The sequence below is a fragment of the Mus musculus genome, chromosome 8 (assembly GCF_000001635.26).
Source record: "Mus musculus strain C57BL/6J chromosome 8, GRCm38.p6 C57BL/6J".
In the NCBI taxonomy this organism is placed as follows: Eukaryota; Metazoa; Chordata; class Mammalia; order Rodentia; family Muridae; genus Mus; species Mus musculus.
The window spans coordinates 39275089-39419267 of NC_000074.6; the positions used below are offsets into that span (position 1 = coordinate 39275089).

The following is a 144179-nucleotide window of genomic DNA, read 5'->3' on the forward strand; positions in this document are numbered from 1 at the left end:
GTAGTCTCTGGAATGTGCTTTATAATATGCTACATCTAGAGAGTATTTCTGGTAATTTGGATTTCAGAAAGAACTCTCATATTAGAATAGGACTAGAATTATATGCCTAAGTCCAAGCAACAAAAACAAAAGCAGAAGATTTCTTTCAACTCTAACTCAGGGGGAATGAGCCTCTACCCTGTATAATCTCTCGTCTATACAGTTCTCAGTGTATAGCACAAGTGGTATTCTGGGCACTGGTTTATTTGGAAGTCTGCTACATTCCTGTAGAGTGTTAGCTCCCTGAGGTCATGGATTTATTGACTGTATTTCTAAGAGAGAGTGTGTGTGTTCTTCTGTGTGCTTGTATGTATATGTGTGACTGTATATGTGCCTCTGTGTGTGCTTCCATGTATTTGTGTGCATGTGCATGCCTGTGCCTTTGTGTGTGTGTGCACATGTGTGCTTGTGTTTGTATATGTGTGCCTGTGCGTGTATATGTGTGCATGCACACATGCCTAAGTGTGTGCTTGTATGTATGTGTCTGTTTATGTGTGTATACTGAACCCAGGTATTTATGCATCTTAGGAAAATGCTTTGTCACTGATCTGTATCTCCAGTCCCCATTTTTTTTTAAGACAGAGTTTTGTTAACGATTTGAGCCTGGTTTTGAGTAACCAGAGAGTGGGATATCATTTGAGATGTAAATGAATGGAATTAATAATAATAATAATAATAATAATAATAATAATAATAATAAATAAAAAAAGAGATCCTTTCCCTGTAGCATCCTTAGTATCTGGTGTTGTAGGCTTGTTTCACCATGCTCAGCTTCATAAAATTAGAGAGATGATAAAGATCAGGCTTTGATTTAGCCATTTTGATTCATCTCATTAGAATTGGATGATAGATGAGTGGAGGACATGGATCCAGTTGCAGTAATTCACCTGGCCACAAGCATAGTCCTTTGCAAATAATCAGATTTGAGTCTCAGAAATTCATTTTATCTGTTTGTTTTAACAACTCTCACATGAATCAATGTGTTCCTTTCATTTGTTAGAAATGATGCCTAAGACTTGTGAACATCAATTCTGTTATTAAATGAGGTCCCTGCTGCCTCTCCCTTGCTCATTGGCCTCTGTGTTTTAACCAGTCCCAGTGCTGTTTTATAGAGAAACAGGAAGTACCCCTCAATCATGGAGCTGTATCCCTTGTCACTCTCACTCATTAGTTTAGGAAGAGCATCAGTGATCCTGTCCTTAAAGAGCTATTTTGCATTTATGAAAATGATGCATAAATAATGAAGTTTGGTATATTAGCACTTTAAAGCATGCAATTATCCACTCTGTACTGTTCAGACAACTAGAAAACCTCAGTGGAGAAAAATATAACAAGGCTGATTATAGCTCTTGTGCAGAACATTTTGTCCAAGCAGCATCTAAAGGGTAAGTAAAAGTTATTATGCTCTTAGATTTTCATACATTTTTCCAGGCAAGAAAGCTTAAATGCCTTCTACTTGACATTTGACTAATGGGTGTTTACACAGAACTTTTTTCCTATTAAGTAATGTGATTCATGCTAAATATTTTTTTAATAAATGCACTAACAAATTCAGAATAAGATGTACCATTAATGAAATTGCTTTCATCTTGGGCTTGGCATTCAGGGAAGACAGAGTTCTCTGATAGTGGCGATTTGTCATGAGTCTTCCTTAAGAAGATTATGTAATGTTAAAATGATCTGATATTGCAAACCATACTTGTAGAAATATTTCAGTGATCAAAATACAGTGGTCCTGTACTTTGGGACAAAACAGATTCAAATCTCAACATTTATATAAGTTTAAGAATTAGAATGTGTTTAGAAGTCTTATATTATAGCCTTGGCTTTTGTGTGTGTGTGTGGGGGGGAAGGGGGCCAATGGATTGGGAGCCAGTTAGGTAATAATAAGTGGGGGAAGGATGAGGGCAGAAGAGAAGTCAAATTACAACTGTGCTTCTAGAATACAACACTGTAGCGAATACAGGGATGGAAAGATACTAATTGCTCATTACTGATGTAACAGCTCAAAACACTGCCATTCTAACTGGGAATCAAGTTCCTGTTTTATAACAGTATCTGCTGGCTGGACATGCTCTGTCACTCTTCTCATCACTTTCTTGTCTTCCCTAATATTTCCCCATTGTTTTCCCCTCTTGACTTAAAAAAGTCTAGCTCTGTGACTCAGATTGGCCTCTACTCCCCAATCCTCCTGCCTCAACTTTCTAGGACTGCAGATGGATGCTGTATACTATCATGACTTATTTATGGTTTTACGTTCTTTATCTATTAAACAAATATTTTCTATTAGTCAAATTTCCCATACTGGATTTTAGTGTCATCTATTCTTATTTCTTCTTCCATTTTTGATAGCACTTTCAGAGACTAATTACTTATCCCATCAATTTATTAGTACCTACTGTGAAAATTCCAGAAGCTGTGAATTTCTATATTTTTGTTGTTCATACTATTTAATATTGAATTTGGACATAAGTTTCTACCTGTGTCATAAGTTCACATTTTTTTACTTCTCTAACATTCTTTTAACGAAGCCAAGTAGGTGTGTATTTTCTACTTATTAGTATATTTGAGACTTAGGTGTTCTTTTCTTCCTGATGGCCTGGACTTCCTTCTGGGATCATTTATTTTTAGCCTAAGGGATTTGTTTTATTATGGTCCTGTGAAAAATAAAAGGATTTATTTTGCTCTAGTTATGAAGACTGCTTTGTTGCTGGCTATAGAAATTTAGTTTGATAGGTTTTTTTCTTCAGGCACATTAAAAAATAACCTTTTGGGATTTTTGATTTCTATTGTTATAGGTGAAAAAGACTAGCTTTTGTTGTTAATATCATTCACCTGAAGCCAAGTGTGGTGGCACATGTCTGTAATTTAACTGCTTGGCAACCTGAAGCCATTGAAGTTTGACTTCAGTTCCAGCTTAGGCTACACAGCAAGACACTGTCTCCAAAGACAGACAAACAAACAGCAACAAGACAAAAGGAACAAACCCAAAATAACCAGAAGGACATTGGCCACAGATGGTTCTTTTCCTCACATGAGAGTATCTTTGATTTTGACAAGGTTTGCTGCCCACCATATACACAGGCAGCCACAACCCAGACATGTTAGAAATATGTCCTCACATGGAGAACAAAGTTTCATTCCTGTCTCTAACACAGGTCTTTTTGGACTTCCTCTATAAAACTAAGTTTAAGGAAGGACCAAATGACTTGTTTTACCTTACATTGTCCTGTTTTGCAGCAAAGGCAGCCCTGTATCACAATGTCTCCTATTCTTTCTGAAAATGTGACATAGCAGACTTTAAGGACATCACGTTTCTATGATTTTACTTTGAATTATTCTCAAAATAAAATAGATCAACACCTAGCCCATAAGCTTGTTTCAGAATTTCTAAATAATTTGGCTAACCAAATATCCTTTCCCTAAAACTTAGCCTGCCTTGTTTTATTGTTGTTATTGTTTTTGTTTTGTTTTGTTTTGTTTTTAAATAAATTTGATGCATGATGGACCCATCTGAATTTTCCTCGGGGTTGAAAGAGTCTGTGCATATAAATGAGGTTTATAACTGAAACCGTACGTAACTCAGGTAAAGGAAGAAGCTTTCTTTACTGTAGGTAGGGAGTACACCTTCTATAAATAGGAAAAAGTAGTGGTGAATCTCATCAATTTCCTACGGTTAAAAATGCCTCATAAACATTCGGAGAAATCTGTACCCAGAATGAGCTGTAGGCCAGGGAAATTAGGATACCCAAGGGTCAGAAGCCAACAACAAGATTTAGCCAATGTTAAAGAGCCACTGCTTTGGGTAGACACAGAGGTTGGGCTTCGTCAAAGGACAGTCTACAAAGGTCAAAGAAATATTAGTAAGCAGGATTTGTAAAGGTGGAGATAATTAAAGACCAACTGGGAAATAATAGTTTCAGTCAGTTATATCATTTTCAAACTACATATATATGGGGATAGCATATATATTAGATACTTCTATTATTACTCCTCTCAAGGTATCTGATAGAAACTATTTAAGTGAGGAAGATCTTATTTGGTTCAGAATTTTAGATAGTGTCATCCATAATGGGAGGGGCAGAGGAGAGAAATTCACACCATGAGGAAGCAGGAAGAAGAGGAACAAAACTATCTAGGACACACTATTGCCCCCAAGATGCACCCCAAATATGACTCCTTTGTCCAATTAGACTCCATCTCTCCCTTTTCATTTAATATTGAAAAAGTGCCATCATGTTATTTGTCCTCAAGGTATTAACTCACTGGTTGCATCAAAGGTCTCATGGTATAAAATATCAAGAATCATCTCTACAGACAGAAGAAGCAAAGGTGTGCTGCACTCCTCCCTGATGTCTCAATGTAGTCAAGTTGACAATTAAGATTAGCTACAGTAGAGGATACTTATATAACAGATTATTAGTCTGCAATGCTTGATTTCTTAGCAATCATCTTCAAGTGCTTCTCTTTACATACTTTATCTTATCTTTTAAGTATGCCACAGGGTAGAGATGACTAGAGACACAGAAACAATTTATTTTGATGTATGCTTTATTCTCTATTTTTCTAATACTGATATGTCCCTAAAGTATGTTGTATATTCTATTTTATGAAGTTAATTACCAATGTAAATTAGGACATAAGACATAGCTCTAGAGTTGTACGAACACCTCAAAAGCCAGGCCTTTCTGTTTGTGCTATTTTAATGGCAATCTAACCAATAGGTCCTTGGAACTGAAGGAAACACAGATGAACCCACCAGATTCTTTATCAAGAGTCTGAACTAAGATAGAATTTCAGAACAAGGTCTTTAATAGAACAATAAAGTTAAATTCTGCAAAGTCATTAGAACAGACAAGCTCCTTCTTTTTTAAGTCCTCATATTCTATTTTATTTCATTAAATACCACCATATACTTTCAGAGGTATAAGCTAGAGTGATGGAGTTTTATGTGATCTGCAGCCAAGAGACCCATGACAAAGATTCTCGGCTTTATAAAGAGTCTGAAATCCTCTTGAGTAACTTTTCCATTTTTTAGATTAGTGAACTGAGACTTGTGAAGTCCAGTCAATTGCAGTTGCAAAACTATATAAAAACATATCTGACTTGAAGCTTACAGTAATACATTTTCAAGTTAATATCTTTATGCTATAAGGAAAAATAAATGTATAGAGGTGTTGAACAATTTCCATGTGATTAGTACCTTAAGTTACTTCCTAGTAGTGAATTATGAAGAGCTTTGGGATATAATTTTAACATCATCAACAGTATTCATGCTCAATACTTTCAGTAGAATAAAAATTTTAAAATAAAATTTTAAGAGACTATAAAATTTGTATTTTAATTAACCATATCGAATACTTGTTTATCCATATGCCTTTTCCTAAGTAGTCACAGTTCCTATCTAATCTGCCTGATAATTCTTATTGATATGAATATCATCTTTTCCATGAGAAAGCATTTTTGATGATACTATTTTATTTGCTTAAGAATCAAGGAAATAAAACTCATTAGTCTGTTGTGTCTGCTTGAGTTTATTCTCCTGTATTCCACCCTGCTTTAGGTGGCTGCCTTGGCTTCCTCTATGATGGACTGTAATAAGGAAGTGTAAGTCAAGCCGGGCAGTAGTGGTGCATGCCTTTAATTCCAGCACTTGGGAGGCAGAGACAGGCAGATTTCTGAGTTCGAGGCAAGCCTGGTCTACAGAGTGAGTTCCAGGACAGCCAGGGCTACACAGAGAAACCCTGCCTTGAAAAACAACAACAACAAAATCAAGAGTATAAGAGTATTATAGACAAAAATTTTAAAGTAAAACAGTTACCTTTATACAGCAAAACCAGGCTGGAGACATAGTAAAAAATCTTTCTGAATTATTTTGTAAATGTCATTTGTTTTCCCATTTCACAGTTGTTGACATTAATTTTTTTGTATTTACTAGATTTTCCTCAGTTTCTTCTAATTGTTCATGATATGTCTTTGTGTTGTAGTTTAGAGAACTCAACTATCAAAGGATAATAATGTCTAACTATCACAATGGTACATATGTATGTTGAGAGGAAGGTCATAGACAACCAAGTTCTAATGTAGCTATCATTATTACTTACTATCAACAAAGTTTACCATTGATAATGAATAAAAATACTGGGGTAGGGAAGGGGAAATGGCTGTGCCTATTGCGTATACCATGTACAGAATTAGCTAAACTCAAAATTCCAGATGTGGTATTTTCCCATAGCCACACTATTTTTTTTTCTTAAAGCAAACAAACAAACAAAAATCTTTCTTTGATACCCATATTTTGAAAGACCTAGAATTAAGTAGAAGCAAGTACCAATCATGTACCCGGATTCATGTGATGAGATGCAAAAATAGCAATGTTTTCATTTGTAGTTTCCTTATAATGACATTGTACTTTTATTTATTAACTTTATAATAAGTTTAATATCTGGTATACATTATTGTAACTGGTTGGCTCTGGTGTGTAATTTTAGTTCCCAGGAAAATGTAATAATCATTGTAAACAGGTAGTAAGTGTTACTTGTTCCATGACATGTAGAAAATCTACACAGTGAGAAGCAAGCACCTGTAATGCTGCATACTTTTTCTAGCTCCATGGTATTTGTATCCTAAACACTGTCAATATTTGTAGTACAATGTAGAAGAGTTCATTTTGTTCCAAGTATTTAAATATCCACATATGTAGATTTTAAAACTCACAAGTCATCAGAGGAATGAAATCATTATTTGAAACTAAATTTATATTATAAAATTATAGTTATATGGAATTTATCTTAAAATTAACTCAAGAACAATCATATAAAATTATGACATAGAGGGATCTTTTAGAATCATTACTGGGTGTGCCTCAGCATGAGCCTGCAGATAGAAGAGAAGAATCAGTGCCTTGGAAATTTAGCCAAGTGATTTGGTGGGATAGGCTTGTACCTTACACATTTTATAGAGGCATTGGATGGCAGAAGTGACTGAGAGGATCCCAAGAGTTTCTGGAGCCTGTGAAAGGTAGAAACTCAACTGTGATTTCTTTCTCAACCCGACAGCATTCCCTTCCTTGAAGTCTTCATTTTTACTTCAGCCTCAGGCAGCTATGCTTAAGCATGAACATGGACAACAAACTGGAAGAATCGTTTCTTAAATGGGGTGGCATAGACGAAACACAGTCTTCCAGGGCAATGGTTGTAATGGGTAGAGTGTCTGGCCAGTCCACTGTGTCTGGAGAACTGCAGGAGTCAGCATTTCAAGATTGCCGTTTGCCTCACCAGGAGATCCTCGCTGCAGATGAAGTGTTACAGGAGAGTGAAATGGGACAAAGGGATAAGATATCCCATGATGAACTCATGGTCCTCGAGGAGACAGTGAAAAATGATGAAGAGCAGATGGACACCCACAAGTGGCTTTCTCAAGGACTGCAGTAGTCACTTAATGTCCCCATAAGTATAAAGCAGGAAATTACTTTTACTGGTGTATCTGAGCAACTGATGAGAGACAAAAACAAAAAACAAAAACAAAACAACAAACAAACAAACAAACAAACAAAAAGCCAGAGAGCCAATAGACTTATAGAAAAAGAAGAAGTGGAAACATCTCTCTCCTGCACAAATCCTCACAATAAATGAGGATGGATCACTTGTTTTGAAAACCCCTAAATCTCTCCTTTGTGAGCAGTGCAATGATTCCTTTAGAATGAACTATCACTTCCAGAGACATGTCTTCATTCATATAGGTGAAAAACCGTTTCAACACAGTCAATGGGACATGTGTTTCATACACAAGTACTTGCTTCAGAGACACAAGAAGATCCATACTGGTGAAAAACCATTTTGCTGTGATGAATATGGTATTGGATTCATACAGATATCACATGGAAAGGTACAAAAGAACTCACAGTGGAGAGTAGCCTTACCAGTGTGAATATAGTATTTTTCCAGAACAGATCATGTATTGGAACATAAACATATGTGCCATGAAAATCACGACAAAAACTAAGCAGATGTGCCATCAAAGGTGGCCTTCTGACATCAGAGGAAAATGCTGGCTTTTCTACATCATGAAAAGATAATTCACTGCCAAAAATGAAAAGAAAAAAACAAACAAACAAACAAAAAAAACCAAAACAACAACAACAAAAAAAAACCTGACAAGAAGTCTTCTGGTATGGACAAAGAGAGTGTATTAGACAAATCTGACATGAAGACAGACAAGTACGATTACCTGCCTCTCTACTCCTCAGGCACTAAAGAAAAGGATGAGTGCATGGTGGCAGCGTATGCTTTTGAGATGCCTCATTCTTCAGTGGGAGCGTCCCACTTAGAAGATGCATCTGGAGAAATACACCCACCCCAGTTGGTTCTAAAAAAAAAATCAATTGTAAGAGAATTCTGAAACAGCCCTTGGAGCAAAGTCAAACCATTTCACCACTATCCATCTATAAAGACAGCTAAGTTTCTAAGTATGCATTTGAGCTTGTGAGGAATCGGGTGTTACTGGCCTCAGAAGGCAGTGCTGACGATGATCAAGTGGATAACTTGCAGGAGGGGCCCAGCAAACCTGTGCATAACAGTACTAATTACGATGATGCCATGCAGTTTCTGAAGAAGAAGTGGTATCTTCAAGCTGCAAGTAACAATAGCATACACTAGCAAGATTTTGCTGAAAGGACCCTGATATAGCTATCTCTTGTGAGACTAGGCCGGGGCCTAGCAAACATATAAGTAGATGCTTACAGTCAGCTATTGGATGGAGCAATGTGCCCCCAATGGAGGAGCTAGAGAAAGTATCCAAGAAGCTAAAGAGATCTGCAACCCTGCAGGTGCAACATTATGAACTAACCAGTACCCCGGAGCTCTTGACTCTAGCTGCATATGTATCAAAAGATGGCCTAGTTGGCCATCACTGGAAAAAGAGGCCCATTGGACACGCAAACTTTATATGCCCCAGTACTGGGGAAAGCCAGGGCCAAAAAATGGGAATGGGTGGGTAGGTAAGTGGGGGGGGAGGGAGGGTATGAGGGACTTTTGGGATAGCATTCTAAATGTAATTGAGGAAAATACGTAATAATAAAAAATATTTAAAAAAAAAAACAACAGCAGAGAGTAGGCACTGAATGTGGATACCATTGCTTCTCAGCCTTCTATGACACAGCAGCCGTGGCCAGTGTCATAGATGAAAGCACCACAGCATCCATACTGGATTCCCAGGCACTGAATGTGGAGATTAAGAGCAATCATGACAAAAATGTTATTTCAGATGAGGTGCTGCAGACTCTGCTGGATCATTATTCCCACAAAGCTAATGGACAGCATGAGATTTCCTTCAGAGTTGCAGATACCAAAATGACTTCTACCATATCAATCAATTCTTCCAATGTATCTGAAGTCATCCAGCCAGAGAATGTTGGATCAAGCTTCCAAGCATCCTTATCAGATAGAGCTAACATGTTGCAAAAATACTACAAGTTTTTGGAGCAGGCTTTGGACAGAACTAGCCAAAACAATGCCTATTTGAATAGTCTGAGCCTTAACATTATGACTAACAACCAGACCCTTCCAAATGTACCAGTATTCTCTTCCATAGATAAACAAGTCTATGCAGCCATGCCCATCAATAGCTTTCGATCAGGAATGAATTCTCCACTAAGAACAACTCCAGATAAGTCCCACTTTGGACTAATAGTCAGTACCTCACAGCACCCATTTCCCTGTTCAGGTGATGAGACAAACCACGCCTCTGCCATGTTAATAGCAGACTTTTTGGATTAAGTAACTTCTCAGAAGAAAGCTGAGGCACAGCCTGTCCACCAGGCTTACCAAATGAGCTCCTTTGAACAGCCCTTCTGTGCTCTATACCATGGATCCAGAGCTGGAATAGCAACTCAGTTTAGCATGGCCAATGGACAGGGACCAGGGACAAGTGTGGAAATTTCAGAATTTCCGTTCGTGAATGCAAATGATAATAGAGCTGAGATGACATCTTCACCAGATGCCAAAACTGGCCATATTGTTGGCTAAAAAGTGTGTAAATAATAGTGGCACTTTAGAACAGATTAATCAAGAGTGGAGTTACTCTGTAAATTGTAGTGCTGTACAGATCTAAGAGCAGTGCATTCATAGTAAGCAAGCAATATTCATTCTTAAGTAGCAAGGTAATCCAATAACTGCATTGCATTTGGTTCACAGTTCTTGAACTGCCTTACATGTCAGCACCGTTAGAAAAGCAAGGCATTGCCTGTTTTAGATAAGAACCTTGCTATTCACCAACACCAAGATAAAAGAAAAATGATTTTCAAACAATTGTTTCCTAACTGATAGCATTGTACATTCTTAGGAGCGTAGGAATTGTGCGCAACTTCCTCATACTGTTTCTGAGTTTTTCAGCATAGTATTGCACTTCAGCAGGAAATCTGAGGATACATCACAGGCAGTGAACTTAAAGTTTCAATGTAAAGAGATCATGGCTTAAATACATAGTTTGTCATATAGGGGGGAGTAAAAAGAAACCACCTTTAAAAATGAGAACAAAAACAAAAACAAAAAACAATAATACATTACTGTGGGAAGCAATATAGGTGGGTCAAAACCACTAAATTTTTTTTTCATGAAAATCAAAATCCATAGTCTTATAACTTTGAAAAATCTGCCAAGTCATAGAATGTGTGCTTTACAAAAGCAGTTGAATTTCAGTGAGAATATTGCATTTTGACCTTCTTTAATTCCACTTTGGTATCACAAGGGTCTTGAGAATTTACAGCTATGTGGATACCAGAGCTGTTCAGCAAGCACTCAAATTGACCACAGATCAAGAAGAATAGCATTACATCCCTCTGTCAAAAGCCTGGCTCTAGAAAACTTGTTAGGATTTCCCTGAATGAGAGTTTAGTTCTTTGATCTGTCCTGAGTCAGAGTTCTTACTAATCTTCAGTAGTTATCAAACAGGCCTCCAGAACTGAAACTGAGTTTCTACTCTCCAGAATTATGAGACAGTAAATTTCTATTGCTTACAACACTTAATTTGTGGATTGTCATGATAACAGTCCTAAGAAATAATTTTATTGTGTCTTTTCAATTAGAAACATGTGAAACAATAGTCTCTTGTGATCCCTCTAACGTTTGATGATAGGATCAGAATTAGACTCCTAATTATCTTAGTTCTAGATTTTATCCTTCCATTTGCAGGTTCTTCATTGGATTTACAAAGACTTCTGGGAAGTCCAAGCTGTATATCATAGACTTAAAGGTTTGCAAGAGTCTGAAGAGGACCAGGATGCCTACTTTTCACACAACTATGTCCCTAGGATCTCATACATGTATAAGAAGTGAATACTGTAGCTTAGCATTTCAACTAGGTCATTGAAACAATAACATTTTAAATAACTCTAAATATAAGAGAAAGAAGTGCATCAAAGAAAGCAAAGAACTAGTTTAGTACCATGGTATATAAGAAACCCAATGTGCAAATTTAAGTATTTAATATGAATATAAAGTAACAAACTATTGCAAAGACACACAAAACATAAACATATACCTCCAATGGCACAGCCCTAAAATATAAGCAAGGCTCGCAATATTAACATCTTAAAACGATAATTTACAATACCAATTTGTGCCTTCACTTACCAACAGTAACAACAAAGACTTAAATAACACTAAGGCATCTAGAGGTAATGGATATACCACATGACCTGTACCACCTGACAACACAGCACCAGGCATATTTTAACAGAAAGACTAAGTTATGTCACAAGGAAAGTCTCAGTGGATTTTAAATAGTATAAACCTTCCTGGAGAATTCTACTTTCTCCATGCTTTGTGACCAATGTGTGTTATAGCTGCTTGTATTCTAATGCTAATTATGTTATTCCCTCCCCCACCCCCCCAAAAAAAATAGCTGTTTACACTAGACTGTCTGCATGACTTCTGGGAACCTGCCCCCAATTAGTTCTGATTGGTAAATAAAGATGCCAACAGCCAATATAGTTGGAGAGGACAGACAGAGGCAGAATTTTAGGATTTCCCAGGCCTGAGGCTTGGAACAGGAGGAAAAGGTGATCATGATATGGGAAGAATGTGGAGAGAGGAGGAGAGGGGAGGGGAGTGGAAGGGAGTAGAGGGAAGGTAGGGGAAGGGAGGAGAGGAGAGGAGAGGAGAGAAGAGGAGAGGAGAGGAGAGGAGAGGAGAGGAGAGGAGAGGAGAGGAGAGGAGAGGAGAGGAGAGGAGAGGAGAGGAGAGGAGAGGAGAGGAGAGGAGAGGAGAGGAGAGGAGAGGAGAGGAGAGGAGAGGAGAGGAGAGGAGAGGAGAGGAGAGGAGAGGAGGAGAGGAGAGACACCATGCCTAAGAGTAGTGCAGGACACAGAAACATAGCAGCCATGTGAAGGAGCTGGGAGAGCAAGACCCAGAAGGGTGCCCAACTGGGTCTAGGGCAGCCAAGATAGAACATAAAAGTAGTAAGTAATAACTCAGGATTATCAGTGGGAGGTAGAGGTTAACACATAAAGGTTAGGCAATGGCCCAGCTGTTGGGCTATTAAAGGCATATTAAAATACAAAGGGTGTGTGTGGGGGGGTCGTTAATCAAGAATATAAACCATTGGGGCACATAGCAAACCAACTGTTAAGAATTATTAACTAACTAACTAATTAATTAATTAATTAATTAATTAATTATTTCAACAGTGTGTGATGTCTTAAAAAAAGACTTTTTTTTAAAAAATGAAATATCTTATTTATCTATTGTGAGTTAATGTTTTTCTAGGTATTGTAACCTAGGCTGGTATCTGGTTTTGTTTTGTTTTGTTTTGTTTTGTTTTTTAGAGTCTGCAGACCACATCTGCCTAAAGTGTTTTGGCATTTATAGTCTCCATTAAGAAGTCAGGTGTAGTTCTAATAGATATTGTGCTTTTATATGCATTTTTATTGGATATTTTATGATTTATATTTCAAATGTTATCTCCTTTCCTGGTTTCCCTTCCAGAAACCCCCTATCCATTCCCACTCTCCCTGTTTCTATGAGGATGCTCCCCTTCCTACCTAGCCACTCCCACCTCACTACCCTGGCATTCCTCTACACTGGGGCATTGAGACTTCACAGGACCAAGGGCCTCTCCTCCATTTGTTGACCGACAATGCCACCCTCAGCTACATATGAGGCTGGAGCCATGGGTCCCTCGATGTGTACTCTTCGGTTGGTGGTTTAGTCCCTGGGAGTTCTGGGGGTTCTGGTTGGTTGATATTGTTGTCCTTCTTATGGGGTGTGTGGTATCTTTAGCAACAGGGTCTTATTTATCAATGTCTTGTTGGCAAAGTTCTGGTAATCAGACTATATTGCACGAATCTTTAAGAAAAAAAACACTACTATAAACATTTAAAATAAAAAGTAGTTACAATCATACAAAAACCAGAGTGCCAGGAAGTCAGAAAGTCTGTTATGAAATAGTGTCCATGGCTGTATAAACAAGACTAGAACAATGCCAGTGGACATACAACATGGATAAGGGATAGTGTCTTGGGGTCCCAACCTCAGAAAAAAAGTTACAGGTAAGTAATGCCTGCTGGAAGAAGGAGAATTAGCCATTACTGGTTGTTCACTACAGAGAGGTCAGCCCTGAAACCATGTATACACAAACAATAAAAATGGATTCAGCAGATTGTATTTAGAAACTTGTGTGTACATACACACACACACACACACACACACAAATTATGTAACAATAACAATCAAAGAAAAAGAGGTTATCAACTTGAGAGTGGGGGAACATGGTAGGGGTTGGTGGATGAGTAGATAGGAGGGTCTGGGGGAAGGAAAGTGATGCAATTCTATTTTGATTAAAAGTAAATTAATTTAAATTGATTAAATTTAAGTTAATCAAATCTACATTAAGAAATTAAGAAAAAAAAACAAATCTATTCTAACTGCTTAGTTGGCATGAAAGTAGTTTATGTGTGTTCTCCATTTACCACTCAAATCTTTTCTCTCTTCGAACTCCCAAGTTCAATACATTTAGCCAATCTGACCCATTACGGAACCTCATTTTGCTTCATTCTGCCTTCATGGTTTGGTCCCTCTAGGATTGTCTCAAAGCCTTAATTAAAATCACACCTTGGCCACTAATTCCCTGTGCTTCTCACAGGTTAGTGATAGTAAGGCATATTTCGTTCATCCTTACAACAGATACAGGCTTTCAGCAGTTCTTCCCTTGTGGGACGTGATCCCCTTTTGGGGGTTGCATATCAGATATCCTGCAGATCAGACATTGACATTGTGATTCCCCAAAATAGCAAAAGTACAGTTATAAAGGAGGAACAAAATAACTTTTAGGGGTGGAGTCACCACAACATGAGGAAAGGGTCACAGCATGAAGAAGGTTTCGAGCCACTGGCAGAGACTCTAGCGTGATTATTCCTGTGTGAGCACACTCACCCTGCATGAAATCTCTGTCTGCATGCAAGTATTTAGCACAGTTTTTGTAGAGAATAGGTATAGGCACTTTACAATGCCTTTTCTATACTGAAATCTATTTCTTGATACATTTCTCTACCTTTTTAATCTACTGTGTGTGTCTTGTATGTGTGTATGTGTGTGTGTGTGTGTGTGGTGTGTGGTATATGTGTTGTTTGTGTGTGTGGTGTGTGTGTGTATGTATGTATGTGTGTGGTATGTGTGTCTGTGTGGTATGTGTGTGTTGTATGTATGTGTATGTATGAGTGTGTGTGGTATATGTGTGGTGTGTGTGTGTGTGTGTGTTGTATGTTTGTGTGTTGTGTTTGTGTGTGGTGTGTATGTGTGTGTTGTATGTGTGCATGTGGTATGTGTGTGTGTGGTATGTGTGTGTGTGGTATGTGTGTGTGTGTGTGTGTGGTATGTGTGTTGTGGTGTGTGTGTGTGTGTGTGTGTGTGTGTGTGTGTGTGTGTGTGTTGACAAGTACATCAGGGGGTTGAACCTAGGACTTGGGAATGCTGCTCATTCTGTCTACCACTGAGCTTTATGCTAAGCTTTAACCTTTTTCCTCTTAGAAACATGTTTATTTGTACTTATTTTCCTTTTCCTTTTCCTTTTCCTTTCCCCAGTTTATGAGCTCAAACCAGAGGTGCTAAGGAATGCCTTCAGGCAGGCTCTATTAAAGTTGACATTTCTATTTCCCTCATTTCTGTAGAATGTCTTCAGTAACTATTTCCTTTCTTTCTTCCCATATAACATATGCCTGCATTTCACATCTCCCCATCTGAAATATGTCCGCATTTCCCATCACGGGATCACTTTCACCTGCGACCAGGAACCATCCTTTCTGACTCATCTGGCACTTACTTGCAAGATCTGCCTCCGGTATGAGAGGACTGCATGCAGTCTGCTCTCCAAGTTAAAAATGCTAGCCATTCTGTTCTTTAATGTGTACTATATTCATAATTTACTTCATTTAGCACATACAGTATTTCATTGGGATCAAATCCAACATTTGCTGTACGTATGCATGGGCAAGTTTCCTTTTCATTCTGCTACAGTAAAAGAGATTTGTTCTCGCTGATGTTTTGGCTAATAGACTATACATTTCCCTATAAATGTTTGCATTATTTTCACCTCATATTCTCTCTATTTCCCATTCTAAATCCTCTATCAAAATATGGAGATCCATTCAGCAATGCGGTTCTCCTCTAATGGATGCAGTTATTCATGTGCATTTAATTAAATTCACAAAATAAAAATGCAGAGCTCAACTTTTTACCACAAAGCAAATATTTGTGTTATAGCTACAGGTTAAAGAGGGAATATTGCCATGGGCTCCCTTCCTCTGCTTTCCTAATCATCACTCACCCTATTTCTTAGCACAGTTTTTAAATATAGTTTTACTTCTAAAACTTATATTTTTAAGTAGTACTAGTGAAATCCTATTCTATGTGATCTCTCATAGCAGACTATTTTGCTCCATAGAATGCTTATAAAATCTACTCCCTATGCTGAACACAGCCGTTACACATTCATATGCAATCCCTTTTCACTCGGATTCTAATGAAAAACACCATACAATATATATGCCCTTCTACTTCAAGAGGATATTGTGGCTGTTTTCTGTTTGTAGCCTACAAATAATGTTATTATGAAGACATTTCAATTCCTTTTAGGTACATACAATATATTGAGTGTAGATTTAGGAATATATGCTTACATTATGAATCGCACAAAAACACATAATGAAACGCATGGAGTGTTTATAGATATTGTCAAGCAAGTTTGCATATTATTAGGACCAATATTTAGAATGCTATTGACACTCTTGGTGGTTCTTTTTGTCCTACGTTTTTGCTAGTACTTAGTTTGATAAGTCTTCATGTTCAATAATTCTGGGTCCTGGGCTTTCTTTATGTTGTTATCTCATAGATGCTTAATATGTGCTTCTACAATAACCAAGGAAATTGAGTATTTATTTATGCTTACTGAAGGTTAAATGCTCAGTTTGGGTAAATGTCTAATGTTGGTCTCTTTCTCTTTTATGTTGCTGGACACCTGTCTTTTCATACATGTTCATAAAATTATAGTGGATACAACTGATGTGTCAGTTATATGAAGCTTGTTCTTTAAATCTCACCTTACTGATAAACAGAAAGTCTTCTAATGTATCAAATGTAAGATACATTCCCATTCTATAGAGTGACTTTTAAATGTTCCCTTTAAAGGTTTTCATGAAAATATTCTCTGTGTCATTTTTTTAAAAAAATTATTTCAGGAGATAATGAACCTGGAAATTGTTATCAAATTTTCCTTCTCAAGAACAGTTACCAATCCCAGGCTTATTCACAAACAAGTCTACTCTCAGTCTATCATTCTACAGGTCCACTCTCATTATGTAAACATAAGAGAAAGAAGCTCAGGACACTAGATACTAGAAAGCGTCTCATAGACATGACAGAGAAAACACAATAATAATATCTCAATGATATAGTTGCTTGAATGATTGGCACAATAACACCATGTGGCATGTGGGCAGGGTACCACACCCAGATGAAGAGCTACATGTGGTCAACAGATGCTGAGAGGGGAAATCAGTTTCCTCCAGCGATAAGCTCTTATGTATATTGTCCAGTGCCAAATCATCAACTTTGGACACATGTTTGCACAAACAACATCACACAGGCTACATGGATTGTATATACATATAACAATAATAGTTGAAAAGAAGAATGTGGATTTGGGCAGAAGGATATAGGAAGAATTGTAGGGGAGGAGGAAGAGGTGGAGTGATGGAGGTACACTGCTCATGGTTGAAGTTCTTAGGGAAAAATAGAATAAATAGCGTCACAATTATTTCCTAAGCTGAAAAAGAAAGTACAGAGTAAAACCATGTTTAATGGGGAAGGAGCTGCGGGAAGCAGATAGGGACAGCCACTCTTGAGGGATGATCACTACAAGAATAGTAGTTATATTGAGCAAAGCTCCCTTCTATCTGCTTTGCTATTTTGACCTGTCAGAAAAGAAAGCCATTTTGAACATAATAATGACTGTGGATTCTCAAGCTTTGGTGGAGTAGAATAACCATGATCAAAATATTAACTTCACAGAAGCCTCACTGACCTGCCAAAGAGGGCAACCAAGTACTTGACAGGAAGTCTGCTTAATTTCTTTACAAAAAATGTTCTCTGGAGAGGTGTTAAGAGTTCTAAGAATAAAGTGTTGGCTATTTTGTTGTTGTTGTTGTTCATACATTAGAACGATTTGCTGATGCATACATAGGGGTGCTTCTACTTACTAGTACATGACCTATCCTTTCTGCACACCATAGAGATGCCTATATGTTCATTGTTATTTTGACATACAGTACAGTATATGAATTCCATTGCCTTTATATACCATTACAATTAGCTTATTAATTTCTACAAAGCTTCTGAGTTTGGTGTTGCAATGCCTTAGAGAAGATATCTTCTTTACTTACTATGACTGAGCATGAACTATTTCTCCATTTGGGCCTTTTAGAAGGTCTCTCCGAGCTACAGATTTCACAAGGATGGCTGAATCAGCTCTTTGTGGGCTTATTGGTAGTTATTTGATACATCTAATACCTTTTTAAAGTCTTGAAGATTTAAGCTTTTATTAGTTTTCAGTTCTTAAAAAATATATGTCAACCTCAATGTCCAGCAACCTTAGTAAAAAGTTTGCTTCATGTATAGACTGTGTCTTAGTAAACTCTGTAGGTATACTTTCATTCCTTTCTTTGTATTCATTTCTTTCCCTTTACTGACGAGGATCAATAATACAATGTTGAACAAAACCCTAACAGGCAGCCATGTTTCACTCTCCATTTAAAGGAGTATTTTAGAATCCAAGCACTAAATACAATCTTCATCAGCTATATCAGACTAAGGAAATTTAAACTAGGTACTTCCAGACAAACTGACCCAGAGAACTAGAACACAGGCTCTCAAAAGGGAAGCTCAGGTTGGATAATGTGAATTCAGGGCAAGGTGAGGATGAAAATCCTTCCTGCATGGTGAGGAGGGCACTTCACTCATGAGAGTGACTCCAATAACAATGGTGACTGTCTCCTACAAGAATTAAACTGGGTGTGGAAGGCCAGAGGTTAGAGATGGGAAAGATGATCTAAGTGTGTCAGGTGTAGACTGGAGAATTTAAATATTTTATTTTTCTTTTATGTGCTTGCTGCTTTGTAAAACACCATGCTGAGGAATACTTATGACATTAGTTGAAGTGAGCAAGACTCATTTCAGAAGAGTGCTCATGGTGGGAAGTCATTGTGGTGGATTTCTTCTCTTTACTTGGGGCCGTAGGTTCAGGTGAAAAGCTTTGGGAAAGCTAGTGAGCACTTTGATCAGACAAAGCAGTTTGCTAAGGATTAAGCTTTCATATCTGGTTTGCCCACCCCTCCCTTCTTTAAGAGAAGTTACAAGGAGGGATTAGGGGTAGCAGAAGCATGGAAGAAGGGAAAACTATTAAAACACATTTTCTTAAAAAATGCCAAAATGATATTTAATACCCAATATGCTGATATAAAACATTAAAAATGTTTAAAATTTTAGGAGTTGGTATGTGTGTCATAGGATGACATGGCACTAGAGGACCTTAAATCATAGCTAAGGTGTTAGCCCACTAGAAGCCGGAGATAGTCAGGTATAGTACTGAGTCATAGCGGCCCAGAGCTATGAAAATCACTGGAAGGCTTTGAAGTCACAACTCACCAAAACAATAACAGCTACACTGGATATATAGTGGGAGTTAAGTATGAGGTCTCACTACATTAGACTGCAGGCCTGCTTCCCTCTTCCTGATTGTGCATAAACCATGACTTTGTACTCAGATGTTTACCAAGGTGGAGATGCAGGAGGATGTTAGAAGAATGAGTTAAGCATTTCTTGTTGAGAGCTATATTGCTGCAAGTACACATGGAGTATATAATCTGAAGGACCAGAGTGTGTTTCCAGACTGTTGACCCGTAGAGACAATTTATCTGGCTGTGGTTAAAAACCTGTTCTGGGGCCATCTTTACCAACCAAAAGATATTATATTTCTGAGAAGTTCATTGGTTTTTGTTGGTAGTGCTGTTGTTTGTTTGTTTGTTTGTTTGTTTGGAGAAGAGGTCATTCTGTACATTTGTTTTTGTCACTACATTTCCCAATGTTCTTTTAATAAGAATCTCAGGAAAGCGGTCTCTCTTAATTAAACAACAACTCAACTTCTGGAGCCTGCCTGCATTGGACATTTGAAACTTGCTACAGACTATATTTTATTTGTGTGGGGTAGGGGTTAGGGAAAGGGAGAGGAAGAGAGGTGGGGAGAGAGAGAAGAAGTGGAGGAGAGGGAGAGAGGGTGAGAGAGAATTGAACCTAGAACCCTGTATACATTTGTTAGTGCTCTAACACTGAGCTGAATCTCCAGCCAAAATGTAAAAGATGTTTTTATCAACCACTCCTTATGGCAAGCATTGAAAGAGAAATTTCCTAAAGTCAACAGTGACAAATAGAGCATCAGCAAGGTAAACTAAAAGCACAATATGATTCCTGCATCAGCCAACTGCAGAGCAGGTGCAAACAACTCTAGCCAGTGCTATGGGTTGCATAGCATCTACAGAATTGTGAGAAAGCCACAGAACCAAAACTAATTGCTGCTTAGTGAATAACTAGTCAGTTGGTTCCCATTCAATTCATTAATTCGTAACAGAGTTTCTAGCAGTCAACCAAAACTCAAGTTACTATAATTTAAATCTGTGCTGTTTGGTAGTTTGGACCCAGTGCAGGTATCTGGTATCAATATATGGACACATCTTAAATTTATGAACACAGGTATTAATATCTGCTCCTACTCTGATATGTGTCTACAATAAAGACAGAAAATGGGAATTTTGTCTTGCCTTGTAAAGTTGCAAGACAGTATAACTCTAAACAAAACCACAGTAAAGTTACCTTGTAAAGTTATTTTAAAATCTTTATCCAATAAGGAAAAGTTACTCAAAAAAAACATGCAGATCATAGTGTGAGCCATATTGAGAGAAGAAACCCCAAATTGCTTTCATTCTTAGCTGAGCAATGAGAGGAGGTGGAAATGCACATAGGTGGAATGAACTGTAACGGGATGATGATTTAACTCATCTTTTAAGGCTGAGTACAACTCAACAATACAGAATCCTTAGGCCAGTGGTTCTCAACCTTCTTAATGCTGCGACCCTTTAGTGCAGTTCCTCATGTTGTGGTGACCCTCAACCATAAAGTTATTTTATTGCTACTTCATAACCGAAATTTTGCTACTGTTATGAATTGTAATGTAAATAACCATGTTTTCTGATGGGCTTAGGCGACCTTCATAAAGAATCGTTCAACTCCCAAGTGGAGAACCACTGTCCTAGAAGCTACTGCAGACAGGAAAATAGATCAGTCAGACTCACCGTTCAACTCCTTCCCGTGGTTCTCCATCAGTGTTTACAGGGAAGGCTGTCCTTAGCAAAAGTGTCCTAGGGAGAAGTCAGAGGTCGCCTGCTGACGATGGATGAGCAGTAGCTCATCGGAGGCGCACTGGTTCCCATGCGGAATGGTAAGCGCCCACTCAGCCACTGAAGGCATAGGATATAATGGACTCAGAGAGCCATCAGGCATCACTGAACTCTGACTGGGAGGAGATCAAGCCTGCCGAGCTTCCCTTAGCTCATTCCTGCGTCACCTGAAGGCCCAAAATGGGCAAATGTGTGGAGAGAAGTCTCTTGGCCACCCCACTGAAGGGAAGGTTCTGGTCCTGCCCACTTACCACACCAGTAGCCAATGAGTAGTTACATCCAATTACAGCCAGAGCAAAGCCCACATCCTGTAGTCCTAATCGGTTAGCACCTTTGCCTTCACTGCTTTGCACCAGCAGGTGTCTCTTTCTGAAAGACCCTAGTATCACTTCACACACAGTGCTGTAAAATTAAACATTTAAAGACACCACAAAGAATCAATGAAATAAGAGTCACAACCAAGAAGCAGTTTCTACATTCATAACTAAGATGATCAAATGAAGAGTTAGAGGGGGAGGGAGGAAGGAAGAAAGGGAAAGGGGGAGGGGGAGGGAGGGATGGAGGGATAGGGGGAGGGAGGGAGAAGATCGAGGTAGAAGAGCTAGGCAGTGGGAGAGGAAGGAGGAAAGGGCAAAAGGAAGAAGAAGGGGATGAAGGAGAAAGCCCATCACAACACAGATCATAAGAAAATCCAGTATGCTTAAAAGTATTCAGTATCTTTTCCCTAGGTCCAAATATTCAGTCAAATGTTTTATGATCTTGTTTTCCAGGTTATTAAATTATTTAATCCATGAAATTTCTCAGTCTGGGCTCTTAGATTTTAAAGAATTTTTCCTTAATCCCTGCTCTTCTTGCAATTTACAAGCTGAAGGAATTAGAGCTACTGGTGTCCCCACGTGACACCCAAGAGTTTCAGTGTTGATGTCTCCACGAATGCACTGGATCTCAGTCATTTTGCCTTTAGGATATTATTTAATAAGTAAGCCTGTTCTCTGAATTTCTTCTAAACTAGCAGTTGAACCCAGACTTTGATTGTATTCAGTTTGAACTTTTGAACACAGCTCTTTTTGTTGTTGTTGATCCCTGGTCCATCATGATTCTATTACATTTCTGGAAGAGCATTTCTTTTTTGTTCTTGTTGTTGTTGTTTGTTTGTTTGTTTGTTTTCTAGCTCATGCGGTACACTCCCATAGCAATGAATTGCTAAGTTGCTTATTGGAGTCCATCAATTTCAGGTTTGGATATTTAAAATTTGCTTTTAAAGTTTTTCATGCCATCTATCTTCTGAATATTTCCATTTGTTTGTGGATAGGATAACTAAATAAATTCGGCGCCTTTTCACTGCATTGGGTTGTGTTTAAAAACGTTGAGATTATAGCTCACCTTCTCATTAAGCTTCCATTGCATTTTAGAGAGATGCCAGTCATCCCTCCAGTATACTTTTTTCTCAAAGGGCGGTCTCTTTGGGCTCACAAAACTTCTACTACAAAGTAATGTGTCTTAAAGTTCAGACTCCACTGAGGGAGGTGAGCTGCTTCCCAGCGTGTGCCTCTTTGGTTTCCGCCTAGTCTCCCTGCTTATGCTTTGAGCCCCAGAGCAGAGAGAGAGGTCCCTTGGCTGGGTCAGCCAGAATCAGCCTTGCTAGGAGGGATACTCTGAGATAAGCAGTCTCCGGAAGCAATAATGCTGATAGAAAGTATTCTTCTTCTAAAGTCTCAGAGAGAGGGGGGGAGGAAGGAAGGGAGGAGGAGGAAGAGGGGGGGAGGGGGAGGAAGGAATGGAGGAGGAGGAGGGGGAAGGGGAGGGGGAAAGTGGAGGAGGGGACGGAACTGCGGTGGGGAGGGGAGAGAAAGAAAATATTTCAGCTGTGAAAAGGCTTTAATTTGCTCACTAGTTCCCCTTCTACGAAGAATAGAAAAAGCAAGACCTACTTCAGGCAAATTTATGATTCTAACTTTTGGCAAATGGAGCCACTTCCATTAATCTTCCTGTGCATTTGAACCTTAGCAGGACTCTATATAGCAGTCAGCGGCATGGATAACGACCCTTCTGCCTGCAAACTCGCTTTTAGATGAGAACACAAGCTCCTAAGCCGGTAAGATTAGTCGAGGAGAAAGAGGGGAGATAAAGTAGGTCCCTCTTTACAGGGTTTCTGTTATTGATAAGACCTCAGAATAATTTGTTTGACTCCGCGAGCTTAAATCTGGAATCAGTTTACCCTTCCAGGCAGTGCAATCCTCTGGAGCTCAGTGGCAACCTTAGATGCTGAGCGCTGATATGGCTGAGGAGGAAGCCCTGCTTTGGGGCCAAGAGCCGTTCAAAACCACCTCTGAAGCCTCATATCTGTCAGGCTTCTTAGGTTGCTTGTAGCTTCTAGTTGCTTTGAATAAAAATGTCAGAGCAGGTGAATGTGAATGTTCACAAACCAGGGAGGCTGAAGCGGCATAAATGTAATTGCATCACCCTTTATCACTAAAAGCCTACGTGTGTAATGTGCTTATATGGTATCTGTGTTGGGAGGCAGTGGCTTTGGGCAGCCCACAGTGAAGTCCTAGAATCAGAGCTTCAGTATAGAAATCTGGCAGTTCTTAAGACTAGTGAGTTTCCTCTTTTTAAGTTAAGGGCGGTGCTACACACAGGCATTTTGTAAAGTTGCAACAGCTAACTTGATCTGAGTGATAAATCCGACCTTGGGGAGAAGACTGAGAAAATGGTAAGAGTACATGTATTTATTATTATTATTATTATTATTATTATTATTATTATTATTAGGATTTTAGGACGAGGAAACACTCTGGTGAGCTAGGCAGCTCTGCTATAATATTTGCAGTTGACTTCAGTGTTCTGTTATTTAGAGCTCTTACTTCCTATTATGGATAGTCGTGATTTTATGAATTGTTTGTTGTACCAAAATTAATGAAATGCTACTAACTTGATTTTACACCCCTTCTCGGAGCTCTTAATTAGTTGTGTGGCTGTGTACAAACTTTTTTTCTGTCACAAGCATATTTACCATTTTTCACTAGACTATAACAACTGATATCAATAACTTGGAAACTGAAGCAAACATCTTTACCTGTGTACCCCAAATTCTAATTTGGCCCTCTGTACACTATGTACATATATTGTCACTGGGGAATCCAGACTATTATTTCTTTAAATGTGATTGAAAAATACCTTCTATAAACCATGGTATGCCTTCCTAACCCCCATTGCTGCATGGTCACCAGTGTGGTGTATGGCACTGCTTTCTTTTCTTTCTCTCTTCGTGTGTGTGTGTGTGTGTGTGTGTGTATTCTGTACACACACATATGTCAAAGTGCACATGCCTGTGCCCATGGAGGCAGAGGATGATCTTAGGTGTCCTGCTGTATCATTCTCTCATTCTCTGCCTTATTCCCTTAAGACAGGGTCCCTCACTGAATTTGGTTCTAGGCTGGCAGCCAGAAAGTTCCAAAACACTACTCCCTCTATCCCAGCATGGTCTGGAGTTCCAGGCACATGTGGACTATCACTTGTTTGTTTGTTGTTAGTTTTTTTCCATGGATCCTGGGAATCTGAACACAGCCCATCCATCATTCTTGTGGTTCAAACACCCTTCTCTGCTGGCTTTTCTTCTTCAAATAAGTTATTTTTTTATGATTATCACCACTTCCTCCAATAATCATATTCCATCTCTGGGTCCATTTGTCCAGTTGCAGCACATCTGTATCTCAAAAGGAGCTGTTTAGTTAGCTTTGAAATTCTCCAAAGGTTTAAAAGAGACAGAATACACATTGCATTTAGTCAGCTATCAGATGGAACACAGGGCCTGCAATAGAGGAGCTAGAGAAAGCACCCAAGGAGCTAAAGGGGTCTGTAACCCTATAGGTGGAACAACATTATGAACTAACCAGTACCCCGGAGCTCTTGTCTCTAGCTGCATATGTAGCACATAGCCTAGTCGGCCATCATTGGGAGGAGAGGCCCCTTGGTCCTGCAAACTTTATATGACCCAGTACAGGAGAACACCAGGGCCAAGAAGTGGGAGTGGTAGGTAGGGGAGGGGGGGTATTGGGGACTTTTGGGATAGCATTTGAAATGTAAAATAAGAAAATACCTAATTAAAAAATCTATAGCAAAGCAAAAAAAAAGTATTTCAAGACACATTATAAAATACTAAGTTCAGCATGTCTCCATGACTAAAGATATTAATTACTTTAATTCAGGTCTAACTTCCTTATTTAACCATAGAATTCTGTGAAATGTGTTCTATTTTAACATTATCCATAATTATTGCCTTAAAGTGCTGATCACTAACTTGTTATAAAGTCTCATTACAATTTCAGCTATGACCTTTCATTCCACTAGAAGTGTCTTATGTTTCATGTGCACTGAAATGCATTAATATAATTATCAATATTTTATTAGTATATGGTATATATTCTTTCATTAAAATTAATTATTGAAATATTTTATATATTATTTATAATAATGTAGTTATTATTTAATAATATTAAATGCCTTAATATTATGTCTACTGTCATACAAAGAAGGGCTTTGGCTATTTTATTCAGGCCCTAGTAGTTAAAGAAAAATAAATGCTAAAGCTGACCTTGGTGATGGTGGTGGTGATAGTGGTGGTGGTGGTGGTGGCAGCCAAGAGTGTGAGAGCAAGAGAGCTGACCCCACCCCTTGTCTGCCTGTGTGGTGGGGCGGGGCAGGAAGAGATGCCCTCCCTCTTCTCCCTTCCTGCCCCTTACTGTCTGCAGAGAGTATGAGAACTGGCCTGGAGTTCATGAGAGAGAGAGCTGGAGAGTTGGTTCTGCCCTTCACTCGCTGCAACACAGTAGGGTAGGTCTTGGTGGTGGTAAGGGTGAGGAGGTACTGGGGAGGTAGTGGGGAGGTGAGCAGCTCCCAAGAGCAGGAACACAGGAGAGCTGACCTTGCCCCCTTGCAGGCTGCAGCATTGGTTGAGCTAATAGGGACAGTGCTGCTTGCTAAGCTCCTCCTGGTGGTGGGGATGCAGGGAGCTGGTGGCTGAGGACTTCGCTATCACTCAGGCCTATATCCAGGGCTTTGAGTTGTCCCACCCCAACATCCATATCATCTATGAAAAGGCCAGTCTTGCAGATGCAAAGCTGCAGGATCTGCTGGCACAAGGAACCAAAAGGATATCCAAGAGAAGCCCTGGTAAGGGTCTAGCTAGAGGCCTCAAAACAGTCCAGTGACTCATCACAATCATCAAGTAAAGATTTGAGGACCAAAGGGTCTACTGTGTGATATACTGTGTGATATACTGTGTGATACACTGTGTGATACACTGTGTGATATTTTGTGTGCTACATTGTGACACACTACAGCCTTTAAAACAATATTGTCTCTAAATTCTGTCTTATTTTCTTCTGTGGGGAAGGTTGCAAGGACAGAGGGCAAATATGAAGAAATGGGGAAATAACTGGGACTGGGGTTCATGATATGAAACCCACAAAGAATCAATAAAAAGTTTTACAAAATGATTTATAAATGTACCTGTATGTTTATATGCACATATAGCAAATGGAAGAATAACAAACCCATCAATTTTTTTCCAAAGGTTTCTCAAAACATTATTATATTTTATACAAACGTTTTGTAGAAAAACTAGGATTTGAGTATTGATGTTCCCCAATCTCGTTTTCATTATAGCTTCTAGTCTTACCATGTTTTAATTACTGTCAATAACTAACAGGATTTTATACCTTGATCATCAAATCTCATACTTGTCAGAGACTTTAGAAATCACCTAGTGTTTGCTGACCCTGGGTGGTAGTTTGAGTCATCTAGGATGCTTTTAAAAAGTAAATAAACAGACCTCCCACAGTTGGAGACTCTGATATTAGAGGCAGTGGGGTTTTAAATGCCATAGAATGACCATCATATTTGACAACATTCTGTGGCAGAGCGAATTTACTTTATAACACTTAGCTAAACTTTTATTTATCCTGAGATTGACCACAGTGGGTGCTAGGAAACATCATCTCTCCAAACTATGCCTTTGGTTTTTCTTTCTGACATATCTGTCACAACAGCCTTTCCCAAACTGGAGCTAATTGTTCCTGTTACCTGTACCTGATTATCTCAGTGTCACTTGTGACCAAAAAAAAAAAAAAAAAAAAAAAAAACCGCCCCCCCCAAAAAAAAACAAAAAAAACCAACCCTTACGTTTTGTTTTATGTTGCGTTCATTTGACTATTTGAAGGTAACTTGAATGTCTTAAGTGTGCTTCAGGATCAGCAATCCAAAATCATGGATAGTTTTTGTGGTTGTTGTTGTTGTTGTTGTTCTGAATTTTTCAACCATTTCAGCCATGGTTCTTTTCTGGACACATTGCCACCCACTCCCTCTATTTTTCTAGGATGTCTAGGAGAAGTACAAATGAGTCACCGTCCTCTGAAGCTTTCAAAGATGTATTGAGTTGAAAATTGTTCTGCTATTTATATGGTTCTTACTCTCAGCTGACGTGATTGTGTTTCCATGATATGTGCTGATGATACGCCATCTCCATTGAATTAATGTGACACCGGCCTGTTAAGGTTCAAACATTAAGTTTTTTGTGTGAAGCCGTATTTTGTTGGATTTATTCCAATAGAGCACATTACAGGGGTAGTTTTAGATCTTGATCTGAAAATGTATATACTCCTTCTCCCAGCTTCTGATTGTTCTTGAACTGGTAAACCTACTTGCTCAGTATGTCTGTTTCCAGTTCTGAACATTTAAACACAGAGAGTTAGAGCTGTAGCCTAGAGATCACTATAGGTATCTACACATTACTTCAATGCTCAAAACTAAATGTATGCCGGGCGTGGTGGTGCACGCCTTCAATCCCAGCACTCGGGAGGCAGAGGCAGGCAGATTTCTGGGTTCGAGGCCAGCCTGGTCTACAGAGTGAGTTTCAGGACAGCCAGAGATACACAGAGAAACCCTGTCTCAAAAAACCAAAACCAAAAAAAATAAAAAAATAAAATAAAAAAAAGAACTAAATGTACTTGTAAGTTCTAAATACACATTTAAGTTCTCTCATAATACTTGTTTCTGAGAAGACAATGAGAAATCTATTAAAACCTTACAAAAATCTAGATACTGCCTAAATTACCAGACTAGGAAGGCAAAGAAAGGGGTTTCCTGAAAGCAGTTTGTTCTCTTGTCACTGTGACGTCTTGAAGCTTTTGCAAATTCACTTCTAGTATCAGATTCCTCCCTGAATTCTGAACAGTTGTCATCATTGAAGTCTCGGGCTAATGAAATCTATTTTTTCTTCCTAGTTTTAAAAATTAGACCAACATTTCCTAGTATGCAGTTTCCCTGTATCTATTTTATTACCAAGATTTCTAAACAATGACTACGAATGAGTCCACAATCTTATCTGAGAAAATTTCTGTTTCCTCCTCTGGTTTCCAAAAATCTTTGCACTTCCTTTATGGGCAGTCAAAGATAGGAATTGAAAAGAAGGTGAAAAGCTGTCACATGGGTAGGTAAGTCAAACTTGTTTGTTATCCAAAGCCATTAGGAAAATTCATGTTAACATGCCTCTGAGTTGAGATTCTTTCCCATACAACTGTGCACACCAAGCACAAAGATCTATGCCATTACATTGACACTAAAAGCACTTGAGTGTATCTGAAGGCATACACAGAAGGATAGAAGATGGTGGGCTTAACTAGAGTACGAATCACTTAAGGCCTTATTTTTCACTTCCTTTCTGCATGAGAGGTCTCATTGCCAAGGCAACTTGGAGGACGTTCTAAGAAGCATCAGTGTAAGCACGTGAACTCAGCCATGGTTCTCTCCATGCTTATAAGCACGGCCCAGTATATATAGCTGCCTGCTTTCCTCAAGAGTGTCTTTTAACTCTTGGGCTTGTCATATTCCATTTTTAGAAAGTAAATCTTAAATAGAATGCCTTCAGTTCAACATTTTTGAATCATGAGGTGAAACATTTGACCTGATTTGGAACAGTTATTTTCGCAAGCCCAGGAAACACTTGAAACTTCCAGTGTTTATCTTGCCTGTTCCAATGAAAATCTGCTCCATTTGCCTTTGAAAGAAATAAGAATGAAGAGTTCTCTTTGTTGCTCAATCTTTGCATGGCTTCCAAGGATGGACCTCAAAGGGGACGGTGAGGGGACAAAGAAAAGATATACACACAGAGAGACAGGAATACTGTCATGTTCACTGGGCTCTCTGATAGAGAGACCACAGCACCAGAGAAGATCAGCATGCTTATTATATACAGTTGAATACTTAGGTGTGGCTATCGCATACAGCTGTACAGAGGAGTGTCTTTATTACAGACAGTTAAAAAGGAGGCAGTGTTTGTGGTGTATAGCTGGATCAAGGAAACTGGTTTGGATAATCTTTGGATAATCTCTGTTGGTGCAGTCTATGTAGTAGAACAGTCCTCAGGCTGTAAATATCCATCAGAGGTGTGTGTGTGTGTGTGTGTGTGTGTGTGTGTGTGTGTGTGTGTGTGTGTATGTGTATGTGTGTGTGTGTTTCTGTGTGTGTGTGTGGTGTGGTGGGGATTATGGTGACCATTTTCTGCACATATTGTCAATATCCACACACGGACTAGAAGGGAAAGCCATTTTACTCTGAGACACCCTGACAGGATAGACCAATTTTCCCATGGGTCTGAGGCAAGGGTCCTTGACATGGCCAGCTCAGGTTAATAGCACATATGCCATCAGGACTTCACACACTCAAGGCTCCTCACACTTTGCCTGTTTGCATAGTTTTCCTAAGTTAGAACACATAGCAGTTTCTCAAGCTAATGGCTGCATTGACTTGCTCCTCACCTTCACAGATTTGACACAGAACAGCTGTATCAGACACTTGCCTTTTCATGCAACAGTTAAATGCATATGCAACTTTGGGGATTTATTTCTTTATGCCTTTACTTACATTCCACTTCTTCACTTATATTCAACTTATATCAACATAGGAAAAAAGAGAGAGAACAAACCAGAAGGAATGGAAAAACTCAAGGAATTACTCTCCTGCCAAATTAAAACTCTACTGCACTGTATTAATTTTGTTAGTATCCCTTTTGCCCTTGACTTCTTCTTGTTTTCTTTGAAATCTTAGGCCTTTCCCCTTCAGAGAGTTTTGTGTTTCTTTCTTCATCAGGATTACTTCTAAATTTCAGAAACAAATTCAGAAAACCCGGCTAATCCCTCATAATCTGAAAGTCTTCCAAGGCACACAGGTTTCATCTCAGAGTTTTTGAAACATGTTCCCCTTCAGATTTGGTAGGTAAAGTTTCCTATACTGTCTCACAGCTGTACAGATCCCATTTTACCCCCTCTGTAAATGGACAGACAGCATGATTGTCTTTCTCTTATATTTCTGTGAAAGTCTTCAAAAGCTGATTTTTTTTCTCATTGATTGCAATTTGGCTTGGAGTTACTAGTAAGTCTTTCTTGACTTGACTAATTGTCTCAGCTCATCACTTGTGCCTCTGCCACCCACAAGCTTCAATTTTTGGTTTGCATCTCTTTTGAAATCCTCAGACATTGCTTTATAAGTAAAAAAGCAAATAACTTAGTCCCTGAGTTCTTGGTGGAAACTATGTTCTTCTGTGATGAAAAGGTCCTATTAGTAGCTTTAGAGACCGCAGAACCATCTTTCCCATTAGCATCTATCAGCAATGTCAGGGTCTTCCCAGCTGGATTGCCATGGGGGCTGTGCTCATTAGGTTTTGATCAATATTTGTCCTAGTATATTTATGTGCTAGCACTCTAGCATAAAACTATTATTAGTTAAAGTCTACTTTTGTATTAAATTGATTTGTTTTTGAAATAAGGAAAATAGACTATGGATTTTTTGTTTTTTGAGAAAATATATTGTGCATTCTGACATAAACCAGAAAGCATTCCAGGTAAAAATTTTAATTTCTATGATAACATTGCAATAGAGACATGTGATTTAATTTTTTTTCTGTAAGAGAGGAGTATATAATCGAATCAGTATTAAATTACTTTGCATTTTATATTGTGACCTTGATCAGGGTTTTTATAATATGTAATAAATGTGTAAGTGTCTATGTTGGGATATAGCACTTAGTACTGTTACTGGAGAGGTGTATATGTTATGACGCTATACACATCTTTAAACATGCTAAACATTTAAAAGAAATCTGTGTTCAGGGGCCGTAATGACCAATGAAGAAGTGCCTCGCTCTTACCAGACTTTGCAAGACAATCAAATCAAACACTAGTATAGTCATCTCTAGACAGAGAATGTGGGATGAATCAAAAAATACTATTATTATTGTGTGTGTTCTCTGTGTGTATGCACATGCCCATGCCGTGTCATGTGTGTATAGTGTGTACAGGTAAGAGGATGGCTGTGGGAGTTCATTCTCTCTCTCTCTCTCTCTCTCTCTCTCTCCCCCTTATGTGGATATGTGGATTCCAGGGAGTGAACTTAGATCTCTGTCTACTGTGTGGGTTATGGAGCTCAAGCTCGGCAGCATGTGACTTTAACTGCCAGCCCCTGAGGAGGTAAGTTTTGTCTAAATTAAATCTATGGCTTACAAATGTTAAAGCTGAAAATAAGGGACAATTCCCTAGATTCATGCCCACAAGATTTTTTTTTCTTCTACATCTAACTTAAATGCAGTTCTTAAGACTTGCTTTGATCAACTCGGTTGTTGTTTTTTTAAATAATCCTGGGTCCAGATCCAGGAGAGAAGTCAGAATTTGAAGCTGTGAAGAATATTCCAACCCCTTAACTTCTCTGGCCATCTACCTCTTAACTTCCATTTCTGCATCATGAGAATCCAATCTTCTTGTGGGCAATGGGAGACAGAATGAACAAAGCAATAAGTGGTGTTCAGGGTTTTCACCCACTGGATGAATCAGGGAGCTGTAAGCACATGTAGGGGCTGCAGCAGAGGTTCTGTCTACTTGCAAATAACATGATACTGTTTTTAGTTTTGGACACAGATTCAGAATTCTATAATTGAGAATCATGAAAACTTTTGCTTTCTGAAAGTTCAATGAATATGACCTCTATAGTTGGGTTATTTGAACATAATTTTATTTTAGTACAAAGGTACTTGTACTTAATTTATTCTCTTATCCCTGTGTAAGAAAACAAATGGAAATAACTATATATAGTGAAGAGTGCACAGTAATTCTGCCCATAGACTCAGTCACAACCCTTTGCTCCTGAAGAGAATTTAAACCAGACAGTTTCAGGAACATCTTATAAAGCAGGGCAGGAATGAAAATGTAGATCTGAGAGGAACAGAATTCTAATTTCTGAAAAACTCAAATATTTTCTTGCATGGGAATCTTACTCTGTCAATTCCATGTTTAAAAAGACCCTTTGTATTCTTGTATAAAAAGTGGATGCTGCCAGGTGGGTCTTAAAGTACCGATGGCTTTCAGCTGCCTATTCTGTCTCAGCTCTGGCAGGAAAAGGATGATAAATCCTCTCCCATCAGCAGTCTTCTTTCAGTCCAGTCCGCTGTTGTAGTAGCCATTGTCTCAGGACCTTCCAAAGCCTTGGTTGTCAGTTTTGCTTTTGATGCCATCAGTCACAAGAAAGTAATTGATAGTCTATTGGAAAAAAAATGAGCTTCAAATAAAATTCAAGAATAACTTAAAATAAAAAAAATATATATCTTCTAAAATTTTTAAATTTTATAATATAGTTTATATATTACTATGTATTATATACATTATGTATAAATTTATGTATTTATATATATTTGAAGTATTCTGATTTTTTTACAGATTTATTATTTTTGGTTAACTGGATACAAACTTTTAATATATAAATGAGAAGGAATTATTCATCATTTAGTTTTATAGGAATTATAATTGACTTCTGTTTAAGGATTGTGACAGGAACGACACCTTTGAAAAGATTTTGGGTGGAAAAAATGGCTGTGTTTTGCTTTAGGAATGTTTGTGACTTTTCTAGAGTGTGACATTATAAAAGTAATCTTAGCAAGTGTTAAACTTAAACATTGGGGACCTTTGTAGGGAAAGGTAATTACATGTTTTTTACATTTATCAATCCAGGTGTATGTGGTCAGAAAAAATTGTATTAAAAGCACTCTAGATTTGAGTGGCAGAGGCTAGCTTTGACTTCTGGTCCCATCATTATTGGCAGGAATTGCTTCCATATAATCTCTGTCATTAGAAAAGGAGAGCAGCAGCCACACTCTTTCCTGTGTCATCCGATACTTGTGACACAACTTTGGTAAACTCTGAAGTAACTGTAAGTTCCTGTTGGGAATGAACTCTTTAAATATACCGCTGTGGGAATTCAATTGAACATATAGAGCATTAAACTCCTAACGCAGCAGCACCAACCAGCCGAGGAAGCTTAATAAACACTGTTGACTTACATGGCCCTTTAATACTTCAGTGGAAACATTTTTTTTACGTGGGATTTTTTTTTTTTTGCTATTTCTATTTGAACATATGATTTTTTTCCCCATCTAGTACTAGTTCATTGTAGTAAAGTTTATGTCTGAAATTCAGAGAAATCTCCCTTTCGGTCATAGTAGCATCTGCGATCCATTGTAAGGGTGCAGGAGAAAGGGGCGGGTCAGGGAAGCTGTCAGAAGCATCATTCAGGTTATAAATGAAAGCATTAGGAAACTTCCTCCGAGAAGGCTGAGTTGTAAGAAACTGGAAATGGGAAACATTGACCCTAGAGAGAAATTCTTCACACAATATTTAGTTTGCCTCCTCCGAGACTCCTCCTTTCAATTTTAGAACAGTACTGCTCACTGAAATTCTGCAGTTAAATAGCTTTTCTACAACCAATTGTGGACTCAGTTCTTAAAAAGAGCAAAAGAAGCAAAAATGTTTGCAGAAGGGGAAAAGCACTGCTTGGCTTGAAGTCCTTGACTTGACTCCTGTGTCTCAGGCACAAAGCATGTTTACTATATAGCTTACTTATTTTAAACACATTCTCAAAAACCTTCTTTTCATTTCTCAACTTGCTGAAATGGCATCAGTTTGTTTCTAGAATACATCTAGGAGAGTTTTAAAAATATCTTTAGACACTACAAAGAAAGAAAACGTTGGTAGGACATCTATAATGAGCACATTATTTAGAGAGATTAATTCAATCCTATCCTCAAAAACTGATATAACTGTATATATCTATATCTATATCTATTACACACATATTAACTCACACATATTAGATGACAGAATGTCAAAAATTTTAATATAACAAGACTTGATGACTCAGGATAAACAGTTCTCCTTTCTTGCAAGCTGCAAAGACTCAGCAGGGTAGATTCTATTCTGTACCCAGAAGCACCAAGTCTTGATTGTAGAGTAGAGAAGGTAAATCACTGGCTGATACTGTAGGAAATGCTTCCCCTAGACTTCAGGTAGTGAAAACTTCAAGAGGTAGAAAAACGTCTTTTACATTTATCACACTCCTGATTTGCAGTATTTCCTAAGTCAGAGTAATAAATAAAAGGTGCTTTCATTCTTTTTGTTGGAGCACATGACTGGACTTGAGAAGAAAGGGAACCATAAAGCATTGAGGCAGCCGAAGGAGAATGAAGAGCTCAGACTTGCTCAAAGAGCACAGAGCTCTTGTTCATTCCAGCCCTCTCTATTTGTAAACATAATTATAGCAACTACAGGAATCTTCTGTTGGTGACCACACATACTCTCTTTTCTCATGTGTTGAAGTTCCAGCCCCTTTACAGACCTGCTCAAGTGTGTGTTCAAAAATCACTTCACAATGCACTGAATCAGACCTTCCTATTGGCTTTTTCTTAGTCAAATAATCAAGACCATGTTAAAATGAAAGAAACCAGCAACTCATAGGCTGTTTGTACCCCAAATCAATACTTCATTCAAGAAAGCCTGTGTTTCTAGAAATGGATTTTTGCTGTTGTTGTTTGAAATATGATGGATGTATTTTATACGTATGCAAAACCAAAGGTTTTACTACAGTATGGAGATTTTTATAACAAGAGGTTATGAAAAGGTGGAGTGGGACATGTAGGACTCGATGTACAAACTGGGATGTCAGATCATTTCCTTTAACATGTTACTACTACATTGTTGCTGAGGGGTGTATTTAAATTAACTCTGCAGAATATAACCGAAATGTGGCATGAACCTGAAAATTTCCAGGTTTGCCTTCAAGGACCATCTTTAGGATGAGCAGAAAAGTCTAGATTTCAGTGAGGGAAGAATTACATTTTTTTGGAAGAATAAAATGTTCACACTCGAAATTTCATGGAATTTTAAGGCCCAAACCTCACAGGTTCATTTCACTTCCAGAGACAACTGATGTGCTACTCAAAAACATATTCAGCCTCCAGTTCAAAACCCAACCCAACTTTGTCTCCTCCTGTGTTAGGGTTCTTTCCATCTATTGAAGCTAACAGGCTCAATTTGATTCCTGGTTGGAGGGCCTGTATATCACTTGGTTCAATTAAACCAGTATTATTTACTTTGGCTGAAAGAAAAGTTCTACAGTCCAGCTTAACTTAAAGAGTAAGTCTTACTGTCAACCGTCTATGCAAGGTTTATTGGCATTTCAATCTTCTGATTAATTTTCTGGTAGATAGAGCCTCCAAACTTAATATTACTGTTTACACAGGTATGAAGTTAGAAGTCTTCAGCCTTGTACCCAAGAGCAAAATTATTCTGAAATGGTTTGGATTTGGCTGAGTCAAACCTCACAGCCAGCATGCCTCATTTAAAGAACAATACAGCTGTGCCAGAAGAACCTATATCATCATTGCTACCAAGTTTAAAGCAATCCCATTGCTAGGAGGCTGTCTTAGTTGGGATTACTATTGCTATGGTGAAATACAGTGACCGTCAGCAAGTTAGGGAGGACAGAGTATATTTGGCTTATGTTTCCAAATCCACAGTACATTACTGAAGTAAATCAGGCCAAGAACTGAAACAGGGTTAGAACCTAGAGACAGGAGCTGATGTGGAGGCCGTGGGAGGGTGCTGCTTACTGGCTTGTTCCCCATGTCTTGCTTGCTTAGCCTGCTTTCTTATAGAACCTAGGACTACCAACTAAGGGATATGCCTACCCACAACGAACTGGGTTCTCTCACATCAATTACCAATTAAGAAAATGCCCTGAAGGCTTCCCTACAGCCCAAATTTATGGAGGCATTTTCTCAATTAGCGTTCCTTCCTCTCAAATGACTCTAGCTTGGTCAAGTTGACATAAAATTAGTCTGCACAGACAAATTTAGTTTCCTGTTCATCTTCCCTTGTGTTTGGGACAAATATGGTATCAAGAGTCTGTTTCAACCATTTAGCCAATTTACTCTCTCAAGAAATTTCTGCCCTAAGATTCTGTGTTTCATTTTTGGATGAAGCTAAGTCCATATTTCCAGATCTTGTACTTAGTCTCTAGGAAACCAGATGCTTTTGTTCCCCTGTATCAGTGAAAACAGAGCCTGAAGTAGAAAATTCACTTCACTACATGATTTGGTTTTAGATCTGTTTTGACTATGCCAAACCTATATCCTTGGTTGAAGATGTCCCTGGCAGCTTTCCCCAGGCCACAGTGAGTTGGTCTCTTACACAAATCTAGATCCCAAGGGAGGGCTCATCCAGCTCCAGCAAAGCAATGTTGAAGGCCTTCTGGAAATACATTTTCTCATAGTCTTATATTTCTTCTGTTTCTAGTAACTGTAATGTTCACTTCATTTCTCCCAGGAATGAATATAATTCCTTTAATATATGTATACACTGTATGTGTTTAAATCATTTTAAAAGGAAAGCAGATATGTGAATCTTTAGTAGGAAGAAAATTAAGAATCCTGAGTTTTTGTGGGAATAGATGAATAGACTCCATCATCAGAACTAGTGTTCAAAATGGGGAAAAAAAGTGATCACTCCATTTTTAAATACATAGGGATGTGTGTGTGTGTTGTTAGGAGGATGGAGCCAAGCAAACAAATGAATGAATGGATCATTTTGAGTACATCCCACTTTTCAAGTGTGTGCTTCCTGAAAGAATGCGTTAATTCATTCTCAGACCTTTGAGGTCAAAGCAGCACCTGAACATTTTCTGTAGTGAGAACTCATTCCTGAAAATGAGTGATGTGGCCAGCGGTGTTCAATGGGAATTCTTTTTCAGAGAAAATAATGTATGCATATTGGCTATGGATTCCTGGTTCTCCTGTAGAAGTATATTAGAAAATCAGGTCTACACTTACACTACAGACAGAAAAAACTTTTAAGAACTTGCCTATACTGTTGGGGCAATGCCCCACCCCCATCATTGTGTCTGGCTTAGCATTGCTTTGCTGATAATGAATGATAATTGAGAATAACTCTTTGCTTAAATGGCCTCTTCACATTGAGGTCTCCCCCAGTCACCTATTAAACCTTGTAATGGCTTTACTCTGAAGACCACACTGCTTAACTGTCTTTTTTTTTCTTTGTTCTGTTCTTGGCATTAGAAACTCTTTAAAGTATTACATAATTTGCCTATTATGGATGCAACAGATACTACATATTGAACAAGACAGCAGATGTCCTAAAGAAACCTTACCTTACAAAACTAAATGGAAAACTTACCCAAATTCATGACTGCTGTTGAGCTGCACCTACACAAGCAATGTGTGCTGCCACAGTCCCATTGTGTAGTGGTCTGGGTAGGCACAGGGGAGGACCTGGAGAAGCCTCAGGCCTGAGACCTCTTATAAATAGCAGACATTCTAGATTCTACACAACACCATAACAGTCTCAGTCTTGGGGCTTGGGTAAAGGATGAAAAGACAGAGAGGTTCTTTTAACATTTAACATTTTAATCTTTTAACATTTAAGGTAAGATTAATTCTGGTTTAGGAGGCCTAATATGTCAAGATTTTTAACTTTCTATTGCAGTAGCAGATATTTTTTGATACTGGTAAACATCACTGCATTGTTGATTTAGTTGAGAGAGAATATATTCTGGACATCTTAGGGCAAAAAGCATTAGGAAATAGAAATATTAGGGATTTTAAGAACCAGTAATCTTACATTAAGTGACATAGCATAGTTTATTTTTCTATCATACTGTGCAAGCATTCAATAATTTGTACAGTCATGTACATAACAATTATTAAATATTTATTGATAATAGGGGCTACTATTTTTTTGTAGTGTTTGAAATGTAGAGTTTACCTAACATTAGGCTCCAAATAGAAGCTATTTCCAAGATAATATATGAGTGAAATGGCCTATAATGATATCTATAGGAGGAAACTTAAGGATAAAAATTATATAAAAGAGATTTTATAAAAATCTAATAATTTAATGAATTAAAAATTACATAAACTTATATGGGAAGAACTTCAGTGGTAAAAAGTAGACTTCTAAATTGAGTTTAACGGAATTGTCTCGTGTCTGGATATATACAAATATACTCAGAGGGAAAGAGGATAGATGCCCCAGACACTCATTGCTAATATCTGATGCAGGTTTCAGAAGAGAAGACCCAACAAATCTGAATGTAAGGACGCTGAGCTATACCAGCATAGTGAGAATTTGGAAAACACCATGTGCAACAACTGCTTGCCACTGTACACACTTTTCTCTTGGTATTTTATAGTTCTGATAGAGTGAATGCATGTGGAAGTCATCTGTAGGAAGATGGTGTCACAGATCTATTCCTATTTCTCAACTTCCAGGCAGGGAGAAGAAAATTGGCCTGACCTAATCCTTATCAACTTAAACTTGAACTGAAGACACTTTAGAAAAACAATGAGTCTCTTTCTTAACGTGTACTCAGCACAGAAGTTCACAGAATAAAAGAATGTGGCTCCTATGTACTGTGAAAAGGCAGAGCCTTAAGGAGTTTTAGAAAGTTTTATTTAAAAACTTGACTTCAAATGCAACCCACTCCATTCCACAGTTAGACAGAGTGGTGCTTCAAGTGTGAGAGGTAGATCGCTTGTGACATATTTAGGCCAGGTACAAAATTAGAGTATTTACACTCTCAGGGATTCCTGCCAATTGTTCCCGTGTCACCCCACCTTCTGGTGGAATCAGGAGTTCCCCCTTGTTTCATTTGCTGGTGCTTAAGCTTAAGTAAGCAGTTTGCAGTTTCCTTTCCTGCATGTAGTGAGAGCTTATTCATCTTACCTCCTAATTGGCTTACTTATGAGCATAAAGAAAAATAGATGTGGCTTTCACATGGAGACAAGGTATGATCCATGTGACAGGGCAGAACCAAATATCATTCCTGTGACAACAACATCAAACCAGTTAGTACAGCTCAAATAAGATAGGAAGACTGGGCAGGAAGAAATTACTATAGTTCGCTAATTAAAATAGGAGGGCATTCATAGGAGAAATGTAGTCTAGAATTTTTTTAAAAAGGAAGAAAATTGTTCAGCAAGAACCACCCCCCCCCCAAAAAAAAAAGTTGTGCAGTGGTGGCGCATGCCTTTAATCCCAGCACTTGGGAGACAGAAACAAGGTGGATCTCTGAGTTCAAGGCCAGCCTGGTCTACAGAGTGAGTTCCAGGATAGCCAGGGTTACACAGAGGAAACCTGTCTCGAACACCCGCACCCCCCCCCCAAAAAAACCCAGAGAGAGAGAGAGAGAGAGAGAGAGAGAGAGAGAGGCATGATAGGTCCAACAGTGTCATTCTAGGTAAAAATATTATGTTACAAGGCTTATATTTGATTACCATGTCAGAGTTTAAAACTATGTGATAAAATAGAAGCTGCAGGTATGTATCCAGGACTGCAGATACATCCATGCCACTCACAATGGGCTATTGTGGTAGGTTTGCATTCAATGCCCATCAATGTGGTTTTAGTGAGGACTCTGAAAGTCCTTTTGAATAGTCACTATAAAATGCTTAATTGGAGTGTCTAGGTATCACTCAGTGACTGCTGAGGAAAAACTGTCCTAGGTGTGGTTACCAGTTACAACTTAGGTAGAAATAGCATTTAATCAGAGTTTAATATTTAATTTCTACATGGCATTCTTGAATCACTTCCAGATGCCTTTAGAAAGAAATCTTTGTGAATGCTGCGGATTATCATGCCTTCTGCAGGGGGATGCCACAATCAGTTTATTTTCTTCTTTATTTACCATAAAGGGCAAACAAATCTTATTTCCTCTGTCAAAAGATAAGGGCGAATCTTTCAAAGGTTACTTCAGTTCAAAATGAGGAAAATCCTGCTATCTCATCCCTCCAAGTAAGGAGAGTTTTGTCTCCTTTCACTGCTTTGGAGTAGCTGAGTGAAAGGTGTTAAAGTCTAGGGATGTTGGGTTAAATACAATCAAAACACAGGTAAGGCTTGTCCTCAGGCACAGACAGTGAGGAACACATGTTTGTCAGAGGAAGATGAAAAGGCTTTGTGTTTAGAAATAGGAATTAGGAATGAGTCTATCTTTTGCTCATCATGAAGACTGTTTAGCAAGGAGAAAGGTGGGCTGAGTCGGGGCTGAAGTTTCTGTACCAGGATAACCAAGCCCATGCGGTAGACAAAAGTATAAGGATATTTATCAAATCATCCTAAAGGCTTAGTTTAAAAAAATGCTTAACCAGCAGAAGCTGAGCTTTTGTAATGAGTTTATCTGGAGCACGATACAGCTCCTGCTTGCCAGAGATGGTTATAAAAATGGTAGCATTTATTCTTCCTAACACCCACTCGTCTGTCTTGCTCCAGACCTGTACTCCATGGAATGATCCACTGGGACCTAAAGTGCCTGTGGAAAGAATATATATTTTTTGAGGAATAAGCTCCAAAGAGCAGGACTGTATACCAGAGGAAGCAAAAACATTAATATTTAAGGGTCTCCACCAGAGCCGGGCACTAAGCTGGGCCCCACATGTGCGACTCATTTTAATGAGAACCCAAAAGACAAAACTGTGCAGAAAGTCTTCTAAGCCCAAGTTTTGGCAGCAAGATAATGTCAGTGAAATGCCAGAATCCGTGGACAGACTGCCCCAACTGGGAGCTTGGCGCAAGGCTATCAGCATGGAACCCTGCTTTCCTTTCAGGTGCACATCAACATGAAGATGACTGTAAAACTGGCTCCGGTAATGACTTAACGATTTAGAATATACTTGGGACAAAGTCATGCCCAAGAGAGGGAGAAACAATCCAATTAGACACCATCCATAAAAGTATCTCGATACCTGGTACTTAAAAGTAAATCATTACTGAAAATAAGCAGCAGATGTTTATTGGGCCATGTGGTTCTGATCACTCTCCTCTGCCCTGTGTGATCCAGTTTTGTGTGGATTCTCGTGGATAATGTGAGCCCGTGACAGCCTGTTGATGCCTAGTCCTGTGTTCTTTTCACTAAAATAGTCTGCCTGAGGAATCGCTTGATTGACCAGTTGGAGAATGTAGTCAGCCAATTTAGGGAACAATGGGTGGATTCTTTAAATAAGAATCCTAATTCATTCCTTAAAATGAATTGGGCTCAAATTACTAAAAAAATATATATCCCCTTCTGGATGATTAAAATGTAATGAGAAAAAAATGCTCAGGTGGGTTTTTAAAGTACTTATTATGCATGTGTTATGTCAAGCAACCTGTCAAACAATTTAAACCCACAGATTTCTCTAACAGGAGACTGAAACTTGGTGCGTTCCTTTGGTAATTTCTCTCATGCAGCATTATGTTAATCTACTTGCCTTACATATGAAATACATTTCCTTTAAATGGGACTGTCTTTAATTTGCTATATCCAACTTAATGATGATGAGGCAATTCTGTAATTATGCTATCAAAGCAGCCTGCTTCAAGGTTCCTGACAATAACTATTCATTCATCCATCCCAATAAATATTTAATGAGATACATACCAAGTATTTTCTGGGTATTGAGAATAAGTGGAAAATTAAAGCACTATCTTTCATACTTTCTGGAAACTTCCTTTTTAGACAGAGAGACGAAAAACAAGAAGATAAATGTGTTACAGTTTCAGATATATTAAAGTCATAAAGTAAAAATAAAATAGACTAGGCACTAGTGATTATTTGGTCGGGCAGACCGGGAGTGAGTAAATTAACGACAGCACCTTTGGGGAGATGGAATTGTAGAGGGAGCCTGACTGGAGGCAATGAAGTGCTGGATGAGTAATGTTTCAAGTGATGAAAACAGGTCAAGGATAGAGGAAGGAGTATTTGGGCTAAGAAGAAGCTATGATGACAAGAGGTAAGGCTGGATAGTTGACAAATGTAAACTCATATTGTCCGTGTACAGATCTGCCCTGAACAAGAAAGATGGAAGTGCATGATTTAGAAAAGTGATTTTACCTTCCATGTAGAAAATAGGTTGCAAGGGAACAATGAAGGCCTGGGAGACATCCAATGATGTTCAATGAACCAGAGGAGGGAAATGATGATGGTGGTTTAAGAGGATCCTCTAGAGATCTGGGTTAACATTACATATATGGACATACACACAAATACACATATAGACAGACACATACACATCATATACATTCATGTATATGTACACACACACATACAACAGAGTGATAAACTGGAGAATATTTCAGAGGCCAAGGTAGGTTGCAGTAGGCAGCTTTAGGGTAGACCCATTGTTGTTTTTATTGTTCTATTCTATGGTTGATGATAAACACCATGAACATTTGAGGTAAGAATTAGGTTAGTGTATGATACAATGTGTACCTTGGAAAGAAACGCTTTGGTAAGCTATTTGGATAGGGAGTCAGATATAGTCTGGAGCAACTCTCATTACAATTTAGCATGGCAGATTATAATTGGAGTGTGCTTGTTAAATGCTTTACCTTTTGCTATGTAGTCCTTAAGTTTAAGGACAAAGAAAACAGTGGATCTAGTGCTAGAGAGGATGAACTGTAACTTTCATGAGTTCTCATACTTTCTCTTCCCCAGCCTCATCCTTTGTTTAGCCTCCAGTGCTCCAGCCCATGAAACATTATCTTCTTTATGGTCTAAAGAATTTATACTCCCCCAGTGAAGGTGTTAACCCTGACTTGAACTAATCACTGCTTATAAATATAATTGAATTGGGAATTCTAGGCTAAAAACAAGAAGAAAGACTTTTGTCATCCTTTTAATAGTAGTTCAGATATCCATTGGCAATAAAATGTATTTTTCTCTAAAAACAGGAGGCTGGATTAAAACTTATTTTTAAACCCAGTCCTCGAGATGGACTTCTTTGGTGATCACAAACCAGAGATTAGTTAGCCTAAAACAAAATACTACTGGTCTTTAAAAAATATCAATAAAATGACTCCTAATGATATTCTGCTATTCTTGTCAATTGATACCTTATTCAACCACCATCAGAGAAGCTTCCTCCTACAGAAAATAGGAACAAATGCAGAGACCTAGAGCCAGATATTACAACAAAGACACACACACACACAGACACACAAGCACACACAGAGAGAGAGAGAGAGAGACAGAGACAGAGAGACACAAAGAGACACAAAAAGAGACACAGACACAGACAGGGACAGAAACATAGAGACAGAGACAGAAACATATGTCTTGGAACACTGAGCTAAAATCCCTTTATGTATCCATGAAATTTTTTCCCTCAGAGCTCAGGGAACACTAGTGAAGGAGGAGAAAGAGGAGGAGGAGGAGGAGGAGGAGGCAGAAAAAGTATGAGAGTCAGAGAGGATAGAATATACAGGAAAATAAGGCCCTCTAAATCAACCAAGCAAAGGTCATATGAACTCAGACACTGATGCAACATGCATAGGGCCTGCCTGAGTCTGTCCCAGGTCCTCTGCATATACATTATGGCTTCTAGTTAGTGTTTTTGCAGGACTCCTGAGTGTAGACTGAGTTACTCTCTGATTCTCATGTCTTCCCCTAAGCTCTTTTCCTTCTTGGATTGTCTTGTCCAATTTTTATGTGATCATTTTTTGTTTTATCTAGTTTTATTTCATGGTTTTGCTGTTATCTCTTAGAAGCCTGTTCTTGTCTAATGAGAGACAGAAAGGGAGTGGACCCAGATGGTAGGAGAAGTAGGGAGGAACTGAAAGTAGCAGAGGGAGGGAGACTCTAATCAGGATATATTGTATGAGAAAAGAATCCATTTTCAGTAAAAGGGGAAAAAAAGAATCTCATGCTAATAATAACAACAACAAAAGCTAACAAAAAAAAAAAACAACAAATTTACTCTTTAGTGGAAATGATGTTTCTAGTTTTCCTACGCTAACTAATAGGTTTAGTGATATGTGATTATATGACTTTTTAAAACAAGAAATAAACATATTGATATGGCATAATTCTTTTGTTACCCCCTGAAATTATATGAAACCTGAACTTCTAAGAATACTTTTGTCATATGAGCAAAATAATACTATGATGTATAGAAGACTGGATGACTTCTAGATCAAGGGTCATTTTTCTTACCAGTGTGGAATAGTCTAGACATTTCAGAATGTTGAAGTCGTAGTGAATTACTGGATCAAGCTTTTAGTGAATGATTAAAAGTACTGCTATGTTTATATACTGGCTTTTAATAATTTAAAGGGCAATAACCTAGGGCAAGACTGAATCGTCTTATTTGCCCCTAAAACCATTAATAGGAACCTAGGAATGGCTTGAGGCTGCTGGTCCAATTTTATTTTTTTCTTATTTTTCTAAATAGATCATTAGAGCACCAGAATTTATTTCAAAACACGATGTAAGTTTTAAAAACAATTGAAACTGATATTCCATATTTTGTACTACTAATAAGATGACCCAATGCATCAATTCATACAGATTTCCTTCAATAATGACATTAAATTGCAGAATGAATCAATTTGGATTTTTATCAGTCTAATTTGTAGTAACTGTTGTTCTGTCAAAGCAGGGGCATTCGATATTGGATTGATATTGGATAATGTGATGGTTTTATTTTATAGCAAGTGATAAAATCCTGAATAACATTTGAGTCCATTTTTGAAAACTTCTATATATTCATGTTATTTCTCATTAATTGCTTATCAATAGCCATCTGCTAAAATTCTTTTTACAGGAATTTGTGGCACACACACACACACAGACACACACAGACACACACAGACACACACTTTCATTAGAGGAGAAATTGCCAAAGTAGGTGTAACTTTTTCAGAACTGTTGCCAAGGTTCCTGGTGAATGTTGCTTCTTCTACAAAGATTGTGCTATTGAAACAGCCACAGAAATCTTTTTTTTTTCAGAATAAAATGATCTTAATGTGATTGTGAATCAAATATTATAAAGCACAAAACATTAAAAACTGTTAAGCATATAATCCCCTTCAAATTATATCTTCTTTCCCATTGGCTAAACCATAGTGGAATTTTACATAGTAAACAGCAAGAAATTTCAGCCCTGCCTATATATATATATATATATATATATGCCTAAATACTTTGGTAAGTGCTTACCAATCTGGATTATTTGACCTTCATCTTTATCAGGTTTCTCAGGTTATATAATAGATTCAGAAATGTAAAACTTCCTCTGATTGTAATAAAAGCCATCAGTGGAGGGAGCTGTGACTGAGTTTATTTCTTCCATCCTGAAATATTAGTGCCTTACCTTGTCTTCATTTAAATTTCTACTATACAATTGAATTCTAAAAAGAATAACAACATAACAGTCTTTGTTATGTAGAGACTTCATTATAATTTTATGAAACTTTACACAATTTGCCATTACCGTGGCATATGAAACAAATTAAGAAACCATATAATACTATTATTTGTACATTGTAAACTTAACTGAATGAAAATGAACAACTATAGATTAAAACCATAACATGAATATTAATCAGGGAATATTTCTGAAACTATAATTTACCAGGTCATAAACTGACACAAAAGTGAAAATTACCAAAATAGGACCGGATGCTTCCAGCATAATGATGTTAAGAACATTCAGCTAGTGCATTAATAACTACTTACTGAATGTCAACTGGGACATAATTTAGCATCAGGATTCTGAGAATCTAATCATAGATATTAAGGTGTTTAAAAATGTAATTAAGGAAACATTAAATAAACAGAAGGGCCATGTATATATAATGTCTTATTTCTTTTACTTTTGAGATTACAATATAATTACATCATTTGCCTGTCTCTTTCCATCTCCAGACTCTTTCCACATAACTCTCCATGCTACTTTCTTTCAAATTAATAGATGACCTCCTTTTGTTAATTGTTGTTCCATGCATATATATCTATACATATATACTCCCAAGAGCATAAATACACCCTGAACACTGAATAATATATATATAAAGTGAAATATATATATATACACACACATATATGTATAGGTATAGGTATAGGTATAGGTATAGGTATAGGTATAGGTATAGGTATAGGTATAGGTATAGGTATAGGTATAGGTATAGGTATATATACATGTATATATATTTTTTCCAGAAATGACCCTTTGGCATGAGACCTCAACCATACACAAAGTATCTTTTTCTTTTTCTTATTTTATTTGTGTGTGTGTGTATCAGGTCAAGCTCAGAGCCTTATGTACATTAAGTGTGTGCTTTCCCATGTAGGAACACCCACGGCCATGATTCTTTTGAGGTGGGGTAGGGTAGAGTCTTGCTATATAACTGAAACTGGTGGTGTAATTATGAACTTCATGCTTTAACCTCCCAAGGACTGGGGTTGCTTATATTTTCCACAATGCCTATCTATATACAATAATTTTGAAAGTGGGTTGAAGATAAGGAATCAGTGAGAAATATTTCTTAGAAGAGTTGTTCCAAACCAACTAGGAGAAAGGAGGATGGGGTTTGAGGAATCATGGGTAGCCTTGTTCCACTGTAGAGTGTATTACATTTCAGTCACTGTTGTTTTTCTGGACAATTCCTGGGTGCTCATCCTCATCTCGTGGAATACTCTCCCATGTGTGACTTTATAGAACTGAGATGTCTCATTTTTATATTTAGATTACTTTAATATTTAATTTAATATTTACTTTAATATTTAGATTACTAGCACATACTACCTAGTGTGATTTTCTCTGTGAAGGAGCCCACGTCTTACTCATTATAGAGACCCTGGCACTTGCTGTGATGTCATTGTACTGTGAGTGACTGTGGTGGTAATGAGGTGGTTTGAATGAGAGGTTCCCCCCAGAAGTCACAAACATTTCAATACTTGGTCCCAGGTTCATGATTGTTTGAAGAGGATGAGGAAATGTGGCCTTCTCTGAGGGAGAATGTCCTAGGGTCTGGCTTTGAGGTTCTGAAGGAAGCATTACATTTTGGGCTCGTTCTCTCTTCTTCCTATTTATGGATCAAGAGGTGAGCTCTCAGTTGGTGCTGCAGTGTCATGCTGGCCTGCTGGTTACTATGTTCTCTGCTCTGATGCTGATTGATTCCTGTGTACCTGAAACCCCAAAACTCAAAAAAAAATCAATCATTTTATAAGTTGACTTGCTATCATGTTGCTTTATCATAACAGGAAAGAGGTAACTAATAAAGTTATCAATAATAAATAGCGAGTTAATCAATATATCCACAAGGGACTAGAAAGAATTTGGATTGAGGTTTAACCATTTATGTTAATTATTTTATTTTTCTGAAGTTGGCTTCTTCAGCACCTCCCGTTACTCATATGTAGTATACATTTCACATTCTATATGGCCAGTGTAATATTATTGAAACCCAGGTAATCACAAATAAAGTAGTGACATTTTATTAAGTGAAGAGTTTTTCATTGAAAATATATTAGCACACAAACGGTAATCAACATCCTTGCTCCTTCTCTATGTTTAGCACCATGCACAGGGTTAATTGTCTGGTTTGAATAAATCTCCTTTCATTATATTTAAGTCCTAGTATGCACTGTTCATTTTATAGGACATCACAAATACTGAGTTAAAAATTAAAGTCTCTGATTTTAGTCCACAGAATTGGAGAAAATATTTTCCACCTGTACATCTTGAATATTGGGTTAGTGATTAGTATATACAAAATGTTCATCAAACTAAACTCCAGTAGAAGAGAGACCAGAGGTAAAGAATGAGCTGTGCAAGTAAACAGAGCTCCAAAGTAAGAATTACAAATGACTAGGAAACCGGTAGGAAAGGGTTTGCTATCCTCAGCCATCAGGACAATGTAGACTGACACTACTGTAAGACTCAGTCTAACCTCAGTCAAAATGGATATTATAAAAAGTGAAATAACAGCAAATAATGTCTAAATATGGGAAAATATTATATACTGTTGGTGAGATTGTAACCAACAGTAGTCACCTTGAAAATCAATTTAGAGGTAAACAAACAAACAGCAGCAAATATCTAGACATTTCATGTTACCCAGACACACACACACACACACACACACACACACACACACAAACACACACACACAGAGCGAGAGAGAGAGAGAGAGAGAGAGAGAGAGAGAGAGAGAGAGAGAGAGAGAGAGAGAGAGAGAGAGAGAGTTTGTAAGTATGAACCGGAATGAATCCACACCCTACTTCAGGGACAATTGTACATCCATGTTCCCTGTAGCCGAATTTGTAATAGTTAGAAATTGAAGTCGACCTAGACACCTACCAACTGGTTAGCAGAAAGTGTGTTACATATACATAACAGAATTTCATTTACCTATGAGAGAGAGAGAGAGAGAGAGAGAGAGAGAGAGAGAGAGAGAGAGAGAGAGAACACTTGGATATATTATATTGAGTGAGGTAACTCAGAATAGAAGTATAAACACATATGTTTTGTTTCATATGCAGATCCTAACCTCAAATCTTCAGGTTTTTTGGTGTTTAATTTGAAGGTAGAAAACTAGAAATTAGACTGTGTGTGTGTGTGTGTGTGTGTGTGTGTGTGTGTGTGTGTGTTGGGGGTATCCCTTAAGGAAAGAGGAATAGTAACATCTGTAAAATAAGGGCAATTGGGAAATAGGAAAACGAGGGAATGGCGAAAAGACCAATCAAAAGAAAGGGAATGTGAGAAAAAAAAGGAAAAAAGACTGTTACACACTTACTGTCTTGTAACCTAATTAAAAGACACATTTGAAGGCAGATATCCTCTAAGCTAGATAATGAAGGTTGTAAAGATAATGGGTCACTAAACAAAAATCCCACTGCCAGATGTGGGATAATGCTGTAGGAACTATTGCCCAGGGAGACACTAGAGTACTCCACAATAATAAAGACTTTTGTGAGTCTTCTTGGCTACCAACAAGAACTAGTTGTGAGACCTGATTGCTGATGGCACACTCTTTCTTGGATGCAAGAGTTAGAGAAATTAGTCAGGACCTGAGCCAGAAGCTTCTATCCTGCTGGCTAGATTTCACAGAGTTAGATACTACTATGTACGCTGCTAGAAAACGAGGTACTAGCATGGATGGTCCTATACACCTTTGAAGTCTATGAATTAGCCCACTGACCTGCTAGGAAGGATATTTTCATTGGTACAATAGAAACACAAGCATCAGGGATAACCAAATGCTCCCCAATTGAATTTGTGGACTACTCAGAAAGAGATCATCTGTACCTAGTACTGCCATCCTGGTCCAAAACTCATAACTGAAGAGTCTTCTTAGCTCTACGGAGAACCTAATACTGGTACTTGGCTGAACTGAAATACCATCAAACCACCTTCTAAAAGTCTCCTCTTAGCCTTAATCAGAGAGGCCTCATTCTGGCAGTAAATAGAAGTGAAGACAAAAAGCAATGACTGCACAATATCCTGAGACTAAAGGACAGTTTAGGACTCATCGCTAAATAAAATGTTTCTATCACAGCCTTAAGGTTCAGGAAACATGGCAGAAGAGGTAGCAGAAGAATGTAAGAGCTAGAAGCTAAGGGTGGGCTCTGAAAGGACAACATCTGAGCAAATGACAAGGGTGTGGCAATTATGAACTCAAAGCAGCCAGCACTGTATGCCTACTGGCACTGTGTCTATTTTGTACTCTAAACAGTCAGCTATACACAGAGAAGGGGTCCGTGGACTCCTAACACTTACAGGTGATTTCTTGGCAACTAAGATTCTAAGAGAAGGGAAGGCATGGAAGCCTAGTTTCAAACTCTATAAGACACACACAACAAAAAATATAAAGTAACAAATAGGAGAATGAGATTTAGAAGGAAGAAGTGGGGCTGGCACTGGGTGGGAGGGGCATGAAATGATGGAGCAAGAGTAAGCAGAACACATTATCCACAGGGATGACATTGTCAAAGGACCACATGAATTGCACAAAATTAAAGGCCCTGGGCTTTACTGGGAAATAGGTGATTGCAGTAAAATCTAATAACTGTTACATGAGAAATATGCACAGAAAACTGAAAGTAATTACCATAGGTGTTTGCCTGGTTACATAGTACGAGTCAGTGAAGACTGGTACCATTTACTTTGAAGAAGAACATATGACTTGGGTCTGTCAGTCTCCCTCTGTACCTCTTTTTCCCTCTCTTACACTTCCTTCACACACACACACATACACACACACACACACACACACACACACACACACACACACACACGCACACACACACACAGAGAGAGAGAGAGAGAGAGAGAGAGAGAGAGAGAGAGAGAGGGAGATGATGATGAACTGTACTTTCAGCTTCCTGAATCTCTGATTTACCAGAGTTAGAGATGATGAAAGAACAAGACAACTGGAAGGAAGAGCTGAGCAAAATATGTGCACAGAGGCTGCAGGACCTCTTTAGAAGACTAAGTTTTGTCTGACTTAATAGTGTTTTTGTTTTTTTGTTTTTGTTTTGTTTTTTTGTTTCTTTGTTTTTTTTTTTTTTGAGGATGAAGGGGTTTATTTGGCTTATGTAAGGTTTTAGGGTCCAGTGTCTGCTCCATGACAGGGGTCTGCCACATGGGGAGGCAGGATGCAGGAAGTTTGACTGTGTTTACCCCATGTAGGGCAGGTGTGGGGCTGTAGTGCAGTCCTGGGACATCACTCTGGGAACAGGGAAGTACAGTCTGAGGTACGGGGTCCCCAGTCCTGCAAGGAGGCCAGGGGCCATCTGGTTCTCGGGCTTTTGTACACCCAGGCACTGCTGGGTGCCACATAAGAGTTGAGAATGGGGTGGGGGCATATAGGCTGGATCTAGCCTAGGGCTGGGGTAAAAAGGGGGGAAGCCAGCTGGTCCCTCCGGGAGAATCCTTGGTTTGACAGTGGTGGCAGGCTTGGCTTAGTGGCGCTGTGGCTAGGAGCACAATGAGACCTTCTACCAAGAGTAGATGGTGGCCCTATAGGCGAAGGCCTTCTCCATGGCTCCCCATAGTGGATCCCGATGAAAAGAGGAATTCCATGGTTTTAAGGCATTTATTGTCATGGCAGAAAGTGGATGAGTGAATCCATACCCCACTTCTCAGGGTGGGCCTGAGGTTAAATACCTTTTGTAGGTAAGGATAGTTTCTTGGCTAAGTCCTCCAGGCCTTTAGGTACCTCATTAAAATGGAAATCTTTCCTGAGCCTACATGACCACAGGTCATGTCCTCTACCTGTGGAGGGGCTTGGGGGCATTGCCCTTATGAGACTCAAGGGCACAAATCTATGGGGAGCTGCAGCTAGTGACAGAGGCCTGGTGCCTGGGAACCAGGCGAAGCACCTACTCCATTCAGAATCATCAGGGTTTGATCCTTAGCTTTAGAGGGAACAAGTCTACCTTTCATAGTCCCACAGGCTTACACTTCTATATTGATGCTAAGGAAATCAGGATAGAAACTCAAACAGGGCAGGAACCTGGAGGCAGGAGCTGATTCGAAGGCCATGGAGGGGTGTAGCTCACTGCTTGCTTCCCATGGGTGGCTCAGCCTGTTTCTTTCTTTCTTTTCTTTTTTTATTTACTCTTTTTTCAGTCTAGATTTTATCCCCATCCCGGTCCACCCTCTGACTGTTGCACATCCCATACCCCCTCCCACAATCTCCATGAGAATGTCTCCATTCCCCACCTGCCACCCCACCAGACCTCCCCACTCCCTGGGGCCTCCAGTCTCTTGAGGGTTAAGTACACCTTCTTTGAGTCCAACCCTGGAAGTCCTCTGTTGTACATGTGTTGGGAGCCTTATATCAGCTGGTGCATGCTGCCTGGTTGGTGGAATTTAAGAAGGGATGGGTATACAGTTGAAGAAGGTAATTGAAGCAGCAACTAAAGGTGAATGAAAGAATTTAAAGGCTGATAGGTGTGCTAGCATATTAAATCATGAATAACCTTGTGTGCCTGCTTTTGCCCATCATACTTTACAGGAAACATTAAAGATTGTTATTACATGATTAGATTTATAGTTCAGGAAACTGCGGAGACAGAAGAGTGAAGAACTGAGCAGATATCACAACACTGTAATTCTTCTGAAAGAACAGAAGACAAAGATAATGTGACAGCAATGAGAATGTGGACATCCAGTTGAAGAATATTCAGAGCATTAGAAAAGATTATTGGATTTGGGATGGAAGTAAAGGGGATCATGAAAGAGACAAAAACTAGAATTGATGCAGGATTTTGATTTGTTCTTTGTCCTTTAAAGTTCAAGCAAATAAAACCACAGAGATAAAGGATTTAGAACAAACTGTTCCAATGTGCAGATGATAATGAGTTCAGTTGTAGAGAAAGTGAAATTTAAATGTTGAATTTCATTTAGGAGTATGTGCATTTTAGAAAAAAAAACACATTTATTTTCTAGAATTCTGGAGAAAGTTATTTGGTAGGAAACTCACAAGTACATAGTAGTAGAAAGATAATTCTGGGAAAGGTAATGGAAAGAGAATAGCAAGGAGAGAGACCTGGGGACTCTACACTTAAGGCAGAAGGAAAGGCCTGGATGACAGAGGTATAGGAAGAATGATGACAGAAACATGTGACATTGTGATCTCATAGATTCCAAGTAAGAAAAGAACATGAAAACAGTAAGAATGATCAGTGATGACAAATTTGGTGAACTGCTTTAACGATAAAAGTTTCAAAATTGTATACAAGATTTGTCCAGTGGTGAGTTTATGATGACACTGGAAAACAAAACAAAACAAACAAAACAAAGAAACAACAATAATACCTTCCAGAATTAGGTGAGGATAGGAGGCAAAGAATATCATTTGCTCTTACAATAGGAAAGAAGGCTAGATGTGTATGTATGTAAGACACATACACACACATACACACACATGAACACACATATATACATGTGCATAGTAAAAGAATATTGGCAAATCCAACAAGCTAATAAGAAAGATAGCAATTTTAATATATCATGAACAATTAACAAGGGGGAATCAGTGCTATTTAGAGGTAAAAATCTTCAAATCATTTGACTGACTCATCTGTTTGTCTTTCCACTCATTTATTTGATTCTATTAATGCTCGGTCCTTTTCCTAATGCTAGGTACACAGCCCTTGTTTTTGGCTAGTTAAGGGGATAGAATTAGTTCCATGCTATGTATAATTTGTGTAGAATATAACTTGTATTTCAGTGTTTGTGGGAATGGAGGATTACAACTTTAAATTTGCTTAGTAATCGTTTCTTCCTGGAAGAGGAAAAAAAAAAAAGAACAAGACAATTTTTTGAAAATCATGAGAATATATTCTTTGGTTATACAAGCATAAGATTTTTTTTTCTTAGAAAAATGGACCACTCATAAAGCTTTGCAGACATGTCAGCCTGAGAAGTTACATAAAAATGCAGTTTTAAGTAGGAGCCTCTTTAAAGGGGTCAAAGCCATGCAGAATTGGAGATAGTGTTTCTTCTCTGTCATGAATTTAACTGCAATTGACCTTGTAAATTGTTAATTTTTAGCTAAGACTATCTTTTGTTTAAAAAGATATAATGGATTTAGAGATAGTGTTTTGTAACACTTTCTTCTGAGACTGAAACATTCCATCCTACAGGGAATCTTCTTGAAGGTAAAGGACTAAAAATAGCTTCAGGAAGTCCCTGAAGTTGACTAGGCTCTCTAGGTCCCTCCCTGCTAGAGTAACAATAAATTTGCTATGAGTCACTCTTAGAGAAGGCAAGGAGTAAGGAATTGGCAGGTCTGAGACCCTAACAACAACTAGGAAGAAGCAAACACCACCCTCGCTGGTTGTTAGATGTTTAGAGACACTGTGGCACTGGGAAATGATCCTCTCCAACATGTTGAGCTGCCTGCAGACTGTTGCACTGCTTCTGGTTCCCAACTTTGTGAGCTATCTTACCTATGCTTGGATGTGCTTTGAATCATTAGTGCTCCTGTAAGTAACCCATAATTCTGTCAGTAAGCCTAACAAATCTCATTGGTTCACCATGTAACAATTTGGTATTATCTTTACTTTGATTTAGTGGGCTCCCTATCTGGGCTCAGTACACACTTGTGTATCATCTCTCCAGGAAAGTTTGTATTACAGATAGTAACCCTGTATTCAAAGGTACTGAGGAAGCACACATTTCCTGTAATTAGAGGGAGGATTATGCAAATTAGTTGGGCTTTCTGAGTTGCTGCAGTCAGTTACTCACATGTTAATTTGTTTCTCAATGGATATAATTAAAATGCATAGTCTTACTGTATCTTGTTTTGTACAGTTTGACCTTCTCTATAAAAGGCTTGCTCTTTTCTGAAGAGGAAATGGAAGGGGACTGGCTAAGAGGGGGAGGGGAGAGGTATGTAGAAGGGAGTAGGGAGGAGTAAATGTAGGGGAAACGATAATGAAGATTATTGTATATGATAATTTATTTTCTTTTTTCCCTGGGACTTTAAAATTCTACAGTGGTTTTCTAGGCTAACTTTTATTTTTATTCTTTTTTTTTATTAGATATTTCTTTTTTTTTCCATTTTTTTATTAGGTATTTAGCTCATTTACATTTCCAATGCTATACCAAAAGGCCCCCATACCCACCCACCCCCAATCCCCTACCCACCCACTTCCCCTTTTTGGCCCTGGCGTTCCCCTGTACTGGGACATATAAAGTTTGCGTGTCCAATGGGCCTCTCTTTCCAGTGATGGCCGACTAGGCCATCTTTTGATACATATGCAGCTAGAGTCAAGAGCTCCGGGGTACTGGTTAGTTCATAATGTTGTTCCGCCTATAGGGTTGCAGATCCCTTTAGCTCCTTGGATACTTTCTCTAGCTCCTCCATTGGGAGCCCTGTGATCCATCCATTAGCTGACTGTGAGCATCCACTTCTGTGTTTGCTAGGCCCCGGCATAGTCTCACAAGAGACAGCTACATCTGGATCCTTTCGATAAAATCTTGCTAGTGTATGCAATGGTGTCAGCGTTTGGATGCTGATTATGGGGTGGATACCTGGATATGGAAGTCTCTACATGGACCATCCTTTCATCTCAGCTCCAAACTTTGTCTCTGTAGCTCCTTCCAAAGGTGTTTTGTTCCCACTTCTAAGGAGGGGCATAGTGTCCACACTTCAGTCTTCATTTTTCTTGAGTTTCATGTGTTTAGGAAATTGTATCTTATATCTTGGGTATCCTAGGTTTTGGGCTAATATCCACTTATCAGTGAGTACATATTGTGTGAGTTCCTTTGTCAATGTGTTACCTCACTCAGGATGATGCCCTCCAGGTCCATCCATTTGGCTAGGAATTTCATAAATTCATTCTTTTTAATAGCTGAGTATTACTCCATTGTGTAGATGTACCACATTTTCTGTATCCATTCCTCGGTTGAGGGGCATCTGGGTTCTTTCCAGCTTCTGGCTATTATAAATAAGGCTGCTATGAACATAGTGGAGCATGTGTCCTTCTTACCAGTTGGGGCATCTTCTGGATATATGCCCAGGAGAGGTATTGCTGGATTCTCTGGTAGTACTATGTCCAATTTCCTGAGGAACCGCCAGACTGATTTCCAGAGTGGTTGTACAAGCTTGTAATCCCACCAACAATGGAGGAGTGTTCCTCTTTCTCCACATCCACAACAGCATCTGCTGTCATTTGAATTTTTGATCTTAGCCATTCTGACTGGTGTGAGGTGGAATCTCAGGGTTGTTTTGATTTGCATTTCCCTGATGATTAAGGATGTTGAACATTTTTTCAGGTGCTTCTCTGCCATTCAGTATTCCTCAGGTGAGAATTCTTTGTTCAGTTCTGAGCCCCATTTTTTAATGGGGTTATTTGATTTTCTGAAGTCCACCTTCTTAGCTAGACTCACTAAAGGGCACAGGGACAAAATCCTAATTAACAAAATCAGAACTGAAAAGGGAGACATAACAACAGATCCTGAAGAAATCCAAAACACCATCAGATCCTTCTACAAAAGGCTATACTCAACAAAACTGGAAAACCTGGACGAAATGGACAAATTTCTGGACAGATACCAGGTACCAAAGTTGAATCAGGACCAAGTTGACCATCTAAACAGTCCCATATCACCTAAAGAAATAGAAGCAGTTATCAATAGTCTCCCAGCCAAAAAAAGCCCAGGACCAGACGGGTTTAGTGCAGAGTTCTATCAGACCTTCAAAGAAGATCTAATTCCAGTTCTGCACAAACTATTTCACAAAATAGAAGTAGAAGGTACTCTACCCAACTCATTTTATGAAGCCACTATTACTCTGATACCTAAACCACAGAAAGACCCAACAAAGATAGAGAACTTCAGACCAATTTCTCTTATGAATATCGATGCAAAAATCCTCAATAAAATTCTCGCTAACCGAATCCAAGAACACATTAAAGCAATCATCCACCCTGACCAAGTAGGTTTTATTCCAGGGATGCAGGGATGGTTTAATATACGAAAATCCATCAATGTAATCCATTATATAAACAAACTCAAAGACAAAAACCACATGATCATCTCGTTAGATGCAGAAAAAGCATTTGACAAGATCCAACACCCATTCATGATAAAAGTGTTGGAAAGATCAGAAATTCAAGGCCCATACCTAAACATGATAAAAGCAATCTACAGCAAACCAGTAGCCAACATCAAAGTAAATGGAGAGAAGCTGGAAGCAATCCCACTAAAATCAGGGACTAGACAAGGCTGCCCACTTTCTCCCTACCTCTTCAACATAGTACTTGAAGTATTAGCCAGAGCAATTCGACAACAAAAGGAGATCAAGGGGATACAAATTGGAAAAGAGGAAGTCAAAATATCACTTTTTGCAGATGATATGATAGTATATATAAGTGACCCTAAAAATTCTACCAGAGAACTCCTAAACCTGATAAACAGCTTCGGTGAAGTAGCTGGATACAAAATAAACTCAAACAAGTCAATGGCCTTTCTCTATACAAAGAATAAACAGGCTGAGAAAGAAATTAGGGAAACAACACCCTTCTCAATAGTCACAAATAATATAAAATATCTTGGCGTGACTCTAACTAAGGAAGTGAAAGATCTATATGATAAAAACTTCAAATCTCTGAAGAAAGAAATTAAAGAAGATCTCAGAAGATGGAAAGATCACCCATGCTCATGGATTGGCAGGATCAACATTGTAAAAATGGCTATCTTGCCAAAAGCAATCTACAGATTCAATGCAATCCCCATCAAAATTCCAACTCAATTCTTCAATGAATTAGAAGGAGCAATTTGCAAATTCATCTGGAATAACAAAAAACCTAGGATAGCAAAAACTCTTCTCAAGGATAAAAGAACCTCTGGTGGAATCACCATGCCTGACCTAAAGCTTTACTACAGAGCAATTGTGATAAAAACTGCATGGTACTGGTATAGAGACAGTCCAGTAGACCAATGGAATAGAATTGAAGACCCAGAAATGAACCCACACACCTATGGTCACTTGATCTTCGACAAGGGAGCTAAAACCATCCAGTGGAAGAAAGACAGCACTTTCAACAATTGGTGCTGGCACAACTGGTTGTTATCATGTAGAAGAATGCGAATCGATCCATACTTATCTCCTTGTACTAAGGTCAAATCTAAGTGGATCAAGGAACTTCACATAAAACTAGAGACACTGAAACTTATAGAGGAGAAAGTGGGGAAAAGCCTTGAAGATATGGGCACAGGGGAAAAATTCCTGAACAGAACAGCAATGGCTTGTGCTGTAAGATCGAGAATTGACAAATGGGACCTAATGAAACTCCAAAGTTTCTGCAAGGCAAAAGACACCGTCAATAAGACAAAAAGACCACCAACAGATTGGGAAAGGATCTTTACCTATCCTAAATCAGATAGGGGACTAATATCCAACATATATAAAGAACTCAAGAAGGTGGACTTCAGATATTTTCTTTATTGACATTCAAATGCTATCCCGAAAGTTCCCTATATGCTCCCCCCGCCCTACTCCCCTACCCACCCACTCCCAGTTCTTGGCTCTGTCGTTGCCCTGTACTGGGGCTTATAAAGTTTGTAATACCAAGGGGCTTCTCTTCCCAGTGATGGCCAACTAGGCCATCTTCTGCTACATATGCAGCTAGAGACACGATCTCTGGGGGGTACTGGTTAATTCATATTGTTGTTCCACCTATAGGGTTGTAGACCCCTTCAGCTCCTTGAGAACTTTCTCTAGCTTCTCAATAGGAGGCCCTGTGTTCTATCCTATAGATGACTGTAAGCATCCACTTCTGTATTTGCCAGGCACTTGCATAGCCTCATATGAGCCAGCTATATCAGGGTCCCTTCAGCAAAATCTTGCTGGCATATGCAATAGTGTATGGGTTTGGTGGCTGATAATGGGATGGATCCCCAGATGGGGTTGTCTCTGGATAGTCCATCCTTTTGTCTTAGCTCCAAACTTTGTCTCTGTAACTCCTTTCATGGGTATTTTGTTCCCTATTCTAAGGAGGAATGAAGTATCCACACTTTGGTCTTCCCTTGTCTTGATTTTCTTGTGTTTTGCAAATTATATCTTGGGTATTCTAAGTTTCTGGGCTAATATCCACTTATCAGTGAGTGTATGTCTAATGACTTCTTTTGTGATTGGGTTACCTCACTAAGGATGATATCCTTCAGATATATCCATTTTTCCAAGAATTTCATAAATTCATTGTTTTTAATAGCTGAGTAGTACTCCATTGTATAAATGTACCACATTTTTTCTATTCATTCCTCTGTTGAGGGACCTCTGGTTCTTTCCAGCTTCTGGATATCATAAATAAGGCTGCTATGGACATAGCGGAGCATGTGTTCTTATTACCAGTTGGAACATCTTCTGTGTATATGCCCAGGAGAGGTATGGCTGGATCAGCTTGAGGTCAGGTATGGTGATTCCCCCAGAGGCTCTTTTATTGTTGAGGTTAGTTTTTGCTATTCTAGGTTTTTTGTTATTCCAGATGAATTTGCAAATTGCCCTTTCTGACTCAGTGAAGAACTGAGTTGGAATTTTGATGGGGATTGCTTTGAATCTGTAGACTGCTTTCAGCAGGATAGCCATTTTGTCTATATTAATCTTGCCAATCCATGAGCATGGGAGATCTTTCCAATTTAAGAGCCTACTTAAATTTCTTTCTTCAGAGACTTGAAGTTCTTATCATACAGATCTTTCACTTTCTTAGTTAGAGTCACACCAAGGTATTTTATATTATTTGTGACTATTGTGAAGGATGATGTTTCCCTAATTTCTTTCTCAGTCTGTTTATCCTTTGTGTAGATAAAGGCCATTGACTTGTTTGAGTTAATTTTATATCCAGCTACTGCACTGAAGCTGTTTATCAGGTTCAGGAGTTCTCTGGTGGAATTTTTAGGGTCACTTATATACTATCATAGCATCTGCAAATAGTGATATTTTGACTTCTTCCTTTCCAATTTGTATCCCCTTGATCTCCTTTTGTTGTCGATTGCTCTGGCTAGGACTTCAAGTACTATAATGAATAGGTCCCCTACATTGTGACCTGGCAGAATCTCGTCCAATTCCCACCTCCGTGGGTCAAGCCTTGGACCCCAAATTCTTCGAAACTGACGGTCGCGGTTGCTCAGTCTGATGCAGCCGGAAAGTCCAGCCCGTCAGCTCCCCCCAAGATTTATCCAGAGATTGACGACCTCCTCTGGATGGACTCCCAACCTCCCCCTTATCCCCTGCCCCAGCAGCCACCTGCAGCCGCCCCACCACAGGGACCAATAGCGAGAGGGGCACAGGGACCGGCGGGGGGGACTCGGAGCCATCGAGGCCGAAGCCCCGGGGAGGAAGGGGGGCCGGATTCAACAGTTGCCTTACCACTTAGAGCACATGTGGGAGGGCCAGCGCCAGGACCCAATGATCTCATTCCTTTACAGTACTGGCCTTTTTCCTCTTCTGATTTATATAATTGGAAAACTAACCACCCTCCTTTCTCAGAGAACCCCTCTGGGCTTACTGGGCTCCTTGAGTCACTTATGTTCTCCCATCAACCCACTTGGGATGATTGTCAGCAGCTTTTGCAGGTTCTTTTTACCACAGAAGAAAGAGAAAGAGAAAGCCAACAAGGATGGTTCGAAAGCTGGTTTAATAAGTCCCCTTGGCTCACCACTCTCCTCTCCACCATAGCAGGACCTTTGATTACTCTTATGCTTTTGCTTACTTTTGGCCCCTGCATCCTTAATAAGTTAGTAGCTTTTATTAGAGAAAGGATAAATGCAGTACAGGTTATGGTACTAAGGCAACAATATCGGGTCCTTCAGGAGGTTGAAAACTCGCTCTAAGATTAGAGCTATTTCCTAAAAAGAGTGGGGAATGAAGAATAAAAATTACTGAACTCTTCCTCACCCCAGAGCCCGACCCCTCCCATCTAAAGAGTGTTCCCAGAACACTCCTGAACTCTTCATCCCAGAATGCATTCCTGAACTCCTCACCCTAGAGTTCGAACCCTCCCAACTAAAGACTGTTCCAAGAACATTTTTGAGATAAGGGCCTCCTGGAACAACCTCAGAATGAACCGGGTACATGACCCCTTAGTTACGTAGAATCCCTTGGCAGAACCCCTTGTCCCTTGGCAGAACCCCTTAGTTATGTAAACTTGTACTTTCCCTACCCCGCTCTCCCCCCTTGAGTTTCCCTATATAAGCCTGTGAAAAATTTGGCTGGTCGTCGATTCTCCTCTAGACCACTAGGTGTATGAGTTTCGACCCCAGAGCTCTGGTCTATGTGCTGCTTTCATGCTGCTGCTTTATTAAATCTTGCCTTCAACATTTTGAGTTTGGTCTCAGTGTCTTCTTGGGTCTGCGGCTGTCCCGAGGCTTGAGTGAGGGTCTCCCTTCGGGGGTCTTTCACTGGTTTGGTTGATTCTTTGAAAGGTCCTTTTGTTTCCACATGGTTGATTTCAGCTCTGAGTTTGATTATTTTCTGCCGTCTACTCCTCTTGGGTGAATTTGCTTCCTTTAGTTCTAGAGCTTCTAGATGTGCTTTCACGCTGCTGGTTTATACTTTCTCTTGTTTCTTTTTGGAGGCACTCAGGGATATGAGTTATCTTCTTAGGACTGCCTTCATTGTGTCCCATAAGTTTGGGTATGTTGTGGCTTCATTTTTATTAAACTCTAAAAAGTCTTTAATTTCTTTCTTTATTTCATCCTTGACCAAGGAATCATTGAGTAGAGTGTTGTTCAGTTTCCACGAGTATTGGCTTTCTATTATTTATGTTGTTATTGAAGATCAGCCTTAGTCCGTGGTGATCAGATAGGATGCATGGGATGATTTCAATATTTTTGTATCTGTGGAGGCCTCTTTTGTGACCAATTATATGGTCAATTTTGGAGGAGGTACCACGTAGCACTGAGAAGTAGGTATATCCTTTTGTTGTAGGATAAAATGTTCTGTAGATATCTATTAAATCCATTCGTTTTATAACTTCTGTTAGAGTACATGTGTCTCTGTTTAGTTTCTGTTTCTAGGATCTGTCCATTGGTGAGAGTGGGGTGTTGAAGTCTCCCACTATTATTGTGTGAGGTGCAATGTGTGCTTTGAGCTTTACTAAAGTTTCTTTAATGAATGTAGCTGCCCTTGAATTTGGAGCATAGATATTCAGAATTGAGAGTTCATCTTGGTAGATTTTACCTTTGATGAGTATGAAGTGCCCCCACCCTTGTCTTTTTTGATAACTTTGGGTTGGAAGTCAATTTTATTTGATATTAGAATGGATATTCCAGCTTGTTTCTCTGACCATTTGCTTGGAAAATTGTTTTCCAACCTTTCACTCTGAGGTAGTGTCTGTCTTTTTCCCTGAGGTTGGTTTCCTGAAAGCAAAAAAATGTTGGGTTCTGTTAGTATAGCCAGTCTATTAGTCTATGTCTTTTTATTGTGGAATTGAGTCCATTGATGTTAAGAGAAATTAAAGAAAAGTGATTGTTGTTTGCTGTTATTTTTGTTGTTAAAGTTGGGATTCTGTTCTTGAGGCTGTTTTCTTTTATGTTTGTTGAAGGATTACTTTCTTGCTTTTTGTTCTGTCCTTGTGTTGGTGTTTTCCCTTTATTATCCTTTGAAGGGCTGGATTCGTGGAAAGATATCGTGTGAATTTGGTTTTATTATTGAATACTTTGATTTCTCCATCTATGGTAATTGAGAGTTTTTCTGGGTATAGTAGTCTGGGCTGGCATTTTTGTTCTCTTAGGGTATGCATAACATCTGTCCAGGATCTTCTGGCTTTCATAGTCTCTGGTGAGAAGTCTGGTGTAATTCTAATAGGCCTGCCTTTATATGTTACTTGACCTTTATCTCTTACTGCTTTTAATATTCTATCTTTATTTAGTGCATTTGTTGTTCTGATTATTATGTGTCTGGAGGAATTTCTTTTCTGGTCCAGTCTATTTGGAGTTCTGTAGGCTTCTTGTATGTTCATGGGCATCTCTTTCTTTAGGTTTGGGAAGTTTTCTTCTATTATTTTGTTGAAGATATTTGCTGGCCCTCTAAGTTGAAAATCTTCATTCTCATCAATTCCTATTATCTGTAGGTTTGGTCTTCTCATTGTATCCTGGATTTCTCGGATGTTTTGAGTTAGGATCTTTTTGCATTTTCTTTGATTGTTGTGCCCATGTTCTCTATGGAATCATCTTCACCTGAGATTCTCTCGTCCATCTCTTGTATTCTGTTGCTGATGCTCGTATCTATGGTTCCTGCTTTCTTTCCCAGGTTTTCTATCTCCAGAGTTGTCTTACTTTTGGTTTCCTTTATTGTTTCTACTTCCCCTTTTGGGTTTTGGATGGTTTTATTCAATTCCATCACCTGTTTCATTTTGTTTTCTTGTAGTTCTTTAAGGGATTTTTGTGTTTCCTCTTTAAGGGCTTCTACCTCTTTAGCACTGCTTTCCTGTATTTCTTTAAGTGAGTTATTAATGCCCTTCCTCTACCAGCATCATGAGATATGATTTTAAATCTGAGTCTTGCTTTTCGGGTGTGTTGGGGTATCCAGGACTGGCTGAGGTGGGAGTGCTGGGTTCTGATGATGGTGAATGGTCTTAGTTTCTATTAGTAAGATACTTACGTTTGCCTTTCACCATCTGGTAATCTCTGAATTTAGTTGTTATAGTTGTCTCTGGTTAGAGTTTGTTTCTCCTGTGATTCTGTTAGCCTCTGTCAGCAGTCCTGAGAGTCCAGCTCTCTCCTGAGTCTCAGTGGTCAGAGTACTCTCTGCAGGCAAGTTTTCTTGCAGGGAAGGTTCACAGAGGTCTGATGTTCAGACCTGCCTCCTGGTTGTAGAGGAAGGCCCGAAACAGGGCCTGTCCCAGCAGATGTGTTGCTTCTGCAGTGCACACTCTCACTTGCGCAGATTGGTCCCTGAGGGTCCCAGGACCCAAGATGGCTCTTTCACCTGTTCAGGCAGTCAGAACCCTCCCAGTGGGCACCTCTCCTCTGGTGGGGAAGGTGCCCAGATGTCTGGAGCCTGAAACAGGGTCTGTTCCAGAAACTGTGTAGCTTCTGCAGTCTTCTTGCTCACTCTTCGCAGTCTGTGAGCTGACCTGCCCAGACTGGTCTCTGGGGCACCCGGGACCCAAGATGGCTCCCTCACTTGCTCTGGTAGTTATAGCCCTCACAGGCAGGCACCTCTCCTCTGGCGGGGAAGTTGCAGGATGTCTGGAGCCCAAAACAGGGTCTGTCCCAGAAGCTGTGTTGCTTCTGCTGTGTCCCTTTTTCAGTTCGCACTCTCACCTGTGCAGATTGGTCTCTGAGGGACCCAGGACCCAAGATGGCTCTCTCACCTGCTCTGGCAGTTAGAGCCCTCCCAGGTGGGCACCTCTCCTCTGGTGGGGAATGTGCCCGATATCTGGAGCCCGAAATGGGGTCTGTCTCAGAAGCTGTGCTGCTTCTGCAGTCTGCTTGCTCACCCTTGGCAGTCTGAGAGCTGACCTGCGCAGACTGGTTTCTGGGGGACCTGGAACCCAAGATCTATAATTTATTTTCAATAACACACACACACACACACACACACACACACACACACACACACACACACCTGCACACACATCAACTATCCAATTAAAAACAAACAAACAAACAAAACAAAAAAATTAAACTCTTGGAAATTGATGCAGGTGGACTCCATGACAAGCTTTAAATTAGCAGTTCAGGAGACTAGGCCCAAATTTCTGTTTCTAAGAGCTGGTCAAGTCCAGGCCTCAGCTGCCCAACACCTGCCTTGAGGCACGGACAATGGGTCAGCAGCAGTTTCCAGACTTCCTCAGTAACAGTTTCCAGACATTCCCAGCAATAGTTCTGGAATGTCTCTAGAGATTGAGCCAACAATAGAGGTTACCTACCCCTCCCTAGAATTCCCCTCATGTGCATTAAATCAGGCCTTTGAGCTCACTTGGGCATCTCCATCTTGGAACGAGAGACCCCCAGCATGCTGGACTTCTTCAGAATAGCACTCTTTGCTGTTACATACTATTTGAGTCCAGGGTATCATTCTTCAGGGTATCATGGACCAAAAATATTTTTAATGTTAGGACAGAACTGTAGTAATCCTGACTAAAAGGGGATTAGCTCTTGGAAGCTGAGTATGTGAAGGTCTGAATTTGATGGTAGAATATCAGATAGATGCCTGGAGATGGAGCTTGAACTTAATTCCCTGAAGAGTTTTGTGTACTTGATTTTGAGTCTGGTCCCGTATACCCCAACTTCACCCACAAAGAAACTTGAAGCAGAGAGACGTTCTCACAAAATCATCTGTATTCTCAAACCTTTTGCAGTTGGTTAAACATATGTGGGGCAAGAAAGCTGTTTGACCAGGGAACCAGTCTGGAGCAAGATGAGGCCCAGACATGTCCAAACCCTGAAAATGTCATCCTGAGACTGACAGGAGTACAACTGTTTCCTACTTGCTCTGGCCTGGATGTCCCTATACTTGTAGCCTTGTGACCCCTACCACCACCACACTTGAGGTAGTCAAGTAGCTTGGTGGCCAGATTACAGGTTTAACTTCCTCTCTCCTTAGAAAGACATGTCCAGCAAGCACCTGGAATTCCTCTTTATACTTGGATATCCTGAGGGCAGAAGCAGAGCAGGGTGGCATAGTGAATTGATCTTTATTGTGTCCTGGAATTCCTGTTATTTTAGTCTATTATTCCAGTATCTTGCAAAGGCTAGCTACAAGAAACTGCTTTGGCTTGGAATAAAAGGTTTTTCACCAAAGTGATAAACAGTCACCAAGACTGTTTAGAGAGTAGGTGCATCTTCTATGAGGCATCTTGAAAGTTACATTGGAGGGGGGTAAAAACATCTATCTTAGTATGAGAAAATTTGGAAAGTTTCATATTATATATTAAAGGAAATACATATTTTAAAAATATCATCCCAGTATATGATACATAAAATGAAATATACAGTATGGTTTCAAGGTCAGAAGAGTCTTCCAAATAAAGAAGGCCTGAAGTGGAATCCTAAATGATGTGCATCTAGGTTGTATGGTCAGGCCTGTTTGGTTTTCTTTGTAATGAGCATGAGGTATAACATGCTTCATAGCTTGAGGAAAATAGAGGAGGAATAAAGGAAGGAAGGAAGAAGAGTGGAGAAGGCATGGTACAGCTGAGAACTGTTGAGAAATTAGGAGATTTCTGATATCCTAGAACAACTGTTTCTAATCCTAGTGGTAGTTGAGAATCATGAAACAATCTTAAATATGATCTTATTTAGATTTTAGAAATGATAATCTTTTTAAAAAAGGCATGGCAAGAGATATTGACATTTGTTATTTTAAAAGGATAGACAATATCGGTTCATGGTCTAAGCAAGTAAGGACAATGACAATGATGAAAAGTGGACCAACTACAGATATTTCTGAAGATACTAATAGCACACACAGCGTGGAGGGGAAGGAGCATTTCAATAATAACTTTCATGCTTCTGGCTTTGGCTACTGAATAGATTCTGGTATGTTTCTATAAGAGAAATCTATAGAAGTAGAAGTAATTTGGTGAATAGAAAATTATTTATCGATTTCTGGCAATGAATTATCTGTGTAGTGGAAAATATTCAACAAGCATTTGGTATGCTCAACTATAATCCAGGAGAAATATCTGAGTTGAAGGCAAATGGGGAAGTTAGTAGGATACAACTGTTAATCAAGTGCATATCACTGAAATGAAACACTCAGAATAAGTGAGCCTGAAAATGTATAGAGAAGTATCATTCTATCTCACCTTTATATACACATATTCAAAATGTACATCAAAGGAAACAGTAAAGTAGACAAAGAAGCCTGATATGGGGAGAAGGAGAAAGAGGAGAAGGGGAGGAATGAAAAGAGGAAGACAAAAAGTAAGAGGGTATGTAATGGGAAATAATAATAATAATTTAAAAAGCAGCACGTTCCTGTGCCTCTGCCCCAGCAGCCTGGCTGGCCATGGTCTCCATCTCATGGTGATTCTGACTCTGAATTCCACAATCTCTCCACCCACAGTGTAAGACTCTGGCGAGCCTTAGCTTACCGGGATGCACTGAGTAAAACACGAAGTCTGGAATCAATGCAAAAAGCAAGAGGAATGTATTGTTTCTATGCACTAGGGTCATCCCAGCCTGAAGGACAGGCAGCAACCCTAGCGGCCAACAAGTTTTTATATGGTTTCCAGGGGTGGAATACAGCATCAGCAACTAGGCACAATAGGACCAGTGGAACAGTGTGCCCTTTAAACTGATTGATCTTTAGGGAATAAGGTAGTAGGGGCTTACCCGGCCTCTCCCTTCTGGCCTAAGTGCTCTCTGACCTGTCTCTTTTAGGAGGGGAGGGGTCCCATGGAATTTTTCAACGTTTCTGAGCTGACCTCTTCACTAGCTTGCTAGGTTCTCACTGGCAGGTGGCTACCATACCACCCCATTGCTTCAAATCCCTCACAGCCTTTGTGGTGCACATCTGGTAAACCCATGCTTTGCCACCCTACCTTTCTCTCTTGAACCCAGATGAGCCACGGTGTGAAGGAAAACAACACAAACTTAGTTCAGAAACAATGCTAATTCAATCTCTGGGCACAACAACTAAAACCTAATCTTGTAAGCCTTATTTAATTCTGATTCCTCCAGTGTATCTGCCATGATGCTAGGGAACTCTAGCAGCTACATCTTACCCCTCTGCTCTGTTTCCTCTCTTCCTCTGTCCAACCTGGAAGTCCCACCTACTCGTCCAGTGACTGGCTCTTTTATTCATTAGGGGATTGGTTCACAAGAAGCCACCTGAGTACCTGACTCATTCCTCACTCCAATCAGCTTCTCCTGGGAGAGAAAGCAGCACAGAGTCATCCACAACAAGGGAGGAGAAATAAAGTAAAAGAATGAGGGGGAGGAGGAAAAAAAGAGGATTAGAGGCAGGAGGCAAGGAATGGAAGGGGCAGAGCAAGAGGGAAGATGAAGGAGGAAGAAGAGAAAGAAGAAGAAGAAGTAGGAGGAAAAGGAAGAGAGAAGAGAGGAGAAGGAGATAAAGAAAAGTATGAATTTATTTAGAAAAACAAAATGAATGTTATAAATAAAACAAAAAGAAAAGTAGTGGAAATTGTTCACTATTCTTTACAGCAATGTGACCAACACTAAACAGGTTGACATGAAGGCTGAAGGTGTGAGGAGTTACAGAACTCTGTCAAGGGATGGTAAGACAGTATGTTGCATGTTCCATCAGTCAAAGACTTGGCTTTGGTCCCCTAGTATTCACCTAGTTAGTGTGCGGTCACCCTGGGATAGTAATGTACACTCTGCAGAATCCACACAGCTATGAAATCACCTAATCAACTGTTCTTCAGAACCTACTTGCACTGCTAAAGCTTCCAGGACTGTAGAGAATGTCGGATTCATTGACAGATAAGGAAAAGATACGATGCTCCTAGAGTTTCTTCGGTGTTTTTTGAAGCTAGAACAGTTAGATGATCCCTAGGAAAGAAGTAATATTACCTTTGGAGCTTTAAAACTCTAGGTGAGAATATGATCATAAACATGGCCTTTCTAGTGTAGGAAGGAAACGATGTGATCCAGAACATGGCAGATGCAAAACCTTGAACTGGATATAGGAGATAGAAGTGACTGTGAGCAACTGCCTGAGTGTCAAGGATCAACCTCTGCATGGAGAGGGGTTCTGAGGGAGGGGATCTGGGAAGCGAAAACAAACAACTCAAAGTTAAATTGTGGTTCCAAGCTGGCGGCCTAGGTTCTGCTGAGATGGTTTTCCAGACCTCTCTGTCTCTCTGTCTCTCTCTCTTCTCTGTCTCTATCTCTCTCGGGTTGTATGTGTGTTTGTATGTGTGTGTTCTGTGTTCTTCTCTAGACAGCTTTTTCTTGCTATTATTCTTAAAAACTCTCTGGTTGAGACAGCACTCTCTGCTAGTAAAAAAATTCTAAAAGCTCTCTGGATAGCTCATGAGTTTTCTAACCAAAGTCAGAAAAGCTGCTATAAAAAATTATTGGATCTTCCGACAAAGTCAGACATCCTGTTAGAAAAAAATTCTTGAAGAGCTGTTTTAGCTCTCCAGAGATTGCCATATGTCATCTCTCTACAGAAAAATTCTAAAGAACTGCTAAGGTGTTCTGCTAGCTCACCTCATGCATACCAAAAGGCCCAGTTTTTTTATTTACATATCAATTCAATCATTTACTTCAGGTTTCCTTTTCATCATCCTATGAATCAGCATCCTGAGACCCAGCCCTTTGATTCTTAGAAGACAGCAAGCATACATTTTTTTCTTAACATTGCAGACAAATTCAGAGATCTGTCTGCCTTTGTTAATCACCAAAAATAAGCTAGTTGGGTGGGACAATGTCCTGAAATTACTATTTCTAACACACCTGGGCCTGGACTAGTTGTGTGCTGGAATTACTTTGAACTCAAGTATCTGCCGGCATTTCTATCTGCCTCGTTGTATCTTTCTGACAAGCTGGCTCGTGATGTAGTTACCTCTGTTTCTTTAGACATGGGAGCCCTGTCCCAGGGGTAGGAACCATGTCATTTTGTCCCCACCAAGGCAATGCTGGGCTTAGCATATGAGAAAGGATAGGAAAGAAAAGGCCAGACTGCCAGGAAAGAATGAATTGGTATTGGTACAGCCATTCAAATAAATGAATATAAGACCAAGTAGGATATGAAGATAAAATTTCTACATATATCATTTGTGAGTGGTTATACTTAACGAATGCATAAATATGCAAAGGGTATGTTCATAAATAAACTGTAAGACCCCAACCCTCTGTCAATGGTACTTACTTTGAGATGCCCCCGTGAGACACTGAGATGCAGTGGGATCTCATCTCACTGAGTGCAAGAGGTTTATTTTCCAGCACAGTGAGGTCAACCTTCAATTAGTCCCTCAAGGTGAGTTATTAGAGGGCAACCCTGAATGGCTATTACAAGCAGTTTTTATACCTCTTAGGAGCACAGGCTACATCAGCAAGGTTACAGTTCAAACTTATTGGCTAAGCATATTGACCTTTACATCTACTGGCTAGCAAGCATGACACACATTTGAACTCTACCTGGGGCTTTTCAGAGGGTCAGGTGACTATCAATCAGTACATTCTGAGAACGTTTTACTCAAGAATGTTTCAGTGGGTGGAGAATGGAGCTTGGCCTAACCTTGACCCTAGGCAGGAGGGGGAAACTGTAAGGTGGGTTTGGGACTGGAGAAAGCCCTTAGGGTCGCTTAAAACATAGACAATTTGAACAAACATTTAACAAAACCGGAGTTCATGTTGGACACAGTTACTAGTTAGTTCTTGCTTCACAATGGCCTGTTAATGTACCTTATAAACCTTGAGTAATTGTTGTTTCAGAGACTTAGTAGCTCTGTCTGCTAACCTAGGTCTAGTCCTGGATGCTTCTACTCTCCATACAATCTAATCTAGGCCTAGAATGTTTTCAGCCTCTGATACTTGCTGTTGAATAACCTCACCTATCCCTAGTTCTTTCTGATCTCTGGCTGGCTAATTCAACTCAACCACTCAAAGTCCTCTCCAAGCTAAATATTTCAATATGACTTCTCTCTATCAGCTTCTCCTGAAATGCTCCGTTTGCCTTCCTACAAACTTTGGCAATTTGTTCTGTTCTGCTTCCTTCTCATTCTCTGGCTCATTTTATATTCATCTGAGTCTAGCTTGTTCTACCTCTGCAACCTGTGTCTATACAATTGACCCAGTAAAGCTGTCTCCTTCTTTTTTTTTTTTTCCAGTCTGCCCTGTTCTTTAAGCAGCATCCCTTTCCTCTCCCTTCTCATGAGAATTGGGCATATCCTATTCTGTCAAACTGTTCCCAGCTTCTCACTTTTGCCACTCAATTATACCTCACTTTCAAACATGGGTGCTTCCTTCTACAAACTAACTTTACCTTCATTGATTGGGATTAAGAGTGTGTACTAAGGGGTAAATCTGTTGCAGCCAGAGGGATTAAAGGTGTGTGGTAAGACCACACAGCAACTTTTTCCAGTAAACAACACAATCTTGGATTCACAGTGTGATAAAATATCCTGCCACAGAGGCCAAAGGCCAATAGATTGATTTTGTTCTCTGTCATGCTAACACTTAGGAGTGTTCTTATTCATAAAGTGTGTATACTTATATATATGAACATTGATTATAGATACTTTTATTCACCAACAGAAAAATAACAACAATAACAAACCAAGAAATGTAGGATGGGAGAGAGAGAGAGAGAGAGAGAGAGAGAGAGAGAGAGAGAGAGAGAGAATAAACCAACACCATCTGAAGTCAGTGTCTACTTTAAGTGAAGGGCAAACGGGCATTTTCATTTTTCCTATCATCATGTGTCATTGATCAGACTGGAGGTACTAGTGAACATCATAAAATTGAGAAAGACAGGCTGGGAAGAACTGGAAGGAAAGAGTTAAAATTCTTTGTTAGTATTCACAGAATCATTAAGAACAAACTATAAACATTGAATCAACCAGAAGCAAGATATTAAATTAGTTTGTAGAAATTTATGGTGTTTTCTTATATAAACACTACTCTGGAGATTCAACAACCTCAAAGGCTCTATGTATAATAATTTAAAAAGTTAGAAATATAGAAATAAAATTAATACAGAATATGTAATATCACCGTGGGAAAAATTAAAAATAATTCTGAAAAATTTAAAGATAATTCGGACACAAATGAAAATATATTTGATGATTACAGAACTTAGTGTAACTCCTTTGAGCCAAGTTGTCTTTGAATAACATTGACTGAGTGTGAAATTTGAATCCTAATAACATAGCTAACAGTGTGAGCCACCATGTACTATCTTTACAGTCTTTACTCTGTCTTTGAGCTAAGATCATATTGTATAATCTAGACTGGCTTTGACCTTTCCATTCTACAATTTTGGTTTGCTGAGTGCTAGGTATGTAGGAGTGTACTACTATTCTTAGCAAAAATTTTAAATAAAATTCCTCTCCCAGCTAATTTATCATTTTGGCTTATGCCAAAGGAAAACAGTCTCTGTTTCTGGTGTTAAGCAGATTTTAAGCTTTACATGAAAAAAAAATCCAGGGAATATAAATGAATTCTTTTTAGTTTAAATTCAACTAATAGATTAATCTGGTGGCTGTATTTTCTTACCTTTGCTAGTCCCCCAAAACTATACACAGAAACCATGAAGTATGTGAAGGCACATAAGCCATTAATTGTGCTAAGCCCTAGACATACCTGTGTATTCTTTCAAAACTAAAGTTCTTAGGATATCTATCATGAAAAGCTAATTATTAATGAAGCTGTATTTCAATAGTTGGGGATTGATTTATATTAACCCCCTATGCTTATTTGACTACCTCCCAGCCATGACCCCAATACACTTGCTTCTTATTATTGATCTGGCTCTTTGGGCTTCAGGTATGTTTCCATGATCTCTCCCCAGACACTGTCTTTATAACTCCAACTCCTCTATCCTTCTGCCCATCTGAAACCCCCTTTCTCTTTCCTCTCCCTTGTAGGAAGAAGCTTCTGCCCGATTCTCTTTTGCCATTGGGTGCCCAGCTGTCGGATGCTCAGCCATTGGGTGATCAGCATTTGTTGATAAGGCAGAGAACAAATGGTAATAATTGTTTACATAAACCTGAGGCAAGAGCTTATTGGTGTGAACATTAAAATGGCATGTCCAGATTGAAACGAGATACGAGGGCAGAGACATTAGCATTTGAATAATAACAGGGTAAACTTAACACAGTGTACAAAAAAAAAATATGTCTACAAGGGAAACCTTGGGGAAGGATGATAATGAGCATCACTCTACTACCATTAAAGCCTAATAATTACCCTGAGAAACATTCTGACAGAAGAACTTACAGAAAGAGAGAAGCAAGCTTTGGAACTGCAAACATTCTGGCAGAAGAATTCATATACTAGAGAAAGAGAGACAATGGTTGACCCAAGTACATATTGAAAATATATACTATAAACATAAGGAGAAATTACAAAAAAAAACTATCGTGGTAATCTGAGCATATGGAAGGGTCTTCAAACTCTATATGAAACCTAGATAAATTAATATGAATATATTTAGCACAATGTCAATAAAGATGGATATATGTAACATAACAAATAAAATTATTTGGGGCTAAAAATATAAAAAAGTCAAATGACAAAAGAGGTAAAATTATTTGAAATTTCTGAAGCAAAGTGTCTATTCCACACTATAGAATTTTTAAAAATTAAAGGAGATGAAATGCTTTTTTGGAAATTGGCAAAGCATATGAACAGGCTGCTCACTGTAACAAGAAAAAATAAAATTCCAGCTTCATTTATAATTATAGAAATGAAAATTAAAACTAATACATTTTCACCTGTCCAATTGCCAGAAAGTTTAAAAATACACACATATTCTGATTGTGAATTATGGAAAAAGCGTGTACTCACAGAGCTGAGGGTAGACCATAACAATGAGGTAAAGAACCTTGTATGGTATATCACGAATTTGCCTTTATCCTTTCCCTGCCAATCTAGAACTCCAGCCTGATACAGAGCCTCAGTAATACAAAACCACTCTGTTGTTTATAGCATTCACATTTGAAATGACATTACTAAGGTTGTACCTATTCAACAAGGATTTAAACCATATTATTGATTGTAGCTTTGTTCCCTGAACCATTTGAAGGTACATAAGCCATTAATTGTGCTAAGCCCTAGACATACCTGTGTATTACTTCATTCAGTCTCAAAGTGCTTAAGTTGTCTTCCAGGAAAAGCTAATCGCTAATGAGTCTTAGAATCAGGAACCCATTTCAAGAATACACATGAACATAAAAATCCCAGTCCTCAGTCCCATGACATAATAATTTCACAATCCACACCCCTACAATACCCTGCCCCTAAAGAGGCAAGTCCCTTTTCATGCCATCCACTCAATATACAACCTTTCCCCCTTCTTTTCTATAAATCCTCTCAAAATCTATGAATCCTTGAAGCAGGTTTGAGCTTAAGACTCCTGGCCTTGCTCCTTGACTATGAATTAAAGCTTTACCTCTTTGAAAAATGTCAGTGAAAACTTACTATGTAAAGTTTCTGTCAGCTCCTTGCTCAAAGACATCAGCTACCAGAGAGGCTAGGCCTAAGTTATAGAGAGACCAGGGTGCAATAGAACTGGAGGTTTTAATGTGAAAGCCTCAGTTCCAACAGCTAAACTTGGATACCTGTCCCCAGTACACTAAGTAGGGATAAGTAATGGAGAAAAGCAGAGTAAAGAGATGTATGTATTCAATATGCCCTTGTTGGGAAGAACAGATAAAGGTTCCATGACAAGAACTTGTGGTTTAAGCAGAATTGGGCAAGGTGCCAAAGTTATGCATAATCCCATTAACATTTCTGGTTCCAGTTCATCAAGATAGTCAGAGGAGAATGTACTGCTGTTATCACTCGAGGGCATCGGTCTGGTTTTGCAAGATGATCATTTCTGTTCTAGGATGCAGTTTCACTCCTGAGAACTGCTTTCGGTTTTAAGAGAGAGGTGGTCTATTCTATGAGGATTTGTTCTTCTTAGAATCCAAGGTGACTTGAAGTTTAGAACAATGACATACCTCTGTGCTTTCAGCCTTGAAGGAAGATGGGCTTATTCAGACAGGCACTCTTTGCATGATTTCATGCTGACTTGCAGAGGTAAGGAGGTGATCCAAAGTAAAAGAGACAGCTATAAAATGAAGGTAAAGATGCCAATTGTTTGTCTGTTTTAGTGACCTTGTGGGCCCAAGTAAGGAGTAGGTGCCTTTTTTGAAGAAGGAGTTATTCCAGTGGGAAAGAATGTGCTAGCTGATCAGAAATTGGCCTGAATCTTATCCCAAGGGCCATTTTATCTAACCCATAAGCAAAGAGCTTATAATGTATTTTTATCCACAGATGGGCGTGTGTCACGGTTATACATTAATCACGCAGTGGTCCATCTCTGTAATACACTTTCTAATGTTATATGAAGGTCAACAGTTAGATGAGGATCTCCAAATTTAAAGAAAGACTACAGAGCCTGAAATTTGTTTTGTTTTGTTTTTGTTTTTATTTTTGTATTTTGATTTTCTTTGAAGTATTGACACTACCTGTTATTATTTTAATATTTTCTTTTTTAGTTTTTATTTCTATGTGTATGTGTGTCTATGCTTTCAAGAGCCCAAAGAGGCCATAAGAGGATGACAAGTCCCCAAGAAACCAAGGTCATCTATAGGAATAATAAGTGCTCTTAACCTCTGAACCATCTTCCTAAACCTGTTACTATTTTAATTATTTAGACTGAATTCACAATTTAAACACTACACAAATTTTTGTTGTTGTTGGTTTTTTTTTTTGAGACAATGTTTCTCTATGTAGCCCTGGCTGTCATGGAACTCACTCTGTAGACCAGGCTGGCCTGTCTCAGAAATTCACCTGCCTCTCCCTCCCAAGTGCTGTGATTAAAGGTGTATGCAACCACTGCCCGGCTAGAAAAAGGTTTAAAAAGTGTTTGCAAAGGACATTTTGCAAAACCAAGTTTATCTATCCATTGGTCATTATCTGTATTAATTTCCATGCAGGGAAGTTAACAACGCTTTGTTCAATAAAAAGCAAATAACATGCTTTTTAAAGAGTCACATTAGCTGCAATATAAAATAAAACACAATGAAAGTTGACCCAACTATTTACTGTCCACAAGGAAAAAAAAAGAGAGAGAGCTAGGAATATATATACATACATATGCACAAACCTAGAGTCCAAAGCTGAAAATCAAAGTAGCAAGCAAACAGGTGCTTCAAACAAACTGGAATAGCAATTATTTTTACTTATAAACTGGACTCCAGACAAGAACAATCAGAAGAGATGAAGAGCAGGAGTTCATATTGGTAAAAAGAACAAGTCATTAAGGGGACATTATTACTCTAAGTATTTATATGCCAAGCCTTGAAGTAAAAATTCCATAAAACAAGCACCAAAAGGCATACAGACCACATAGATGCAGACATAGCAATAACGGTATCTCCAATTCTGCATCGTCATATCTAAATTGGTCAAATACAAAATTAGCAAATAAACTTTAGAGCTTAGGTGCACCACAGGCCAGTTGGATTTACTAAATATATACAAACATTCTACCCAACAAATAGCAACTATACATTTCCTAATATTGACCACATTCTAAGCAATAAAGCAATATTTAAATAATATAAAAATCAAAACTAATTCCTTGCAATTTTTAGTCATTGGTATAAAACTAAAAAAAAAAGACTAACCTTAAAAAATATGTAATTATTGGGACAATGAACAATAATACACTTTTGACCAAATAGTGGATCAATGACATAGGTCAGAAATGAATGAAATGGAGACTAAGATACCCAGAACTGATCAGAGAGCTAGCTCTTTGAAAACATTAATAATTCTAACTCCTCACTGAACTAACCAAAAGGGAACGAAGACCCAAATTATTGATATTATAGATGAAAATGGAGTTGTTACAACAGTTTAGTGAAACCCAAAAAACCATCAGGGAATACTATGAAAGCTTGTATTTCACACAGTTGGAAAATGTGAAAGAAGTGGAGAAACTTCTTATCGTTCATGCCTACTGAAATTCAAGCCGGGAGATACAAACATCCTGAGAAGACCCATGAAAAGTAGGGAGAATAGAGCAATAAGTGAGTCTCCTTACAAAGAAAACCCCAGGACCAGATGGCTTCATTGCTAAATGTTACAAACTTTCAAGGAAGATCTGATAGCAACACTTCTCAAACTCCTACAGACAGGGGACAGGCGATGAATATTATTGAACTCATTTTGTGAATTCACAATAGCCCTGATCCTAAAACCTCAGGAAGACACAAGAAAAATACAGATCAGTCTTGGTGATGCAGAACAATTAAAAAAAATCCTTCAAAAATATACTCAGTAACCAAATTCAAGATAATAAAATGAAAGAAATCATACATCATACTAGATGGAAGATTGGTTCAATATATTCAAATTACTAGACATATCAATGTTATTAATAGACTTGAACATGTAAATTGTTGATCATTTCAGTAGAGGCAAAAAGGCATTTGACATAGTTCAACATACATTTATGATAAAAGTCCTAGAGAAATTAGGATATATGCAGAATACCTGTTGTGGCTATTTATTTAATTTTTCAATTTGACACATGCTAAGGTTATCTGGGATTAAAAAATACATTTGGAAAAGTGCCTTCATCATTTTTGCCTATAAGCAAGTCCATGGAACATTTTCTTGATTGATGTTTGATGTGAGACGGTCCAACACTGATGGGTAGTGCTACCACTGGGTAATATGTCCTGGGTTATATAGAAAACAAGCTAAGCAAGCCACATAGACAAGTAAGTTAGCAGTCCATGGCTTCTGTTCCAATTCTTGCTTCAAGCTTCCTACCTTTAATGCTCATCCTGACTTCACTTCATGATAGATTGTAAGATATAAGATAATCTAAGTCCTTTACTTCCCAAGTTGATCTTGATCATTATTTCACCATAGCAAGAGAAAGCAAACTAAGAAAGACTATGTATAGGAAACCTATAGGCATCTTTATAATAAATGGAAAAAAAAAACCGTGATGCTTTTTTCTCTAAATACTGGAAGGAAATAAGGGTAGCTACTTACACCAATCTTCTTCAACATATTTCTTGATGTCTATTTGCAAATGGCATGCAAGACCCTATGGACACTACCTAAAAACTCCTGAACCTACTAAACACTTTCAGTAACGTTGCAGGTTACAAAATCAACATATAAAAATCAGTTGCATTTGATATAAGCCAGCACATCAATCATTGGGAAAGAAATCAGGCAAGGTAGTTCATTCATAACAGCCCAGAATATTATAAAGTATGTAGAATTAAGCCCAGTGAAGGGTGCTGGAAACCTCTGCCAGGAAAAAAGTTAAGACACTAAATGATTAAATGACATTTTATTCTCCTGTGTTGACAGAATTAGTGCTGTGAAAATAATTGTACTGAAAAAGCATCCTGCATTTTCAATGCAATTCCCACCAAAGTTTGAAGGAGAGTCTTCACCGAACTGGGAAAGAAAACCCTACAGTTCCTATGTACAAACTAAAGACCATGGACAGACAAAGCAAGTCTAAGCATATAGAAAAAAGTCAGAGTCATCATGTTATCTGATCTCAAACGGTACCACGGAGCCATAGTGATAAGATAGTCAATAGACAAGTAGACCAAAAGCATCTAACAGAAGACCAGAATAATACCATAGCACAGGCACCTAATTTTGACAAAGGGATGAATAACCTTCTCTGAGAAAAACCTTTTCAACAAATGTCCTACTTAAAATGGATAACCACTTGCAGAAGCATGATCTCGCCCTGCACACAACTAACTCAAACGATATGAAAGAACTCAATTTCAAAGCAGAAATTCAGATGTTTCTTTTTTTTTTCTTTCCATTTTTTATTAGGTATTTAGCTCATTTACATTTCCAATGCTATACCAAAAGTCCCCCATACCCCATACGAAAATATAGAGAAAACATTTCTAGATACAGATATAGACAAATAGGTTTATATTAAGTAAAAAAGCTTAAGAGCTATAAAAGAAACTAGCAACAAGATGGACAGCCTACATGATGAAAATGGAGTGCCGCCTTTGCTAGCTGTATTTAAGAATGGGCCAATGATCTGAAGAGACAGAAGAAAAATGAACAGTAATTATTTAAAAAGCTATGCAACATCTCTAGCCAACATACAAGTTACAACTCTGAGAGCCTGTCTCACTCTTGTCATCGTGGCCATTTTGATAGAAACCAATGAGGACAAAGGTTGGCGCGAAAGTGAGAACCAAGAGTCCTTATCCAGTGTTGGTGGGGTATGAACTAAAGTGGTCATTATGGGAAGTAGTAAGGATGTTTCTCAAAATCAAAAACAACAAACTACCTGGGCATACCCCTTAACAGTTCTATGGCATACTGCAGAGATACCTACATACCCCTGCTTTAGCTGCCCTTTTCACAGTAGCAAAGAATTATAATTATTTCAATGCCTATCCACAGATGAGCAGATATAAAAATGCTGCAGCCATATGAAATGGACTTTCATTCATCTATAAAGAGAAATTGAAGTCAGGAAATTTGCATAAAAATGGATGGAACTTGGAAAACATTATATTGTTGTGTATTGGTGCATACGCACCAACCCTGGCTCAGAAAGATATGAGCCATGTAGTCTCTCTCACATGTGGCTTGCAGCCTAGTACTGTTAAATATGTGTATCCAGATGGAAGTAAATATGGGTAATGGCTGGGAAACTAGAAAGGGTCCCACGAGACTGAAAAAAAAAATGAGCCTTCAAGGTAGAAAAGTGGGGACAGGAATAGAAGTAAACGGGAGAGGATTGCTGGGGTCAATGGTGATAGCAGTGAAATAGGGGACAGAGACACAGGGACAGACAGGAGTCAAGAGACATCTCCTGATCAAAATAATAATAATAATAATAATAATAATAATAATAAATGATAAGTTTTAATTTATAAGTTGATTTTAAAAAGAAATTTTTTTCCCCCAAAAATGATCAGCCGGCTGACTGTCAGATAAAAGCACTGCTTCCAAATGAGACAGCTTGAGTTCAGTGCTTGGACCCACATTGTAGAGGGATAGAAGCAACTCCAGCAAGTTGTTCTATGGTCTCTATTTGTAGCTTGTATACATACGCACACGTGCACACACACACACTCACAAATATACATGTACACACACACAAATGTAACTTAAATATGCTTAAAAACTTAGTAAAATAATATTTAATGATACAGGATAAGAATTCAAAATGAGTTTTTATTTTTATAACACCATCACTCATCTATACACTGTATAGTCAAATAGCTGTGCTAGAGACAGTGTGACTCCAAACCAGCAATATAAATAGTCCTTCAAGGAACATTTACCCTCTACTGGTTTGGGCTCGAATTCACTTTGCAAAGATAATTTAACTTTAATACTGGGAAGAAGATAATACAGGAAGTTAGTTAGTATGCAGATAGTAATACATTTAAAGTAATCAGCTTCAGGTGAACATGTACTGCCTTTTATTTTATGCATATAATGACATGGTATGACATACATACAGTTGTTCCTTGCCATCTACAGGGCAATGTTTCTTTTTTTATTGGTTATTTTATTTATTTACATTTCATATGTTGTCCCCCTTTCCGGTATTCCCTTTGCAAATGTTGTCCCACGTTTCCCTTCCTTCTATGAGGATGCTCCCCCTCCCAGTTTCACCTCTCCACCCCCTATGCTAGGGCATCAAGCCTTCACAGGACCAAGGGCCTCCTCTCCCACTTATGCCATAAGGCCATCCTCTGCTACATATGTGGCTGGAGCCATGGGTCCCTTCCTGTGTACTCTTTGGTTGGTGGTTTAGTCCCTGGGAGCTCTGGGGGGTCTGGTTGGTTGATATTATTCTTCCTATGGGGTTGTAAACCCCTTCAGCTCCTTCAGTCCTTCCCCTAAGTCTTCTATTGGAGTCCCCTTGCTCAGTCCAATGGTTGGCTGTGAGCATCCACATCTGTATTTGTCATGTTCTGGTAGAGCCTCTCATGGGACAGCTATACTGGGCTTCTGTCAGTAAGTAATTCTTGGCATCAGCAATAGTGTCTGGGTTTGGTGTCTGCAGATGGGATGGATCCGTAGGTGGGGCAATGTTTCTAGGACCCAGTGTAAATGTCAGACACAAATGTTCAAGTCTCTTCTCCAAAGTGGCTCAGTATTTGCATATAACCTTCACAAATCTTCACAGGGCAGAGAATGAAGACTTTAAACCTTTTTCTAAATTTCAGAGAACAGAAAAGGAACCGTTTGGCACCACTTCAAGTGAACATACTTAGAGTAGCAGCTGGCCTACCGACTACTCACATTTTGAGTTTAGAGCTTTGTGGATTTCTTTCAGATCTTTGTGTCTGCAGAAGATGATACAAAGTGGAGAACTAAGTATCCTGTATTCCATGCTCCTTAATGGACTGTCATGCTAGTCATTGATTGGTCTTTAGTTTCTGCATGGGCTGTAGGAGTTATGAAGTTATGGTTGTACATTCCTTCAGCCTCGTTTACAGCTAGATTAGTAGGCAATGTGATCTAAGTAGGATCTAAGACAACATGAGCAGGATTCTTCTGGAGAGTGTAAATTCTGGGCAAAGTTTTGTTGTCCTAATAGCATAATCATCAACTTATCAAATTTCTGAGACTGTAACAAAATACTGAAGGTAATTCGTTTTTAAGCTTCAGAGGTTTGTTTTGACTTGAAATTCTGAGCTTTATTGAACTGCTTCTATTACCTTGGGCCCCTGGTGAAGGCCGGCCACCCATCATGGCATGATTGTGTGGATAAGCCAACTGTTCACCTTGTGATTTGTGAAGCAGAGAGCAAGACAACAAGAGGAAAACTCTGAAATGTTATAATTCCCTTGGAACACATAGCAGGGACCTAAGGTTCTTCCTTTTGACAAGTGGGACTTTGAAGGACGCTCTAGATCCAAACCATAGCACTCATTGACTCCAGTGTTCTAAGTCTTCTTACTTAGAACTGTGATCCCCACTTCCTGTTTTGGATGCATAAGTGGTATCTACAGCTATGGCAGCCACATGACTTTGGGATAATGTCAAGTGAAAAGAAGAGATGTTGAATTCTTTGAATTCCTAATATCCTTGAATTGCTGAACAAACAAGGCTCTAAGAAAAAGAATGTTAGACTTGGCTTTAAAAAGCCTAGGCCAGTAGTGATTGACCTTTTAGTGTAATGCCTGAGAATCAAAAAAAAAACTAAATCTTCTAGCAGCACAAGTAAATATATTTGTTTAGATGCTAACACAAAAGGAGAAAATCTAGACAGACAGCAGTTCTAGAGGTTTCATATTCATAATGCTGATATAATATACAACGTAACGTAGGTTAAGATTAAAAAGTTACTAAATTTACCAACAGAAAGCCCACATAGAGAAAGTTTCATATGACATTAAGAAGAGGCTCATGAAACCTTCACCCATGTCTTATGTTCCCAGGAATCAGTAGTGCTTGTCAAATTCTAGATTGGTATCGGTTTGCTATTCTTGATTTTGTCATACTAAATGCAACCTCGGATTATTCATCCAATTTAATTTAAGTCATTTCTTAACTACTTAACACAACCCCAGAAGTGTTTACAGATCTTGTTAGAAAATATAAAATGTTGCATTGTTTCAATTTTCATAGATGTACACAGTAGTTTAAGTGGGATAAAAGATACTCCACATACGTAATATATAAAAGCAATTGCACTTGTATAACCTACTAAAGAAATAAACCAGGTAGCCACTCATCTTCAAGGCCTCAAATAATCATGTTAAAAAAAAAAAACCATGAAACATTGCCAGCTATTCAAATTAGCTATTCAGAAAAAATGTACTGACAATATGCCAACTAAAATGAGCTAGTTTTCAGTATTTAAAAGGAATTTTCCACCTGGTTCTTTGTAACTTTAGTTTGGTAGCTGCAATCTGTGCTTTTGGCACTCTGGGAGATGTATCTTAGTTTCTAAAAATATATTGAGAAGAGAAATATCCCCCAGAAACAAATTCCTGCAAATATAACCAAATGTGACAAAGGACTGCACTCCTACTGAGATAATACTGAGCGTTTCTCAGCCTTGCATGAGGGCAAATAAATAAAGAATAAATAAGAAAAGAAGAGAGTCAACATTTGGGATGTAAATGAAAAATATAATTATTTAAAAATAAATAAATTAATAATAATAATTTTAAAAAAAGAAAGGTCACCTTGGCTACAGATTTTAGGGAGATGGCAGAGACCTATACAAATATGGCTGTACTACAGATTCTGATTTGTAAGGCTTGGGACTCTCCCTTTCCCGTTAAGAATAAAAAAATTACTACGTAATTGAAAGACATTAATGAAAGATTTCAAAGGGCAGTAACGGCACATGCCTTTAATTCCAGCACTTGGGAGGCAGAGGCAGGTGGATTTCTGAGCTCGAGGCAAGTCTGGTCTACAGAGTTCAAGGACAGCCAGGGCTACACAGAGTAACCCTGTCTCCAACAACAACAACAACAACAACAACAACAACAACAACAACAACAACAACAACGAAAGATAGATTTCCCCCACCCCCGGAAAGCAGAATCCATAATACTTTTAACTTGAGAAACATCTTGGCTGGACTGTTGTTTTATCACAGTAATGCAGTTCTCTCGGAGAAGAACACAGATGGGGCTGCTTGAGCAGATGGAGACAGTTTAATGTCTTATTTAACCAGAAATCAGACAGCAGGATCTGGATGAAAGAAAGCTGGACAGAAGGACTCAAACAATGTGAGGACTTTGTGTCACCTGTACTGGCAGCTCCTGAAACAGGCTGGTCTCTCCTCAAGACTTCAGAAGGAGTTGGTCTTCAAATACATGGACCCATTCTTCTATCTTAAGTGGTCAAAGGTGGCAACTCTATTTCTCAGGAATGTGTCTTACTGGGAACTGCTTGTTTATTGTAACCAAGGAGACTCGAAAATAGGTGCCAGAGGTCTCATCCCATTGTCAATAGAGTATTATGCTAAGCTACCTCTCCAAGAGCAAAAATGAAAGATCTCTGTAATAAGGAAGTTAAAACTCAGGATGTATCAAAGTAAAATTGTTTCTAGATGTACATGAGAGATTAGTGTCATGATCCTGGTACATGTTAAATCTACAGGGGCTAAAGGGCCTCTATAAAATAATATGATTTATACATACACATTTCCTCATGTTTTAAATAATGTCTACACTACTTACAATACTCAATATAATGTAAATGATACATAAATAGTTACTATAGTGCAATGTTTAGGAAAAAATTGAGAAGAAAAACAAACTATATGTGTTCAGTATGGATGCATTTTATGGTGTGTTGGCTCCATTTATATCTTTGTACCACACACATGCCTGGTACACACAGATGCCAGAGAAGGAACCTGATCTCCATAACTGAAGTTACAGACCTTAGAATCGTCACATGGAAGGGAAACATGCGCTCTTTACTATTGAGCTATTTCTCCAGCCCCCTTCACAGATGAGTCACTAGAATCCATGGGTGAGAAACCCATGAGTGCAGAGATCTAACACTAGGCTTACAGATTTATTAAAATTCCCAGTGCTTATCATTTGTGGTCTTTACAGTAGAACATCATTTTCTTAGAACAGCATTCCCCAGAGGAATCTCTAGCTCAGAAGTCCTTGCCATCTCTGAGTTTCAAGCAAACCAAAATGACTATTTTTAACATCATACTGGCTCTTAGTCATAAAAGGAGAGAGATTTACAATTAGAAAAACAGATGAGGAAAATCTTACCAAACGCCCCAAGAATATTTTCTATATTCTTAACACATCTTATCACACACCATCATATGGGTCACATCAACCTTGTTGTGACCTAACTTCCAACCTGGCATGAAATGCTTTATCATAGCTACAGGGTAGAGCCCCTACCAAATGTGCTGAGGTTGCCACAAAAGACACTTGCCCTTTACATGGTTATAGAGTAAAGGTGAGTTAATTAAAAAATGAGGATGCTTTCTACTCTTCCAAATTCCCTGCCCTTTAAAATAACCCAGGCAAGAGATAATTAAAAAGAGAAGGTAGTTTCCACCCTCCTAATTTTCCTAGAGGTTAGAGAAGTGCTCATTATTTTCTGTGAGAACATGGACCAGCACTTCTTCTCTGCTTGTTTCTTCTCTGTTTTACTGGAAGACTCATTCTCCCCGACTACAGCTTTTACACTGTGGTTCACAGAAGATACAGTCCTCGGTCCTACCTTGAAAGGTTTGTTGCAGATACTAAGTGTTAGAAAACATTTCCAGCCTTCCAGTTCATCTCTGGCCTCTGGAAGGCTTACTGTGTGGATGGCTGCAAATGTAGACACAAACTTAGCCCACCTTGCTTAGGCTTATTGGCAGGACTTGCCCATACTTTCTGACCTATACTTGCTGACTTGCCTTGGCAAAGGAGACAAAATGGAATCATGAAAATCCATGTGCACTGAATTTCTCTTCTGTCCAGACACTAATGAGATGAAACCATGCAAGTTTACTGCTGATGTCTTATGTACTAGGTTAACCAAGAGGCAGACCCGGTCTACAAAGAGAACGGTCTACATGCAGGCCCAGCTGCATCCTGAATCAACTGTCGCTTTGAAGAGTTATACAATGCCATGATGTTGTTAGTTTTAATGTCTACACTTTGGTGTGACTTTGCATAGTAAACTCTAATTTAAAAATATTATAGTTAGGTGCCAGAAAATTGAGGTCTAGAGCCTGTGATGGGCATGAACCTGATCTTCATGGTGCATTCCTGGAACTCTGGAATATCTGTCTTTCGTGACTGTGACCAGAGATTTGGGGTTCTAAGGTCTATTCAATCCTTTTGATTTTGTCTAACCCTCAAATAACAATTTCTCTCACTAAGACAAAAACAAGCAGGGCATATGCAAGAGTAGAATAAGCTAGGAATGAGAAAAGAGCTATATGGGTATAAAAATGGAAGCAAAGAGCCATAGAGAAATTCTAGAAAGAAATGTATAACTGACCCTTAAAAAGAAGACTCTCGTGTTAAACATTCTTGGACATCATACAATTTGATGACAGTCTGTGCAGTTTATAGTACAACATCAAAAAAGCTGTAGTATGGAAATAATGTATACTTTAAAAGTGAACAACAATTTTGGATAATTATACTTTATGATAGAGTCAAATTCCTGGGCAATTAGCTTGTATCTTTAACATGTATCTCTGGCATACATACTTTTACTTTTTGTAATGGATTATGAAATACTAAACTGAATTCAATTAAGAGTGGCTCAATACTAGAAAATATAACACAATGTGCTTATAAATGTAAAAATGTTATTTTTTATAAAAATACTTCTCTCAAATATTACTAGGAACTAATTTATTTACAAATTATTCACTTTATTATTTATATATATTCTCTATATGTGACATAAAAATATTACTGAAGTCAGTGTGTAGAGGTTGTGAACTTCTAACTCCTTTAATAATTCCAGTTGTCTCAGTGGTACTGGTAAACTTGATAAGAGCAGAAAGGATCAAGAGACACTACAGAAGAAGGCACAGAAAGGCCATAAGAGATAGAGAACCAGGAAAGTATACCTGCTGAGGGATAGTATTCTCTATGTATATATAAGAAAGCTCAAGAATATGTTTGCCTAAGCAAGATCTAAAAAGTGATAGCCATAGACATTCAACATGGATGGAGCCATTCTCATAAGCCATTACTCTGAGAGCTACAGGCAATTAGGTAATACTGAGAGGAGCTGTAGTCTTCTTCAAGGACAAGCCCCTGATAGTTTAGCCAAGAGCATGAGGTCAGCCCTAAATATGCATGAGCAACACTAAGGGATCTCAACAGGTTGTATTTATGTTTATTTACATATATGAAACAATTTAATTAAAAAAATAAGAGGAGATGAATTTGAGGAGCAAGAGGGACCTGAAAGGAACTGGAGAGAACAGGAAGGATATATTAGTGCAGCACCCATCCATGAAATTAAAAAAAAAAAAACTATTATAAAATAAGACAAAAGTGTTGTCTTTGTCTGAGGTGTATTTGCATATCTAGGTCACATCTGTTTAAATACAGACAGAAAGGATGAACCAAAAGCCCCTTGAGATTAATAAAAGAATTTGGTTTGTCGCCTCCCCAAAGAAGAGCTTTCTAGGTGTTAGAAGGTTCTAGTGATTTCAGTGGTCCTTGCAGAAGAACCACTCGGTTAAGCCCAGCCTGACTAATAGAAAACCTAGGATTCAATACATAAATATCACTATATTTTACCCATACCACTAAGTAGTGAAAACTGGGAATGCAAAACAAAAGCTAAATGGAAAATGATGCCACTCACAGCTTCTGATGGGGCAGACATGAGATCATTGAGCTCCGTGACTGTGCTCAGACAGAACTAGAAAGATGTAAGTGGCTGTCACTACAAAGGCTCAGTCTTATGCTATTTCTCCAGGCTAATCTATAATGCAAGCAGTCCCAGCTATCTGTCTTTGAGATGATTCTGTTAAATAAGCAAAAATTATTTCAAGCATCACATGTAGGGATAAAATACTCAACCAAGATAAAGGGAATATGAAAGAAAAGAAGCACAAAATAATTTTCATTACTAGGTAGCTGAAACAACTGTAATCCACTAAAAAATAGTCAGTGTGCAAGAGGAGATCAGGATCAACAGAAGAGAGAGAAAATTAAGTACCTTTTTAGTGTTTTCACATCATGTATGGTAATGATGCACTGATTTGAAGATATACACTGATTTTGATACAACTATTTCTGCTTCCTCAGACAGCTAACCAATATAACTGAAAAATGAATAAAAAGCATCAGAAATAAAGGCAACTTTTTAAAACAAAAGAGACTCCACACAAATACAGGCTGTTTTTAACCAAATATGAAATCCACATGTCCTAAATGACAAGTGTATACAAAGAGCAAAATTTGTATGGACACCGTATATAAACAAATGGAATTCTCTCCACCTCCTCACTCCCTCTCTCTCCCTCTCTCCCTCTTTCTCTCCCTCCTCTCTCTGAGTGTGAATGGAATTCTCTCTCTCTCTCTCTCTCCCCCTCCCCTCCCTCCCTCTCCCTCTCCCTCTCCCTCTCCCTCTCCCTCTCCCTCTCCCCTCCCTCTCCCTATTCCCTCTCTCTCTCTCTGGGTGTGCAGGTATGAGTATGTATGTTGGTTTTTTTTTTTTTTTTTTTTTCCTCTCATAGTCAGTCTGGTCAAAAAGGTGAGTTCAATGCCATCCAAGGCTGCATTGTAAAACTTTTTTTTCCAAAATTTTATTAGATATTTTCTTCATTTACATTTCAAATGCTGTCCTGAAAGGCCCTTATACCCTCCCCCTGCCCTGCTCCCCTACCCACCCACTCCCACTTCTTGGCCCTGGCATTCCCCTGTACTGGGGCATATAAAGTTTGCAAGACCAAGGGCCCTCTGTTTCCAATGATGGCCGACTAGGCCATCTTCTGCTACGTATACAGCTAGAGGTATGAGCTCTGGAGGTACTGGTTAGTTCATATTGTTATTCCACCTATAGGATTGCAGACCCCTTCAGCTCCTTGGGTACTTTCTATGGCTCCGCCATTGGGGTCCCTGTTTTCCATCCAATAGATGACTGTGAGAATCCACTTCTGTATTTGCCAGGCACTGGCATAGCCTCACAAAAGACAGCTATATCAGGGTCCTTTCAGCAAATTCTTGCTGGCATAAGCAAGATTGTCTGCATTTGGTGGCTGATTCAGGGATGGATTCCCGCTCTGGATGGTCCATCCTTTTGTCTCAGCTCCAAACTTTTTCTCTGTAACTCCTTCCATGGGTATTTTGTTCCTTAATCTAAGGAGGAAGTATCCACACGTTGGTCTTCCTTCTTGATTTTCTTGTGTTTTGAAAATTGTATCTTGGGTATTCTAAGTTTCTGGGCTAATATCCACTTATCAGTGAGTGCATATCATGTGAGTTCTTTTGTGATTGAGTTACCTCACTCAGGATGATATCCTCCAGATACATCCATTTGCCCAAGAATTTTATAAATTCATTCTTTTTAATAGCTGAGTAGTACTCCATTGTGTAAATGTACCACATTTTCTCTATTCATTTCTCTGTTGAGGGACCTCTGGTTCTTTCCAGCTTCTGGCTATTATAAATAAGGCTGCTATGGACATAGTGGAGCATGTGTTCTTATTACCAGTTGGAACATCTTTTGGTTATATGCCCAGGAGAGGTATGGCTGGATGTGGCGGTAGTACTATGTCCAAATTTTTGAGGAACTGGCAGACTGATTTCCAGAGTGTTTGTACAAGCTTGTAATCCCATCAACAATGGAGGAGTGTTCCTCTTTCTCCACATCCTCACTGATATCTGCTGTCACCTGAATTTTTGATCTTAGCCATTCTGACTGGTGTGAGGTGGAATCTCAGGGTTGTTTTGATTTGCATTTCCCTGATGATTAAGGATGCTGAGCATTTTTTTCAGGTGCTTCTTAGCCCTTTGGTATTCCTCAGTTGAGAACTCTTTGTTTAGCTCTGTACCCCATTTTTAATGGGGTTATTTGAATTTCTGGAGTCCAGATTCTTGAGCTCTTTGTATATATTGGATATTAGTCCCTTATCAGATTTAGGATTGGTAAAAATCCTTTCCCAATCTGTTGGTGTTGTTTCTCTTATTAACAGTGTCTTTTGCTTTATTGAACCTTTGCAATTTTATGAGGTCCCATTTGTTGATTCTTTTTTTGTTTTTTAGGTATTTTCTTCATTTACATTTCCAATGCTATCCCAAAAGTCCCCCATACCCTCCCGCACTCCCCTACCCACCCACTCCCAATTCTTGGCCCTGGCATTCCCCTGTACTGAGGCATATAAAGTTTGCAAGACCGGTGGGCCTCTCTTTCCAATGATGGCCAACTAGGCCATCTTCTGATACATATGCAGCTAGAAACACGAGCTCTGTGGGGGGTGGGGGTACTCACTAGCAAGATTTTGCTGAAAGGACCCAGATATAGCTGTCTCTTGTGAGGCTATGCCGGGCCTAGCAAACACAGAAGTGGATGCTCACAGTCAGCTATTGGATGGATCACAGGGCCCCCAATGCAGGAGCTAGAGAAAGTATCCAAGGAGCTAAAGGGGTCTGCAACCCTATAGGTGGAACAACAATTGTTGATTCTTAATCTTACAGCACAAGCCATTGCTGTTCTGTTTATGAAAATTTCCCCTGTTCTCATATCTTCAAGGCTTTCCCCCACTTTCTCCTCTATATATTTCAGTGTCTCTTGTTTTATGTTGAGTTCTTTGATCCATTTAGACTTGAACTCTGTACAAGGAGATAAGAATGGATCAATTTGCATTCTTTTACAAGATACCTGCCAATTGTGCCAGCACCATTTGTTGAAAATGTTGTCTTTTTTCCACTGGAAGGTTTTAGCTCCCTTGTCAAAGATCAAGTGACCATAGGTTTGTGGGTCCATTTCTGGGTCTTCAATTCTATTCCATTGATCTACCTGTCTGTTGCTGTAGCAGTACCATGCAGTTTTTTTTTTATCATAATTGCTCTGTAGTAAAGCTTGAGGCCAGGCATGGTGATTCCACCAGGGGTTCTTTTATTGTTGAGAATAGTTTTTGCTGTCCTAGTTTTTTTGTTATTCCAGATGAATTTGCGAATTGCCCTCTCTAACTCAGTGAAGAATTGAGTGTGTATTTTTCATATGTGTGCAGATGCATGTGTGTGCACTTGCATATAGAGGGCAGATACCAGTCTGAGATACCATTCATAGGGTATGCCTGCCTTCTTTTGAGACTAGATCTCCCACTGGGTCCTGCGAATCACAGCTTAGGCTAGGTTGTTAACCAGTGAATCCAATAAATCCTCCTCTTTTTTTTCCCCTTGCCAGTTACAAGCAAAAGCATCCACCACACTCAGTTTCTCACATAGGTTCTTTGGTTCCAACTCAGATCCTAATTCTTGTGCAGCCATCATTTATGTATTGAATAATCTCCCCAGCCCTGAATTTTTCTTAAAATCTGAACAAAGTGTGAAGTCTATATGAATTCCATGCATGTACAAACAGATAAAATGTATGACAAAGAAACTAACTTCTCTAGATAAAAATAAGAGTTGCATGGTAAAAAAAATTTAGAAACAAATATCTTTTAATTGATAACACTATATGAAGAATTAAAGTACTAATATTACAAATATATAGCATAGTGATGTGTCACACATTTTCCTCAACTCTTTCCATTTAGTTTTCAGAACAACCTTCTTAGTTTGGATCTATTCTTTTCCTCAGTTTGAGCGACTCTCACAGAACACCATAGCATGGGAAGCTTGTAGATGACAGACATTTGTTTCTCACAATTCTTGAGTTAGGATACCAACACCATCAAGTTCTAAGCAGGGCTGTCTTATGTGTTGTGCACTGCCAACATTTTGTGTCCTCACAGGGAGGAAAGTGTCCATTTACTTTTCAGGATGCAACAAATGTGAACACTTGTCCGGGTCCAGCCTCGACATAGGATCAGAGTTCTCAGCTGGAAGCAGGGATATCTGGAAGGCGCATAATAAACACACAGAGACTATTTTTGAGTACAAGCTGACAGGCAATTTTTCAAGGCTTAAATTTTCTCTCTCTTCTCTCTCATTCCCTGTTCTCTTTCTCTCTTACTCACTCACAGCTTGAAGCTGCACATACTCTGCATTCTCCTGTGTGCTTTTCTTTTCTTGAACTCTCATGCTCATTCACACCTCTGTGTGTTCCTATTTCACTCTTCACACACATCTCATACACACCACAGACACTCTCCTTTCACTCACACACACACTCTCCATATACATCTCATATTCTCCCTTCACTCACTCTTCACACACTCTTCTCATGCTTGCTTGTCCTTTTCTTTCCCTAGTCTTCCACTGATACTCCAAAAGCAGATTAAAAAAAGACATTGTATAATCATTGCCAAATTCAAAGGAATAACTATTTCCCACAAAGAATCAAGAATTACAATTGTTCCCCAAAGTTTCAAGCTTCCCTATTCCCAGACCTATTGCCAAAATAATAATTATTGAAAACTTATCATTATTTAAATTTTAACTTATTATACTTCAGAGCGCAGAGCTCCGAGGTCAGCTACTTGCATTTTCTTGTGAAGCTCCAATAACAAGTGACATGGGCAAAGTTCCCAGGCAATGGCCAGAAAGAATCAAGTTAACCCTTAACTCAGTAGTTCTGCTAGCTTTCTGCTTCTGCACATTGCACACAATGACTCTCCTAAGAGTCCCACTGTTTTGACTTAGTTTTACTAATATAAGATATTACATATTCTATATTTCCTTATCCAGGAACCACTCTCAAATGTTGTGCAAAACTTATTTAATAACTTCAATAGTATTTTTTTCTTTCTTGGAGTCCCAATGTTGGCTCTATTTCCTTTTCTAATAATTTCTTCAAGCTTTCATTGCAAGTCAAGCATTAATCTGGAACTACTACTGTGCAGTTATTGCGTTGTTTCTAAGACACACCTGGGCCATTAGGACTGTGCTGTGCTGTGCTGTGCTGTGCTGTGCTGTGCTGTGCTGTGCTGTGCTGTGCTGTGCTGTGCTGTGCTGTGCTGTGTGTGCAGTGCTGTGCTGTGCTGTGCAGTGCTGTGCTGTGCTGTGCTGTGCTGTGCTGTGCTGTGCTGTGCTGTGCTGTGCTGTGCTGTGGGCTGTGCTGTGCTGTGCTGTGTGTGCTGTGCTGTGCAGTGCTGTGCTGTGCTGTGCTGTGCTGTGCTGTGCAGTGCTGTGCTGTGCTGTGCTGTGCTGTGCTGTGCTGTGCTGTGCTGTGCTGTGCTGTGCTGTGCTGTGCCCCATGTCTCAACTTTTAATTATTTAAGAATCATTACATCAAGAAACATATAGTTTCACAGAATTCACCAGAGCAGAAGGAGAAAGAAATAAGAAAGTCAGATATAATACAATAATTATGCACACCAAGGCTAACTGAAAAGCAGTCACACACAAATGAAATCTATACAGCTGTTGTCCAGGGCTAAGGTTAGGAGAAATGGGAACAACTCTTTTTTTTTTTTTCCAAATTGCTGCTTACAGGCTACTGAGATGTCTCCATCCTGGCCTGGCCTACTGCAGGCAGTCCAATTTTTCGGATGGTGGGTCCCTTGGAGGGATGTGTCTCCTGCTTCTTAGGGTCCCAGACGCTGTCCTTTTCTATAAGGAGCTGCCACAGGCTTCTGAGATGTCTCCATCTGAGCCTACTGCAGGCAGTCCCTGTCATTGTATGCTGTCCCCAAGAAACACTAATCCCATTTGTGAGAACGCCATCCCTGTGACCTAGTCACCTTTAAATACCATCCCAGTGAAGAAGAAGACTTCAGCATATGGATTTTGAGCAACAATCACTCTATTCTCTGCTTCAATCTTAAGTCCATTTATATCTCTGCTCTTTCTCCACACCACCAAGGCTCTGTTGCTCTTCATTGTGGGTCTCCATTGCTCTTCATTGAAACACAGAGTTATTCTTAGATTTGAACTCTTTGATAATGGTGCTGCTTCTCTCCCTCACTGTCTCCCAACTCCCTTACATGAATCGACTCTATTTCCCCAGTATTACAGTCTCACTGCTATCATATATTCTTATTGTGATACTTTATTTTTTTCTAACATGAAATCTGTTTTTTTTTCAGGTACTAATTTCCTCATGTTATTTTCCTGACTGAAGATCAGCTATGAGATCACCTGTCTATCCCCTAAGACTTCCTGATATTTTCTGTGTTGACATAGTGTGCATTCTAGTTAAGATGTGTACCTTAAGATAGAACGTTGCTTTTATCTCTGAGGTATGTAGAAAAGAGCAATTGTTTCAGACGTATCTCTTGAGCCCAATAAACTAGTTGAAGAAAAGGGATTTTGTTGGATTTAATGAACACTTTAAGCTCAGAAATTTTCAGTGGTTTTTCCAGAGCCTATAGTTCAAACTTTTAGCATGGAACTTGAAGTTGATACAATTTACTATTCTAGTCTTTTATAGTTATACATCTGCACTTGAATTTTTTCCAACTTAATTATTCATATTCCCTCAAATCTGTATGTCTTTTCAGCTTTCGTATAGTTGTAATTTTGCCTTTCTTGCTACTGTATAATTTCTTCAAGGTCAAGGACCGTGTCTTGCATATTTCAGTATTTCTATGGCTAAACTGAGCAGTGCAACAGTAGGTACCCAAAAGTGTTTCTTGAAGAAATAGCTGCCATTTCAGTAATTTCTCATGTCTTCACACCATATTCTATTCTTCAATTAACATGAGCTATCTGTTCTTTGAAGCTAAGTTTAAAAAACTACATTGATTGGAGTCTCCTCAGTCTACTCTACTTTTCAACTACAAGCACACCATATATTACTTTAATCTGGAGGATTTAGAGCATGATATCACTTCATATCACAATTTCATATGACTTACATATATCTTCCAGCGTGTTACAAAAGTACCTTGAGCATTAAATCATTACCAACATGTCTTCATTTCCTATGACTGGCCAATGATACCTTTATACCCAACTTTTACTGTATTTCAGTGGCCACACGTGGCTCTGCAACCTCTATAAACCCAGAACACATTTTTTTAAATTCTTTTTCTTATGATCAATGTAGTTTTATTTTTAAAATTACTTATATATGTGCATTGTCCCTCTTATGAAGCAAAGGTAATCCTAGAACCCAGGGGTACCTGTGCATGATCAAGTTCTTTTTTCAATTAACATTTATACAGTGATTAGAGAAAGCATATATCTGCTGAATAAAAATACCACTCGATGAACCTTTACTGATGAAAGGTTACAGTATAATTTTAAAGGTTTGTATAGTTGTCCCTTGTATTGTATTCAATACAGTTTATCTACATGCCTTCAAGTATCTGTGTATTTCTCAACTTTCTCTACATAAATATGTGCCTTTTTACATATCTTATTATTATCTAACAGCTGAAACTAGGAAAACATTTAAAATTCATTATTTCTATCTTGGGATTTTATCTTATTACCTGCACTGAAAAACCTTTCAACCTATTCAAGATCATGGCTTGTTGATGTTTAGTGTGTTAGTCTTACAAGACATAATCTTTGGCATATTAGAACATTTAAATGTTTATTTATTTAATCCTAAAAGACCTAAATGAGATTTTAATATTTTTCTGTATAATTGTAAGATAGGAAAGGTTCTGTTCAAGAAGAGGTTAACATGCATGCTGTCAGTATATATTAAAGACAGGAGGAATCAAGAATGGAATATGCTTTCCCCACTTTATTCTGTGGCTTTTGCCAAGACATAAAACAAGTTTATACCAGTTTTATTAAGCATTTTGGTTTCTCCATCTGAGACTATATTTTTAAAATATAAGTGTTGACTTTGCCAAAACACTATGGTGCTGTGCAGTCTATAAAAGGAAATGATTAAAAAGTACAGAAGTTTTAGAATAGGCTGTACCAACTGGTTATCACAAACTGCTTCTAAGACCTCTAGTCTCCAAGATGCTAATGAATGCTTCATTTAAACAAAAGAAAGATAGCTAGGCCACCTGTATTTGAGAATTCCTATGTGTTACCCTTTGTTTCAAGAAAGCCACAATTTAGTCAATAATAATAAAGGTACATAAATCTGTTCATCAAGAAGGATTGCTGGACTTTTCGTCATACCGAGTTTACAGAACTCGTTGCTTCAAGTGATCTCTCACCTTGTAAAAATTTGTACTGTCTTTAATAAGGGAAGGAATTAATGCCTATCCACCCCAAGTGTGAGTACTGTGGACTAGACACTGAAAGAAATAACCTTTAAAAAAAATCAAAAGATTCATAAAGGTTCAAGGACTTAAAATAACCTTTAAAATCCAAAGATTAAAAATAGATCAAGGACTTACTGTCAAACATAACATTTAAAATGCAAATTAGCAGCATTGTCTGCATAAATCATGTTACGAAAGTTGATTTCATAAGTTGATGCACTGTCTGAAGGTTTTTTTTTTTTTTGGCCCCTCTGGTGTCATACACCATGCTGGAGCACTAAGTTTCTGAATGCTTCCCCTGTGACCAGAGGAGGTAATGCTCAACTCAACTACTGAATTCAGTTCCAGGATGTAATTTACACACTGGGATAATCTGGATGAACATAGATCCCCTCCCAATCTATAAAACTTTGAATGATTCACAAAGGACAAATTGACAAGCTGCACAGATTAACAATCAACAAACTAGTGAAGAGTCTTAAAGTTATATTCTTATAGGAAACGACATTGCAGGTTTTTTTTTTAATTATTGGGTATTTATTTCATTTACATTTCCAATGCTATCCCAAAAGTCCCCCACACCCTCCCACACCCACTCCCCCACCCACCCACTCCCACCTCTTGGCCCTGGCGTTCCCCTGTACTGAGGCATATAAAGTCTGCACACCAATGGGCCTCTTTCCACTGATAGCCAACCAGGCCATCTTCTGATACATATGCAGCTAGAGACAGGAGTTCAGGGGTAGGGGGGGTGGGAGTGGGGGTGGGTACTGGTTAGTTCAATGAGTTTGAAGCATTAATAAAAATTTTCCCAACTGAAGAGTCCATTTCCAGATAAATTCATCACTGAATTTTACCAGACAACTAAAATGAACAAACACTAACACTTCTAATACTACTTCATAAAATTGGAAGGGAAGGAATACTCCATTTTTGATGATACTAATATTACTCTAATGCCAATACAGATAAAGACAGAATGACAAAAAAAATGAAGGAAGAAAAAAAAACCTGAACTTTATGCAAATATCCCTGGTGACTATATATACAAAACATTGTAATAAAATACTTTTAAACTCAATTCAGGAACTTAACCATAAAGAACATCATAACCAAGTCAGTAAATGCAATACTTTACATAATTTATTCAAGGAGATCATGATTATCGAAATAGATACAGAGCAGGCTTTTAGCAAAACCAAGCATTCAGTTATGATAAAAGAGACTCAGAATGGAAGGAAGCTATCTCAATGTAATATAGGCTGTGTTTGAAAAACCAATAGCCAGCATTATACTAATTAGGCTAAAACAGCAAAGCATTTCCTCTAAAGTATGGAGCAAGTCAAGAGTCTCTATTTTACTCTTAATCAATGTAGAACTTAAGACAGGCCTTAAGACAAGTGAAAGAAACCAAAGTGGTGGAGATGAGAAGGAATCTTTATTTGCAGATGATACAGTTCTGTATATAAGAAACCCTAAATGTTCAACCAGGAAACTGTTAAAGCCAATAAACATAAAAGCAAAGTTTCAAGTCACAAAATATCACACAAGAGTCAGTAGCTTTCATACCAATCACTAATACATTGAAAAAGAAATAAGAGAAATGATGCTATTCAAAATAGTCTCAACAAGCCAACCAACCAAACAAAATTAGAATAAACCTTACCAAGGAAGCAGAAGACATACACTATAAAAAGGTTAAAACACTGAAAAAAGAAATTGAAGAATACTTTAGAAGATGGGAAGACCTTTCCTGTTCACGAATTGAGAACTCTTATTATGAAGGTGGCTATCTAATCAAAGTCAACCTATAGATTCAATGCAAACTCTATCAAAATTCAAATGTTATTCTTCACAATAATAACTAAAAAGTATGGAAATTCATGTGGAATCGCAAAACCAACCCCAAGTAAAAAGTAATTATGAAACTATTACCCTTCCTGATTTCAGTTTATACTACAGAACATAAGTAACAAAACCAGGATGGTTGCAGTAAAAACAAACAAACAAAGAGACAAACCCTAAATCAGTAAAAATAGAACAGAGGACCCGTGTAATAAACCCATACAGCTTTAGCCACAGGTGCCAAAAGTGTACAGTAGAGAAATGCACCTTCTTCAGCAAATGGTTCTGAGAAAATTAGAATCCAAATGTAACAACATGAAATTAGATCCGCATCTCTCACCCCATGCAAAAATTAACCCCAAGTGAATCAAAGACCTTTATGTAAACCCTGAAATTCTGTTAACTCTTAGAGGAGAAAACATCTCAAGATATAATAAGCACAGGCAAAGAGTTTCTGCATAGGATTTCAGTTCTCAGGAGACAATGACGACAGGTGAGAGCTGGAAAGATTAAGGAAGTGTGTGCATCAGATCCTGCATGGGTCTCTTGTAGTATGACCCCCACTTTATTGTATTTATAGGATTCTTAGTTTGCAAATGAGTGGGTCTCTGTTTCTTGTGCTGTGCCTTCTCTTGTGCACTTTTCTTACTGTTGTTTTGTTTGTTATTTAAGTTTCAATTCCAACGTGTTAGTTTTTTTTATCATTATATTTTATTTTATTATTATCCCTTAGAATCCTGTTTGTTTTCCAATGAGAGCCAGAAAGGGTATGGATCCAGATGGGACGGTAGGTGGGGAGGGACTGAGAGGAGGAGTAGTGGCACAGAAGAACATGATCAGGATACATTATGTGAGAGAGATCCTATTTTCAATAAGAGTGGGGGTAATCACAAGAATGGTTGTGTATAGTTGGGCGTGGTGGCATATGCCTTTAATCCCAGCACTCAGGAGGCAGAGGCAGGCAGATTTCTGAATTTGAGGCCAGACTGGTCTACAAAGTGAGTTTCAGGACAGCTAGGGCTATACAGAGAAACCCTGGCTCGAAAATCCACACACACACACACACACAAAACAAAACAAAAACAAAAAAACGAATGGTTGTGTACAACCATGAAAACAGTTGAGCAGAGATACAGCCTACGGTGTATGTAATAGAAAAATGCTGTTAATCATACATCTGACAGAAGTAATATCTGGATATTGAAAGAACTAAAATACTAAATAGAATCAAGAAACCTGAGAACTCAGTAGATAGGTAGGCTGATAAAATAAGCAGAAGTCTCAAAAGATGAAGAATAAACACAAGTCAACATGAACAGTATTCAACTTCATTAGCCACAAGTATGGAAGTTGTATCAACCCTGAAATTCCATTGCATGTCAGCCAGGATGTCATGCGTTGAGGCAACAGATAAATTCTTGCAAAGATGTGGGCAGATGGCAATTCACCTATACCCACAGAGAGGAAGATAACTAGTTCTTTCACTATGAAAATGAGTATGCATGTTGTTCAGAACAATACAATTAGATGTGTTATGTAGAACAACATTATCACTCTTGGATATCTACTCAAAGACTCCAGACAATATATGATGGACATACTTGTATAGCAATGTTTATGGCAGGACTTTTCATAATAGCTAAGCTATGGAACCTATCTTGCTGGCTGTAAACAAAGAAGCAGATGAAGAAAATGTTTTGTGTGTGTGTGTGTGTAGATACATATATAAACACATATGGAATGATTTTTTGACATGAAAATGACAAGATTATGTTAGGAAATGAATGCAACTGGAGACAAGTATACTCAGGCAATTTCAGAAAGGTGAATATTGAATAGTTTCTTTTCATTTGTTACTCCTAGAGTATATATACATACATACACACATATATATGTGTGTGTGTGTGTGTGTGTGTGTGTGTGTGTGTGTGTGTGTGTGAGTGTATGGGTGTGTGAGTGTGTGTGTGAGTGAGTGTGTGTGTGTGAGTGTGTGTGTGAGTGTGTGTGTGAGTGTGTATGTGTGTGTGAGTGTGTGTGAGTGTATGTGTGAGTGTGTGGGTGTGTGAGTGTGTGAGTGTGTGTGTGTGTGAGTGTGTGTGTATGTGTGTGTGTGTGTATGTGTGTGTGTGTGTGTGAGTGTGTGTGTGTGTGTGTGTGTGTGTGTGTGTGTGTAATCTGTTAAGGTTAATAAATAGGAGTAATCTAAGAGGAGAGTACTGACAAAGGGGTTGGAAGACTTGGAGTGAAGTAAGCTCTAAGTACATTATGTGCCTAGATGTAAATGTCCTTATCTAATCTAATGCACTGTATAATGAATATATATACTAACCTGAAAAACATTTATGAATAGTTAATGTTATGATTATATCTAAAATATTCTGGTACTGTCTTAAAACACACTCTGATATTCAAATAAAGAGTAAAATCAGAAGACAAACAGATGGGCACCATGACTTATTTTTATTAGAAAGATAAGTGCACAACAGATATTTAAGCATAACACATATTTAGTTGTTGATGATTATACTGCAATGTCTAAACGCAATGATGTACTATGACGTTTGTCTCTTCCTGTGTCTCTCTATGTTTCTGGAGACACTGTGCTGTGTAAAGTTTTTCTGACAAATGAACAGAAAGCTCCCACAGTTACTTTGTGGTGCAAATAACTCCTCTGAAAATCTCCCCAGAGATCAATGCTAGAGCTGCTGGCTGTGCCCTAATGAGCTTTTCCTTGTTAGAACACCACACAGAGTGGCAATAACACTTAGTGGTCTTTCACTCCTTCTCATGTAGGCCCTCCCTCCAAATTCTGTTAGTAGAAATCTAGTTTGCTGGAAGTAAAGAATTAGAATTCTGATGCAATAATCCAGGAGAATAATATAGAATCCAGGAGAATAATATAGAATCTTAGAGATATACACCAGCATAGTATAGAATAAGATTGGTATGAACAGTAATTTCACCACTTCAAAGGTGATTAATTGTGTGACTATGGTGGCTAACTAGTGGAGAATAGTTGTATTTTCATTTTTCTATGGGTTACGGTGTGCTTTCTATCTAGAGCTTAAGTCAATGTGTGGTGGTTTTTAGTTTTTTTTTTCCTCTGTCACATTGCTTATGGTTTTAACATGGCTTTGTAGCAGCTTTGTATGCATAAATGGATAAGCTGGACTCAGATGCCCCAAGAACCTACCATGAATATCCCACAGGACCTTATGCTGAGGGACTGATAATTAAAGAAACATGGACAGGTGAAACAGTATATTAGTCAGAATCAAATATGTTACAGGATTCCCAGGGGCTGTACTTAGAAAGTGATAGTTGATGCTAGCACACTAGAATAAATAAAATGCATTACCATGGTAGACTGAACAGCAAAAAATACTCCAGTCTGGCTAGAGGGCTGTCTTTTCCTTGAGTTATCATTCTGATGCAGTATATTCAATCCATAAATCCTTTAACTGTACTTGATACTTGTGGTTTAATAGATACTCAAACATATTACCTCTGATCTTATAGCACTGAAATGTCTCTATTTTCCCACACAAATATTTCTGTGTCATATTTCCTTATTGTTTTACTATACTTGATTCATATTACTTGTTTTAATTAAATTCCATTGACAGGATTCTTCATTTTAGGATTAGTTTTCACTCAGACACAGAGTTCTACACGAAATGGTACAAACTTAAAGCCTTGCAGGAGTCTTTTAAGGAAAGGTAAGTAAGGGGGCAGGACATCTACAGCTACAGGAATTGACGTCTGTGGGGGCTATCAGGTTTCAAACGCACATAACCAAGTTATAAGAGTAGATGCAAAATTGTTAATGTATTAACTCATGCAAACATGGGAACCCAGATTTTTTTTGAGTCATTCATTTAAAAAACTGTAGTATTTAAAGCATTAAGGTATTCAAAGCATGTTGAGTACAATAGGCAGTTATTGCCACAGAAGGGCAAACCACTATCTCAAAAAGAGATGTGTGCAGTTTGGTCTTCATGTGGACCCTTAACAGCCAGAGAAAGGGCTATCCCTAAAGCTGTATGTTGCCTGTCTGTAGAATCTGTTCTTCTTCTTTAAAAAAATTTTTATTGGATATTTTCTTTATTTACATTTCAAATGTTACCCTGGTGTGATGGTGTATCCAGGACTTGATATGGTAGGAGAACTGGGTTCTGATGATGCCACGTAACCTTGGTTTCTGGCACTTATGTTCTTATGCTTTTCTCTCGCCATCTGGTCATCTCTAGTGTTACCTACCTTTGATGCATTTGACTCGAGCCTGTTCCTCCTGTGATCCTGGTTGTATCTGAACTCCTCAGAGTCCCGCTTTCTTTATGATCCTGAGATCCTGTGATCCTGTGATCCTGTGATCCTGTGATCCTGTGATCCTGTGATCCTGTGATCCTGTGATCCTGAGATCCTGTGATCCTGTGACTCTGCAAGTGTTAGAATGACTGGGATTCAAGCGTCCTCTGGGTGTTTTGGGGCTGGTGTAGAGCTAGCACCCAAGGTCTGCTCAGACCAGGAGGAACCCATGCCACTGGCTGGGCAGGATACCAATGTCCCTGGATCCTGCTGGTCCCAGTTACTCCCTGGTATTGGAGCTGATGTTGTATCCTCCTCACCTATGATCCTATAATCCTGGACATGTTAGAGTGCCTGGGAGGAGAGCTTGCACTGGGTGTTGTGGGACTGGTGCAGAGCTAGCTCCCAAGGTCTGCTCAAGGTACTGGCTCCTACAGAAAGGCACGATTTAAGTTCTTAATGCATCTTTAACTGCTTAACAATTTGAAAGTTTCCTCAGACTTTCCTTTCAACATTTAATACAATGTCTCTTGGTAGTAATAGATTCAAGAGTTTATGGGTTATTTAACATCTGAAGTGTATTGTTGAGCAAATGATCCCTAGGGATGCCACAAGAGAAGCATGACGTCTTCAGAGTGCTTACTGCCAGGGTGCAAAAAACTTCCAAAGGACTGACCCCCACACCCCCCCCTCTCTCTATATATATATATATATATGTGTGTGTGTGTGTGTGTGTGTGTGTGTGTGTGTGTGTGTGTGTGCATGTGCATGTCCATGTGTCTCTGTGTGTGCACACATATACTCCCTGTTGTTCCTACATACCATACCATAAGTTGACATCAGTTCAACTTGTCTACCTCCCTCATTTGCTGTCCAACTTCTATTATAAGACATGGTCTCTCTCTGAGCCTGGAGCTTGCTGTGTCAGATGATAGACTGCCTGGCCAGCACCCTCCCTAGATCCATGTCTCTCCCCACACTGTGCCTTACTGCTGGTGTTACAGAAATGGACCACTGCTCTTGTATGTGAGTGTTGGGAATCGAAACATTGATGCTCACTTTAGCCACTACGCCTTCTTCTCAGCTTCAGTATCACTAATCTGAGAGACTTAAATGATCTTATTCCTACACAGCCTATGATGGAGCTATCCTGCCATGGAAAGTGACAGATGTGTTGACTGGCGTAGTGCTCCTGAGCTCTTGTGCCTTTCTCTAAGCCCTGCCTGTTATTCACTGAAGTATGAAAAATGGAAAATCAAGATGGCCTCTTTGTGCTCCTCAGCCTGATGATGGAGATAAATGGGGGGAGCACATGACATGTCACTCTTTTTCTGGATCATTTTTCATTATTTATATCTTCTCCTATTGGAAATTCAAAATTCTCAGAGTAAAGGATGGAAACACAAAATTTGAAAACTCACTTCAAGTAACTTGTCATCCTTCTTGACAATGCCCTTAATTCTGTCCCTTGTATCCCACCATGACCCCAGGAAGAGAGAAATTTCTCTAACAAAAGAGGTCACAGCCCCAAATGACAGGGTTTGGAAAGGTCTTACCATTTTATTCTAAACCATCTCTTTCAGAAAACATTCTGTACATCAGTTCAGTGTGTTCGTTTGGAAGCAAATATGAATATCAGGTTTTCTAATTAGATGGAGTCTCTTCATTTTGGTGTTAACTTGCATTTCCTTAATGAAAAATTATAATAATTTCCATATTTTCTTACTAACTACATATTTCTTCCTTGTTAAATATTTGTTCAAGGATCCAGCTGGTTTTATAAAAGATTCTTTGCTATTGTGTGATAGGAGTTCTCTATGTATGACTGATAGAAATCTCATCAGATACATGCCTTCCATGGGCTTGCGTCACCACTAACCTTTTCATGTTATTGACTAGGTTTTGCAAAGAACAAAGCTTTTATTTTTTAATGAAATCAAAAATATTCTTTTTTTCTCATTTTTGTCATCCCAAAACGAAAACATAATGCAAAGTTGAAAATATTACTTTCTGTTCTAATTGTTCCATTTTATGGTTTTGTTTTATAATAATTTTAGGTTTTATAATATACCTTACACCTTACATCTAATTCTGAATTAATTTTAGCCATGCTGTAATGATAGATGTTAATGGAAAAAGTCATAACATTTCCCACCTTTTCATAGGATACATATTTGTTTTGGGGATCATTTATTGACAAGATTATGGGTGAAGGCTCAGCGGGTAGGGATATTCACAGACAATGAGAATTCTCTATTCCTAGACCTCACAGGTGAAAAGAGAGAACTTACCATTGTAGGCTATCCTCTGACCTCCACCTAAGCACACACCCCACTGCAAATAACGGCATAAGTATAAAAAAAGACTCTATTATATCTATATCAAATTGTCTTAAATTTATTTGAAAGTAGCTAGTTGTATATGGGTGTTATTTCTCGACTCCAGCATATTGATCTATACCATTGCCCAGATAATGTACTTCTAGTTTTCTTTTAAATCTACAGCAAGGTAATGATCTCTTTGCTTAATATAACACATTTTCAAGTAATGCTTTGATTTGTTCATTAAATTCACATTATTCCCAATTCTAAGAAGGGGCAAAGTGTCCACACTTTGGTCTCCGTTCTTCTTGAGTTCCATGCGTTTAGCAAATTGTATCTTATATCTTGGGTATCCTAAGTTTCTGGGCTAATATCCACTCATCAGTGAGTACATATCATTTGAGTTCCTTTGTGAGTGGGTTACCTCACTGAGGATGATGCCCTCCAGTGTTATTAGACGCGTTCTCACGACCGGCCAGGAAAGACGCAACAAACCAGAATCTTCTGCGGCAAAGCTTTATTGCTTACATCTTCAGGAGCCAGAGTGCAAGAAGCAAGAGAGAGAGAAAACGAAACCCCGTCCCTATTAAGGAGAATTATCCTTCGCCTCGGACGTGTCACTCCCTGATTGGCTGCAGCCCATCGGCCGAGTTGACGTCACGGGGAAGGCAGAGCACATGGAGTGGAGAACCACCCTCGGCACATGCGCAGATTATTTGTTTACCACTTAGAACACAGCTGTCAGCGCCATCTTGTAACGGCGAATGTGGGCGCGGCTCCCAACATCTCCCCCTTTCCTTTTAATAAGAGCAAATAGGCCACCCATAATAATGAGAGTGGAGATAGAGGTCAAATCCCCAGTGTGTAGGTAAAGGAGCCATGTACAGGATTAGCTCTTAGGCTCACAGGCTTTTACCCAGAGCAACCCTGACCTGCTCCCGTGTCGTTTTGCCTGGAGAGAAGGACACTTGGACACTCAACCTTCTTGAAAGATGACATGTCTCCCTAGAATAGGCTCATATATGCCGCAGAGCCTTTCTACTGCAGTGCTTAGCCGTGCAACTCTCTCGGGCTGCTGAAGCACACTCACTCTATCCCGTGCAATGAGACTAGCCTCGTGAGATGTAAGAGCTGAGTGGCCAGCGACCTATTGCCTAAGCATAGATATATCAGGGGAAGCTCCATGTTCTAGTCCTGCAAGCGCCTGGGCAATAACCACCTTGTCTCTCCTAGTTTAGGCCTTAAGCTTACAGACCAATCAAAGAAGCAACACTAATCCACAGCAAAGTGTATCTCCAAATAATATCAATCCCACCCATTCTTTAAAGAAGGGAAATGCTGAGGAGATCCAATTGGGTAATCCTTTGGTCAGGGACAGGTCCAAGCGCGTGGAGTTGACCTGAAGTCTCAATTCCCGAAGGATCTGTTCAAATTCAGCCGTCCAATTCTGTAACATATACTGAAAAAGACTTTTTGACAAATTAGCTGCCCTAGTAAATTTAACATACTGAATGGAAATAACACACAATCCCGGAAACTTTTGTTCACATCCCAGCTGAGCTATTTGCCATAATACATCTAGTTGTTTCTGGACAAGATCTATGAGTTGATTAACCAGCATGAGACCTCTCTGTATCTTGACATTAGCTGAGGCCTGTTTATCTATGACTGTAGTCACTGAGGCTGACAAAGTGTTAATGGTGTCAGTTGTCTGGACCTGTCCAGACAGAGCCAAGGCTGTCTGAATTAAGGCCAAACCCAGTTCCTAGTTAGTGTAAAAAGGCAGGAGAATACTTGAGCATTATACATCACCGTCATTGGGAGTGGAAATGTCGACATTATCCCCCAACGCTGCTCTCTCTTTATTATTGACGCCCTGGACATCACCAAGACGAGGGACATCAGTATTCCCTTGGTCAGTCTGGATTTTTCGGGTGAGTCTTTCTGGTATCCAAAATGGGTTGTCTTCATTCTGTGGGAAAACACAGATAGCTCCCCTGGATCTTATCAAAATAGGATCCGGGCCATACCATTTATTATCAAGGACATTTTTCCATTTAACCATCTCATTGGGCCTATCTGGCTCTGAACAATGACGTTCAGCCGCAGTATGGCCATGAGCATCAATATTTAAAAAATTGAGTGTAAAGAGTGCCAAAGACACAGACACTCTTGGCACTGTGGGTAGAACTTCCTGGATTCCCCCCTTTTGTTTAATAAGGTAGGCTTTGAGGGTGCGATGCGCACGCTCAACAATACCCTGTCCTTGAGGGTTGTATGGAAGTCCAGTCAGGTGGGTCACGTCCATCTGACGGCAGAACTGCTGAAATTTTTGAGACGTATAAGCTGGTCCATTATCAGTCTTAAGGAGTCTGGGTTTCCCCCAAGCACTCCATGCCTCAAGACAATGTTGAATCACATGTGAGGCTTTTTCTCCGGTTAACGGAGAAGCAAACATGATGCCAGAACATGTGTCAATGGACACATGGAGATATTGAAGTTTTCCAAAGGAAGAAACATGTGTAACATCCATTTGCCAGACCTGTAGAGGTCAAATACCGCGTGGGTTAATTCCCACATGAGGAACTGGCAAGAACTCACAGCAGCTTTGACATTGAGTAACAATGTCACGGGCTTCTTTTCTTGTCAAGGAGAAACGACTGCGTAATGTTTCAGCCGTCACATGAAAATTGTTATGAAAATTTCTTGCAGCCTCTACCGGGGATGATAGGGCAGCAGCCACCACTTTAGTGGCCTTATCTGCCAAATCATTTCCCAGAGCCATGGGGCCAGGTAGGCCTGAATGGGCTCTAACATGAGTAATATAAACAGGAGATCTTCTAGATAACAAAACTAATTGTATCTGCTGAAAAATATTGGCAACTCTACTGGAAGGCTTAATCACTCCAGCCACTTCTAAAAGATTTACTGCATTAACCACATAACAGGAATCTGACACAATATTAAGGGGTTCTAAAAAGGTTTTTAAAACTTCTAAGACCACTAAACATTCTACCACTTGAGGTGAATTTTCATTATATTGTTTGGATACCACTTTACCATTAGCCACATAGGCACCTATGCCAGTTTTTGATCCATCAGTATATACCACAATCCCATTTTTAAGTGGGTTTCTTACTGTTATTTGTGGAAGCACAACAGATTGATTTTGGGCAAACTGTAAGATTGGATGCTTTGGATAATGGTTATCTATTTTTCCTGAAAAGGAGGTAACTAAAACTGCCCAATCATTAGATGTGGCTGCCAAGGTTTGAACCTGTGCAGCGGTATAAGGTACAATTAAAAGATATGGACTTTGCCCAAAGTGGGTGATTGCTGCTTTTAGGCCTTTAAGGGCAAGCTGTGCAATTGCATCAGGATACCAATCTATTATTTTAGCTGGGGATACGTTTGGATGGATCCACAACAATGGCCCATTCTGCCACAAAACTGCGGTTGGCAATTGTGCTGTCTTAAAGACACACAAACTGAAAGGCTGCGAATCCTCAATACGTTGTAATTGTGCATTCTGTAAGGCCTTTTCCACCTTTTGTAAGGCCTGGTTAGCAGCTAGAGTAAGAGTCCTAGGGGAGGAGATATGAGGATCTCCTTCTAAAATACTAAACAAAGGCCTTAACTCAGCGGAAGGAATCTTTAAAAAAGGTCTGAGCCAATTAATATCTCCCAACAGCTTTTGAAAATCATTTAAGGTATGGAGGTGATCTCTTCTTATCTCTACCTTTTGAGGCACAATCTTATCTGGGGACACCACAGAGCCCAAGAATTGTCCTGTATCAGAAATTTGGACCTTTTCTGTGGCTATCTGTAAACCCCACTGACTTAAAGTTTTAAGTAGAAAAGGATATGCCTTTTGTAGCATGGTAAGGTCTTTATGGCACAGGAGGATGTCATCCATGTAAAGGAGCAAAATTAAAGAGGGGAATTGTTCCCTCACTGGCAAAAGAGCTTCTTGTACATAAAGTTGACACATAGTAGGACTATTGGACATTCCCTGTGGTAAGACCTTCCATTGATACCTCTTATCAGGTTCCATGTGATTAATAGAGGGGATGGTAAAGGCAAATCTGGGCCTATCTCTTGGACACAAAGGTATAGAAAAGAAACAATCTTTAATATCTATAATAATTAAATTCCAGCCACGTGGTAAGGCGGAAAGTACAGGGAGACCCCTCTGTACTGGGCCAAATAAGTTCATTTGCTCATTAATGGCTCTGAGGTCATGGAGCAGTCTCCACTTTCCTGACTTTTTCTTAATTACAAAAATTGGAGTATTCCAAGGTGAGGTAGAGGGTTCAATATGGCCTAGTTTTAATTGTTCCTCTACCAGTTGAATCACAGCTTCCAGTTTTTCAGAGGATAGGTGCCATTGAGGAACCCACACTGGGTCCCCTGTTTTCCATGGTATGGGTCGTGCTGCCCCAATGGCCGCTATGGAAAACCCAGACCCTGTCTGTCTTGGTTTCCATTAGGTGAGATGGGCTCTATCCTTCCCTGTTCTTGATGTCTTAACCCTTTTCCTTCTTTATAACCCATCTTTGCCATGATATTTTTTGCTTTAGTTGAATACCCTCCCGATGGGGCGTTTTCATTGGACAAAATAAGGCCCAAATGCTGCATAATATCCCTTCCCCAGAGGTTAACCGGGAGTGGGAGCACATAAGGTATGAATTTCCCTTGCTGCCCTTCAGAGGATTCCCACGTCAAGGCAATGGAGCTTATAGTGGGACATGATTGATAACCTAGGCCCTGTAATGAATGAGATGACTCTGTGGTGGGCCATGCTTTGGGCCACCAATGTGTAGAAATTATACTTTTATCTGCTCCGGTATCAAGGATGCCTTCAAACTCTTTTCCGTTAATCTTAAGGCAGAGCTTAGGTCTATTATTCAAAGATACAACCAAATAGGCAGAATCATTTCCTGAGGAGCCCATTTTCTTTATCTCAGGTCCTGCAGATTTCTCCCTGGTATTATCAGGGAGGAGCAGCAGCTGAGCTATCCTATCTCCTTTACTAATAGAAAAAACGCCTTTAGGGCTTGAGCACAGGACCTGTATTTCAGGGGAATGTTGACAATCCATAACTCCAGGGTGGACTACTAAGCCCTGCAAGGTGAGTGAACCCCGGCCGAGAATAAGGCCCATGGTTCCCGGGGGCAAGGATGGTATAGGCTCCACCGGCACCGGCTGAATACTCATTTGAGGCATTAATAGGAAGTCGGAGGCGGCACGCAGGTCCACCCTTGTGGGTCTTCTTGGGTCGCCTCTCTGACTGCTTCCTGGGTCCTGACAAACCGGTTCCCATATCTTTGAGGGCCCTGGGACCGAGGGCCCGATGACCCGTTTTTTGGCACATAAGCTGATTGACTATCAGGTGGGGGAAGGACTCTGCCCTTTATATCCCTCACAGAGCGACACTGGTCAGCTCTATGATAACCCTTGCCACACTTAGAGCAAAGAGTGAGAGTCCCTCCCTGTTTATCTGGAGCTCTGCAATCTTTCTTAAAATGCCCAGGCTTTCCGCAGTTAAAACATGTCCTCTGATTATTTCTGCCCATGGAGCGGTTTTGGGATTGAAGGATGGCAGCCGCTAAACCTGCATTGCTGAGAGGTCCCCCAAGCTCTCGACAGACCCTGAGCCAGTCTTGTAAGCCTTTGTTCTTTCTTGGAGCTATGGCCGCTCGGCACTCCTTTGTGGCTTGCTCATAGATGAGCTGTTTTATCAGAGGCGCAGCTTGCTCTGACTCTCCAAAAATACGCTCTGCTGCCTCTGTCATTTTGGCCACAAAATCTGAGAAGGATTCCTGAGGTCCCTGGATTATCTTTGTTAACTGCCCAGTGGTTTCACCTGCTCGGGAGAGTGCCTTCCAGGCCCTAATAGCCGTGGAAGAAATCTGGGCATAAGCTCCCCAATGGTAGTTTGTCTGATCAGCAGAATAAGCTCCCTGACCCGTTAACAAGTCAAAAGTCCAATCTCTCTGCTCTGGAGTCAAAGCAGCTGCGTTTGCTCGGGCCTGCGCTTGTGCAGCTTCATGCCAAAGAGCTCTCCATTCCATATATTTGCCCATACTAGGGAGAGCGGCTTTTACAACCGTTTGCCAGTCGGCAGGAGTTAGTGCTATGCCGGCGAGCCTGTCTAACTGCACCAAGGTAAAATTAGCATTGGTTCCGTATTTACGGACCGACTCGGCAAGTTTTTTAATCTGTACGTATTCTACCGGAGCGTGGACACGCCCACCCTCGGCTCCTTCAAAGACTGGAAATGTCTGTTGTATTTTCCTTTGTTCCTCTCTGGGAATGAATGAGTCTGCGCATTGCCTCTCTGCGCATTGTCTCTCTGCGCAGGGCTGACGCACTACGCAGGGCGGGGACTCCGCATAGGGCGGACCTTGAAGCCGACTGCCCTGAGGCCAATCAGCAAACTGGCCTTCGCCAGCCGCTTTTGGCTTCCTTAACTGATTAGCTAGCACTTTACCTGGCTGGTACCCTTTTTTCTCATAATGAGCTGCTTCTTCCTCCCAGTCTGTTTCTTCAGAGGAGAATTCATCATCTGATTCAGAGCTACCAAGAGCTGGCTCCCCGAGCCCATCCAGCGATGAGCACAGGCTCCTTTTCCTAGAGACCTCCGCTAATTGATCTTTCTTCTTTTCCCTTTTTCCTCTTTTTCTTCTAATCTCTCTCCAGGTATTCCTACCTAACCTTAACTTTTCCTCGGGTTCAAGACCCTTGGAAAGGCCTGTATACTTATTTTGTGTACCATATTTCCTCTTTGTTCCTACTCTCTCTCCCCACTTTACTTCTGATAGCTTGTCCTGAATTTCCTCTAGAATTTTCAGCCCTATCTTAATCACTTGATAACATGTGAAAAGGAACAAAAGGGCTCCTAACACCAGAAAAAATTCAAGGCCAAACATATTCCACTTTACTTCTGATAGACTGTCTTGAATTTCCTTAGAAAGTTCAAGACCAGACTTACCTCGTAAAGCTGTACTCACTGGTACTCTCGTTCCCCAGCTGAAAAGTTCTGAATTCATACAGTTGAATCCTTCTTAACAGTCTGCTTTACGGGAACCTTTATTACCGCGACCCGCAGTTCTGGTTCTGGAATGAGGGATCTTCCTTGCGCCAGTCCCGAGTTTTTTCTCGTCCCGGAATTCGGCACCAATTGTTATTAGACGCGTTCTCACGACCGGCCAGGAAAGACGCAACAAACCAGAATCTTCTGCGGCAAAGCTTTATTGCTTACATCTTCAGGAGCCAGAGTGCAAGAAGCAAGAGAGAGAGAAAACGAAACCCCGTCCCTATTAAGGAGAATTATCCTTCGCCTCGGACGTGTCACTCCCTGATTGGCTGCAGCCCATCGGCCGAGTTGACGTCACGGGGAAGGCAGAGCACATGGAGTGGAGAACCACCCTCGGCACATGCGCAGATTATTTGTTTACCACTTAGAACACAGCTGTCAGCGCCATCTTGTAACGGCGAATGTGGGCGCGGCTCCCAACACTCCAGGTCCATCCATTTGCCTAGGAATTTCATAAATTCATTCTTTTTAATAGCTGAGTAGTATTCCATTGTGTAAATGTACCACATTTTCTGTATCCATTCCTCTGTTGAGGGGCATCTGAGGAGTTACAGAGACAAAGTTTGGAGCTGTGAGAAAAGAATGGATATGGATGCCATATCTGGGGATCCATTCCATAATCAGCTTCCAAACGCTGACATCATTGCATACACTAACAAGATTTTGCTGAAAGGACCAAGATAGAGCTCTCTCTTGTGAGACTATGCCGAGGCCTAGCAAACACAGAAGTGGATGCTCACAGTCAGCTATTGGATGGATCACAGGGCTCCCAATGGAGGAGCTAGAGAAAATACCCAAGGAGCTAAAGGGATCTGCAACCCTATAGGTGGAACAACATTATAAACTAACCAGTACCCCAGAGCTCTTGATTCTAGCTGCATATGTATCAAAAGATGGCCTAGTCAGCCATCAATGGAAAGAGAGGCCCATTGGACTTGCAAACTTTACATGCCCCAGTACAGGGGAACGCCAGAGCCAAAAAGTGGGAGTGGTTGGTTAGGGGAGTGGGGGGGAGGGTATGGGGGACTTTTAGAATAGCATTGGAAATGTAACTGAGAAAAATACCTAATAAAATATTTTAAAAATTCACATTATTATGTGTTCAACTTATAACTGAGGTCACATTGAATCTACATAATATTTTGAGAGAATTTGTGTGTTAATAAGGTTTTATCCCATAAAATTGCTTTATTTCCATTCATTTATATTGTTTAATTTCTCTCAAAGCTTGACAGCTTTCAGAACAAAAATCTTACCCTTGTTATGTGATCTCTAAGAATGTCATATATTTAGATATGAATAGATATAATAATTTCTTTTCAAAAATATAATTACTGTTGCTAGTATGCCAAAATAACAGGATATAATTTGCTATATTCATTTATTCTCTCTAGTGCATATCTATGTATTCATTATGATTTTCTACATATTTACTTCATCAGAGTCGATAACAATCTACTTCTAACCTGCATGCTTATTTTTATTTTCATTTATCAATAATTAGAATAAAATCCTATAATTTCCTGTAAACATAAAATTCATTCATAACCTTTCTTGTTTTGAAGAAGTAAGAACATAGTTATTATTACACATCTTCTAGATTCTGGATCCATAACGAATATAAACTATTACTGATTCCATTTCCTGGTTTCCATCTCTCAAAGTTCCTTCTGAAATAAAATGCCTAGAATCTTACCTTCTATTTAAAATTCAATATTCTACTGGTATGTTCAATCAACATGTAGAATTCCTGCCAATTTTCTTTATATTATTTTTCAATGTTCAAGGAGTGGTGTGGCTAGATAATTTTGTGATTATCAGGTACTTATAGCTGGTCTCTATCAGTGCATGGAGTTTCAATTCATGTGGTATATATTTAACCCAAGGATGCACCCAAGTACAGGTCCTGTTGATCAGAGTAGTATTTCTTCTGTGGCAAGTTACTTACATTTTATTTTGCTTGCAAGGTCCTTTTCCTTGAGAACTGTGGGTTACATGACAGCCTGTCTGAAACAATTCGGAATTTTCTTACCTGGAAATGCCAATATTCAATAGCATTCCACTAACAAGGTACCCAAAGGCATCAGATATAAACTCAAGACCTTTCACCTTAATCTTTAAAAAACATATTTATCTTTAATCTTTTTTTACATTCTAGTCGTTATCCCCTGCCTGGCCAGCCCTCCCACAGTTCCTCATCCCATACCTCTTCTCCCCATCTCCAAGAGGATCACACCACCCCACACCAGGCTTTCCCCACTCCCTGGGGCCTCAAATCTCTTGAAGGTTAGGTACTTCTTCTCTCACTGAGGTCAGATCTGGCAGTCCTCCATTGTATATGTATTGGGGACCTTATATCAGCTAGTGTATGCTGCCTGATTGGTGGCTCAGTGTCGGAGAGGGCTCAGAGGTCAGGGATAGTTGAGACTAATGGACTGCCTATGGGGTCACCTCCTCCTCAGCTTCTTCCAGCCTTTCCCTAATTCAACCACAGGGGTCCCTGACTTCAGTCCATTGGTTGGGTGTAGGGAGCCAGGTAAATAGAGGGAATAGATGAAAATGCTTGTCATACCAAAATGAGATATTAATATATAATATATAAATATATTTATCATATTTATGATGTTAGAAACAGCTAAACAAAACAAAACCAATCAAACAAACAAACATCTTAAACATTAAAAAAATGTGCTAAAAATTCAAAGCATTTAAAATTTCAAAGGTTAGATTATAAAATACTTTGATTCTGCTCACAAGACAATTTTTTGAGGTATGATAAAGATGTATTTTGGTCAAGGTTGATATAGAAAGATTAAAAGATGAACTGTTTTTTGGCACAGTGTGTATGTTTACAAGCTGTCTAACCTTTGCTGCATTTATAGAACAAAGACCATGATGTTTATAGTGAGACAATCAATGAAGAGGCCTGTACACTGGAGTAGGAAGGAAGAACTAGGCAGAGTATGAATGCCTAGGACCAGTTAAAGAAACTTTACAAACACACTAGAAGAGGGCATCAGATCCCATTACAGATGGTTGTGAGCCACCATTTGGTTGCTGGGAATTGAACTCAGGACTTCTGGAAGAGCAGCCAGTGCTCTTAACTGCTGAGCCATCTCTCCAGCCAGGACCCCATGGGGATGACATTAACTGAAATACCCTACAAAGAGGAGGGACAACCTGTTGAGACTATATCCAGAGGTTAGGCAAGCCACACCCCCCTAGTTGAGAGATGGGCCTCTCACCCCTATCCAAAATTTTAACCCAGAATTGCTCCTGTCTAAAGGAAATATAGGGGCAAAGAGTGGAGCAGAGACTGAAGGAAAGGCTATCCAGAGACTGCCCCACCTGGGAATCCATCCCACATGTAGACACCAAACCCAGACACTATAGCTGATGCCAAGGAGTGCTTGCTGACAGGAGCCTGATACAGCTGTCTTCTGAGAGGCTTTGCCAGATCCTGACCAATACAGATGTGGATGCTTGCAGCCAACCATCAGATTGAGCAGGGGGACCCCAATGGAGGAGCTATAGGAAGAACTGAAGGAGCTGAAGGGGCCTTACCGGGTATCCATGGGAGGGAGGTTCTTGGTCCTGTGAAGACTTGATGCCCCAATGTAGAGGAATGTTAGGGAGAGAGGTGGGAGTGGGTATGGGATTCGGGGAGCACCTTCATAGAAGCAGGGTAAGGGGGGATGGGATGGGGTTTGCATAGGGGAAACCCAAAAATGGAATAACATTTGAAATGTAAATAAATAAAATATCCAATTAAAAAAAAAGAAATCTTAAAGCCTCAGTGCCTTATGCTGACCTGCAAAGTACTATGACTGCATGCACCATATATTCAGATTCAAACTTTCACTGGTCCCATTTTTTTTTATGTGCTATAATCCCAAAGTGGTGCATAAAACATTCTTACCAAGTTGAATAAATGAGTTTAGGGAGTGTTCCAAGTTCATTTCTTAAAAACAAAAAACATCCCAAAACAAAACAAAACAAAACAAAACAAAACAAAACAAAACAAAAAAACCAACCAAACAAAAATAGAATCCTACTATCCTGTTAAAGCTATTTGTCTATATTCTGTTGCCTACTGGAATGTCGAAATTCTCTGAGACTGGAAGGACAGTATCTTCAATTAGAGACCTGTCCCCAGAGAGTAAGGTAGACAATCTCACTCAAGCTTTGCATAGCACTATGATATCATTTCATAACAGAAGCAATGAAAAGTAGATCTTAGTTTCCTAATGTCACACAGCTTGTTGATAGCACTGACTATAGTTCTGACCACACACCTGAGTTCTTGCTTTGCACTGTGCTTCCCTAGTGGAGTTGGTAGGGGAGTGTGTGAGAGAGAGAGAGAGAGAGAGAGAGAGAGTGTGTGTGTGTGTGTGTGTGTGTGTGTGTGTGTGTGTGTGTGTGTGTGTGTGTATAGATAGAATAGATAAGGGTTTGAAACATGAATTTCTGACTTTAATTTTGCTGTAAAAAGTCTCTCTAGCAAACAAACTAACAACACTGATGGAGACTGAAGGGTGTATGCTTATAGTTTTTAAAACCTGCTTTACTAACTATTCTTAAATACTTTAACCTTCTTTATAGCCCACTGACCAAAGGGAGGGGGAAAGATAACAGATAGTACAAGGTGGAAATGGACTTGTTTGGAAATAGTTCTTTGGGGGGTGATTCCAATCTTCATTGGCAGCAGTCCTGTCCACTAGCAAAACACCAAACATGTATCAGCAGCAGCTGCTTGATCCAGAAGAAACTGCAAGGCTCTACCTATAGGCACAAGTCTGCCAAAGCAACAAGAAGCAGCTGGAATACCACCAGAAATTCTTTGGATCATTTCTTTCTATGAAGTTACTGCAAGGTCAGAGAAGAAAGCAAGGCAAACAAATGCCAGATCTTTGTCAGTAAAGACCAGCTTCAGGAAAGTTCAGTGAGAACTAGAAAGGTGAACCAATGCCAGTGTTGTCCAGTGTCTGTTGGGTTGTACCCATGCTCTTTCTAAACATCGCATGTCTTCTGAAGTGTCTGCTTCAGCAAAACATCACATGACCTTTTACCAGACAGCTTACAGGAAAAATACCACATGCTTGTTCTCAGCAAAACACCCTCTCATGGGTCTGCTTCAGCTAAACATCCTCTCATAAGACAGATTCTTGAAAAACATCACATAACACAACTGGTCTCCAACAAAACCAGAGATGTCCACTTCAGAAGGGAACTTCATGGAGTTTTGTGGAATTATACATATATACACAGACACACATATTCATTTTCATAACACACAAACATTATATGGCATTATATGTAAATACATGTTTATGGTTATTAGTGTTTGCATATATGTGTATGTGTTATTGTGTGTGTGATATTATGTGTGTCAGTGCCTATGTGTGTGTGTGTTAGTTTGTATGTTAGTATGTGTATTGGCTAGTTTTGTGTCAACTTGACACACTGGAGTTATCACAGAAAAAGGAGCTTCAATTGAGGAAATGCCTCAATCCAACTGTAAGGCATTTTCTCAATTAGTGATCAAGGAGGAAAGGCCCCTTGTGGGTGGGAGCATCTCTGGGCTGGTGGTCTTAGGGTCTATAAGAGAGCAGGCTGAGCAAGCCAGGAGAAGCAAGCCAGTAAAGAACATCCCTCCATGGCTTCTGCATCAGCTCCTGCATTCTTACCTGCTTGAGTTCCAGTCCTGACTTTCTTTGGTGATGAACAGCAGTATGGAAGTGTAAGCCAAATAAACCCCTTCCTCCTCAACTTGCTTCTTGGTCATGATGTTTGTGCAGGAATAGAAACCCTGACTAAGACAGTATGTGTATGTGTTAGTGTGTTACTATATATGTTAGTGTATATGTTATTCTGTGTTAATGTATGTTTATGGGTGTATGCATATATGAGGTTATGTTAGTGTATATGTGTGTGTGCCAGGGTATACATGTGTGTGTGTGCATGTGTGTGTGTGTGTATGTATGTGTTGCTGTGTGCTAGATGTCTTCTTGCCATAAGTAGAACAGAGAAGACATTCAGTCCTTCTCAAGTCTTCAGCAGAGACCTAATCCTGATACCCATGGGTCAACAGAACTGTTTGTGGACATATAATCTAAACCGTTTAAAAGAAATTCTAAAAGAGATCTTATCCTTTGCGAAGGCATGACACAGACTTACAAGAGTTCAACTTTATTTGTACATAGCTTTCAGGATACAGCTTCTAGGATACCATTTCTAGGTTTTGCCAAAATGTTATTAGAGGGGCAAATAATAATAAGGGGGAATGTACATTTTGATTTTCAGGTGGAGAAAACTTGATATGTATAGCTGTAAACATAACAGGTCTCATATAAAGTTCATATAGATCTCAAGTTGTGATATACCAAACCTGTTCCTACAGAATGTCCTATATGATTTTCCATGTTATCTGCTGATATTTTTATGTCTTGAAATTTTCATCATATTTAATATGTACATCAGCAGTCTCCATTCTCTCTCCTTTTTTACAATTATTTTTATTAGTTATTTTCTTTATTTACATTTTAAATGTTAACCCCTTTCCAGGTCCCTCTCCCTGCCTCTATGGGGGATTTCCCCTTTCCACCCACCCACTCCTGCCTCCCCGCCCTGAAATTCCCCTACATTGGGCCATTGAAACTTCACAGGACCAAGGGCTTCTCCTTCCACTGATGCTCAAGAAGGCCCTCCTCTGCAACATATGCAGCTGGAGCCATGGGTCCCTCCATGTGTACTCCTTGGTTGGTGGTTTAGTCTCTGGGAGATCTGGGAGCAGGGGAGTCTTGTTGCTTGATATTGTTGTTCTTCCTATGGGATTGCAAACCCCTTCAGTTCCTCCGGTCCTTTCTCGATTTCCTCAAATGGGGACTCCAGTGGTTTCTGCAAGCATCCACATATACATTTTTTCAGGCTCTGGCAGAGCCTCTCATGACAGGGCTCCTGTCAGCAAGCACTTCTTGTCATCCACAATAGTGTCTGGGTTTGGTGACTACATATGGAATGAATGCCCTGGTAGAGCAATCTCTGGATGGACTTTCATTCAGTCTTTGCTCCACACTTTGTCTCTGTATTTGTTGCCATGAATATTTTGTTCCCTTTTCTATTTTTTTTCCATTTTTTATTAGGTCTTTAGCTCATTTACATTTCCAATGCTATACCAAAAGTCCCCCATACCCATCCACCCCCACTCCCCTACCCACCCACTCCCCCTTCTTGGCCCTGGCGTTCCCCTGTACTGGGGCATATAAAGTTTGCTAGTTCAATGGGCCTCTCTTTGAACTGATGGCCGACTAGGCCATCTTTTGATACATATGCAGATAGAGACAAGAGCTCCGGGGTACTGCTTAGTTCATATTGTTGTTCCACCTATAGGGTTGCAGTTCCCTTTAGTTCCTTGGGTGCTTTCTCTAGTTCCTCCATTGGGGGCCCTGTGGTCCATTCAATAGCTGACTGTGAGCATCCACTTCTGTGTTTGCTAGGCCCTGGCATAGTCTCACAAGAGAGAGCTATATCTGGGTCCTTTCAGCAAAATCTTGCTAGTGTATGCAATGGTGTCAGCGTTTGGAAGCTGATCATGGGATGGATCTCTGGATATGGCAATCACTAGATGGTCCATCCTTTTGTCACACTTCCAAATTTTGTCTCTGTAACTCCTTCCATGGGTGTTTTGTTTCCTATTCTAAGAAGGGGCAAAGTGTCCACACTTTGGTCTTCATTCTCTTGAGTTTAATGTGTTTAGCAAATTATATCTTATATCTTGGGTATCCTAAGTTTCTGGGCTAATATCCACTTATCAGTGTGTACATATTGTGAGAGTTCCTTTGTGATTGGGTTACCTCACTCAGGATGATGCCGTCAAGGTCCATCCATTTGGCTAGGAATTTCATAAATTCATTCTTTTTAATAGCTGAGTAGTACTCCATTGTGTAAATATACCACATTTTCTTTATCCATTCCTCTGTTGAGGGGCATCTGGGTTCTTTCCAGCTTCTGGCTATTATAAACAAGGCTGCTATGAACATAGTGGAGCATGTGTCCTTCATACCGGTTGGGGCATCTTCTGGATATATGCCCAGAAGAGGTATTGCTGGATCTTCCTGTAGTACTATGTCCAATTTTCTGAGGAACCGCCAGACTGATTTCCAGAGTGGTTGTACAAGCTTGCAATTCCACCAACAATGGAGGAGTGTTCCTCTTTCTCCACATCCTCGCCAGCATCTGCTGTCACCTGAATTTTTCATCTTAGCCATTCTGACTGGTGTGAGGTGGAATCTCAGGGTTGTTTTGATTTGCATTTCCCTGATGATTAAGGATGTTGAACATTTTTTCAGGTGCTTCTCTGCCATTCCGTATTCCTCGGGTGAGAAATCTTTGTTCAATTCTGAGCCCCATTTTTTTAAAATTTTATTTTATTTTTATTAGGTATTTTCCTCGTTTACATTTTCAATGCTATCCCAAACGTCTGCCATACCCACATCCCCCCGAATCCACTACCCACCCACTCCCCCTTTTTGGCCCTGGCGTTCCCCTGTACTGGGGCATATACAGTTTGCAAGTCCAATGGGCCTCTCTTTGCAGTGATGGCCGACTAGGCCATCTTTTTATACATATGCAGCTAGAGTCAAGAGCTCCGGGGTATTGGTTAGTTCATAATGTTGTTCCACCTATAGGGTTGCCGTTCCCTTTAGCTCCTTGAGTAATTTCTCTAGCTCCTCCATTGGGGGCCTTGTGACCCATCCAATAGCTGACTGTGATCATCCACTTCTGTGTTTGCTAGGCCCCGGCATAGCCTCACAAGAGACAGCTATTTCTGGGTCCTTTCAGCAAAATCTTGCTAGTGTATGCAATGGTGTCAGCATTTGGGAGCTGATTATGGGATGGATCCCTGCATATGGCAATCACTAGATGGTCCATCCTTTTGTCACACTGAGCCCCATTTTTTAATGGGGTTATTTGATTTTATGGATTCTACCTTCTTGAGTTCTTTATATATATTGGATATTAGTCCCCTGTCTGATTTGGGATAAGTAAAGATCCTTTCCCAATCTGATGGTGGTCTTTTTGTCTTATTGACGGTGTCTTTTGCCTTGCAGAAGCTTTGCAATTTTATGAGGTCCCATTTATCGATTCTCAATCTTACAGCACAAGCCATTGCTGTTCTAGTCAGGAATTTTTCCCCTGTACCCATATCTTCGAGGCTTTTCCCTACTTTCTCCTCTATAAGTTTCAGTGTCTCTGGTTTTATGTGAAGTTCCTTGATCCACTTAGATTTGACCTTAGTACAAGGAGATAGTCATGGATCAATTCGCAATCTTCTACATGATAACAGCCAGTTGTGCCAGCACCATTTGTTGAAAATGCTGTCTTTTTTCCACTGGATGGTTTTAGCTCCCTTGTCAAAGATCAAGTGACCATAGGTGTGTGGGTTCATCTCTGGGTCTTCAATTCTGTTCCATTGGTCTATTTGTCTGTCCCTATACCAGTACCATGCAGTTTTTATCACAATTGCTCTGTAGTACATCTTTAGGTCGGGCATGGTGATTCCACCAGAGGTTCTTTTATCCTTGTGAAAATTTTTTGTTATCCTAGGTTTTTTGTTATTCCAGATGAATCTGCAGATTGCCCTTTCTAATTCGTTGAAGAATTGAGTTGGAATTTTGATGGGGATTGCATTAAATCTGTAGATTGCTTTTGGCAAGATAGCAATTTTTACTATATTGATCCTGCCAATCCATGAGCATGGGAGATCTTTCCATCTTCTGAGATATTCTTTAATTTCTTTCTTCAGAGACTTGAAGTTCTTGTCATACAGATCTTTCACTTCCTTAGTTAGAGTCACGCTTAGGTATTTTATATTATTTGTGGCTATTGAGAAGGGTGTTGTTTCCCTAATTTCTTTCTCACCCTGTTTGTCCTTTGTGTAGAGAAAGGCCATTGACTTGTTTGAGTTAATTTTATATTCAGCTACTTCACTGAAGCTGTTTATCAGCCTTAGGAGTTCTCTGGTGGAATTTTTAGGGTCACGTATATATACTATCATATCATCTGCAAAAAGTGATATTTTGACTTCTTCCTTTCCATTTTGTATCCCCTTGATCTTCTTTTGTTGTCTAATTGCTCTGGCTAGGACTTCAAGTACAATGTTGAATAGGTAGGGAGATAGTGGACATCCTTGTCTAGTCCCTGATTTTAGTGGGATTGCTTCAAGCTTCTCACCATCTACTTTGATGCTGGCTACTGGTTTGCTGTAGATTGGTTTTATCATATTTAGGTATGGGCCTTGAATTCCTGATCTTTCCAAGACTTTTATCATGAATGGGTGTTGGATTTTGTCAAATGCTTTCTCAGCATCTAAGGAGATGATCATGTGGTTTTTGTCTTTGAGTTTGTTTATACACTGGATTACGTTGATGGATTTCCATATATTGAACCATCCCTGAATCACTGGGATGAAACCTACTTGGTCAGGATGGATGATTGTTTTGATTTGTTCTTGGATTCGGTTAGCAAGAACTTTATTGAGGATTTTTGCATCAATATTCATAAAGGATATTGGTCTGAAGTTCACTATCTTTGTGGGGTCTTTTTGTGGTTTAGGTATCAGAGTAATTGTGGCTTCATAGAATGAGTTGGGTAGAATACCTTCTGTTTCTAGTTTGTGGAATAGTTTGTGAAGAACTGGGATTAGATCTTCTTTGAAGGTCTGATAGAACTCTGCACTAAGCCCATCTGGTCCTGGGCTTTTTTTTGGTTGGGAGACTATTAATGACTGCTTCTATTTCTTTGGGGGATATTGGGCTGTTTAGATCATTAACCTGATCTTGATTCAACTTTGGTACCTGGTATCTGTCTAGAAACTTCTCCATTTCATCCAGGTTCCTCAGTTTTGTTGAGTATAGCCTTTTGTAGAAGGATCTGATGGTGTTTTGGATTTCTTCAGGATCTGTTGTTATGTCTCCCTTTTCATTTCTGATTTTGTTAATTGGGATGCTTTCCCTGTGCCCTCTCGTGAGTCTGGCTAAGGGTTTATCTATCTTGTTGATTTTCTCAAAGAACCAGCTCCTCCTTTGGTTGATTCTCTGAATAGTTCTTCTTGTTTCCACTTGGTTGATTTCGCCCCTGAGTTTGATTATTTCCTGCCCTCTACTCCTCTTGGGTGAATTTGCTTCCTTTTGTTCTAGAGCTTTTAGGTGTGTTGTCAACCTGCTAATGTATGCTCTCTCTAGTTTCTTTTTGGAGGCACTCAGAGCTATGAGTTTTCCTCTTAGAAATGCTTTTATTGTGTCCCATAAGTTTGGGTATGAAGTGGCTTCATTTTCATTGAACTCTAAGAAGTCCTTAATTTCTTTCTCTATTCCTTCCTTGACCAAGGTATCACTGAGAAGAGTGTTGTTCAATTTCCACGTGAATGTTGGCTTTCTATTATTTATGTTGTTATTGAAGATCAGCCTTAGTGCATGGTGATCTGATAGGATGCATGGGACAATTTCAATATTTTTTAATCTGTTGAGGCCCTTTTTGTGACCTATTATGTGGTCAATTTTGGAGAAGGTACCATGAGGTGCTGAGAAGAAGGTATATCCTTTTGTTTTAGGATAAAATGTTCTGTAGATATCTGTCAGATCCATTTGTTTCATAACTTTTTTTAGTTTCACTGTGTCCCTGTTTAATTTCTGTTTCCAAGATCTGTCCATTGGTGAAAGTGGTATGTTGAAGTCTCCCACTATTATTGTGTGAGGTGCAATGTGTGCTTTGAGATTTATTAAAGTTTCTTTAATGAATGTGGCTGCCCTTGTATTTGGAGCATAGATATTCAGAATTGATAGTTCCTCTAGGAGGATTTTACCTTTGATGAGAATGAAGTGCCCCTCCTTGTCTTTTTTGATGACTTTGGGTTGGAAGTCAATCTTATCAGATATTAGGATGGCTACTCCAGCTTGTTTCTTCATACCATTTGCTTGGAAAATTGTTTTCCAGCCTTTCATTCTGAGGTAGTGTCTATCTTTTTCTCTGAGATGAGTTTCCTGTAAGCAGCAAAATGTTGGGTCTTGTTTGTGTAGCCAGTTTGTTAGTCTATGTCTTTTTATTGGGGAGTTGAGACCCTTGATATTAAGAGATATTAAGGAAAAGTAATTGTTGCTTCCTGTTATTTTTGTTGTTAAAGTTGGCATTCTGTTCTTGTGGTTGTCTTCTTTTAGGTTTGTTGAGGGATTACCTTCTTGTTTTTTCTAGGGCGTTGTTCCCGTCCTTGTATTGTTTTTTTTTTTTTTCCGTTATTATCCTTTGAAGGGCTGGATTCGTGGAGAGATAATGGGTGAATTTGGTTTTGTCGTGGAATAATTTGGTTTCTCCATCTATGGTAATTGAGAGTTTGGCTGGGTATAGTAGCCTGGGCTGGAATTTGTGTTCTCTTAGTGTCTGTATAACATCTGTCCAGGCTCTTCTGGCTTTCATAGTCTCTGGTGAAAAATCTGGTGTAATTCTGATAGGCTTGCCTTTATATGTTACTTGACCTTTTTCCCTTACTCCTTTTAGTATTCTATCTTTATTTAGTGCATTTGTTGTTCTGATTATTATGTGTCTGGAGGAATTTCTTTTCTGGTCCAGTCTATTTGGAGTTCTGTAGGCTTCTTGTATGTTCATGGGCATCTCTTTCTTTAGATTTGGGAAGTTTTCTTCAATAATTTTGTTGAAGATGTTTGATGGTCCTTTGAGTTGAAAATCTTCATTCTCATCCACTCCTATTATCTGTAGGTTTGGTCTTCTCATTGTGTCCTGGATTTCCTGATTATTTTGAGTTAAGTTCTTTTTGCATTTTCCATTTTCTTTTATTGTTGTGCCGATGTTCTCTATGGAATCTTCTGTACCTGACTGAGATTCTCTCTTCCATCTCTTGTATTCTGTTGCTGATGCTTGAATCTATGGTTCCAGATTTCTTTCCTAGGGTTTCTATCTCCAGTGTTTCCTCACTTTGAGTTTTATTTATTGTGTCTACTTCCCTTTTTAGGTCTAGTATGGTTTTGTTCATTTCCATCACCTGTTTGGATGTGTTTTCCTCTTTTTCTGTAAGGACTTCTACCTGTTTGATTGTGTTTTCCTGTTTTTCTTTAAGGACTTGTAACTCTTTAGCAGTGTTCTCCTGTATTTCTTTAAGTGAGTTATTAAAGTCCTTCTTGATGTCCTCTACCATCATCATGAGATATGCTTTTAAGTCTGTGTCTAGGTTTTCGGGTGTGTTGGGGTGCCCTGGAATGGGCGAAGTGGGAGTGCTGGGTTCTGATGATGGTGAGTGGTCTTGGTTCTTGTTAGTAAGATTCCTACATTTACCTTTCACCATCTGGTAATCTCTGGAGTTAGTTGTTATAGTTGACTCTGTTTAGAGATTGTTCTTCTCGTGATTCTGTTACTGTCTATCAGCAGACCTGGGAGACAGATTATCTCCTCTGAGTTTCAGTGCTCAGAGCACTCTCTGCTGGCAAGCTCTCTTACAGGGAAGGTGCGCAGATATCTTGTGTTTGGACCTCCTCCTGGTGGAAGAAGAAATCCCAAAACAGGACCTATCCCAGAAGCTGTGTTGCTTTGGCAGGTCCCAGAAGCTGTCATCTTCTGTGGTGCAGACTCTCACCTGTGCAGACTAAGTTCCTAAGTTCGGCAGACCAAAGCATCCACACTTTGGTCTTCCTTCTTCTTGAGCTTCATCTGGTCTACGTATATTGGGTATTCCAAGCTTTTGGGCTAATATCCACTTATCAGTGTGTGCATACCATGTGTGTTCTTTTGTGATCTTGGTTACCTCACTCAGGATGATGTTTTCTAGTTCCATCCATTTGCCTAAGAGTTTCATGAATTAATTGTTTTTAATAGCTCCATTGTGTAATGTACCACATTTTCTGTATCGATTCCTCTGCTGAAGGATGTTTGGGTTCTTTACAGCTTCTGGCTATTATAAATAAGACTGCTATGAACATAGTGGAGAATGTCTCAAGGAAGTTGTGTGATTTTTTTTCTGAAAATACTTTCACATGAAGCTTTTATAGATTAAAATGAAATAGATTGTTTTGATGTTATAGCTGAGCATCAGCTATGTATTTGTCTTTAACTTAGGCCACCTAAGAGTCCCCTTGAGGCACAGGGACAAACTGGGGACAATGATGGGGATATACTGTGTGGTCTGCAGAGAGCAGTTCTGAGAACTCCAGGTTTCAGGGAATGGCAGAGGTGTGCCTAGCCAGTGTGACCAAGAAGATAGATAGTAAGCAATCCTAGAACGCTTTCAAAACAGTTCTAGAACAAGCAACTTCCTTCCTTCTTTCCTTCCTTCCTTCTTTCCTTCCTTCCTTCCTTCCTTCCTTCCTTCCTTCCTTCCTTCCTTCCTTCCTCCCTCCCTCCCTCCCTTCCTTCCTTCCTTCCTCCCTCCCTCCCTCTCTTCCTTCCTTTCTCTTCCTCCTCCTTTTCTTTTTCCTCTTCTTTCTCTTGCACCTCCTCCTCTTTTTCTTCTTCCTTTTCTTCTTCTGTCTGAGAAAAAGATTCTCAAAGAAATCAAATGTACTTTTCTTTTGAGTCACATTTCCCTTGGCTCCATTTCTTTCACATGGCCATACAGCATCTTAGAGAATTGAACAGCAATGCTAGTTCCCTACTTGAGAAGCAACAGAAAGTATTCTTAGAATAATTTCTAGAACAGAATGAAATTTCTTCTTTATCTATTGTGAACCCAAACTAACCAAAGCAAAATAACTAAATTAGGTGCTCCAGTAATCCACGTTACTCTACAAGGACAATTGACTAAGAAAGTTTTAGACATGAGTAAAATCTGGGGAAGCAATGAGTGTAATTTCCCATTGTATTCTTTAGCAAGAATGCAGAGGAGAAAGACTGTCTCAGACTTTCAGAATTTATCACTTTTTAAAATTTCCTACTATATTAACATAGTAATTTATTCAGAGAACATATCATTATTACCTCCCTCCCTCCCTCCCTCACTTCCTTCCTTCCTTCCTTTCTCTTCCTCCTCCTTCTCTTTTTCCTCTTGTTGGGTAAAACAAGAGTGAAGAAATTAAACAGAAAAGAAAGATGGGTAGTAGGTTGTAATATACAAAAAAATTGTTTTGCCCATTATTAAATACAACCATGTACAATTTTTCAACAAAAGCAAACGTTAAGTCAGTATAATAAAAATAAGTCCACTATGCCATGCATAATTATAGCAAAAATATTTGCTTGTTTTTATTTCAATAATCTATTTTTATCATTTTAAAGTGTGTGTTTGTATGTGTGTGTGTTTGTGTGTGTGTGTGTGTGTGTACATGTGTATGTTCATACATGTGAGAAAAGGTAGCAGAGTCCAGATGTATCGGATACCCTGGAGTTGGACTTACAGGTAGTTATGTGTAGAAAGTTGTAGATGCCAGGATTTCCTATTCTTTGGGAAAGAATATGGGTAGTTAAGGTATATGGAAAGCTTTAATGTTCATGTGAATTGTCTAAGACTGATGCAGAAGCTTCCTTTCCTAGAAGCTCTAGTTCTGATCTAGCACATTTGAAAGAGAAGCATCTTCAGAAGGCAGAGCAGTGTGCTATACCATTTCAGCCAATTTCATTTAACTTAACGTCACAACCACCATACAGAACATTCACCACTTTTTAGTGTATATGGAATAAAATAACTAGGATTTTGACATAGACCTTGTCTTAGACAATCATTGATATTTATTTAGCAATCTTTCCACACTAGAACTGGAAATTTTAGACAGGTTTACATTGGTCATGAATAAATCATAGGTATGACAAAAATATAATAGAAATAGGATAGGAAGGTGGCTCATTGTTCAAGCCTGATGACCCGACCTCTGTATAAGAGTTAAACACAGGAGCAGGGAGATCTTCAGTTTCTGAGTGTCTGTGGGAAATAGGAAGCAAGAATCTCCAGAAGTTAGAAATCCAGCTATCTTGGCTTTTTCAGGGGCAAACAGATCTCATGTCAAACAGGAGAAAAGGAAGACTGACACCATAAGCTTATCCTGACTCCCCATATACCCATACCCCACTCAGAAGAGAAAGGATAAAGTAAAATAAAACATTTCAGGATTTTGGGGGGGGGGGAAGGAGAGGGTTTATTAGGCTTATATTTCCATAAAGCTGTTTATCACTGAAGGAAGTCAGGACAGGAACTCAAACAGGGCAGGAACCTGGAGGCAGGAGCTGATGCAGAGGCCATGGAGGGGTGCTGCTCACTGGCTTGCTCAGCCTGCTTTCTTTCTTTTTTGAATAGAAATTGTTAAGTGAACATTTTTTTTAAATTGGGTATTTATTTCATTTACATTTCCAATGCTATCCCAAAAGTCCCCCACATGCTCCCCCACCCACTCCTCTACCCACCCACTCCCACTTCTTGGCCCTGGCTTTCCCCTGTACTGAGGCATATAAAGTTTTCACTACCAATGGGCCTCTCTTTCCACTGATGGCCAACTAGGCCATCTTCTGATTCATATGCAGCTAGGGTCAAGAGCTCCGGGGTACTGGTTAGTTCATATTGTTGTTTCACCTATAGGATTGCAGAACCCTTTAGCTCCTTGGATACTTTCTCTAGCTCCTCCACTGGGGGCCCTGTGATCCATCCAATAGCTGACTATGAGCATCCACTTCTGTGTTTGCCAGGCTCCGGCATAGTCTCACAAGAGACAGCCATATCTGGGTCCTTTCAGCAAAACCTTGCTAGTGTATACAATGGTGTCAGCATTTGGAAGCTGATTATGGGGTGGATCCCCGGATATGGCAGTCTCTAGATGGTCAATCCTTTTATCTCAGCTCCAAACATTGTCTCTGTAACTCCTTCCATGGGTGTTTTGTTCCCAATTCTAAGAAGGGGCAAAGTGTCCACATTTTGGTCTTCATTCTTCTTGAGTTTCATGCGTTTAGCAAATTGTATCTTATATCTTGGGTATTCTAAATTTCTGGGCTAATAACCACTTATCAGTGAGTACATATTGTGCGAGTTCTTTTGTGATTGGGTTACCTCACTCAGGATGATGCCCTCAAGGTCCATCCATTTGGCTAGGAATTTCATAAATTCATTCTTTTTAATAGCTGAGTAGTACTCCATTGTGTAAATATACCACATTTCCTGTATCCATTCCTCTGTCGAGGGGCATCTGGGTTCTTTCCAGCTTTTGGCTATTATAAATAAGGCTGCTATGAACATAGTGGAGCATGTGTCCTTCTTACCGGTTGGATCATCTTCTGGATATGTGCCCAGGAGAGGTATTGTGGGATCCTCCGGTAGTACTATGTCCAATTTCTGAGGAACCGCCAGACTGATTTCCAGAGTGGTTCTACAAGTGGTTGTTCAGACCTCCCTCCTGGCCAAAGATGAAGGCCCAAAATAGGACCTATCCCAGAATCTGTGTTGGGACACCTCTGTCCGGGAAGGTGTCCGGATGTCTGGAGCCTGAAAAGGGGCCTGCCTCAGAAGCTCTGTGGCTCCCGCCTGTCCCAGAAGCTGTTAGCTTCTGTAGTCCACACTCTCACCTGTGCAGAATACTTTTGTTGGAGTCCCGGAACCAAGATGTCTGCCCAGGATGTTTTATTATACCCCTTTGAAGAATATTATTGATTTTAGTTTGGCTTATCATGAATAAAGCTGCTTGGAAATATTTAAAAGTGTAAAAAATATATACAATAAAATTCAAAAATTTGAAACTACTTGAGGAAAGCCTCAAGACTTTGAGATCCTGAGGTAGACAAGAACTTTCTGAACAGACCTGAAGCAGCAGAGGTACTAGCCCCAAGTACAACACAAGGGGCTGTATGAAACTAATATTTTTTTACACAATGAAAGGATTGGCAGCAGAGCACATAGTCCACAGAATGGAATAGATTCTTTACCAGCTATCCTTCAGAAAGGGACTAATGCTCAGAATTTACAAAGAATGGCAACATGATACACCAAGGAAGCAACAAACAAACAAACAAACGATACTTTTCACAAAAGAGAACACAAATAGCCAATACCTATTTTTCAAAATATCCAATATCCCTAATAATCAAGGAAATACAAGCTAAAATTACGTGGAGAGACTTCTTATCCCAAGTCAAAAACATTGGCTTTGCCCTAGTCTGTTCTTGGTACTGTGATAGAACACTGACCAAAAGCAGCTTATGGGAGGAAAGGGTTCATTTCACTTCACAGTCTATTATTACAGGAAGCCAAAACAGGAACTTGAGGCAGGAACTGAAGCAGAGACCATGAAAGAGCATTGCTTACTTGCATCTTCTACCTGGAATGCTGAGGCTGCTTTTTATACAACAGGACTACTCCCTAGAAGCCCTCAGTGGGCTGTGTCCTTTTACTTCCATCTTATTTGGTCCACAGAACTCCCTCCAAGCCAATCCCATGGAGAAATCTTTCCAAGTTTCCCCCCCTTTTCCAAATGGCTCTAGCTTGTGAAAGGGTAACAAGAATTAATTAGCACAGTTATAATTAACAAATTTGAAAATATATGTTTGACAGTATGTTAAAAAGAGAACCTTTGTTCCTTACTGGTGAGGTTACAAATTGAAATAGCTATTATAGAAATCATTTTGGTGGGTTCTGCCAAAAACAGTTAAAACAGAATTATTATCCTAAAACTCAGGTATAGCACTCCCGAGACTGCACATACAACCACAGATCCACATGAATGTCCATGTTTACTGCATCATAGCAAGGAAAGGGAATGAGCCTTGGTGGCTACTGTCAGCTGATTGGATAATGAAGATGTGGCAAGTATACAAAATAGAATACTGTTCAGGTATAAAGAAAAATGAAATTGTGATATACTCAGGAGAGATGGTCCTGGAAAGTATAATATAAAGTGAGGTGATACAAACTTAGAAGGAAAACCAAAACCAAAACAGTAGGCTTTCCCTTATATGCTGATCCTAGCTGAAAGCTATGCATGTATATGTGTGAATAGGTATACATGTGGGTAAAGTCTCAGTTTAAAAGAGAGACTAGGAGGTAATAACTTCCTTATGGCATATAGGTAAAAGGACCTGGAATCATTTCATGGTGAATATGTAAATTCAACTGTCTGGACATCAAAGTTGCAAGTACTGTTTCATATTCCAGGAATCTAATATGCGTTACGTCTTTGAGGCAATGATTATAAACGTTGAATAAAGGAACAAGACACGATTAACCATGGAATGTTTGTCACACTGACCCATTTATAAAGAGTGATTTTTTTTTTCTGGACTTGTTTTGGGATGAAAGGTTTTGTAACCAGATATTATTTTCCCTTTTTCTTTTTATTAAAACTATGTCAAAGTGGTCTATTATACTGCTATGTAATATGTAAATTGTATGGGTATATGTAAAATACAGTTAGAAAATGTACAAAGGAACATCAAAAAAAATGCACAATAGAGAGACTTGGCACCGATTATTGCAGATACACAATGAAACAGGAAATGTTTTAAAACACTGTTATATAAACACTATCTCAGAGCAATGGCCATTAAATCAGCTGTCATTGCCACCAACTTGAGCTGTATTTAAAATCTACAGTCGTGTAGAAGCTATTTCTTACCAACTATTCTGAAATCTTCTTTTAATTACATAAAAGCTGAGTCTTAGAGTATTTAAATTATTGAGGTCTTGCTCATTGGCAGTTGCCTAAAAAGCTTAGTACTGAAAGACAGCACACTTTTAGTTAGTGTGTGTGTGTGTGTGTGTGTGTGTGTGTGTGTGTGTGTGTGTGTGTGTTTTAAATAAATGCAGAACTGAGTCCACCATCACTAGCCTTTGGCTATTTTGACACTCATTTTTAGGCACTTTCAGGCTTCCTTTGGGGCTATCTTGATTCTTGTTAAAGAAGCCAAAGTAAGCCCTGCTAAGACAAATACATACATGTTGAAAACAATTATGCAAATATGGATGGAAGAAAAAAATTTAAATCTGCATTGTTTACAACCTATATTCACTACAATATTTTGTTATTATCCAGCAAATATTATAAATAAGACAAACACAGAAAACAGATCGAATAGGCTTGAGATTAAAAAAAAATGTGGGGGGCGGCAGTCCTTTTAAAGTTTCATTCACTACACAGGTTCTTGTTATCCTGATTTGATTATTTTCTGACCTAATCTCATTTGAGACTCTCATGGGCCATGTGGGAGGAGCTCTTATTTGCACATAGTCCTTTAAAAGATGACGGTTCCAGGGCATTGTATCTAGTCAGTAAAGATGCTACTTACATTCTTCTACTAGGGCAGTTTAGAGGTACCTAGGAGCACAATCCATAAAGTGACTAATATTAGCATTATAATGTCATTTTTCAAATATTAGACTCACCCCTAGGGCTTGTGCTTTTAGTGCACATGGTTTTGGGTAGGAACAAAAAGTCTCACCTTTTGACAAGCTACAGGGTATATACCATGACACAAGGTGAAGTTGGGGGATGAGAAGCACTCAGGCTTCCTCACTTTTATTTGTACTGTGGCCTCAAAATTCTCCCCAGCTTCATACAGGTCTTGTGCATCCTTCTATCTATTCTTGCTTTATCTACTTCCTTTAGGGCAGCCTGGGTTTTGCCTCAGTGTGGAACTTGGCAGTTAACAGGCAATTTCACTTTCTTTTCCTAAGGACAAAAATGTTTTCCTGAAAAGACAGATTTTATTGCTTACCAATAAGTGCGATGGTTAAAACTAAAGTAACTAATTTCTCGAATGTCAAATTAATAGACAAAGTAGCCCTTGAGCCTGGGAAGAGCTTCCAAAGTCAGCACTCTGTAGATGGAAATCCAAAAGAGCTGAAGCAGCCTTCCCCCCCCAGACACTAAGTGTTTTCTTCTTTCTTGTAACTCATATTCATTCAACTGCATTATGATGCTCTCAAAAATGCCAACATTGTCATTTTTGGATACATTTGTAAACTAGTTCTTGTGAAGGAATGAAATTAAATTTCCAGCCTCTAATGACATGAAGCATCTCCACCTAATATCTTACTTTGTATAAGAGGCTCTTATAGTCTCTTCAAAATGGGAAGAGAATGAAGACAAGTTCTAAAGAGGATGGTGGGGGTGGTGGGGAAGCGGGTTGGGTTGCAGCATGTTGGCAGTCATCCTGATTTGACTATGACATTAAAGTTTGTAAACTGGGCTCCTGCTGGTCAGGTTTAGCCTCCTCCTCCTCCTCCTCCTCCTCCTCCTCCTCCTCCTCCTCCTGCTCCTCCTGCTCCTTCTTCTTCTTCTTTTAAAGTAATTTTATTCATTAATACAGTTTTAAATAAAAGAAATTTCTGATAGAATGACTCAGTTGGTTTTTTTATTAGACATTTTCTTTAAATTTCAAATGTTATCCTTTTCCTGGTTTCCCCTCTAAAAACCCCCTATGCCCTTCCCCCTCTCCCTGCTCACCAACACACCCACTCCTGCTTTCTGGCCCTGCCATTCCCCTACACTGGGGCATAGAGCCTTCACAGGACCAAGGCCCACTCCTCCCACTGATGACTGACTAGGGCATCCTCTGTTACATATGCAGCTGGAACCATGAGTTATTCCATGTGTACTCTTTGATTGGTGGTTTAGAGTGCCTGACAAATGCAGATGTGGATGCTTGCAGCTTCCCTTTGGACTGGGCACAGGATTCCCAATGAAGGAGCTAGAGAAAGGACCCAGAGAGTTGAAGGGGTTTGCAGCCCCATTGGAGGAACAACAATATGAACTAACCAGTACCCCCCAGACCTCCCAGAGAATAAAACATCAACCAAAGAGTACGCATGGTGGGACTCAGGTTTAGCCTTCTTAAACACAGCAATTGAGCTGCCAGCTTTCTCTTGCTTCCATAACAAATTACCATGGTTTTGACAGCTCAAGCTACACTATCACATCACAGATTTGCAGATTGCACCAGACCAGTGGTTCTCAACCTTCATAATGCTGTGAGTCTTTAACACAGGTCCTCGTGTTCTGGTGACCTCCAAGCAGAAAGTTATGTTCATTGTTACTTCATAACTGTAATTTTGCTACTGCTATGAAATACAAGGTAAACATCTCACTTGCAGGATATGTGATTATGTGACCCCCGTGAAAAGGTCATTTGACTTCAAAGAGGTCTTGTGCCACAGGTTGAGTACCACTATACTAGACTAACATAAGGGGTGTTAGGCTATGTTCTTAAAAAATTACTCTCTCATCCTTTGAGATTAATATATAATTGCATCATTTTCCTCTCTTCCTCTCAAACCCTCCTCTGCACTCCATGTTATTCTCTTTCAACTTCATGCCCTCTTTTCTTTAATTCTTCCATAAATATATGTTGTTACATACATATATCCCCAAATGCATAAATACAACCTTCTAGGTCTGTACGATTTTACTTGTGTGTATGTGTCTAGGGGTGAGGATATTGTATTGGATAACCAATTGCTGTGTTCTTCCTGAGGAAAGACTCTATCTTCCACTCTCAGCATTCCATGGTTATTTGTAGGTTTTTGTTGTTGATGTTGTTGTTGAATATTTGCTTGTTTTGTTTTAGTTTGTCTAGTGTTGAGACCTTGTGAAGTCTTTCCCATCCGCTTTGGCATGTCTATTGGTGCCACCGTTGTTTAGGTCATGTGTAGGCAGTCATGGTGATGAGTACATGCTTATGTATTTTCTTAATCACACCTGCCAAGACCAGTTGTCATGTAAAAATTCACAGCTCCAGGAATCAGAGCACAAGCACTGGGGGAGGGGGACTGTTATGCACTATCACAATGTCCAACACAGTCACTTTTGAGGATAAAGCTGCCCCAACAGTGGGCATAAAGCAGAGCCTCTGTCCCCTGAATATCAACATTCTGAGTCAAAGTCTAAAGCAGGATGTGTGCATACACACCCATGTGAATGTGTTGTGGAGGGGAAAGTTTGATAAACTAAGGGATTCATGTAAAATTATCACATATTATCTATCAGTCAGATTAATATACTATGTGTCGTGATGGAATAATACAGAAATGTATTAGAGCAAGGCTGTACTTTCAAAAAGTTTTCAGGATTTTTTTTGGATAGTATTTCTGTAGCCCACACTGGCTTTGAGCCGATTAATCATCTAGCCTTAGACTTACAGGTGCTTGTATTACAGGTTTGTTTCATCTCAATAACCATGCTTGTGAACATCTACCATGACTTTTAAATATACTAATATCCCCCAGAGTTTACAAGGAAGACGGAGTTCAGCAGAATGGCATTGATTCCAGAGTAAGAATGCACATTTCTTGCCATGGCTGGCTGGGTAAGGAGATCCTGTTCTCTAACCAGTAGACTGTCAAACAGGGACCATGGCTACTGCTGAAAAGTGGATAAAATGAGAATCCTATTAGAATATCCTCTTAATTAAGAAGTAGGGTATTGTGTGCAGTGTGTTAATGAACCACACAGCAAAACCTTAACCTTTTTTCATCATTTTCTAAGGTTGAAGCTAGCCTCCTCCCCTCAGTGCAATGATTTCAAATATAGCTCCCTATTCTTAATGCATAAGCAGAGCATCAAAGAAATGAAATATGAAGCAAGTATAGTTACTATTTCCATTAAAATGTAATTAAAAACTGAAATTATTTATATATTCACACATGCCTGTAAGATGATTTAAAATGAAGTAAAGACTTTGAGGCATTCATTTGTTTCACTTATAAATGCTTCAAATTTTATGGATTAATATTTTATATTTATTTATATTTAAATAGTGTACTGTAGGATGATACATTTTAGCTTTGCAATATCCATGCTATTAATTTACCCTAGTTTTAATTATGCAAGAAAGACTGGTTTTCATTTAAATGTTATTATAATATTCTTGCAATTTTATTTTATTATTTAAAATAATACCTATAATAAAAACTTCAATTACACTGAATTTTTCTATTTCTACATAAATCAATTTAGATATTTTCTTTGTTAAAAGGTATATATAAATAGTTTATAAATAATAGTATATTTCTAAGCTCATCACTGAACAACATTTTCAACATAATGAAGTATTTTAGCTTAGGATAATTATAATTTAATAAACAATAACACCAAATTCCTTTGACTATCCATGTTTTAATACCACAAAATCTCTGGTAGAGAATTAAATAGTAAATTACTAAAATGCAACTCCTCAAAATCACATGGAAGTACATAAATTTATGCAAGATAGAAATATGAAATAAACTAATTTCACAGCCAAAAACATGATGTATGGCTCAATAGCAAAGAAAAATTCCTTCTTCCAAGGAGACTAACATGAATGCATTCAGCATAAATGCACACACAACACTGAAAATAATGCAACTCATCTCCAGGATTACACATTATTAAGAATGAGCCTATAATCAACCGAAAAAAAAAAACATGTCAAAGCTGTTTTCAAATTATAGTTTAGAATGTTAAATGCTGAGTTCCATTATCACTTACTATCACATTCACATAATTCAAGCAATATTTATGTGAAATTTTCCAGGTTTTTGATGTTTCAGTAAACACATTTACCACCAAATGCATATTTATCAATGAACATGTTTATGAAATGATTGTGATTATGAAGGAATTAAGACTTCTCATTGGTGTGAAGCACCATAAATAGAAAACTGTATTTAGGATGCATTTGAAAGCAGTACGTAATTGAGCAAGTGAATGTATTAGGAGAAAGCAGTGGAGGCAGCAAGCATATTGAGGAGAACATGGTGGAGGAGATAAACAACAGGGGCTGAAAATGTAGCATTGGGTGTCTGGGTAGCCCAAGAGTTTACAGAACAAGGCTCTAATAGAAAAGGTGTACAGAATCGATTCTGAATTTCAAAATTTGTGAACCAAGTCTTTTTGTATGGGTTAGCAACATGTGAGCTATACGAAATAAATTTGTGAATGTGACACAACTTTGAAATCTTTATACATATAATTCACACATAAACACACACATATATGTATATACACACACACACACACACACACACACACACACTGTGTGTGTGTGTGTGTGTGTGTGCGTGTGTGTGTGCGTGCATAATTGACAAGTTCTATGTGGTAAATGAGGAATAGTTGTGGGGGATAGAAGCATGGCTTATCTGGGATAAAAACGTTCAAATAGTAATCTAAAACGTTTAAAGACAGCATAAAGACCTCATGGAGAGAATGCCCAGTGTACATCAGAGAAGCCCCAGAGCACAAGCAAGGATCACAAGATGATTGCTCAGTCACTGGATCATAGCTGTACCCATATGTATGACTGAGCTGCCATAACTTGTGCCTCAGGGTTTATTTTCAGTGATTAATAAAAGCACGAGTGATTTTTTTGTGGTCTATTTGTATAGCAGATGGTTCAGGAGAGATGAGAGAAAAGAAATCTGTAGAGAGGATGAACTGTGAGATGGGTACCTTGTTCTAATGAGAGCTGGGTAGCAACCGATGAGGATAGAACTATATCATATAGTGAGAAGAGAATGTCTCAAAAAATGGTGGCTATAAAATTGGGCTACTTAATGTTATTAACTGAAATAGCCTATGTAATGATAGCAGTTTGGAGGGGAGTTGGAAAAGAGATCAGGTATGCTCTGAATGTCTTGCTCATGCAGAATTAGCACTGCTGGCGCCACTCCATTAAATGTAGTTACTGGGTAGCTGGATGTCTGAATCTCACACTAAGAAAGGAAGTCTCGATAGAGATAGAGACCTGAGCATGCCATCATTGAATCTGTGAGATTCAGATGGAATTATGCAGTGAGAGCCCATTCATCAGATAGGAACTCAAATATTTAGAGACTGGGTAGAGAGAGCTGTGAAGGTTAGAAATGGCTTAAAACTCCAAGAGCATCAGGACAAGGAACTCCCAAGAGCCAGCCCGTGAGTGGGAGGCAGATGCTACACAGGCCAGGACCACTATGCCGTCACAAGGGACTAAAGCAATCCTTCGTCACAATGTCACATCGGTTCCTTGCTTGTTAGTTGAGGATTAGCCATGAGGACAGGAAACCATCTTCCTATTGAGAATAGAGTTGTTGCCTTAAAACCCATCTCAATGCTGTGACTTGTGGGTTGCTAATCATCTTCCCGTGGGTATTTCAGATCGCATTTCAGCAATTTTATGAAATAGTCCCCAAATACTACTGTTCAAAATGACACCCACAATCCTACACATCTATTGACTCATTTTGATGTAACAGAGGCAATGAAATGGGTCAAATGCTTCACCCTTTTTTTTTCTAGGCACAGCAGAAATGGCTTAAAGGAGTTGTTAATAAAATCTATGGTGGTACTAATGGGTAGCTGTTTATCTTCCCTAAATCATAATATTTTTGCAAGCAAACTCAGTTCTTCTTACATTTAGACATATTCTTTTATTTTCTGCTTTTGTTTACACCCAAGGCATGGTGTTTTACTCTGATTTTCTCTAACAGTGTCACAATGTTTTTCAGAAAGGGATAATTTTATGCAATGACGTGGAGTTAACCTTCTGATTATATTTTTATCACTCTTCTTTATATCATCTCCAAATATTTCTCTTGGATCTCTCTCTCTCTCTCTCTCTCTCTCTCTCTCTCTCTCTCTCTCTCTCTCTCTCTCTCTCTCTCTCCCTCATATATATATATATATATTTAAGTGCCAGACTGGATGGGGATGAGCCCAAGAGTCCTTAACACTACACAAAGAACTATAGGCAGAAGAGTCAAGCTGGAAGAGGTGCTCCTTCCCAGGGAAGAGCACTCCAATTTGTTGTCCAATGTCAAATGCTCAGTCCTGAATAAATACATACAAGTAACATTATATTGTCCTAACGTGTTATGTTTCAGAAAATATATGTATGCATAAATACATATATGCATGTGATAATTAATGAGAAAAAAAGCCACAAATTTGAAGGAGAGTGAATATGGGAGCTGAAAGAGAAAGGAGAAGCATAATTAAGTATTCAAAAAATAAAAAAAATAGCAAAAATGAGACCATATCATGTGTTTCTCTTTATTTTAGCATGAAATAATATATATTTAGTGTTAAATATTGTACATTTAGTTCTCACACACAAACAAAACAGAAAACAAAAAGAGCAAAGAGGGAGACATATCATCTAACCATCATTCAGCATCATCTAAACCAGACCTGGAAATGTTTTTGTCTGCAGAACAGAGCTAAGTAGACACAGGTATCTGCAGATGTGAAGAGTACCAGAGATGAGCCCTTTGTCATGGAGGAAAAACAAGGAAACCTCATGCTTTCCTTTGGTAGGTATTATTGACAGATCTGACACAGAGCATTGTCTAAAGAGATAAGGAGATTATTAAACTCTCTCAGATATAAGAAAGGGCTACATCTGTCTATAACTTGCTTTTTGTCTCTGTCACAATTAATCTCAGTTGCCAATTTGATACTTCTAAGAAGAAAGAACATCACTGAGGAAGAAGTGGCTCTTTCAGCTTTTGTAGGACATGTCTATGGTGCATTATCTTAAGCACTAATTGACATAGGAATGCCCAGCCCATAGGCTGTGCTATCCCTCTTCTAGTGGGCCTGGGCTCTATAAGAATGGTAGCAGAACAAGCAATGGAAAGCCAGTCTTAAAGCAATGTTCGTCTAGGGTTACTGTCTTAATTTCCTGCTTTGAGATCCTTCCCTGGACTTCTTCATTTATGACATGTAATTATATATAATCTCTCTGGATCCTCAAGTTGCTTTTTATCATGATGTTTAGTCATAGAAAAAGAAAGCAAACAAGGAAAGGCCCCTAGAATCAATAGCAATGAAAGTTCAGAGATAGAAACAAATTTTAACATGTCTTTAAATTTTTAACTATAGTTATTTTTTTTTATATAGTAGAGACAAATGTTTGCTATGGCTAGTGTGTGGGGAGGTTCAGAGAACACCTTGCTACAGTCAGTTTTCCCTTTCTATTTTGTGGGTCATGGTTTTTAAATGCAGGACATTGAACTTGGTGGCAAGGATCTTTACCCACTGTCTTAGTTAGGGTTTTACTGCTGTGAACAGACACCATGACCAAGGCAAGTCTTATAAAAACCACATTTAATTGGGGCTGACTTACAGGTTCAGAGGTTCAATCCATTATCATCAATGTGGGAACATGGCAGTATCCAGGCAGACATGGCGCAGGCAGAGCTGAGAGTTCTACATCTTCATCCAAAGGCTGCTAGTGGAAGACTGACTTCCAGGCAACTATGGTGAGGATCTTAAGCCCACACCCACAGTGACACACCTACTCCAACCAGGTCACACCTATTGCAACAAGGCCACACCTCCAAATGGTGCCACTCTCTGATCCAAGAATATACAAACCACCACACCCTCTTAGTTATCTTGCCTGCCCCAAGTTAGATTATTTCTTGTACAAACTCAGGCAGACTTTCAGTATTTTATTTTATTTTATTTTATTTTATTTTATTTTATTATCTTTTTTTCTGAGACAGAATCCACATAGGGCAGGTTGATCTCTAACTTGCAATGTAGCTGGGAATAATCTTGATCTGTTGAACTATTAATTATCTAGCTCTGTGTCGTAAAGTAAAGTAAGGCTACTAAGCCTTCTTGTACAGCAGGTTATATCCAACATTTTGGCTATCTAAGCTACACTGGACAAAACACTGTCTCAGGCCACACAGAAGTGCATAATCTAAGGCTGGCCTATCACTGTGAGAGCACACATCTGTTTGTTTTGAGACCATCAAGTGGCACTGTTGTATGCAAGGTTCACACTCTAGAACTGTGCAACACAGTAAAAAAAAAAAAACCAGAAAAATAGTTTGAGGCAATCTTAGGATTTTGTGTTGGGACATGTTTGTAGCTACATAAGTCACAGGCTCTGGGCTGGAGTTAGACACCCTTATTGTCGCTCTCGACCAGCAAGAACGACATGACCTCACTCAGGATCACAAAAGAACTCAAATGATACGTACTCACTGAAAAGTGGATATTAGCCCAGAAACTTAGTATAGTGAGATATAAGGTACAATTTGCAAAACACATGAAACTGAAGAAGAACGAAGACCAAAGTGTGGACACTTTGCCCCTTCTTAGAATTGGAAACAATCACCCATGGAAGGAGTTACAGAGACAAAGTTTGGAGCTGAGACGAAAGGATGGACCATCTAGAGACTGCCATATCCAGGGATCCATCCCATAATCAGCCTCCAAAGGCTGACACCATTGCATATACTAGCAAGCGTTTGTTGCAAGGACCGTGATATAGCTGTCTCTTGTGAGACTAGGCCGGGGCCTAGCAAACACAGAAGTGGATGCTCACAGTCAACTATTGGATGGATCACAGGGCCCTCAATGGAGGAGCTAGAGAAAGTATCCAAGGAGCTAAAGAGATCTGCAACCCTGTAGGTGCAACATTATGAACTAACCAGTACCCTGGAGCTCTTGACTCTAGCTGCATATGTATCAAAAGATGGCCTAGTCGGCCATCACTGGAAAGAGGCCCATTGGACACGCAAACTTTATATGCCCCAGTACAGGGGAACGCCAGGGCCAAAAAATAAGAATGGGTGTGTAGGGGAGTGGCGGGGGGAGGGTGTGGGGGACTTTTGGGATAGCATTGGAAATGCAATTGAGGAAAATACATAATAAAAAAAAAAAAAAGAAATCTTCCCCCCCCCCCAAAAAAAAGAACGACACGACCACCAGTTCTTCTAACAGCAGTTTATTCAGCAAGCTTCAGTCTTCATCTCTCTCGCTTCATCTTTTTCTCCCCCGAGCCCGGAGTCTCTCACTCTTATATACTCTCAGTCCCCATCCACTCACAGCAGGCCATGTCACCTCACCAGTCATGCAGCTTCAGCCAATCAGGGCGGCAGGGGCATGTCTCCACCAAATATGGACTTGTTTATATCGCCAGCATCATGGTGCACCTGTGCAGCTCTCACAATGGTCCTGGCTATTTTCAGGTGTATGAGGAAGTCAGGTGCAAGTCATAAGACTTAGCTGCAGTCCCAGGTGCCAACTTGGGACTGCTGCCACACCTGCTTCTCACACCTTATATTAAACAATGGAACTCTAGAAAAGGCTAAGGCTAGAAGGTTACCTACCTGGAACTGCCTATGCATGGTTTGCAATTGGTCAGAACTGAGAGATAAAGCCTTAACAGACTTCATCCCAGGATTGCTTCTTGAAGCTGGTATGACTTTCTTGTTTCCATTACATGCCCTAAGGGATTCTTGGGCATTAGCCTACCTTACTAAGCAGACTTCCTGTGGATCAACATAAAGATGAACTTTCATGAATTAATACTGTTTAGAGGAATTAGTGATTTTATAGAATTAATGATTAAATAATCTAATGAAAAACACCTTAAAAGATGTTTTTGGTTGTTTTGCCAGAAATATATAATAAACTTAGAATCAAGAATAAAGTTTACCCACTTCATAATAGTAAGTAAAGGCTGAAATAAGAAATAAAATGAACCTTCATAATAACACTAACAAGAGATAAAATTTTGTTCAAGGAAAAGCAATTGGCTCTAAGGATGAAACCACAGGTATAAACTACGATAAGGTAAGGCCAAATAAAAACTGTTACTTTGAACTTATAATGAGCTTAATGAAACACTGCTTTAATCTTGTTATTGATATCCTTCTGTTTCTCCCCATTTATGTAACATTATCTATGAGGTAATTCTTTCTTAAATAGAGAACTTTTTGACCAAAAAGCTATAAAAAGGCTAAAACCAATAAAGAAAAGGTGTGTGGCTATTTTCTGCTTCACCCTGTGTGTGAATTGAATTCTTAATTACCTTGCCTCTGCCCTTCCATCGCTGGATTATTGGATTGCATCACTATGCTGGCTGTGCCATGCATGGATTGTCCAGGAGGAAGTAATGTCAAAGTAGCATCACTGGTGAGAATCAAATGGAATAGGTCCTATCCTTAGAGTTTTGTCAACTTGGAATGGCTTTCTAGGTACTCATGGTAAGATGCCTAGAGGGTGCTTTCAGATAGAATATATAAAGACAAGAAACACTGATGGCTGCATTTTTCTTCTCTAAGCAGAGTGTAAGACTTTTTTGGATGGGGGATAGGAACTTTTAAAAATTATTATTATTATTATTATTATTATTATTATTATTATTATTATTATTATCTTTAATCTTTTTTTACAGTCTAGTCATTTTCCACCTCCTGTTATGTCCTTTGATAGTTCCTCATCCCATTTCTCCTCCCTTACTCAAAGCGGATATCCCCATACTCCCATACCCCTCTACACCCTGCCAAGCCTTCTCATTCTCTGGGGCCTCAAGTCTTTCAAGAGTTAGGTGCTTCTTCTTTCACTGAAGCCAGACCAGGAAATTCTCTGCTGTATATGTGTCAGGGACCTTGGGCTAGCTAGTGCATGCTGCCTGGTTGTTGCCAGTGTCTGAAAGATCTTGGAAGATCCAGGTTTGTTGAGACTGTTGGTCTTCCTTTGGGGTTGCCCTCCTCCTCAACTTCTTCTACCTCTTCCCTAATTCAACCTCAGGGGTCCCCAACTTGAGTCCATTTGTTGTGCATAAGTATCTGCTTCTGTCTCAGTCAGCTGCTTGTTGGGCCTCTCAGAGGTCAGTCATGCTAGGCTCCTGTCTATAACCACACCATAGCATCAATAATAGTGTCAGGTCTTGGAGCCTCCCCTTGAGATGGGTCCCAATTTGCATTTGTCACTGGACCGTCTTTCCCTTATCTCTTCTCCAGTTTTGTCCCTGTAGTTCTTTTAGACAGGAACAATTCTGGGTCAGAGTTTTTGACTGTGGAATGGGAACCCCATCCCTCCACTTGAAGCCCTGTCTTTCCACTGGAGGTGGGGTTCCCTCTACCTACTTTTGGTCATTTCATCTAAATTCCTTCCCTTTGAGTTCTGAGAGTCTCTCACCTCCCAGGTCTCTGGTATATTCTAGAGGATTTCCCTACTTCCCACCTCCTGAAGTTGCATATTTCCATTCATTCTGCTGGCCCTTGGGGGACATCATGAGTTTTGTGTCAAATGGATGGAACTCAAAAATATCATCCTGAGTGAGGAATCTCAGACCCCAAAGGGCATGCATGGTATGTACTCACTAATAAGTGGATATTAGAGAAAAAAAAAGTACAGAATACTCAGAATATGATCCACAGTACTCAAGAAGGTTAAGAATCCAGTGCCCAAGTGAGGATGCTTCAATCCTATTTAGGAGGGAGAAGAAAGCAGAGCACAGAGAGAGGGAGGGAATGAGGTAGGAGGGAAAGAGGCAGGGGAAGAGGGGAAAATGATCTAGTATTGGTAGGAACTTTTTGTGGGTGATTATGATGTGTCTTTCACAGAATTCTCTGCTATCCTAGTAGGTAGTCTGATGCCTAAGAGTCTGACCTGTTACCAAGTGTCCCTTTTGCAACAACCGTATTTATGTTGGTGGATACTCGTATGGATGTTTGATTTATGTCCAGTTTACTTCTTCCTGTGAGACCCTATCGAAGAAGACTGTGACTTGAAAAATTCAAACATGTTGCACATGAAAGACACAATGAGTAGATGAAGCTGAAATTCACAAAAGTAAGGATGTTTGTAACTCAGGAGTCTGCTAAGGTCAGAGATGCAGACAATAAGCCATCATGACATATGGCAGTGGCAAGGAACTCAACAGTGAGTTGTGGGGGGGAATGAAATGGGCCATTATTAACGGCCATAAGAGTTTTCAGTTTGCTTTCCTGTGGAGATTGAAGAGTCCCTATTTCGAAGGAATTCAAGCAAAGAGGGGGATTTCCTTGTGTAAGTCAAGTTGTGAAGTAGAATTCCTCGAACTCATCAAGTGTTGGACTTCCTAAGAGGAAGAACAATTAGCATATACCATAAATAACCATGCATGTTTGAAGAAACCAATGCTGATGCCATACAACTTGATTTTAAACCACTAAATCCTAAAATTTAATACCAAGTCAAGAACATTATAAAAATTATTTATGGAGCCACCAAGAAGGCTCTGTGTATAAAGGCACTTGACAACAAGCCCGACGAGTTTAACAACTTGGACCTAAATGATGGAAGGAAAAAACTGACTTGTACATGTGATACCATAGTATGAACACACTAACACTACCATTGCATACACACACACACACACACACACACACACACACACACACACACACTCACACACACACACACACACACACACACACACACATACACACACGCACATGCACATGGACATACACACAAATTAGTGAGTTTAGTTTTGAAAATTTAAATATCAGTTGAAAAACTTCACTATGGTAAACACAGCCTCAGCAAAGGTCTCAGACAACCCTATTATGCAGTCTCCATATCAGTCAGCTATGAGATAAGACATTCCATGAAGGAGGGTTGACTTCAATAGCTGAAGATGTTCCTGAAGAGATGACAGTCAAGTTCTTCTCTGTGGATTGCTCAATTTTGCTCTCTAGAGTACACCATGGTCCATCTTAAAATACAAGGGTGTACAACTCCAGCCTAGAGACTGACTACATGCTGCCTACATATGGCCAAACAAAAAATCCTCAGCTTACCTCAAACATTATGAAAATGTTCTGGGAG

General features: G+C 39.2%; 1 long non-coding RNA gene and 2 pseudogenes across 1 annotated transcript; 2 read left to right on the forward strand and 1 right to left on the reverse strand.

The window, feature by feature from the left end:
* On the forward strand, positions 7155-10064 carry Zfp148-ps1 (zinc finger protein 148, pseudogene 1; annotated as a pseudogene).
* Gm6213 (predicted gene 6213) lies at positions 22892-93180 on the forward strand. Its single transcript, NR_044988.1, has 4 exons — positions 22892-23132; positions 31475-31560; positions 72215-72315; positions 92971-93180. It is a non-coding gene; the product is annotated as a predicted gene 6213 (long non-coding RNA).
* Gm18644 (predicted gene, 18644) lies at positions 35364-36607 on the reverse strand (annotated as a pseudogene).
* Positions 93181-144179: the final 50999 nt, after the last annotated feature.